The 134985-nt window shown below is 38.7% G+C and overlaps 2 protein-coding genes across 3 annotated transcripts; both read left to right on the top strand.

The window, feature by feature from the left end:
• Positions 1–28193: 28193 nt before the first annotated feature.
• On the top strand, positions 28194–85855 carry LOC133999718 (alpha-1,6-mannosylglycoprotein 6-beta-N-acetylglucosaminyltransferase B). 2 transcript variants are annotated; one of them, XM_062438989.1, is made up of 18 exons: positions 28194–28261; positions 29587–29699; positions 39971–40115; positions 43902–44014; positions 45548–45621; positions 46307–46474; positions 49416–49580; positions 53629–53798; positions 64169–64300; positions 66089–66222; positions 67298–67428; positions 68210–68215; positions 75563–75718; positions 75808–75954; positions 76772–76888; positions 79301–79375; positions 84730–85001; positions 85657–85855. In XM_062438989.1, the coding sequence occupies exons 1-18, from the start codon at positions 28194–28196 to the stop codon at positions 85853–85855; spliced, it is 2385 nt and encodes a 794-aa protein (XP_062294973.1). The 2 variants fall into 2 exon arrangements, with proteins under 2 accessions (XP_062294973.1, XP_062294974.1); XM_062438990.1 differs by lacking the exon at positions 68210–68215.
• Positions 85856–105339: 19484 nt separating this feature from the next.
• Positions 105340–117345, top strand: LOC133999381 (SEC14-like protein 1). Its single transcript, XM_062438600.1, has 16 exons — positions 105340–105491; positions 105843–105931; positions 108514–108663; positions 108894–109025; positions 110947–111075; positions 111247–111466; positions 112196–112305; positions 112590–112779; positions 113212–113300; positions 113401–113471; positions 113581–113752; positions 114342–114476; positions 114721–114855; positions 115784–116035; positions 116178–116356; positions 116637–117345. Exons 2-16 carry the CDS (start codon positions 105869–105871, stop codon positions 116740–116742), a joined length of 2133 nt encoding a protein of 710 aa, XP_062294584.1. The 5' UTR covers positions 105340–105491; positions 105843–105868; the 3' UTR covers positions 116743–117345.
• Positions 117346–134985: the final 17640 nt, after the last annotated feature.

Raw genomic sequence — 134985 nt, 5'->3', positions numbered from 1 at the left:
ACCAGTGAATCCATTAGCTGAACTGAAACGGATATGAGTAGTAACATGCAGCTTCTTAGTGCCGTCATTCATTACTGACTTATAGTGTTCATGTTTGAGAATGGCAACGACCACTAATGGGATGTATTGGCTAATTAGGCAAATTAAACGCACGTTTCATGCCACCATACTTCATTAGCCTAACGACCTGTGTATGTGATTTAGAATGATGGTCACACTTTATTGTACCTATCTCAAAAGTTGTTTCATGCTGGGGTGCATCATTTGAAGGATGAACTACTGAATATGTTGATTTTTCTTGATGCTTCTCGGACTCTTTGCAGTATATGTTGTATCTTATCTTTTCTCTACATACCTGTGTGTCATGTTTGAACTTCTCTTATAGATATGTGTAAACCTTATTCTTTTCTGAGAAGACCTTGTAATGTAGCAGAGACTTTCTCTTTGCTAATGAATGACTGTTGCATCACTTATAACTCTATCTCCAGATGTTACTGTTTTTGTTTATGTGCTTTATTTTATAAACTCTGGACTTTCTGACCTCTGTGGCGATGCAGCCTGAATCCTCTCCTCTCCAAGGAGTTAACTGCTGTGAAACTAAAGCTCAAGGCCCCCGAGCTATTCAGCTCCATCTCTCAGTTTCTCCACTTCATTAAACACAAGCAAGACAGTACCAGCATGTGAACCTGCTGTATATCGTTCATTTTTCTCTCAACCCTTCATTGTTGTTGCTAAAATTTCATGAATAATGTGAAAACAGCTTGTAAAAATGAATATACTTAGTGGAAAAATATTGGAAATTCAAGGCAGGATTTGTCTGGGTTGGTGTAAGCAGAGCAATATATAAACATAACACTGATGTAAGCCAAGCATTGATTTTATTGATGTAGAATTTTTTTCTCCTTTTTAAAAGGGATTTTAGTGAGCCTCTGATCAAGAAAATAAAATTATTTTCATTTTTTGGTTTTTGGAGGATAGGAAATATCACCAGTTCAGTTTTAACCAAGTCCATAGTTTATCAGGCATCGATGATTCAATAATCTTCATTTTATTAAAAAAAACAAACATTTATTGACATGAAACTGTTTGAAACAGCACAATAAGAAGCAAATACATTCGACAAGTTAAGGTTGTTATTGTAATCCATCCAGTAGTGCATAAATAATGCATTATTTATCTGGGGCTTTACACTCATCCATGGATGCTGAGCCTCTCTTCTAGGTTTTGATTTGGATAAGAGAGGTTGTCAGCAGTGCCTGGATGTGCCTTCTGCTCATGACTTCCTTTTCAGGAATCTGCAGGTTTCTACAGTCATGCTTGAATTGCAGCCAAACGTTGGTCACTCCAAACATGATGGTGTGCCAAAAAATGTACAAATACAAGCGTGTGGACTTAATGTGGAACTTAATGTGCGTCACCTAGAGATTTGGAGTCTCGCCTATTTTTTCCGCATGATGCGTGTGTGTCTCAATAAAAATAGAATGATTGTTGATAGTTACATTGAAAAAATACCTGCTATATTACACATTTCAATGTCTCTATTTGTAGAATATGTCACAGACATGAAGAGACACCACTGTGGGTCAGCTTGCACAGTGTAGCCTCCTTGCTTTCTGTGATATTACTCCAAACTGGGTCCTGTCTGTTGTTTTACCTGCTCCCACAAGGACATTTGCTGTTTTTTCCCCTCATTTGTTGTCAGTTTCCCTCCTGAAAGTTGTTTTGGAGCTTTATTGTGTGTTTGGTTAGTTTGAGGAACTTGGTTTCGTCGTGAGGGATTTTCATCTTTTGGAGCATTGACAGTGGGGGTTTAACTGGCGGATATAATCAAATATTTGAAAGAAAAAACTGTCCTGTGTGAGGAGTGTGTGTGGCGTACACAGAAGTAGCCTCAGAAGTAGGCCTGTCTGTCATAGAGAGAGCTACTTTCACCTCATATATTGCTTATTTTTCCTCAACTGGCCACACGCTGCGTAATTTTATTCTGTCTTATCTAAATATAAATTAATTTTATAAAACATTCTATTATTGATGGCCATTATCAAAGTCAAACTCTATGTAGAGAGACAGTGCAGCACAAACACAGCCTGTGTGAACATTGCAAATGTGTGAGATGGAGCAGTGCAGCGACACACATGCACAGCAGAGGTAGAGGTGTTCGTTGTGGATCAGGGGTAGGGCGTGGTGGATTTATCCCACAGGTAAACCTTCTCAGCTGGGTCGGGACCATCAATAGTGGAGAGACTGCATATACATTGTTTATTGCCATAGGTGACACAATTGTTGGATTTCATTATTCACTGATGTGGCCTTTTGTGTGAATAAGCCCAGTGTTGTGTTTTTGCAACAATGGAACAAATCCCTCCAATTCATATGGTTTACACTTTTTTAAATTATTAAATGTTTTCTAAAATACTACAGGTCAAATACTTGGGAAATTGTTGAAATTGGTCCAGTAGAGAGAACTGGGGGGTCAGTGGGAGACCCACATATTGTTTGAACTTGGAATATGGTTTGTGTAAAAGTATTCATACTTTCCTACCAAACATGTTGCTATGATACAGTTCAGAGCCTGGTGTGCTGCGACATGCAATGTTTGCCTATATTCAGTCAATAATAGGTGTTGCAATTTCACACTGTGACCCTTCAGGGAATATATTTTATTTAGATGAACATGTTAGCAAACAGTTGCCTGTTAACACGTGGAGCATGGAGTTGGAGTTGTGTTTCTGGCTACCTGAAGTTGTTCTTGCTAAAAGCAGCTGCTTGCTGAAAACAAGGTTGCTGAGAGCAATGATACCAAAGCAAAACAGTTAAGGTGCAGGCTGTCCCTCATAACACAATATGTTTAATTCTTGTTTCTCCTGACATATGATAACAATATAAGAGAGATTTTCAGTCATATTAAGCTGTTTTGAATTTCTGTTTTAGGTTCTTTGTAATTTAGAGGTGTGAGAACAAACAGCAGACCAGTACAGCAGCGGTCTTTACCGTGTCTGGGCTGTGTAACAGTATTGAGCTCCGATGTGTTAGTCTGGCTCTGGTACTGAAGGAACAAGCTGTTCTTAGAGCACACAGTCCTTTATTTGCTCACAGCGGAGGGAAACACTCTCTCAGGACCTGGTGCTCTGTTGATTAATTTTGACTTTTGTGCACAGCTCACCAGTGTCTTAGGAAGGAAGAGTTATGAAAGAGGAGAGGGATGTTAACTCTCCACCCATGCTGATTTGTTCAGTATGTCTCTTCCCAAGAAATGCATGAGGAAAAAGGAAGGATCCAGGAAAAATGTCTGATAAGCCTGTAGAAGTATTAATAGTATCTGTAGTGGTGCTCATAATAACACGCAGTAGCTGGATAATAAGGTCATATATGTGTGGTTTGTTACTGTGTGTTTACTCAGCAGGGTGTATTGATATTAGCAGCAGCCCGGCCCATCATACTAGTCATAGTTCATAATGTGTGACGGGGTGCGGAGGAGAAAATTTGGCACTGTCACACTTGGTTGGTTGAGTGTCACCAATGTGAACTGGGGTGAAAAGGCCACATGTCTACAAATGGAAACTGAAGTTTGTATTGCAAGCAGGAACTTACTAAACAAACAGCTTCTAATAATTGCCTATTCTAAAGTATACTGTGAGTCCCATGTGAATGTAAACCTCTCTCCTTTTGTTGTTTGGCATATATAAACACAGATGTACTGTAATCTGTTATAGAGGCTGACCTAGAAACTACACAGTAAAACATTGTAACCTCATTTGATCTTTAAGGCTGAGCTATGGGCAATGTAAGGAGTCTGCACTGCATTGGTATGATGAAGTCTGTACAGACACAGGATCTGCACACTTTGTTTGCACATACGATAAAGGCGGGGTAACCTGTCACACAACTCTTAATCCCATGATTACCGTGAGACGATTGTACATATAAGATTATACAGTTTGTTCTGAACTTATCATCTTTATTTACACAAGAAGCAGTAGAACAACACTGCATGTCTTAATAAAGATCAACTCTACATTTTAGAAGCAAGATCTGCTTCTTCCAAAAACTAAAGGAGGGTTTCAGGCTAAATTAGCCAGACTTTGATTGACTATCTCATTATTTCGGGAAATGAACAGTCACAGTTAAAGTTGCCTGACATTGCCTTACATACATATAACACTTAGATCTGTTTCTGCAGACTGCTCCATCATCTCTCTCGCACCAGAAACAGCATGACACATACATAATGGCCTGGGCGATGGAGCGATCTGACAGCACATTTTTGGATTGATTCTTCCCCGTTGAGACTGTGAGTCGTAGGAATGATTTAAAAATGAAAGGCCAGAACTTCCAGCCATTTCTTAAGGCTACCAGGCGATTCCCTTTGGCAGGTTTTTAGAAAAGCTTAGATACAAATTGGGTTTGTATTATTACAGGATTTTAGCCTTAAGCCATAGCCTCAAAGCAAAAGAAAAAGAAGGCAGCTTGATATAGCTTTATCTGCTTTTGTCAGTATCTGTCCATTAAGAGTTGAATGCAAAAAAGGTAAACGTGGGCTTACAGTCATGGAAAATGTTTTTTTGGTGAGAACAAACCCAGAACTTTACTTAACCTGTAATTTGTCTTATTTCTGATCTTGCTTGTTCTTAATCAATCACACCTTAACCTATAAATTGCACTTATCTGTCAACATGAAGGCCAGAGCAGAAAGCTCACAGAAGCCCACTAACACCAGTCCACTGATTTCTTATTCTTTCTCTTAATCCATCCTTTCATCCAGTGGCTTTGTGACTTTAGACTGAATGAGAACGCACATGCAGGTTGTTCTCATGAATGTGTTTTCAAAACCTCCTCCCTCCTAAGTTTGGCCACAGGTCCTCTGACATTGTCCTTTGGCGCTGGAACATCATGTCCTGGATAATGAGAGGTGTGGCTGTGGTGGCGGCAGGAACAACAGCAGCTAGGCACTGGTGACTGGTCTCATTACACTTCACGGCAGTAAAAAGGCGTTCTGTCTGTTTGTGTAAGCATTTGTTAATATGAGCTAAAAGGATCAGCCTGTGTGATTGCATGTGTCGAGTTTATTCTAAATGGAGATTTGAATAGTTAGTAGTCCCTTGCTGCTGCTTTTATGTTTCTTTTCCAGGGTCAACAAATATGTTACAGGAAACACTGGTCCATGGCTTCTTTTCTGTGTCAAGGTTAGCAATTATTGAAGAGGACGCTTTGTATGCTTCAGAAGCCTGCAGAGCTGACTGGGTCATTAGAGAAGCCCAGCGAGGTTGGAGACACAAAGACAAACATAAATGTGGAAGTTGTGTAATATGTGTGTTAGCTTGTACTCAACACATTTAGAACTGAAAACATTTTGGAATGGGAGTATTAGGGCAAGGTTATGCAACCTGTGGCACCGAAGGTGGGGAGGGGGGTGGAGGTGTAAGCAGCTGGGTAAGAGGCATTGAGAAGATGGAGAATTTTTATTTTAGGTTTGGGTGAAATGACAAGTATGTATGATGTACAGTGTACTTTTTCAGAGCTCATCCTAAACCTGGTGTTATATTTAGTAAACACACTACTATACATTTATATGTGGAAGATAGATATACAATAAAAAGCATGAATATGTTGATGTTCAATTGAGTAGAGAAAGAGATTCAGTGAAGTCACTGACAGAAGACAATGACAGAAAACCACACTTATCAGGTTGTGTGAATTTGTTAATTTCAAATCACTGTTACTTGATATTTATGTATTTGTCTATGCTAGTGTTACTGAACGAAGCTTCACCTGGAGCTGAATGTCTTATTTTTAATGTATTAGCTGTTAGCTGTAAGATTGTATATAAAGAGAATGGGAAGGTTGTAGCTAGGTGTGACATCACTCTGGTTTGCATTGGAGACAGTTTTAATGGCTGCTTATGGTTTGTGCCCTCTTTTCTGTTTGGAGCTGGGACTTTCCAAATAAGGAGTGCAGGGTGTTGCCTTTTACACTGTGGAAAAAGTCCACTGTGACCACCAGCACACTTATTAGAGGGCCTGAATTTAGTGATAGAAACCATAATAACTTATTGAAAAAACTAAATGTTGACTTTGTATTTTTAGGATGAAGCCTGCTATTTTTGGATGAGAGAGTCAGTTAGGATATTTTTGGAGCCAGCATCTAGTGTTCGTCGGTAGTATTGTATTTTAAAGTATATCTTCATTGGCCTCATCCTCAAACTGTGGTAGTTGCCACTTGGCTTGAACACTTTCAGTGTTGCATCCCTGCGTGTTGCATCTTCTGGTATCTGTTTCACTAATGGCTTCATAAATGTTTAATACATTATTTATCCATAAATAAGAAGAAATTTGGGCTGTAAGGTTGTGAAAAATATTATGAAACTTGATTTGTTTTTTTTAATTTGCTCTTTAATTCATCAGGAAGATCCCCCCAACTTAGCATCTAAGTCAGCAGACCTGATGGGTTATTCTATAACACTGTATTAATGACGTATTGATCGTTTTAATTGTATGTGACTTGCTAACGTCAGCCTAAGGGATTTCTCACAATCAACCCAAAAGCTTCTTACTAATGGCATATAATTGATCTGTAACACACGAGGAAATGATTCATGAACCATTTTAAAGCGATTAGTTAGAATGTATCCAGCTCTTTTATAACCATCATGGCTTGGTTTTTATGTCCATGTGTCCCTATAAATTGTGTTTGTTGTGTTTGTTGTGTTTGTTTTTTTGTATGACATGACTGGTTCCTCTATCTGAACAATACAAACTGATCCAAATCTCCAATAATGTGAGTAAACCTGCAGTAACACTATATCAAAATGAGATTAGAGCCACATCGTCAAAGACCATTTCAGACATTAAATGCTCCTCTGCGCTCATTACTGCAGGGTTAAGGGTTATCGTGCCTGCTCTCAGATGTTGTCCAAAGCATTAGGGAGCAGTCTGCAGCAATAATTGTTTTAATTTGAGCTGTGGTTTGACTGGTTTCTTTCTTGAGGCTCAATGATTCACTGCTTTGTTTTCACTTTCCTTGATGAAAGCCTTTGGCTGACACACATAACACCTTATACTGACAGGTGTTATGTAACAAGGAGTTGCTGTATTAAATTTATGAAATGAAACAAAGGCTGCCCATTGTTCCCAGCTGCTCGCTCACACCGCAAGTGTGGGAAGCAGACCCAGGGCAGCAAATATAACTGAATTTCTTTATTTTTCTCAGAATATCATATCTGAGTAAATCCAGGGTGAAAAATGTGCAAGATTCATTGGCATAACTTTTTTTTTCTCTGGATGAATTCCTTGGAGCATGAAGTCAGAGTTGTTGCTACTTGTTTTTGTTGCTTTTTTTTACTTGACCCAATTTTACATTTCAAACTTTTTCCACACCAAAGTTTCCACACAACTTAATCACTTGTTTTTCATAGTGCTCTCTAATGTTGCTGATTTATTAGTGTGTCTGTTTGAGTGTGTTTAGGCTATTTTTTGTGATTGTCGTAGTTCTGACTGTGAAGACATTTATTAAAGCCATTTAGATCATTTGTCATATCAACAGGGATTTGCTGTTACTGTCGAACAATGTCTTGTATGGTTTTTGTGTTATTTGTACAGGCATTATACAGATAGTAAACTACTGGCTCATCACTATGAAGATACAGTCCCTTCTCGGGTGTAATGGTTTTTCTTTTCTACATCTTACTGAAAGCAGTACTTCGAATGACAACACTGTACCTGTCCTCATCCATGATCTCCTTCATCTGACAGCTACAAAACAATGAACAAGGAAAAACAGAGAGATGAACAGAGCCAGGCTATTGTTGGCGGTGCAGGTTGTGCTTAGCTGTCATGTCGATGGAAGTCAGTCTTCCAGAAATGTTTGATAGATAAAAGATTTCACGTTTTTTTACTCATATGGTAATTGTATTGTTCCAGTCAAAAGATCCATGGTGATTTAGGCTACTTGAGTGCTGTACACCTGCTCCCTGATTTCTAGCTAGAAATTATTTTAAAGGTGACATCAAAACTCTATTCTCTTAGTCTTATCTATTCATGTTTGACCTTTCACACAGGTGTAAGTAATAAGCATTCTGTGAGCCATGCATCGTATATCAATCTCAGTGCCTACATTGCTTCCTTTCAGGAGGAAAAATATCCCTTTTGGGTTAGTTTAAGGCATGTGTTATTCTAATTCTAAGATCTGAGGGTGTTTTAGGAATATTCACGATGAAACGTGGGACCTTCAGCTCTGTCCAGAAAATCACAATAAGGGACGTTAATGTCCTGGGTTCCTGTGTTGTTATGTACCCTTTATTGAAGAGGGGACTGCACTGATCAGTGCCTCATATCCCTTTGTGTTCCCATTACTTGAAGGTGTTTAATGTTCTTTATGTAATGCATCATGTGGCCAAGATTAGCTACTTCAAAGTCACACACAAGATGCTGAATTTCCTGTACATTTTCCATTTGCACTACTCTGCATCCTTTTAAGGCTTAACACATAATCTTCCTTTTATGATGTCAGGATGTCAGTATTGCATGACCTGAATGTTTTTTCTTCTGCAGATCTGTTTACTGTAGTTTAAACCAGTCAGGAGTGCTTGTGCAGCAGAATCTGTGTATGTCCTATTTTCTTTCATACATCATGCTGCAACAGAGGAAGCAGCAGTTTAATGCAGTCTAATTAATTTTATTCAAACACCACCATTTTTTTGTAAAAATATTTTGTGGCCATGCAGGAAGAAGTCACATTGACATCCAGATAGTCCAAGGAGACAGTTGTGAATATATACTTTTTGTGAACAGTTAGGATTGCATGCAATGAAAAATGGTGACCGCTATCTGCAAAAAAACCTGTTATATCATGGTGTTGATCATTACCATGGAGACTAATGATAGCACTTATGTGATGCAACTTATTTAGTCAGACATTTACTCTCACTCTCCCCTCCTAAATATGCTATAAAATCTGGCTTACGGGTGTTTAACTGCTCACAGGGATTGCAAATTTTAAGTGAGGTCAATGGTTCACGCTCATGCATCTCATACAACAAACTGTGAAATGTTCAGTAATAAATCCCAAAGGACCCTTTCAAGAATCACTACATAGATGTCTGAAAGTCTGTTTTCTATCTGTAAGCATATTTTGCCCTGAGCAAAATAAAAGTATCCTTTCATCTATTGTTTTCAAGGCCCTGGGTTTGCATTAATCTTCTTCAAGGTTAACTGATCCTTCATGCTGTAGTTTACTTGAGGCATTTTATAACCTCTGTGAAATTTGCATCAGGAGACTGAAATGGAAATTACAGATGGTAAACAAATAACTCAAATGTTACATTTAATATTTGAACAATAAGGCTTTTCACTGTCATATAACCGACATTATTAGTAAAACGATGGTACAAGTGCCATTGACTCATACCAGTTTAGTATGAGCTATAATTTCCACAGCTGCTGGAAACACAAACAGCAGTAAATACCTTAAAATGTGCAAAGAATGCAACCACAGATGATGCTATATTCAACCCTTCCACAGATGCTGCCAGACTAGTACTGTGTTTTATATGATTAATTAAGAAGAATGAAGGCTGTACTCAGTTCTGGAAATGCCAAAGATGTTTTAAAGTCAAATGGTCTAATATCTTAATAGCGTACAAAAACGTACATTTATTAAAGAACTACTGGGGGGTAAAAAAATCTAAGCATAAATGCAATATGACCCACTATTACAAGCACAACTCAGTGACGTCACACCAACTTTCTCAAGGCAAAATGATCAAGCAGCAGTCTCCACTGTTTGTACACAGCCCTGATTGTGTCAAATCAGCAATGATGCGTTCCTCTTCACCAGTCAGTGAGTTCATCTGTGCTGAACTCTCACCTGATTCCCAGTGTGGGTCTTAATGTTAGTGAGTTGCTTGCTGTGGACTGCAAACACACAGGAAAGCGCACACAATGCACATCTAACTACACACACATGCACTCTGTCTCTGAGGCAGAAGTGTGAAAATGTTTGAGTGTCATGAGCATCATCGAGGGGGCATAGTGGTGGGTTTTTGTGTTTGGGTTCCGAGGCACATGACCTGAAGGTTTGTTTGACTGTGTAATGCAGCGAGATAATGGATAGTAATGTGACCAGTGATGTCTATTGATTGACTACCAAGCATGTTTGTTGGTTTTTTTATCTGATGGTGTCACTCAGGGTGAAGCAGAAGTCGTCGTTCCTGATGTTTTCATTTAGTGCTTTGTTTTAGGGCCATTCTTTAAAATAGGTAATTTACCGTTCTGTGTTACTTTCACATTACCTCAGTGTTCTTATCACTGCTGAAACTCTGTGACTGACTGTGGCTCAGAGTGAGAGGTAAATCCATTAAATGACCTTCATGGCAGGCCATCGAAATTTGCAAGAGGAGACTTGGTTGTGACCATCTGAAAATGCCTGAGCTGGGGCCCACAAACTATGATCACGGCCATTCAACTGACTCCAAGCAGCAGACAGAAAACTGGACTAATTGTTGAAATAGATGAGCTTCCAAGCAACCTTTCTATTGAGATGCATGTGCACCAGAGGCTTAGAAAAACAATCCGAAAAGACAGTGCTGCTTGAAAGTTTGTGAACCCTTTAGAATTTGCTCTATTTCTGCATAAATATGACCTAAAATGTGATCAGATTTCCATCCAAGTCCTAAAACTAGATAATCAAAGACATCAATTAAACAAATGAGTCAAAAATATTACACTTGTTTGTTTATTTAATGAGGAAAATTATCCAATGGTACATATTTGTGTGAGGCAAAATTATGTGAACCCGTCGAAAGGTCAGAAATTAGAGTCAGGTCAATCAATGGGATGACAATCAAGCGTGAGTTTGGGAGGCCTCGATTTATTTAAAGAAGAGAAATCTGGTTCTTCACTGTCAAAGTCTGAGCTTCATTACACAGATTGGTGGAAGTGTGTCATGGCTCGAACAAAGGAGATTTCTGAAGACCTTAGTAGAAGAGTTGCTGATACAAAACCACTTCAAAAGAGTTTGGACTCCACCAGTCGACTATCAGGCAGATTGTGTAGAAATGGAAGACATCCAACACCAGTGTTACCCTTCTAAGGAGTGGTTGGACAACAAAGATCACACAAAGAGCAATGCATGTAATTGTCTGAAATGTCACCAGGGACCCCCAGGCTAACATCCAGGAAACTAAAGGCCTTTATTGGAGTGGCTACAATCAATGTTCATGAGACCCCCAACAGGAGAACATTGAATGTCAATGGTATGTGTAATAGGGTTGCAAGGAGAAAGTCACAACTTTCCAAAAAGGAACATTACTGCTGTCTACAGTTTGCTCAAGACCAATGTGGATAAGCCAGAAGGTGATTGGAAAAATGTTCTGTGGACAGATGAGACCAAAATCAAACTTTTCGGCTTGAATGAGAAGCATTTTGTTTGGCAATGAGCTGCATTCCAACATAAGAACCTCATCCCATCTGTGAAACATGGTGGTGGTAGTATCATGGTTCGGGCCTCCTTTGCTGCGTCTGGACCAGGAAAGCCTGCAATCAATGATTGAGCTATGAGTTCTCAGTTGTACCAGCAAATTCTACAGGAAAATGTCAAGATATCCGTCCATGACCTGAAGCTCAACAGAGAGTGCGAAAAGATTAGAGAGATTATTGCTGTTAAAGATGACCACACCTGTTACTGAAAGCAAGGGGTTCACATACTTTTGTCTCACACAAATAGGAAAGATAGAAGAAGGTGCAATAATTTTCCTCAATAAATAAATTGATACATTGAATGTTTTTGTCTCATTTGTATAATTGGGTTCCCTTCATCTAGTTTTAGAACTTGTGTACCCCATGAAATCTGTCTTCTTAAAAGCATCAATCCACTGGACATATGACATGCCCATGAAGCTGTTTCATTAAAGGGTGCTTGAATAAAAAGCTCAAATAAAATCACAATGATTTGATCCCTGACATGTTTTTTTAAATTTTTTTTAAATTTGTAGTTTACATACACTAGACGTCCATTGTATTGCTTGGTGGGGTTTTTTTTGGATTCTCATCAGGTGTTACCTCGGCAACACCCAATCCTCCTCGGATCCAAACTAAAAATATACAGTCATTTATAATCACTGAATATTAACAAACACAATTAGAAATACAAGACATTTAATTACATTTAATATAACACACATCATAAAATAATCATCATCATTATATATGTTGTTCGGCAAAGAATGGCAACATCGTTTTATTCATCATAGTCACTGCATGAATGATGAAAAGAAGTATGTTCGGCTTTTTTAAATATAGCTGTTTAACTACTTGATAACATTTACCTATGTGCATATCACCACATCACTGCATACAGGGTAGTTGTATATGCAGTAAGTGGTGTATAAATACATGGATGTATGTGTTAATGGTGCTTGGTATCCACAGATGGAAGAATGCTGGGGGTTCAGAGAGAAAAGGAGGAGCCAGAACAACCACAGTTACATAAAATAATTGGAAGGTTATATAACTGTTCGATGTTTGATGTTGGACTTCTTTTTATGGCTCTCCTGTGGCAGAGCTCAACTTTTTGCTGTCAATTAAGACATTTACTGATTAAAGGTTACATATCGACGTTATCTTCCCACTTACATGTCAAAATTGTCACTGTTACTAGAAAAAAGAAAAGAAAAAAAGAAGGCTTTATTCAAGTAAAATGTCCCAATAAGTCATGACTGTGTGACAGTGAGCCATCATGCACAATATCAGGACCCCGAAACTGAAGCAGCTTGGTGGATTTCAGACATCAGTAATTTTATTATAAACAGCTGTGTAAAATGTCTGGAAAAAGCATTCTGCATACAGGACAGAACAGCTGAAATCATTACATAAAAACTCCTTTTTGTCACTTTTACCTGCTGAAGACAGAGGATCAATCAAATCTTTCTCAAAAGACATAATGAAGATGTTGGTTGGCATTTTATAAATCACACTTTATTTGTCACGGCCAAGGCAGTCAGAACTATTCATTATTAGAAAAATGTCACAATCATATGCTTTTGCTCTGAATATTGAGAGGAGGTTTGAAAAAAGCTGCAGGATAGATGCAGAACTCTAACAATAGCTATCACATGTCTGTGTAAAGATAATGTCTGCCCTGTTCTCTTGGTTTTATATTGTAATTGGTCTCTTAAAGGTTGTCAAGTTGTCAAGAAAGAAAAAAAAAAACAGTGACGTTTGTGTGCTGGTGATAGTTCAATTAAGAAGAAGATCTAAGTTTCCAAGAACTATCTATACCATGCAGTATATATACCCCAAAGCGTCACCAAAGGGTGGAGAGAAGTGTGTTATTCTGAGAATCCACTTTCCACTCACGTGAGAAAAAGGGTAAGGAGGAGATGTGAACTCAAATCTGGGTTCATCCAGCCCTGTGTCCATTATCATGCCATCAAGTCTTGCTATTTAGGGGACATGTGCAGCCCTGAGTTGCATGTACTGTGCATTTAAATATCTGAACTTATAAGAGGATCTGGATAGCAGGTGATGTGGGAAATAATACTAGCTGATTGTGAATCATTTGTGCTCCAGCACCAAAAGGAGCTGAGGGATTCAAGAGGTTTGTCATCATGGGTTCTCTGAACATTTGCATTGCGGAATAACTAGACTCCTGAAATCAACATAATGTGTGAGTAAGATTTTAAAGCTATCTTTTCCTTATTTTTCTCTTCACTTGTTCAGGAGATGGCGTGCCACATGATTTAAAATACAACATCCATGTTTTGTATCATTGTGTTAGCTTCTAATCACACTGTTTTTCACATGCACAGAGTGAAACTGGCCTCCCCTCCTTTAACCAACAGCTCTAATTAGGTGTAGGTGTACAAAGTTTGAATTGCGCCTATATTTTGCTCTGCTGTGAGGGTTAATAGTCTGGTATTTTGTCTACTCTTTAGATGAAATGTGAGGAAATAACAACACATTTTAATAGAGGCACTTTAAAGTGCTTATATAATTGCCTTTCTGAGTAATGCAGTTTCATGAAGTGCTCTGTATGAAACCATAATTCCAAGTAATTCTGACCATTTGAACTACATGCACCTGCAAATAAAAGCAAATGCTACTGATTCTCAGCAATACAGTGTCCAACCTCAGTTTGATGAAAAATCGTATGATTGCCTTTCAAAGCCAAATATAATTGCTGCTTTCTGAGATAGTCTCTTTCAATGGTTTGCATCAAAAGAAAAAGAAAAACCCAACAAATTAGAGAAAATTCAATATACTGTCTTTATGTGAGGCTTCGGCAGCTTCAGTTCACCATGGCAACAGTGTTTTATCAAGTGGGAGCACATGAACTCACTCATGTTGCTTTTGCAGACTCAAAGGTTGAGATACAGCAAAAATCTTGGAGACTGCACATCAAGAGGAACATGGCTGAATACATTAATAGACATGTATAGGTTCAGTGACATTACTAATGTAAATCATGATATTGAAAGTGTTCCCAAATAATAAGCAGGGATTGCTATTCATCCATATGTTTCACCAACAATTATTTTGTTGTTATTAAATGGTATTTGGACTACATGTTATGTAAGCGCTTTTCTAAACTACGGACCACTCAAAGTGCTTTACAACACATGCCAACATTAACCCATTCACATACACATTCATACACTGATGGCAGGGGCTGCCATTCAAGGTGCCAACCAGCTCATGAGGAGTGATAAAGTGCTTTTTATCCAAAGCACTTTACAGTGTTTCTAATTCTCACTCACCCACCTAATGAACACTGTAGCTCTGTTTGTGGATGCATACACTGTGTATACTGTGTATGGGTTAGGGTTATAGTGTATAGTTTATGCCATATGTACAGAGTGTCTCATTGATATATTAAGTAAAAGTTATAACTCCTTAAGTGTGAGGAATACGCTGCATTTAACCACAAACATGCCTTCTATCTAGTAAACAGACAAAGTCACATTAATTGAAACAATTTTCTGCCTTCTTGCCTCTCTCATTGATCTCCAATGTGTCTAAATTTGTCGTGGCTCTTCTGGAGCAAATAAGCTGTACCCCCTGTGCTCTGTCTTAAGTAACTAATCTGTAATGTGTATCTGCTCTCAGCAGGGCCTCCTCAGGTCATTTTATCATGCCTCTTAACTGCCTCTCCTGCTCCAGCAGCTTGGTGTGCCAGCGCCAAGGTCCTGAGGACTGACGTCTTTTGTCTCTCTGACTCTGTGGCACAGCAGCAGGTTGGAAAAGCACAGTTTATCCTCATACAAACATGATCATGGTCAATTTTTATTCCCCTCACTTGGAGTCATGATTTCAGTAAGATGATTCTCTTAATGGATTTTGCTGCTGTTTGTTTAGCCATCTCCGATACGATTGAAAACCACTTCTGAGAACATAACTGTGCAACATAAGACCTGTACATGTTCTTGCTTGCTGGCTCGGCTGTTAACTCCTGTCGGTCTTGCAGCTGAAGATAAACTATCCACTCGACTGCCGCTGAATTGAGGATGTTTTGACACACATGCAAGACACTTCATCAGGTTTACTTGCACCAGGTGCTTTCTGAATATGGATTTTAATATCAGTTTCACAAAACAAGAAATGCATAAAAATGAATTCCTAAAAATAAACTGGCTGAAATATCCAGAAAACACAACAGACGTGTCCTTACCCTTTGCTCCTCCCAGCCACCTGAGAAAGCCCTGGATGTAATTTGAAACTTGCCTCATCAAGCAGAGAAAGGATCAGCAAACACTGAAGGTGAAACCAGGGAACAGAAGCACAACCAACAGGCATTGAAGCTCATGTTTCACCTTAAAACCTTAATAAGGTCAACAAACACCACCAAACCAAAATAGAACCTAATTCTCATTCCTGGAAACTCTGAAAAGAACCAGAATATTTGCACAAAATGCAGCATTCCTGTATTTGTCAAACCTGGCGCCACACGCTCAGGCAACACTTTCCCTTGAAGGAATACATACCTGAACATCTCTAAAGCAACCATGTTTGCAGTGAAGTGCAGTGAGGAGTGTAAAAACAAACAACCTTTCCACAGATGAATGCATCATAGAAGAGTACAATGTACAAATCCTGTACAAAGAGGATGGAAGGTTTGAACGAGGCAGAAAACAGCAGGAAGTTTACATAGATTGCATTTATTAGATTTCACTCTTTGAGTATGAAGCATGTTACAAAAGTGATTTCAAAATCGTCATCAATGTGTAATATCTCTTGCATTTTGTCTAGACAAGATTAACATCATCAATGAATGTTTCAGGTTTAATTTGAATAAAAAGCATATTTGAACATGTGATAAAACGGCATCTGTAGACAACATATAAGCAAAGAAAATCATTAACTGAAAAAAATGTAATAATTTTACAGCATGTTTTGACTCGTGTCTCTGGTGTATTCAATTTAACCACTAAATTATGTCATAGTACTAGTGAGAAAATTGAATCTCCTTCATTGTTCATGTATTTGCATCAAATTTGAATCTATGTGGACATAAATCAAAAATAGTGAGAGTATTTCTTTAGAGCATTTACAAGCTGTTATTTATAAAATAACTTGTTTCCAAATCTAGTAAATTAAATTAGGGAAAATTGGTAAATAGGTAAGTCACTGTGGAAGGAGGGCTTATTATTATTGCATGGGAAGAGTGCCCCCTTCTGGCCATTAGGAGGAAATGAAAGTTAACTTCACAAAGAATTTCCTGGTGACACTGAGCTTAAAACTACCAGTAAAAACGAGACTGATTATGAAATTTGATTCATTTCATCTGTTGCATCTATAAACCCCCTCTCCAGACTAAACAGTTCAGGAGAATTAACTGTCAAATTGACAAGAAATTGTACAGCGTGTTAAAAAACACAACATACCCACTCAATGGCAGCATTGTACAGCAGTTACAAACAGCATGTATTAGGTTAGCTAATTAATACAGAAAAGTCTATTACACAAACATCTTGCATCATTCATTGGTTCATTTTCATTTCTCTCAATTTTTTCCCCACATTTCAGCTTCCTGAGAAACATCTGAAACCTGCCTGTTTATAGCATCTCCTTTACATGATAAATTTCACCATCATTATTTCCATCATCATACAGATCCACTGCAGTTTGATCTGTGTGCTCCCTGATGCCTTCACCTTCACCGCAGATGGCTGTATGACAAGGGTGACAAGGTACTTACTGGCACCAGGTATCCACAATGAGCAGTTATAAGGCAGGTTTTTTTTTACATTTATTGTACTTATGATATTGTACTGTCCATGTTGGTCCTCAACTTCTTGCGTGCTGGCAGATTCTGTTGAGTTTGCATTTCCTTGGAACCAGTGGACTGTGCCACTGGGGTAAACTCCATTAAACCAGCACACTGCATGAGACTCATTTCTGGAGGAATCAGAACCACCAAAGCAGTCTGCAAAGATCAAGAACTTTTAAAAAGATGAAACAACACAGATAAAAACAAAAAAGTAAATGAACAAACTAACTCACCTTGAACTTTAACAAAACTTGACGTGTATTTTACTCCTATTTTGGAGCTCAGTTTGCAGAGGTATTTTCCCTGGTGAACTGGCATCACATTAATGAGAGTCAGAGTGAGCTTGTGGTGGGTCGTCTCTGCTGTGCTTTCACACAAAACTTCAGGGTTATGTTCACCATCATGTTTGCACAAACTTTTATTTCTTCCCACCCAGTTAAATGATCTGATATCTGACAGGAGTAATGAGCTGGCGTCACATGTCAGTGTCACATTGTCTCCACACTGTGCTACCACCCCAGGGATGGTCTGTAGCTCCAAAGCTTCACCAGCTGAATTATCAAAGAGAGGGAATATTAGATTAAACAATTGAATAAAATCTGATTTTTAATTCCTGCGAATGAAATAAACCACTAATTGATTTTTGATCATGTTTTATTTTGATATTTCAATGTCAGAACCCAATTTGGAACTGACTAAAAAGAATACAGAGTTGAAGTTGATAATACTTATATAGTCTGTAGATATTCAGTGTCTAGCTTACAGCTGATTTAGATTCATGTTCATGTGAAACTGGTTTAGATTTATCTTAAAGGTGCAATAAATGACACTCAGCCTGTCTGGATGTCAACAAACAACTATTTGCCATGTAAGGATATCATGGAGTAATGGTGACCTGAGCAGTGAATGAAGTCACACTCCCTCTGTGTGCTTTCTTATCTGAGCTTCTCTGTTCTTTGCTTTGGTAGCCGGTCCAGCTGCACATGCATGTTAGTGCATGTGAGTCCCCCCAAGTCCAGCAAGTTATTAGGGATCCCATCGCTTTTCTTGGCAGAACCCACCTTTCTCTGCCTCTGAATACCAGGGGTGAACAATTAATCAAGATTTTATTGAGATTGCAATAAGACCCACTACAAATTTCAAATAACAGAAGGCCCAATATTTGTTTAAGAAGAATAGTGTGTCAAAATACCTTTGTAATTAAAAATTGTCTTTGTGCTGCCGAGATGTCCTGTCCTACACATCATATTTTTGTTTGGTACAGATTCCCACAAAAATCATTCCCTCTGGAATTGCAAATAATACTGCAATTGCAATATCAGTCAAAACTTTAAAAAAAAGAGTGCTGAATACCCTACTCTGCCTTTTATTAGCTTACCCTGATATGCTTACCCTAACCCTGACCAAAAAGAGGCAGAGTAGGGCATGTTTTGCCAAATAAAGCAGAGGAATCCATACTAATGCATGTCCCCCACAACCGTTTTCAAGATGGCGGCTGTGTCACAGACTTCTCAAATTACAGCTAAACAGTACATTAAAATATGTTTCTGAAAGCATCTGAGGCGATACATAGGCAATGCAATAACAAAATCCTGATCTATGTTTGATCAGCACTGCCTAGTTTGACAGTTGAGTTTTGTGAGCCGTCAGTTCAGGGCATTTTCTTTTCTTTTCCAACTTTATTGAGTAAATGACAGACACGTTTGTTTTGGTCTGAAATGTTCATGCTATAGAGCGACATCTAGTTGCTAAATGTCATGTATTGCAACTTTATGTGAAATATGTCACATGTTGTCATGTGTTTGATAAGAAACTGTTATCACTCTCTCAGCAAAGAGCAGCATCAATCAGCTGTTGGCAAGAAAGCAAATATGCAAACGTATATAAATATCAATCTATTCCTTTAAGTCCAAAAATGGGGTTCATGATGGGAGATTTAACAGACAAAAGTGAAAAAGACAGAAAAATCTTAAACTTTATAAGTACAGTGCCATTGTGTCATCTGCTGTTTGTATTTTCTCTTAAAGAAGATAGAAACCACAGTACTTTTCCTTAAAATCATAAAGAGTTTACCACTATTATGTACTATTGTATTATGTACTGATAAGCATACACTTGATAAAACTCCTTTTATAACCTTTTCAAATATGTTTACAAAAATGTTCTGATATACATGTATTTTCATGCAAAAAAAAAAAAGTCTCACCAGCACTGACTGCTGACTTGAACCAGATGATGGCAACCAAGCCAAACACATGCTGTGTCCTTGCACCAGGGGAGAGACTGCTTGCTTTCATCTGTATTAAAACCAATATTTTAACACATTAGATGGATCAAACTCAGAGCTGCATGAGGTAAGACAGGTTTGTCTATACTCACCATTGTATTCTTCTGATCACACTGCAAATAATGTAAACCGGAGTAGGATTTCCTGTGGGGATAAAATTAAGGTCCACTGTCATTGAATGTGCTGGTGCTCAAAGGTACGTATGAAAGAATATTCAGCGACTCAAGATTTTAAAAGAAACTTCAGGCAGAGTGTCAAGTTTCCAGTTTGGCATGACTAGACAAGCCCTGGAATGAACCGACTGTTATGACACACAAGCAAAAGCGAAAGTTTCCTGGCTCCTTCACCCTGTAACAAGAAAATAACCTGAGGACTATTATTTCAATACTCTCAGTAGCACATAAGGAAACAGTTTTATCCTTTCTTCCCCTATTTATGAACATACACATTTTAACTCAAATTGTGGTTGAGCATATTTTTCTAATTTCATTCAAACCCCTTCAATATTTATTAATTGTGTAAGTATGTATGTATAAAACCCTAAGGCTACATAAATATATTTCTAAAGTTTTCTCAGTTAATGTTGGTGTTTCTTTCTACATTTTCTATTTACCATTGCCACTGACAATCAGCCGCTGAAACTAGAAGTTCTATTTGCTGTTTACAGGCTGGCAGAAATAAGCCCACATTTTTTACTATGTAATATTATTTTGATTCTTTAAAAGTTTACTTACACCCACAGAAAAAGTCAATTAAGATAGATAGATTTTGACTGTAAAGTACACTGTATTATCAGTATCTGGTACATTGTAACAACCTTTTAATTGACTGTTTATGGTTTCGAGAATATTCTCTTGCATAATCTGTCCTCTCACTCTGACTCACTCTAACAACTACTCTCTGCAATGACATGCTAAAAAGGTGTGACCTTACTTCAGGGTAGTGTTGGGATGAACCATTGTGAAATGTGGGTTTTTTAGATGAATACTTTCCATTATCTCAAGACAAGTTATTGCTTGGAGGACTTTTGCTGGGTTTTTCTTCAGGGATAACAAAATTACATTTGTTTTACCTAAAAGATTTTCTTTTAATGTGGCTTAAATTTGTTTAGCTGTCAAAGCTTGATCTAGAATGTAGCTGCAACACCAAAAGAACAAACAGCGTAGGCTGTAATTAAATTTATATCAGACATGAATACTAGGCGGATTTCCAGCATCATGTTGCTACAGGGGGTACACGTTTATATGTGTGCCTGGCACATTAGAGATCCCTCAGGTCCTGCAGAGAGCAAATAGTTTTTTTCTCTCTCTCTTTGTAAATCACAGCACCATTTGCTCACAGGATATATTGGTTATATTGGATTTTACAATACTTTCCACCCACATTCTCCAGTTTCACCATAAACAATAAAAAAATAACCATACCATGTTTTGAAAGGCGAACACTCATAATGAACAGATTAACAAAATGGATCTGCTAGAAACCGGTGACACAGAAAATGTATCTGTCCAGATATACCACCTGTGTTTTGTAGTAGTTGTATTTTTCTTGCTTTGTATAGATACGTGTTTTTTTCTCTTAAATTCTATTTATTGAATTTCATTTGGACAAATTACAACATGACTGACCTGATGATGGTACTACAGTTAAATGAATATCATGATATCACTTGCCAACTAATTGCAATCAATTCAATAGCTGTAATATGTCAGTCTGGACCAAGGTGGTGGACTGACTGACACGTCCATACCTCGAACCAGGCTGCAAGGATGACTGAAAATTACTGTAAAGATGAGTTAAAAACCAATCTGTAATTTAACAATATAAAGTTTACAGATTCACAACTAGAAATGTGTAGTTTTAGGCAAGCACACAGTCTGCTTTTTTACTTCCAAAAGTAGAAACCATACCATGCACAGGCGAGAAGAATTAGCAAGAATAGGCAGGTTAACAGGCAACAGGTTGAAGCAGGCATTACAGACTGACACATACTGTCAAAGATCAGGCAAACAACACTCATTAAGTACTCCTGAGTCTATTCACACAGACAGAGAAGCAGCTGAGCAGCAGGTCCGGAATGATTAGTGAGGAGTCTTAGGTGTGCAAGGCAGGTGAGAACACGAAGGGTGCATGGTGGATGGGTAAGAGGAGGCAAGAAAATCTGAATAGCACAACAAGTGAGGACACAACAGCCAGAGTCATAACAAGAAACGTAGATGGGAGGAGGTATGAAGTTTTTTTTGTCCTCAAGACACAACACAGTTCAAGATTGTCCTTTATGTGATCTAACATACGGGACACTGTTTTAAGGACAGAAATCTGTATCGGAGGAACAAGAGTGAAAAGATAGGTTTTATTTTGATCTGTGAAGATCATATGTGTATCAAAAATAGAATCATTCAAAAAACAATATTTACACTGCACAGCACAGCATAACAACTTAACCAAAAGATGGACGACAGAGGCAATTGGAATGCAGGATAGTCTAAACACCACTTACTGCTACGCCATGCATATCCCATGTGACTCATATACCGAAAATGCTGAAATATAAACTTTTGTTTACTAAAATGCTTAGGCTGCTCAGGAAGGCTAAAGTATACTCATAGGGAAAGGAACATGGATGAATACAGGCTTGCCAGACAAAAGCTCAATAAAGCCATCAGGGCGGCAAAAGCTGATTACAGAAATAAAATTGAAAAACAGTTTGATGCCCACAACTCGTCAGTGATTTGGCTATCTCTTAAGAATTTGACTCACTATAAAAGGAAAGCACAGCAGGTCCTTCCATCTATAAAACTGGATAATGACCGTAACAACTTCTAAGCCCGTTTTGCAAAGCTCCCAGCTTCTTACCTCAATGACTGCCCCCTCCCCTGGCTTCTACTAACACACTGCACATACCCCCATCATCCTGCAGCCCCCTGCTATCAGCACACTGCTTCCTCATCATGCAGTCCCTATCAACACATCCCTTCCTTCCCCCTCATGCTGGAACTGGCTGAGAAAAGTTTGCAGTCCCATCATTACTCAGCCCTCTCAACATTGAGGAGGAGGACATTTGTGATGGTCTTTAGACTGCCGGAAATCCTCTCGCCCACACTTATCATACTATCAATAACATGGCGTTATGGCCACCACCTCAAGGAGGTGGAGGCATTCAAATTCTTAGGAACCATTATCACCAACGACCTCAACTGGAGGGCGAAACCACCACCACAACTATGGAAACTCAATGTCTCCCACCCTGTTCTGTCCAAGTTTCTTGCAGACATTGCAAGTGTTCTCTCTTTGTTCATCACTGTGTGGCTTGGCTCTGTCTCCACCCGGTAGGGCAGCCTGTTGTGCGCACAGCAGAGACACTGATGAGTCAACATCAGCTGTGTCAATCCAAGAGTTGTTTGAAATAAGGGTCAGGAAGCGAGCACGGAAGAGCGCTGATGACCCCTTCCCTCAGAAAATCCCCTGTTCAAAAAACTCCCCTCAGGAAGGCGGTTCGGTTCTGTCAGGTTTTTCTGGGTTTTTTTGTTTTGTTTTTTGCTCAAAGGCAATTTCCCTCCTCAATAAGCCCCCAAAAATCATCATAACATCAGTGGGACTGACACTCCATCCGTACCCCGACCCCACTTGGCACTTATTTTTATTCTATCTCAAATCAGACACTTTTTATTATGGCTTTGTTTTTAATTTTTCATTCTATGACTGTTGCACCTGGTTATATCTATTGCTTGGACTTTCAATACTGTTCTGGACTTTTAGACCTTTAACCTAACAATGCATGGTGCACATGCACTTTGTGCATGTGTGTTTTGTAGCAGAAATGACTTTCTGGCCGATTGCATACACAACCCAGTATTTGGCCTTGTATGTGTGTATGTATGTTTCTGTTTATTTGTTACATCTGTTGTGGTGTTGGATTAAGTATTGCTGATATGTTGAGACAAATTCCTGTGTCTTTTATGATACATTTGGCGAATACATGATTCTGATTCTGATTAATAAACACAGGTGCAATTTTGGGGGGGTTCTTTAGATAGTTTTTACTTCACAAAAACAAAACCTGAGAATAGTAGTTAACATTCATAGGGTTTCCTACAGTTTTACACCTGCACAGCTGATACAGTATATTGTATAGATCTATTTGCAGGACAAAGGTATGTAATAGTTTAACATTTCCTCATCTTATCTTTGAAATAATAAATAACAGCAGGTAAACACAGTTTAAAAGGTTCAGGCCTGTAGTGTGCAATGAGTTTGACTTTTTCTCAGGGCGCCTTTCTCATACACACTTCAGGAAAGCTGCTGCATACCTTGAGGAAAAACCTTCCATTTTAATTGGATATAAGGCTTCAGCTTGTCATCATTTGACACATTGCTTCTGGTGACAGTTACCTACAAACAGTGCAGAGATGCATTGTAGTGCTTGAAAAATCCTCAACTCGGAATTTCTCAACTTATCCTACAAAGTGTTTAAAAGGCTTCTTTCCACATTAAATTAATCTTAAACTTTAATGTTTCACAAATACTCTGCAATGTGCAAGTGGGGATCAGTAACACAGAAATTCCCCATGTAATATAACTGGTGACACCAGGCCAACAGTCAGCTCAACTAACCCTAACCCAACTAATGAAACTTGAACCGAGACTTTCTGCAGTCTTCTGAAAAAGCAAATATTGCTGGCTTTTCTGGTAAGTTAGCCTTTCACAAAAATTTGATCTGTTTATCTTCACGAAGAACACAAAGACTGAGCTTATGCCTGTAGTTACAAGCTGCACATTTTGTCAGACTCACCTCTTCATGCAGTATGACTGTGAGGTGTGAGACTTGAATTCTTTGAAACTAATACAAAATAAGGTGCTACTCTGAAGATGCAGTCACTTGAACAGGATGTACACACACAGTGCACGGTGTACCCTTTCTGTATAACTGTGTTGTAGAATACATTATAAATATTAATCAAGCTCAGCCTGCCAGTACACATTTCATTAAATCATTATGTATTTCAGTGAAATGTAGCTGCCATGAATACATGTGGTTCACCACTGAACCTCTGCAGAGAGAAGTCAGCTTGTCATCTTTATAGCTCCTCTCTGCTGGACCCTGCGGTGTGCAGACTGTCAGTTACAGACATCTTTTAGTTTCATTTAGACTTTAATGGATCATCTGAATCTAGATGGAAATCTATAAATGAACATTAAGGCTATTATTGCATTTTCAGCACCAATATTACAGCAGTACTAAGGCTGTGTCATTACTTGCACTTACATTAAAGTGCATTACGAACATGTGATGATTCAGAGAAATCCTCTCTGAGAAATGTAGCTGGTGAGCATGGCAGGCTGGAGAAAAGCATGTGAATTCAAATAAAATCTTGTTTTTAAAGTGTCTGATTGAAGTCAGTTAGTGTCAAAAATCAGTGTGGTGCTTCCAGTTAATTGCAGTTTATAAAAGATTGGCACAGGTTGGTCTCTCTACCTGAAGCATTTTGAATCACTGTGGTTTGATGGCTGCTGTGAGGAATGAAAGCCACAGTCAAAGCAGAGCTGCATGGGCTCCTATGTGTAGATAAGAGATAGACTTTGTTCAAGTCTTTTCAGTTAGTCTTTGGTTGTGCACTTAAGACTGTGGATGTGTGCTAAACATTTAACACAATTGGGAAAGCCCAATACATAATGTATATGCATAAACCTCATGGGGCACATGTCAGTTATCAAGTTGCTCAAGATCAGACTGTTTGGCCATTTTAAACCACAATTGTACAGAACCACGAGGACAACAGTCTACATGTATATTTTACATGTATAATGTTTAATGTTCTGGTGGTCTCCTATCCACAATATTGATATTTCACTTGTTCTGTCTTTTAGCATTTGGGGTTTGGAAGTAAACATTAACATTTCTTCATTAACTGAGTTGTATCTTTGAATTTGGCTGAGATCAACTACCTTGCTCTAACTGTGTCATCAAAATTAGCCACCTGCTGCTGGTTAAATTAGTTTTTGCTTCCTTTTGTTTGTATCATGCAAATGTATGCAAGCCTCTTCTGTTGTCATAATTACTTGGCATTTTCTCTCTGACAGACATCATGGCAATGGAGTCCACAGAGAGAGGAAGATATTTCTGCTTTGAGTGAAGCTCAGTTATGTTATATAGGCTTAAGTTTTGTGAGTATTTTCTACCACATTCAAGGCAGACAAATAATTATAAAAAAGACTATTTGCATATATAGTACAAGACTCAGTGCATCTGATTTTCTACCCATTTGTCGATGAAGCACCAGTAAAATTAAGTAGTTTCATTACTGCATCTTCTATCCCTGCTTTTCCCAGGTGTATGTTTCCCTATTAAATACAGTGTTTAGTTTAAATGAATTACTTTTACGTTTTTTGTCCTTGGGGATTTGCTTCTGTGAATCTTCAGTAAAGCAGAGGGAGTCCAAACCAAACAGTGGGAGGGAGAGAAAAACTGCAGTGGAAGTAGGTACTCAAGAGACAGACAGAGAGAAAGATAGAGAGATAGTGAGGGCGAGAGAGGCAGTATATGTCAGTGAAATAGCAAATATTGTGGATAATGCAGTGGTGGAGATGGTGACATGTTGCAGAAGAAGGAGAAGATGATAATGAACAACCAAGCAGAAAAAAGAGAGATACAAATAAAGGAGACAAAATGAAATGGGGGGAATTAAAGAGAAGAGGATTTTTGAAAGTGCTGCTGGTGATGTGTCCTTGGTTAAACTAGAGGTGGCATTATCACTCATGTGTCCTCACTGAAAGGATTTGAAACTTTATCTCATATTCAGTGAACATTTAATTATCTTTGAGAGTGATTTGCTTATTTTCTGCAGCCACAGCTAGACATTGCTTCCAAATAAAAGGCCAAATCACCTTCACAGACACCCTTTTCCTGTCACTCTGTCACTGATAACATTCGTCAGACAGATGAACACCAGCCATGTTGTCATTTTGCAGTAATGTAATCTGACCATTGGCGCATTTTAAATCTCAGTCGGGGCTTGGAATGTCAGAAGAGCTAGCCTTCCTGGGCTGTAGGCCAAGAGGCAATAATGGCAACAAGCAGAGCTTAGGCCCAACATAGTAAGAGTGCAAACAGTTGCCAAGGTAACAAGGGATGCTGCCTCTTGCTGTCCATTAAGATGACACTGGATGTCAACTTTTCTTTTTTTCTTTTTTCAAAGTGTTGGTCAATATTCTTTCCCTTTTTTCCTGCAAGGCACACCAGGTAAACAAACGTCAACTCATTATAAGTACTTTGATGTTTATCTGTTTTTCTTTCATATGCATAGCAAAACTAAAAGATAACAATAGTAAAAATAGGACAGCCATCAAAAGGCTTGAGCCAGATTTCATTAAACTGTTGTGGAAGCTATAATATTTCTGAAAATGTATTAACTGTTCATAATGTAATGAAATGTCCCCTTCTAAGTCAAAATTGATCAGTGTATCTTATAAGCCAACATTTTAACATTATCCCCCTCACCCACCCACCCATGGTTGAATTCTGAAATTGATCATGAAGACTGGCACAAACATTTTGTCAGATCTGACTTTTTTTCAACAGTATTTTGTCGCTTGATTTTACTACTTCTTCTTCTGAAAATAACAAACGGAGAAAACGAGCCACTACTACCTTTTAAATACTGCACAGGGTACTTTGTTTCACACTAAATTCAGTGTATTTTATGTTCAGTCCAGTGGGTGTCGCTGCTGAGCTTCTATCTGTCTGTAGGTTCCCAGCCGGCGCTGTCCACGGTACTGAAATATGTCCCAACAGAGACAACAGTTACAATGCTCCGTATACATTTATAAGACTCTTCACGTCAGTGTTCGGATTATATAGTGATGTATTTTGATAATTTGACACATTAATTTTCAATTGGATGAGATTTACGCCCATGTCTCCAGAACCCCAGAGAGTTCATATCATGATGAATTATTCACTGCCATCAATCCAGCACCTAATTGTGAAGTGACTTATTCCATATTAGCAAGCTTATTATTTTACCTCACTAACACGTATGTTATTTGACTTGTTTCTAATAACATTATTTTTTCTAAACTTATTTACTTATATTAGATTGAGACATTTATTATTTGTGCCGTATCCAGGGTTTGTTTCTGCTTATGTATAAACAGAATCAACTTCAGTTTTCCAGTATGAATCATTAGATGGCGCTATCAGTAGGCTAAGCGAGTCCCAGCTAAAGAACTACCTAACGAGAAAAGAGAGTCTGTGCTCCATCCACTCAAAGGAATTCAAGGAACTCAGCAGCCCTGTGTTATAACACCTCCGCTCCGCTATGTTTCCAGGACATTTATCAGTGTTACGGAGTAAATCACAACTGCTAAAAGGGCAGCCACATAATATTTGCTCCTAATTGTTCCTCTGCAGATCAGTCCGCAGGTGGGAGAAGGACAATCTACCCGCTGCTGCAGGACGCGCCGGAGGGATTCCGGCTGAAGTTGCTCTCGGCGCCACACGGACAGTAGTCAGTCTGGGAAGTTGCCAGTTTCGCCTCGCTCTTCGTCCATCTTCGGGGCTCCGGCTGAAAGTTATGGTTTTGACGCTGGTTTTCTCACGGACTTGCACCATGTTAAGGAGATCCGACGCTTTCTATGTGTGTGGAAAATGATTGCAACCAGCAGCGACCTTTCCATTATGGTGAGGAGATGTCTTCTCACTTTCAAACCGTTCAGGTAAGCAGATGTTCTCCTCGATTTTGTTTTATTTATTTTTTTACACAGCTTTTCACATCATTTGCTGGCATTTAAAAAATAACAACAGATTACATTCCCTTTGATATTTTCATACAATGCGGGGGGTTTATTTATTGTTGCTGCAAGTGCAACATCACGATATATTAAAGATGTGCACATGGGATGAAATTTAAAAAAGAATACAGTAAAAAATATTTTAGACGCCTGATATGACGTCACTGTATATAAATACACTAGTGGTTGTTGCAGACCCCTTGGCATTAATTGTGGCACAACGGGACGCCACAATTAACGTTTGCTTGCGCAGCGAAATGTTTTATCATCAGCAAATAGAGAAGAGAGAAAGCACATCAAACAGACACAAACTCATTAAAACTTCCAAGTTTGACAAGATAGGTTGTACACAACCTCAATTACCCATTATGAAATGAGTATAATCATCATAGCAGTGATGATGCCAGTTTATCTTTCACTGGCATTACACATATTATATACACATAATTACAGAGAGAAGCTGTTACAGAGAGAAAGGGGTCTCACTGTAGAATAGGTGCAGGAGTCACACAGCACTGCATGCTTCCCTGAACATCAAATCCATGTTTTTCACCATTACCTCAAATATTGGGTAGTATATGGTACTTAGACTCCAGTTGAGCCTCTCTGTTTCAGTATTCTGCCTTTTAAAAACCAAGAAAGCAATCTGCAGTGTACAGAATGGAAGTCCTGTCCTGCAGTTTACAAACATTTACACACCTTTTCACAGCAAGACTCCTACAACGTGCAGTCGAGACATTTTTTTTCAGCTAATCGGTCCAGAGCATCTGTTTCAAAGCTAGAGACGCTGAACATGTGTTTGCTGTGTGTTCACTGCTGCCTCCAAGATGTAGCCATTCGCCTGTAATTTGATGCTTTCATTTTTGGATGTTTGCTCACTGAGCACAGTGTGATCCATTGTAATGGTTGGTTTGAAATGACACAGTCAAGCGAGTACACAATGCTTTTCTGTGGGTTGAGTGGTACAATATGAACTTTGAGAAAAATATGTTCCATATATGCTCCATAAAGCCTCACAATTGACCTAACTCAACTCAGAGTAACTTTATTGACTTGAAGTGAACTCTCTTGCACCTCTTCTACTGTGAAATTGAAAAACATGCCTTGCCTTATAATTTTCCTTCTTCAACTTCCTTGTCTTCATCTATCATTTATGCTCTTTTTTTCTTTTCTGTCTCATGTGCTCTAACCTAGTGTCTTGCTCTTTTGTCACTTAACTGCCCCCTTTGTCTCTGCCTCTCCTCCTGCAGGATCTTTGTGGTGGGGATTGGCTTCTTCAGCCTGTGCTTTCTAATGACCTCCCTCGGGGGCCAGTTCTCGGCCAAGCGACCCGGAGATTCCCCCTTCACTGTGCGAGCTGAAGGTAAGCCTGCAGTTAGACGTATCAGGGCTGCTTGATCGCCTCTGACTTCAGTGGCTGTGCCCTGTGCTTGTAATGAACAGACAGGACGCATGCTGAGAGCTTCGTGGGGCTTCCTTGATTGCTGCCAGCAGGCAGACAGACCTAGGGCCACATATAAAAAATCCAGTGTAGACTCAGGACCACAACTGTGTGTACACACAAAGCCACAAATATGTATATGTACTCTTTTCGTCAGATTGATAAAACTATGCACACGCATGGTTATGTTTTATAAATCTGAGACACTTATGGAACTGGATGCATGTGCGGCCGCCTTATTTCCACTCGCACAATCAGCCACAATGTGTGTCAAATGGATGATGACACACACTTAAGCGGCCATTTTCATATCAAATCAGTTCACCTGTCAATGAAACAAAATGGGAAGAAGAAGTGCAGTTTCAGAGATAGTGTTGCACCGGCGAGGTATGCATCGGTGTGCAGCTAGTTATATTTTCCGTATGGTTATTAAATTAGATGGACTGTAAACCATTGGCATCAGCATCAGCAGCACAAATGTAATCAATATTATTTTGTAGCTCTAAACTGACTTTACAAGGTGTGACACAACTAAGGATAAATGAAAAAGAATATTAACAGCAAATCAAAATGTTGACTCATGTGTAAATTAAAAGAGTAATTAATTAAAATGAATCATGCAAAAGTAATTAATTAATGCTGTGTTCATAAATGTGTCTTTGATTGACATTTTACAAATGTCTGTGTAAAAGCAAATAATAATAACATTTATCACACAATCAGAGCAGGTGGTTATCAACCAAGAGAAACCAATGTTTTACTAAAAGATTCTGATTCTCTCCTCATATTTCATCTCCATCTCATCACATCACCATGAGATCGCTTTAGAAAAACATGTGTCTGAGGAATACATGAGGTGAACACATTCTCACCGCATACACCAGTTCATGTGCTGGTAGTTATGTATGCATGGTTTTTGTGTGTACGCATCATTTATGCATCTAGTTCCTGTTCACTTTGCTCATCAGGAATGTCGCATAGTGAGAGGAGCTTTTCTCATCTACACCTCCATCTTATTTACATCTACTTTCATCGCTGCGCAGTGCCCGCACGACCTTGTTCTGACCCACATGAAGTCATTTTTAGTAGCAGCAGTAACAGCTGTAAATTTGTGAGGGCTGAGGTGTGAACATAGTGTTGCTGTTTTGGAAATGTTGAGATGCTGGTTACAGTGTGGTTACCGTTACTGTCTGTATTCATGAAATACAAAAATAAGTTATTTCAAACATGAACTAATCTGGCAGTGTGGACACAAAGCACAAAGGGTCAAACTTTGGTAATGAAGTCTCCTTAATAACCTTAAAGTGCCTCCATCAGACGAAAGGCCTCTCAAACATAGTTAGCAGACACCTTGACCTTGCAGCAATCAACAAAAACAAAGCCATGCCAGAAAAATCTAAATATTTCAGAGATGCCATCCCTGAGAGAATCATGTTATCTTTCTCAGCACGTCCTCTGTGTTTGTACTATGTGCCTCTGCATATAAACCACTATAGAACAAGTCATTTGGGAGAGTCTGTGTTATCTTTTGGACTATTGTCTCTCACTGTTTCATTGCTGCCTGGCACAATGTTGACATTGCGTATCATCCTTTGCAACGGATATCAGATGGCACAAGGGAAAGCAATGCTTCTATCTATCACAACTCACCCAAGGACACCAGTTGTTTGTAGTTTGTATTTGTTAAATATTACACCAATCTGAATGTATTTACATTCAAAGTAGGCAATAGTAATCAGTTCAACCTTCTTGAATAATGCAGTTTGTTTCTATCAGTAAACTGCATGTTGTCTTGTGGTTGTGTGTTGTGTGAAGATACTGGTGAAATATTTTTGAATGACTTGAGTTGAATGATTGTGTTTCCATGATAAAGGCTATAATATTGGCTTACTGTTGGCTCTAAGGGCCCTTCAGTGTAATTCTGACACTGTAGTAACACAGGGAGTGCTGTAGCCAAGTGAGTCAGGTGTCATCACGGGATACAATTTCAAGGATATCACCCATTTATGAAACAGTACATGCAGAGCTGGTTCACAGTGAGGGAAGGAGAGAGAGAGAAGGGTGTGTGGTGGGTTGTGGAAGACAGGAGAGCTGTCTGATTAATTAACCACTCTCAGGCTGCAGTCAAGGGAAGGCATCCGGGCTCTAGCTCATTAAAGACTTGCCTTGTCGCAAACCAGGGAGAGCCAGGCTATGTAAATTATCATCCTCCGCGTATGTGTGTACGTGTGTTTACATACGTGAACATGGGCATGTTTTGGCATGTGGATTAGCAGCATGGGGGGTTTGCGCAGTGAACGAGCTGGGATGAATTGTTCAGCAGAGCAGCACCTTGGTAGTAGGGATGACACACACAAACACACACACACAGCTTCTGCTGCTGGACATGCACAACATTTTGAATCTGAAAGGGTAAACACAATGGCCAGGCTGTGCTGAGAGGAACCACCACCCTGTTTATTACTCGACTTGTGACTGGCAACAACTGCCTGAGAGCAAAAGGTGTGAAGAGAAATATGTAATTATCTTGCCAGCTTCTCTTTCTCTCTCCTCTCTCTGCCTTCTTGTCTCCCTTAATCAATTTCTTTTTAGACGTTTTTTTCTCCAGTTCAGTCTCTTCTGCTCGTGCTTGTTTTTATGTTTATCAAAAATGTTACCTATGATGCACCAAGTCTCCAAAACCTGCCGCAGCCTGAAACAGTGCCTTATTTTTTCTGCTGTTATAGATTCCTACTGTATATATTTGGCACTATTCAACGCCACCGTAATAGCACTGAGTCGCATTTGGATACTGAGCTATATCCAGATTTAAAATGCATGCATTTCTTTCATTACTTTCCTTTGAAGGTAAGGAAACTAATGATGTGGAAAAGAAGTAGGAGTGGGGACAGAGGGAGACTATTTCTAGTGGGTAGCGTGAAAGGTGGAGTCATTTGATCCCAGATATCTTAAAGGCTCCAGAGGTGTACTGTAGCTTTCTAATAAGCTCTTTGAAGACCACCTTCACAGTGTGTCCTTTTACCACAGGGGTCCTTATGCAGCTTTACCACAAAGAGCGAAATAGGCCTAAGAGGTTTTATCCCTGGGAAAAGCATGACTAAATTGTCCAGATGTTAATGTTGTTGTCTGTTCCGACCGGCAAGCTCCATTACCTGAGTTTTTTAAACCACCATCCTTTAAGTGATGTAAAAATCTGTTTGCTGCAGGGAAACAGACCGTTGCATCTCTCAAATAATTCTCTGGAATATTTACCCATTTTATTTGAACTTCAGTACACTTATTCTGCTTAATGCATGTTGCCACAATGATGTGTTGGACATAATAATAAAGCTACAGCCTACACTTTGGTGGCTGGACTACTGAAAGACTTCAGGATTGAACATGGATGAAAACCTGTCTTTTCCACATTGGTTTAATCAATCATCACTGGGTGGAGTAACAGAGCATCAGGTGTGCAGGGAGCATCATGTTCACTGCGATTCTTTTCACCGACAGCGACAGAACTTTTTTATTTCATGGCTCAGCGATCTCCAATATGTGATGCATGAAAATGGGTATTTTCTGACATGGCTCATAGCCGGGTGTGGCATTTGCAGGTCTATGAAAGCAGTGAACACTCTATTTTATTGAAAAATCGGATAAGTTATCTCCTTGAAATAGAAGCGCTCTCTTCCAGTGTGTGTAGATTTTATGAATAAAATAAAGTGACCTTTGCTACCAATGAAACTTCAGCGGTGGTTAAGAATAACTCTAGCTGACTGCCTGGCTCTGTGGAGGTGTGAATAAAAGATGACTGATCATTGTTCACTCCGTCACAAGCTCCTATGTCACCAGTGATTTTGTCTTAAATGGTGAGGTGGGTCCGACAGCAGGGGCTGATAGTTGTTTCAGTGGAGATAGGCAGTGACACTTGAGTATATAAATTCAACTGCAAACTTGTTTTCTGTGTCTCAGATTGCTTTATTGGGGCTTCTTTTTTAAAGCATTATTCAATATTGAGACTTGTCTACAACATGCAACATTGCTTGGTATTACAATGGACACATTTTAGGTGGTGATTATACCAACAATTTTTTCTTTAGCCTAGACTGTAGTCATCACTGCACTTGACTGTTGATAAAACCAGTTCGTGTTGGTTTAATTTCGTGTGTAGGAGTGTCGGTGTAGCTCTATCAGTTGATTAAATTGTCTCCTGAGCATATTAGTGGGAAATTAAGTACTACAGTTTTAACTGCGACTGTTTTTGTAAATTATCTGGAGTAACGTTGTTTCCTCTATCTGAGTGTGACCTATCAGTGCGCAGGTCACTCACTCATCACTGCACACACATGCAGTACACCCAAACTCAATCAATTTCAAAGTCATTAATGCACAATTTACAGTGCTGCTAATTAAAAACGTGACAGTGACTAAAGATCCAGTGCTTTGTCATTGTATAATTTTATTTGAAAATGAATACAATAGGGACACAGTCTGGAGTTTTGCATTCACTACAGATTGTTGATCAGACATTGTTATCTATGTATGATGAGTTGCAAAGTGGGTCAGGAAGTTCACTTTCAGTCTTGGTTTAGGTAGCATTTTCTATTCTCATTGTATCTTTTGCATGCATGCGAGACATTTTCTGTGCGAAAACAGGAAACAATGTTTATGCCAATGCTCATCATATTTTTATGGTTCGGCACAATCTGAGCAGTGACAGCATAAAAGAGAATAAAAGTGCTAAACTCCTGTCCTGGAAAATGATTGTTTGCTGTGACACTCTGCAGTACCAGTGAGCTGTGTGTTTTTGATAAGGATATATCAGCCGACCCTGAGCTCTCAGCCTTTCTTCACCTTAAGTGCCAAGTATGCTTTGTTTATTCACCACAACAAGGTTTAATTCTGTGGTGAAACAGTAAAAGTAAGGCTGTAGTATTTCAGGGTGTGCAGGAAAGCAAAACATCACCATGCTTCTAACTAAAAGTGTATATCTGCATATTGTGGAAAGTGAGGGAATATAACTAAAGAAAGAGACAGATTCTGTTTTTTATTGAAGGTATAGAGTAGAGCATTAAAGACAAACAGTGCATGTAGTTTCCCCCTTTGTCCAGGCTGTCAGGCACAATAAGAGGCTCGAGCTGCACAGAGGATAAGTGACAGAGGTTTTCTGCTCTAATAGCTTCTGGATCTGGCAGCTCCCCCATAGGTGCCAAAGAGAAGAGAGAAACTCAATCTCAATCAGCCTTTGCTGTAATGAATATTTAAATTAAGAGTGAAAGCAGAGAAGGAGGTTTAGGTGTGCATGTTAGAGTGCAGAGCAGGAGGGAATGTATGAATTTATCCTGGTGCCAGGTGAGATGGAGAGGTTTGACCCCGAGCTCCGTTAGTAAGAAAACTAGCCAGCACGCATATCAGGGATGACAGGATTTATGATTATATGGCTCTCGATAGTGCCAGTGGGGAGGTGAAGGAATTGCTGAATGTAAATCAAATGAGACACACAATCAGTGTTTTTGTTGATGCATTAATAGCCAGAAACATAGAACAATAACATAATTGATGTTATAGAGTGATATATTTTACTGGATTCAGTTAATTTTGACATTGTTGACAGAAATTGTCTACAATGCAGTAAAGATATTGTCATTTTCTACGTCTGTATATTCAAACTTTTGTGGCTAAAAAGAAAAGCCAACAAAAAAAATCATTTGTGTTTAATTAAAATCATTTTAATTGTGTTTACACTTCATTCTACTAACCTATGTGCAGTTCTAATTACCATGTAATGAAGATGACATGATTTTGTCAACACCTGCATCACACCTGAGCCAAGACATGAAATTTGCTTCTTTAATCAGCAGTCAAGTGCAGTGAATACTACAGTCTAGGCTAGAGAAAAAATTGTTACAGGTTACAAATACACAAAATGTGTAATAACTATGGAGGGAAATTCAATTAGTTTTTTCAGATATTTTTTATTTTGAAATAGTTGGACAGTAAATTTGAAGAGAGACATCAAACAGTGTTTGTAATACTTGAGGTTTATTGAACTTTTGAATTGAGGAAAGATATTTTTGGTCAACCACTATATTTAAAAATAGTGACTCAGGTTATTTCACAAATAGAGAGAGCTGCTTTCTTATTTGCAAAAGGCTGCCCTTGTAAATAAGGGTTTTCTGTGAATCAATTATTACTGTATAGCAGAGCTGCAATGATAAGTCAATGAATTGATTAGTTGCCAACTATTAAATTGAATCAACTTTTTTGATAATCAATTAATCATTTTGAGTCTTTTTTTCAAATTCTTCTTCCAGCTTCTCAAATGTTAATATTTTATGGTTTCTTTAGTCTTCTATGCCAGCAAACTGAATAACTTAGTTTGTGGACTGCATGGGACAAAACATGACATTTTAGCGAATGAAGCAAAAAGGGCTGTTTATTACACAGATGGTACTGATGATTAGGTACCCCCTGGAGTCCAGACACTGGAGGTAGTGGCTGATAAATGAAGACTGGGTGGTGATGTTGAGGTGGCGGGTCACACAAAACAGCACTAAGAAAGTACTAAAGAGAAGGCTCTGGGAAACAGCAATCGCCATTTTTCACCATTTCCTGACATTTTCTGGACCAAACAACTAATCGATGAATTGATAATAAAAAATAATTAGTTGAACCACTTTTTAATTGACTGGACTTTGTAATTCTGATTCTGTAAAGTGACTGACTCTGTGATGACTGACAAAGATATTCAGTCTAATGTTTTGTTTGTTTGTCATTTGTGAATTCAGTTTTGAGCAGCGATATTCAAATAAACCATAGACAGACTGGTCAATAAAAGCTGAAGCACCTCTTATTGTTTGACTTGGTCCTCTGGCACTAGTAGCCATTCACTTCCTGAACATAAAATACATAATTGGATCACATAAAGTGTTTTTTTAAATACTTGAAGGATGAACGTAATATAAAAATTTAAAAAGAGTGAGTTTCTTAACAAAATACTAATCACTCAGGCATGAATAGCCTTTGATGGCTCCGGAAAAGGCTGAGGACTTGTAAAGCATGACTCACAGACAGAACATGTAAGGTAAAAGCCGCCCAGATTATTGATCAGAACATGCATGAGAGAATCAGGAGCAGGTGAGATGGTGGGGATCAGGTGATATGCCAAAGTGAGAACACACTGAAGGAAACAGTCAGTAGTCAATGACAAAAACTGTTTAGAGGTGTTGCTCACCTTGTTGCAGTCAAAATATTATGTGAGCGACATTACATACTGTAGATGTAGTCAGTGTTAATTAACATAGTTTGTCCTTTTCAGCAATCTCCATAGTATTGAAATCTCAGCAGACTTTTCTGCATGACAATGCATGTAACCAGTGATTCTCTAAGGGAAGTTGCTTATAGCTTCTCTGTGCACACAGCAGGCTACAGTACAAATGGTTATCTAATTGGAATTTGTTCATAATATCGATTGTTCTGTGGCACTTCCGAAATGGAGTCATTAAAGGAGATTAGCTGGTGCTAAATAGGCCCCTTTTATTAACCAGCAGATGAGGAATGACACAGAGGAGGCTCTACATTAGCACATAGATATTATCAACTCTTGCGACACCGCTGTCAGCACGCTGGACTCTGTGTGGGGGAAAAAAGAAAAAACACAGTAGCCAGTTTTCCCCAGAGGCAGTAGGAAGCAAGGGTAAAAGGTGGCCTGATGAACAGTTGATTGCAAACATATATAAGGCTCAGTTCTAAAAATGCACTGTGTAGGAAGGGTGTTCGTTCTCAGTAATGGTGATTTATGAGCACAATGTGTGCAAGGAGCATTACTGTGGAGAAGTGTGAGTTCTTCTTCCCACACTTTAGCCCAGAGGCTTTGTTTAGATTTACTGCAGCCAGTAGACTGCAGCTGATAGAGGAGCCTCACAACTCGGCAAATATTCTGAATCCTCTTCTTGAAGCCTCAGTCTATTTTTTATGGAAAGCCCACAAAAATCCTTACAATAAATATACATTTAGGTGGTACACAGGCAATGGGTTTTGGGTACAATGAGTGTTTACTTGGTATAATATAGCATAGCAAAGTAATATGTTACCCTGCATTGCTTTACTCCTTTCTAAGTATCACCCCTTTTCTGTTTCATTCTTCCTTTTGAATTTCTTGTTAAACCGCTGCTATAAAGCTGCAAATCTGACTAGGAATTCATTTAGTCTCCTTCTGTGTGCCTGTGGAAGGTAAATTGTTGTCTAACTGCTGAATTATTCAAAGGGAGACATCTTTAGGCCAGTTTGACGGAAGATATTCTTGAAATGACTGGAACAGTGCAAAGCCAAATGAGGAAATACATAAGGCAATAAAGGGGAGATATTCTGGGGAATATCTGGGCTCTCCATAATACAGTTCACTTTTTATCTAAAGTACCTCTACAACTGTATTTTGTGAGCAGAGCACCTTCTGTTTTAGTGTATGCATATAGCTAGCAATATAGCTAAGTAGATGTTTGTGTGCTGTAGTGTACCCTCCTGGTCATTCAATAGCAGCAGTCATAGAGCAGGGAATTTCCCTCAGAGTTAACGAGGCTGGGTAGAGAGCAACATATGACTGCTTCTCCTGCTGCAATTTGTCCTCAGCATTGTTACCTTGGACACAGTGAGTCTTGGACATTATTTGTCTGTGTTTTATCATTTTTTTCATACTACATGCATAATATGTTTGCTTTATATTTGTCTTGCTGCAAATTAGGTCTAAAAGTGACTAAACTGATAGCTTGCATAACTGTAAGCTTGTATAATAATAACTGCTTTGCCCTGTGACTCAGCTATTTTTATTTTTATTTTTTTAAATTTCATACGCATTCATATCAGTAATGTTCAGATTCTGATTTGTGTTTGCATTTTGAGCTTTGTTGCAGTTTTACAGCACAACTGTGGGTCTTCGTTAAATATCCAATAAAAGATACACCTTGTGTTTATTGGAGCACTTCACACTGTTAGCTAACTGTCTAGCTTTGAAAAAGGACTATATGAGCCTTGTTGCAGTAGCTGAGTGTATCTCTTCCTTCTTTTAAATCTCAACACACACACACACATGAACGCAGAAGGTTTTTTCTCATGGTCCTTATTTTATATACTGGGTCATATAATACAATTTTTCCAGAGAGAGGTGACTTCCTCCTGAGGAGTGATAAATGAACTCTAACATGGGAAATGAGTCTGCACACACTGCAGTTTCTAAAGCCTAATGCAATAGATGAGGGAACACTGAGAAGTGACTCCCTGAAAACAGTATGAGGCTATTGTTGGTTTCGACAAATTTTTTTTCCTCAGTGGTTTGAATCAAATATTCACTCCTGAGTCCCGAGAGTGGCATTATTTCATCTTGATTGTTTGAATTTTCTTCATTAAAACAGTTTGAGACCGAAAGCCTGAGGCAACAAGCTAATTGTGTTTTCATAGAAGCAAAGGTGCATTCAAACCCTTTGGTGATTTGGAACTCTGTTGCTGTTATGTGTTATTAGTCATGCTTAGTACTGATTGTAGAGCTTAGTGTGATCAAAGAAACCAGAGACTGGGTCGGGACCTTGGCATGTAGCGGTATAGTCTGAGACCTCTTTTGACCTTATTGTCTATAGCTGCAGGCTCGTTAATTGACTAGGTGTTCGCTAACAGCATCATTCCAGGTTTACCGCCTGTCAGGTCATTCATTATTAGCTGAGCAAGAAGGCAAAGCCAATACTGTCAGGCTAATTTGCCGATTCCTGTGTTTTGCCAGGGCTCAGCCTCCCAGTGAGCCGTTGCTTTAAAATTGAAGGACAAGAAAATAGAAATTCGACTGAGGTGATGTTTTTAAAATACACCTACAGTGAAATGGGCCGTAAAATAGATGGATTTAAAATGTGACCTTAGTGAGTCTGTGCTACATTGGTGGAAACTGCTAATACAGTAAATCATTTCAGTGAAAATAAATCTGGGAACTTGTTTTCTGTAATATATGAAGCCAAATATGGTCATATAAAATGTGAGTTTGCACAGAGAGACACACCCCACATTCTTTAAAAATGTACCTTGTTATTACTTTTTAAATTCATAACTTCATAACGTTGTCATTTCACTTTTTTCCAAGAAAGATTTTCTCCCTCTTTTATTATTTATTCTTAGTCTTTTTCTTACCTATTTTTTACACCTGTAATATTCTTCTCATTTACGTCTTTTAGTACTTGGTGGCCAAGAATCTCGCGGGGTACTGAGGAAAATCAGCGACATGCTGGAGGTCATCATGAAGAGGATGGACGCTCTGTCAAAACTGGGTAACACCACTGACACCCACAGACTGGATGAGCTCAACTCAGCTCTGGACAGGTAAAGCAAGCACATCTCTCACACTGTAAATCCTAATTTAAAAAGTAAAGTGTTCCCTTTTGGTTAAGCATTAAATACAGCCTATGCAAAAGGCAACTGCACAAAAATTAGGACATTTCGAGCCAACTGGTTAATAAATTACTTTGTGCTTGTCACTCTTGAAGAGTACTGGCACTCCGTATTCCATCTCATCACTGCCTGATGTACAGTTTTTTAATAAAATATGTGTATTTGGATCAAATTTATATGCCTTTAACGGTCAGGGTGGTCTTCAAGGAGTGAAAATTCCCTTCCCCTTCACCAAAATTACTGCTATATTGTAAAATTAAGTCATGAAATAGAAATATTGAGCTTCAAAGTTCATTCTTGACCTTGAAAACAAGATTCAGCAAAATAATGGTACCTCAAAGTCCATTTGGTAGGGGTTCTGGATCATATCACATGATATTCATCAGCATGGATTTGCTGGTTGTATTATGCTTAAAGGGCTCACAAAGAATTTGAACAATATGACATTAGGCAAATTCCATCTCATTTGATATGATCAAAAGCTCAAGACCAGCTACTAAATGAACCCCATAATGAGATTATTTTATCAATTGTAATCAAATTGTAGTTTTACACTACTGAGGGAGCAAATAGCAGTCTTTAGGCTAGTTTATGATCATTTTCTCATGAAGTAAATTTAAAATGAGTGCATATTTTGAGTGGTTACCTTCTCCATGTGTGTATGCTTATCTGTTAGTTGTGTCACTTAAATAGTAATGTGTGGTTTGTACACAATGTGATCCATTTGTTATGACAGCCTTCTTACGGTGACTGATGGCCTGCAATAATAGCGCTGTTTATTAGTTGACCTCGGTTACAGAATGAGTGGAGGACTTCACAATTCTGCTGATGGAAAAAACATTTTTTCTAGTGTTGAAGGGGTCACTGAAGTGCTGTCAGCGATGATAGAAAGCTGATGAGAGAACAGGAGCTCCAAACTGTCAAAGTTGGAATTGCGGTGGTCTGGAGAATATTCTATCTAATTCTCCAGCTCGACCTGTGTGCCAAAGGTGAATTTTATTGGATAGCATTGATTAGATAAAAATACATGAAGGCTGAAGAGGACCCGAGTGATATACAGTGAAGAAAGAAAGAGGGCCAAGTGCAGAGCCCTGGGGCATCCCAGTAGAATATGTGCATGTAGTGAAAATAGCCCTGTGCATAACCTGCTGTTGAAGAAAATGATATGCGTTAGAATAACCCCATCCCTCTCCTTGGGAAGAAATAAAAGAGACTGTCATATATTAAAAAAAAAAAGAGCATGGGGTCTTGCTGGACATGTTGAAGTTGCCAGCCCAGAATTGTGTGTGTGCTCTGTGGTTGCCACAGCAACAGACCTTTCTCATGCCTGCACCTGCTCAGGATTTGAGAAGAGGAAGCTCCTTCTTGTTTTTGCATTTGCTGTCCGTTTCCCTCCTGGACATCGCCCCCCGTGATCCACATAGCTGGGAAATATATCCTCTGAAATCCACTTCAATAAAGCCTGCTCTCTCACACACAATCATGTAATCACCTCTTATAATGCAGCAAAATGTATTGTAATATTTGTCATTTACAACATTGCTGGCCACTGGAAATAATGAACAATGACAAAAGAGATGAACCACCTCACCTTACTCCTGCTTTTCAAAAGCCCAGGGGAACAACTTTTATTGTATTCTGCATTTTATCATTTTTATTTGCAGTTTGGGTTTACACTTACAGAATTGAATTTTCTCTACCAAATGCCCTGTGGATATACTATAAGTTATATAGTTCAAACAATCATTTAATTGGCCTCTCAGGGAATACACTGGAAATGTTACAGTGACAAAGGCCAATAAGTTTTAAATTCAACTTGGTGGTGGTCTTGGCTCAATTCTTGCTCACTAAGGTGATTAAAAAACTCTGTCAGGACTAACCCTAGAGATGAATGTGAAATCTTCAGACTGGAAAAACTTGCCCACCTGGTTTGCTGTTCAAAAAGTAATTAGGTTGTCCTATTGCTCTTCAACAGTTGATAGCCTCTCTGGGTCACAGCCCTTGCAATATAAATATGGTATGGTTATATGTGAGACCTCGAATGTCTGTCTGCACAAGTAAAGGCTTTTGTGTCACTATATAATATCGTTGCTCTCTCTCTCCCACTCTGTGTGTGTGTGTGTGGGTGTGTGTAATAGGCAATTAATTTGTGCTGACCTGCTGCTCTAAAGGATACTATAGAAGAGAAGGTTTGGCTTTCACTTGCCTCTTGGGCACTGCATGGAAAAATGAAATTGGGGTTTAGGATTATGTTAAGTTATGCATATAAGCACAGTTAGATTGCTTTCCCCTGGCACACACACACACACACACACACACACACACGCACACACACACACACACACCAAGAGTGAGAAATACATGATGCCTCAGTGTGAGTTACATCCAATGAAAAACCATCATTCTTTTTTTAAATTCTTTTTTTTTTGTGAATTTCTCGAGTTTCCATATTCCAAGTTTTTTAATGATCAATATAAACTCCATAAATACAACTACATAGAGCTCATTAAAATAACTCATTTTAGTATTTGTCTTCATATAAAGCAGGGCAATGATATAGCAGTTACACTGGTTGACATTGGTTGAATATAATGGGCAGCACACATCATTAAAGTCATGTATTGATGTGAAAAAGTTTGGGGTTAAGTTTTATTTTTCTCTGAAGTTGAGCTGTGTAGCAACAAGGATCTCACTTTAAAGGACTTCCACAAAATTAATGGGATCCACTGGCAACTGCGAACATAAAGTATTCACAGGCTTTCCTGACGCAAAGTACAACTAACAAGTGCAATACATATAGTCTGAAAATATGATTATGACTAAACTTTACTTTTAGTCTTATATAGAAGGTTTATATTGAAATACTACAGGATTTTACAAAAACAATAGTCTTAAACTGCTAAACTGGTTAATCGATTAATACATTTGTCTGTATTAATCAACCGAACTGTAATCACCAGAAAAGTTATTATTATCATCTATCATTTATCAAGAAAAAAACATTTATGACCACAAAATATCAAATATTTGCTGTTTTCTGCTTTTGAAATGTGAACATTTGCTGATTTCCTCTGTGTATACAATTATAAATGGAATCTTTTGGACCATAGATAGACAAAAAAAGCTATTTCAAGACCTCATCTTGGGAAAAATTTTAATTGCATATAATTATTTTCCAGCATAAAATAATTTATAATCTAAATAATTAGTAGTTGCATATCTTTCAGAATCTCTAAAATCTGCTGAAACTATAAAACTGTACTGTAACTGCTCCACTTTCTTTATTCTCTCTGTGTTTCATCTCCCATATTTCCTTCCCCATTGTAAATATTGGTTCTTGATTGTTTTGCCAACAGCTTTTAGACCACAGAGGTCATGTGCAGCGAAACACATAACAACCTAATTGTCTTCTTTTTCTTTTCTTTTTTAATTTCCCCCAAGGACCCACTTTAATATGCTCAGTCACGTTTTTATCTCAACAAATAATTTATCTGTCAGTGTTTAAAAGCTTTTTCGATTTCACGCCTGAAGTTCTAGACAATTAACATTTCTTCCGCTACTTCGCACTCACTGTTAAGACTGGGAAAACCACAAATGCTATAAAATAAATGTTGTGTCCTCTTGCAGTCTGATTGCAGTTTGAAAAGAATTCAGGTCATTAAAAGATGGTTGCTGCTGGAATATTTTTTAGACATTCTTTTCCTCCTTGTGTGTCAGGATTCAGCCTATAGGGCTGGTGGAGCGGATCCAGGCCATAGCTCAGAACATGTCTGACATGGCGGTGAGGGTGGAGCAGATCCTACAGCGCAGCATGACCACCACTAACCGAGGTTAGGTTTAAAACACGCATGCACTCTCACACTCACACTCACACACACACAGCCTGCCCACTGCCCCCTCATGTACCTGGAGAATACCAAATATAGCTGTAGCCTTTCAGATGAATCCCCCTCTGTCCATTTTAAATCCATCCAATCTGAAAACGCTTTCCTCTCTGCCCGCATAAGCCTGACTGTCAAGCCTGGATCCAGTCGAACACTTGAATGCACAATTTATGTCTAACTTGGACTTGGTGATTGATCATATAGAACATGACAGACATTATTCACGGCGCATTGCCCACTCAAATAGCAAGCCACAATTTGTGTCAAGTTGGAGGAGCTCCAGCGCACCACTGCACATACAGTGCTCCACTGTTGCTGCCATATCATAACCAAATGAAAGCCTGAATGCTTAAATCATGATGATGAATTACCTTCTAGTTAATGGGATCCAGGTCTGTCAGCTTCTTTTATTAGCCTTCATGCTCAATTTCTTTATTGGGTGCAGAATAGAAATTGGACAGCATGTTTAATCCAGGATTCAGCTCCTCCCCTGTATCCACTGCTTTGCTCTTTGTGACAGAAAACAATTCAACACACCATCTCGTTAACGTGTCACATACTTTTTCTGGTGTCATGTCTGCTATCATTTAAGTAAGGCCAATCTGAATCTGGCTACGTGTTGACAGCGGCAGGCAGCCGCACTTTTCATCGTGAGAGGTCTGTCGTTATCATGCTAATCAGACAGAATGGCTGGCAATTATTTGTCTGTGATTGTGCTCTTCGACGCTTGGCAGGATGCTGGCAGAGGAGCTGCAACTGCTCCTTTAATTAGGCTCTGTATAGCACTGGGCTTCGAGGAGAAGAAAGGAAGGGAGAGGAAGGAGGGGAGAGGTAGAAAGAAAAGAGAGTCAACTAAGTGATAGAAAGAGGCAGGAAAGATTGAAGGGGGAGCAAGAAATAAGAGGGGGAAAGATGATGATGATTTTTATGAATCACACTAATGCAATCTATCTATAGTAAATCCAGTGAGTGGGTTGGAACAGAGACGTGGCTATTCAGCAGGGGAGGCCAAGCTTTCTCCAGGAGCTTGTTAGCCAGACATACTCTCTAATTTATCTCTGTTCATCCCAAAGGCAAGAGGATGTACTGTTTACTGTAAGGCTAAAGATAAGTGGACTTAATGCCCAGAGGAAATGTGACCTGATCCGTCAGTATTAATCGTTTAGTCTTATGAGGAATAGGGCCACCAAAACAAGCGTTAATAATGTTTTGTGTTGTAAAATTAAGCCTTATAAAAACAGGATATATTGATGGAGTTTTTAGACTAATAAGGTTGATAGAAGCACACAGAGCAGATGCTTTGTTTGATTTTGTAAGCATTCAGTATGTAGATATTTTGGATCCCTGCCAGCATGTTATTTTCACCTTCCTCTTTGTGTTTCTCCTTAAGCTTTTACTACTGCTGATTTGTGCTGGTGTGTGGTCTTTTGTTGGAGTGCAAAGGCTTTGATAAACACCCTGCTTTTTTTCCCCCTGCAGTAAGGGATGGAGCATTAGGACAATGCGAGATTCCTAAAGATCCCCGTTATCCAGACTGCACCAGTAAGATGGATGTAAGTTTTCATATCTCACTTTAAGTCCAAACAATTTCACACAGAGCAAACATCCCTTTGTCCTCTCTTTCTCTCGGTGACTCACCTTGGTGCAACATAAATGTTGTATAATAAGATAAGAGGATGTTTAAGGGCTCCTTGTGGAGCACTGGGTCCTCGTTGCAACAAATTATACCAAGTGACAGCAAAGAAAAACAGAATATAGAGAATAATAAGAATTTAACAAAATAAGGTTATATAAAAACATTGTATATGCATGCATTGTATTAATTACAGCTTGAACAGATTGTTCAAAATGGCAGCAAAAATACAATTATCCACACTACAGCTTTTCATCAGGACAGTGCATGGCACAAGATTAGTTCACCTGAACCTCCCAAACAAAACCATTCTGACCCCTTGAATGAGAACAAATTATAAGCTGCCAGTTATCTGGGATACTTGATTTCAGAGCATCAGTTAATTAAGCAATTAATAAAGACAATAGGGGATTCTTTCTGTGCTTGTATCCTGTAATAAAAGAGTCACCAAGGGCATCAAAATGAAGTTGAAGTTAAATTGTCAAAAAATCCTCTTTTGGCTTCACATTTTGTCAGCTAAAATGATGAGTGGACATTTTTTGCTGATACTTTTATAGTTTTGTTAAAATATACTTGAGACAACAGATTGAGTCTTTTTCTTCCAGTGGATGCGTGCTCGTTGGACCTCGGACCCTTGCTATGCGTTTTATGGTGTGGACGGCTCTGACTGCTCCTTTCTCATCTATCTGAGCGAGGTGGAGTGGTTTTGCCCCCCACTGGTCTGGAGAAACCAGACTGTTACACCCACCTTGAAGCCTCCATCCAAGAGACAGGTATGATGACTTTCAGTTTAATTTCAAAACACGACAGCACACAACACGAATCTCTCTCAATATATTTTTTGGGCAGGTAAAAAAAGGGCACGTGGTAGTCTCCTCATGCAAACAATATTTGATCAAATTAGGATGAAAATGAGTCAAAATGAAAATAAGAAGAGCAGAATGCTAAACTTCAAGGTCATTACCACTTCAAACTTCAAGGTCTAGCTGTCATTACCAGTTTTCATTGCTCCTATATTTGCTTTCCTGTCTTCTTTAGATTTTTAGTTTCAGAGTCAACACATGACGTACTGACAATCACTCCCCACTCTTCGTCTCCTCTCCTTTTTGTCCCCGGAGTAACGTAACAGCACAATGAGCCCTGATGTGAATTCATTCTGCATCTCTACCTTCTGCTCTAATTGCCAACCTGTATTCACTGAGACTCATCCCCAGGCTTCCCCTGGGTACTCTGCATTTTGCTGTGCCATACACAAGTTGCTCTTGAAAGCAATACTTCACCTGCATTGTGAGAGTACAGTACAGCTCTGTATATTTTTACTCCGAGAGACTTCTTCTATGGTGTATGTGTGTTTGAGAGAGACAGACAGTTTTGTGATTTTGTGTATCAGATTACTCTTCTATATATTTATAAGTACTCGGTGCCCCCGCAAGCAGTTACTTCATTGATTAATACTCCTATGCTGACCTTGTGCTGTGATGCAGTGATTACTGTATACTGTAGCAGGCAGAGCAGGAGATGTAAAATGAGAGTGGACTATTTATGAGGATGATCCAAGAAACCCTCAGGCAACTTGTCTGAGAGGCTTGGCTGCAGGGCACTAGTAGATAACAAGTTATGACAAGCTTTCTTTTTTGTTTTGCTTTTTTATTTTATTTTGAACATGAATAAGAAAACAAAGCAAAAATAATGAGCAGCTATGTCTCACCACACATAAATAGATATTATATGTGCAAAAAACAGTAGGAAGGTGTATACACTTTTATGGGTCCTATCCCCTTTTTTAAAATTAAATAATGAACTTAATGTTTATTATATACACATACATAATTACCTCAATATGTATTGTCTAATTACCTTCATGTTTATCATATTTACACATACATAGCCACCGTGCAGGCACCCATTAAGCATGTCCCAACACTCACACAGAAAAAAAAAAAACACAAATTGAAATACACATTCTCTTAGGAGTGGTACAAACACAATGTTTTTTTTAAATTAATTTTTCCTCTGAAGTTGTAACCCCACTCTCTGTCTAAGAACATTTTTTGTCTGTTGCAAGAAAGGACATTATTTCTTGCTTTGCACATAATTTGTGCAGTCTTAAATTCTACCAGAACCATTAACTTCAAAGCTTGTGCCTTTAAAAACAGCTTGTTAGTGTGTTCACAAAACTCTACATTATTAACTGTCCTCATGGCTATTTTTCTGTGGTGTCTATAATGAGTATGTGGCGCTTTTGTACAAGTTACCCCACATCTTCACACAATAATTCAGATACAAGTGAAAAAACAAGTGTATAAGGCTTTATGATTCAATATGTGCTTTGCTTTTCCCAACATTGCAATGCTCTTTGGCAGTTTTGCTCACACATATGATATGAGTTTTCCAGCACATTCTTTAGTTTAATATCACACCAGAAATTAATGATCATATTCGCTTTCTATATTAAGATTGTCTGTCATCACTTGTATGTGGCTGTTTATTTTACAATGTCCAAACAGCATAAGCTTGGTTTTAAATTTAATGATCCTTTATTTACGTCAAACCACCGTTTGAATTTACTTATTTCAGTCGTGACCAGCTCCAAAAGCTGCTGCAAATTCTCCCCAGAACAAAATATATTAGTGTCCACAAATAAAACAAATTTCAATACCTTTGATACCCGATATATGTCATTTATGTACAAAATCAACTATTTCAGGGGGCCTAACACTGACCCCTGTGGGACTCTACAAATAATATCCATATATGTTAATTTGTACTATAATACCCTATGTTTAGTAATTGCCTGCTTTTCAACCAATTCAACACAACCCCTCTAATACCATATTTTTCCATTTTATTGAGTAATATATTGTGAGCAATCATACCAAATGCTTTTTTTAGATCAATAAATACAATCAAGAGCTGGAAAGTAAAGACACAGGCCTGCTATTACTAAAATGATGTCTATCCCCAGCTTTATATAATGGGATAACTTCAGCAATGTTCAATTTACTTGCAAATGTACCAGTTGGGAATGAAAGTTAGTGGTTTTACAATAAAATTAATGACATTTTTGACTATTGTAATATGACTTTCATTCCAGTGAGTAGAAGTTTTTTTGTTTACAATAATCCACTGCTATAGAAAATATAAATTTGAGCTTGGATTTCTAAATCAACCCCTCCCCCCCCCCCCCCCCCCCCCATTCACTGTAGGTCATTAAAAGCGAATAACAATTTTTGTTGCGGTTTTGTTGTCTCAAAAATGTTATTAAACCCATTAACCACCTCATTCATTTTATTTATGGTCTTTTTGTTATCAATAAAATACTAAGGGTAAATTGAGTTTTGTGATTTATTTTTAATAATGCTGTTTAATACACTCCATATGCCCTTAATTAACTGTTTTTGTTATTCATTCTTACATATCCTCATTATGTTAGTTAGCCTACTTAATATTTTCCTGTCTGTATTTTATACAGTCCTAAACACCTCCACTCAGTCCAATGAAAATAGTTCCACTGGTATACACTGTCTATTTTGTAGTAGTCTTCAGGCATCCCTACCCTTCAGCCTCAGGCCAAGTTATAAATCTTAATGCTAGCCTTTAGTATTTTATGGTGTAGAACTTCTGCACAAGGTTAACATGAATAAATGAAACATTTACTTGGAAAAGGATCAAATCAACAGTTCTCTACACTTTTTTTATGCTCCTGTCATCCAGGCTGTCTTCCAGTCTGACATCGGGACTCTGCTGGAGCAGGTGGGCACTGGAAAGGAATCCCTGAGCTTCATGAAGAGACGCATACGCAGGCTGGCAGCACAGTGGGCCTCTGCTGCTCGACGGCTGAATGATAAGCTCCGCAACCACTGGAGAGAGCAGAAAAGGGTAATATGAGGCACACAAATATGCATCTGCACAAACTACAGGATAAGAGTGTAGGACAGGAAAGCAAGTCTGTGTTGTAGTTTCATCTTTTCAATGTGTTGTGGTTGCAAAGACTAGAGATGAGGAGCCGGTTAAAGTCCTTTTCTCAGTTAAAACAGATTTATGTTTTTTCTGAAACTCTAGAAACATATTCCTCAGCTCCTAATTTGATGTAAATCCATCTGTTTATGCATAAAAAGAAGAAGAAAAAAAACAGCACAGGCACAAGATGTTTTGGATCAAACAGTTCTGAGAAAGCCAGACATTCTTTTAATGCTCAAATGCTAGGCTCCCCAGCCACCAGAACAGCTGTGACATTTTGTTGGGCTAACATTTTCTCCCCTTAATTCCGGCTACTCAGTGTGAGTCGCAGTATGTTGAGTTACAGACATGAGGAGATAATGAAGGAGGGTAACTCCTCGCAGGCATTGATTGGCTTTAGTGCGCTTTCACCACTGACATTTACAGAGACATTTCCACAAAGTCTGATGAAAAGGCAATGACATCAGATCCCTCCAGGTGTATATGTTAAAACCTTTACAAGATAACATTTAAGATAATGACCCGGTAGAGTGCTTTTGTTGTTGTTGTTGGTTTTTTTTTTTTTTTTTTTTTTTATTCTTGTGGTGAGCAAATTGCTTCAATAACAAATACACAATAACTGTTCAATTTCTGTCTTTATATCTGTCATTTTAGATGATAACCTACCACACAACACCCCACAATGTCAACTCAGTTTTCTAAACCACTTTCATCTTTTGATTGCTGTGTTATTTTTGCTTATGTTTCATATGTTTGATGACACTATGATTTGTACGGTGTTGAAATGTTCTTTTATTGCTGCCTGCATGGTGCCAGCAGTATTCTTTTACCGTGTGCTGCTCAGTTATTTATTTATTTTGCTCCAGAACACAGTGGTAAAAATAGAAATTTTAAAAATCCAGCTCATCATTTCACTTTGTTTCAGACCCACAGAGGTTAAAAGATGCCACGCTGCCAGTATCACTATCTAATCTTCACTATTACAGTCTGAAAATGGACAAATAAGCTCCAGCAGCATTGCCGAAACTCAAATGTTTGCAGTTTGTGGTAGGATTAACTCAATCATCAGTTATTCTGTTCTCTGTCTCATCCATCTTACACAGTTAAGTTTATTTACAAGTATTACCCACATATTGATAACACAGTTTACAGCATATTTATTCCCAATTTTAAAGATTCATTTTTGTTGTACTAACAATACAACAGCACTGTAAGTACCAGTACATACATACATGTGAAGTAAATTGGGAATAAGGAGGTCAAAATCTCCAAATTAAAAAATAATGTATTCGGTGTGTACTTTTTAAAGCACTTATCTTAATCTAACAGAGTACAGAGCACATTATGGCCATTACTGAGCAATAAAGCTGGAAGTTTGGGGGAAGGTGGGTTAATGATTCGTGTAGCACTCGGTAAAGCTGAATACAGCAGGCAGAGAAACATTTCTACCATTAATACAGCTGAATTGAAAACCAGGAGTGTCCATCTATTACTAAGGCAGTGGTGGAATATGATCAATATTATGTTGTTACTCTACAGTATGCAACTTATTAAAAATAAAAAACAAAACAAAACAAAACTGCAGTGTAAATCCGATGTAAGTTCCAAGCTTGTTATCTCCTTCTTGCCTAACTTCACATTTAGTTCCCTTGTACCTACATGTATGAGTCAGTATGTGCTATACTGGGACACTATAAATAAGGAATAATTATGCTGTACATTGCATTGCTGTAAAATCATTACATCTAGTTTACTGCTACATTAATTTTGATGTTTCTCTCATTTAAACTGCCACTTGATTTTCCCCATATCATTATGGAAGTATATTACTGAAATCACCGGAATACTCCATTACATTAATCATAAAATGATGACCAAGATATTTTACATCCTTATGTGCTTTGTGCTTTGCTCTTTACATCTTACTTCATATCATGTTTACATTGCTCTTTTTAGCTTCAAATGTGATGTCGCCACAGTATTAGGAACATACTGTTGTGTACATACTCAACACTGTTAAAGATCAGCACTGCAAGCAAAACATCATCATTAATGTTCATAAAGTGATTCATTACAAGAAAAAAACAAGACCGTATCTGGGGCATTTCAAGTTTGCTTCTGCCTGAAGTCCTACTCATCTCTGACCTTTTTTCAACACAGTTCCCTATCCAGCATCCTATGAATATATAGTAGCTGATTGTCATTATGTGTAAGCTTGCTTCATAGTAAAGTGGACTAAAGTGAAGAAATATGTAGTTCTTACTTTCACCAGATCATTTTAAGAACATGTGGACAGTTCTACACAAATCCCTCTTAAGTTGAAAAGCGGCATGAAACTTAGAAAGCTCCAATGAAACATGGGGAACGATAGAAACTCATTTATAGTGTTTTGCTCTTTGAAAACGAGCTGACAGTACCCTAGCGTTCTGCTTTTTTTTTTTAAGTCTGTTTCTTTTATCGGCCAGGGAGCTTTTCAGTTGGATAAATCAAAGCCTGTTCTGTTAATAACATCACACTCGTCCCAAATGCCTGCTTCTTCCCCACCAGGGAGCAAGCTTTGTTTATTGTAATGGTGTGTTTGACAGTAATGGTTACTGTCCATTAACCAGGCCCTGCAGGCTTTGCTTTCATCGCTGGAACATTGAGTGCTGTTGAGAAAACAGAAATAGCAACTGATTGTTGAAAAGAGAGATGTTTTATGTAAGGTCTCAGTCCCACCTGTCTTGTGTTTTTCTTACTTCCTCTTCTCTGTTTCTGTTCTTGATGTGCACTGTGCTTCCAGCGTTTGAGTGAAGAAACCAGTTTCTAAAGTCTTTACTCAGTATCCATGTCCACTGAGTTAGTTATGAATCATTAGTTATGTCACGGTCACATTACATCAGGTTGTACTTTAACTGGAGGTACAATGACATGAACACAATGCCTTGTTTGTGTCCAAGATGAATTACTGAGGTTGTATTGAGTGGTTCTGGAATTAGCACTGGCATATTTTATCAAATTAAAGCCTGAAAGTGTGGCTCAGTGAGCTATGAACCGGACCAGTCAGTGAAACACAGGAGAGTTTATTGATGCTAATATGATTTTTTTAATATGGCTCTCAAAAATCTCATTAACATCTTTTTAATCTTGGCCTTGTTGATGTAAAATGAAACTTGAATCTTCAGCTACATGGTCTTTTAGTCTCATCAAAGTTATTCAGAAAATCTTTGGAGGATGGTTTAGGAGACATTTAAAAACATTACTGCTTTTAAGACGTTTTTTTTTCCAGAGAGACAGTTTGATGGAAAAGAACTAAGCCTGATGATGGGTGTGTTTGTTCAAACAGGTGTAAAAAAGGCTCATATTGATGTCTAAACTAAAGATCAGTTATCAGTCACTTTCTCATCCTTAAACAAATCATGTTGGTGAGTATGTGTGGTCTAGTAGATTGTCATTAAAAGTTTTTCAAGACAAAAGTAATTTTGGAAATAAAAAAAAAATCCATGCTTCCATCTTTTGAAAAATCTAATTTCATTACATATTTAACAGCCTGGAAATTCCATCCTTCCCCATCAGCAATTAAACCGCTCGTGTGCCATTCTGCATATCAATTAGCTCTCAGCAGGTCAATTTTCAATCAACTTTATGCACAGTTGATTGTATTTCTTGGGAGTTGCATTGGTGGCTTCTTGCTTTTATTAGATACTCAATTATATTTAAAATCTGACATCACCGATCCATGCCAAATATCTAAATTTATTCATAGAAGTGTATGTGAATTTTCTGAAGCGTTTGTGAAAAACTACTCTCACATAATCTCAATCAGTCATCGCGGAGGAGACTTTCTGAATAGAAAAATCAAACATTGATGGAAATAATGGCTCACTCTCTACCATAACTCTCTACCATAACATAACAGTGCAGAAATTGTTTAACAAAAAATGCATTAATTACAATAAGAACTTTTCTCCTCTTCCTCTGCGCTCAGATTCTAGTCCATGTTGGCTTTCTGACAGAGGAGTCCGGGGATGTCTTCAGTCCCAAAGTCCTGAAAGGGGGTCCTCTGGGTGAGATGGTGCAATGGGCCGACATCCTTACAGCTCTTCATGTCCTGGGACACAACCTCAAGATCTCTGTTTCTCTCAAGGAGTTGCATGGGTAAGTAAAGATTCTTGCTGACTCCTCTCTGATTTAAAAAAAAGAAGCATTTTCAGGCTGTAATCAGAACTGCTGCAGTCACTTCATGATTCACAGTCCTGAAGTTTCCAAACTTTATGTGAAATTCTTTGGTCCATCAGTGCTGGAATTCTGTCATGTTTTCAGACATTCTTATTTAGCTTATTTGTTGAATGAAAATCAATCATTGTCCCTTCTGGAGGCTCTGCAAGTGACCAGCAGCCCAATCGCAGCGCCGTTGCCCACACACTGCTTTCGATCACCTTTGGCCACACACAGATAAGCTATCTCTCCTTCCTGCAGAGTGCAGTTTCAGCCTGAGGGCTTGACAGCATCTCTACAGTTTATGCACCTCCTTCCTGCTGCAGCTCACTGACTCCAGAGTGATAACGGGCTTGTCGCATGTCATCACAAACATAAGTGCTTGTGCCAGTGGACAGATAGACACACACACACACACACACACACACACACACACGCTTGCACACATTTACAGCATTTCCTCCAGTCACACAGATAGGATGGTTTCATCTATAAATATAAGGTCATTGATTGTCACACTGGCGAGGTGCAATCGGAAGAGTTCAGAAAACAGACGGGTCTAGTCCTGCCTCAAACGTTTTTGCCGAGCTGTGATCTTTCAGAACGGCTCCAGCTTCACGCTGGCTGGTCAGGAAAATGAGTGTGTACAAGACTTGATTTGCTGTCGATTTTTTCTGCCAGAGGGTGGAGTGAAGCTGGAGCAGACAGGCTGATGATAATGCGTGCTTGTTATTGAACACTGTATCCACCGCTGTAGGGAAGAGGTCAGGGCATTGATGAGTTAGAGTTGCCCTTTGATCTTAAATATCAGGCCGTGAAGAAAAGCTGCTTTGATAAGAACAGGCTAGAGAGATCAGTGAGGTGGGGAAAGATGCCGCAGTGGGAATGCTTCTGCCGGCCGAGCTATTATTTACCCCACTAATTGGTGTCACGGTATATTGAATCGCTGCAGTCTGCCTCCGTCGGGAGCACCATCAGAAATGTTTAGAAAACTGCAAAAGTTCTGTCAGAGACTCACAAACGCTGCAAGTAAACATCAGCCAAGGTTAGGGGCTATGTATGTGTGTGTTGAAGTGTTTATGCTACAGCAAAGAGAGACAGCTGATATTTTATTGGACTAGTTAATGTACATCTAACTAAGCGTGCAGTGATATTCCGTTAGAGATTATATTGGACTCTATTCATCAGGAAATGAAATGTTCAGCCTTAGAGAAAATATAATTGAGAAATTATAATTGCTGAAATTAAAGCCAAGTGGATTTATCAGGCCCAGACTATATTCCCTCTTCGCTTGCAGCCTCACAAAACATAACCCAGTGTACATATCCCACTCCTTTTTACTTTTTTTTTTATTTATTTTTTTTACAAGCTTCTTAAATTGGCCAGTAAATGGTAGATGCCGGACATCTATAAATCCCTTATCTGTGACTGTTAATGAATACAAAAAGAGAGCCTATCCCTCCACCCCTTACTCTTACTCTCCACCATGCTATTTTAAATTGACAGATCGTTATGTGGGTTGTGCTCCCACGTATTCCCTTAGGCTTGTATCTATTTACATTTCCTACTCTTCACTTTCCCACCCAGGCTTTTCAGAAAGGAGCTTAGTATCGCTGGGTGGCCTGCTGTGGATCTTATGTGGACAGGATTGTTGATGTGTTTAGAGTTTTCTCTGATAGACAGATTAGCCACACCGGGAGCTTAGTTACAGTGGGAGTCGGTTGGTTTGCACATAACTGCCTCTAATTGGCAACATTCATGCTCTCTGGTGGCTTCGCTGAGTCGTCACTTTGACTGGCATCTTCCCTTTGGTGTCCTGCTTAGACAAATCAGTTATGCTCACATATACTTTGTTCAGCCACAGCCTTTTCTCCACAGACTTGCTCCATGCTGGTTTACTCTCACTGCAGATCCTCCACTAAGATGTCGATCTGGACGAGGAATAAACTCACTGCACGATCTTGTCTTTTCTCACCCTACACAATACAAAATGTTGTCTCTGATTACACCCTCTTAGTAGTATGTAATTGTAATTTTTCAACAATCATAATGATTATGCGATTGTATTATTCAGTTTTTAATATTAATGTATTTCTATCTCATGCACCAATCAGCGATGTAGTTGAAATGTTAGCTATGATAATAATTATACATTTCTCATAATTACATAGCTGGTTTCCCAAGTGTGTCTGTGTTAGGGGAGCAGGGCAAAGCTGTCCATGTTAATCACCCAGATTTTTATGTAAGAACTGTTACACGTGTGATATCATACACCTCCTCTTAGCTGTTCATGTGCACTGTTTTTAGCTATGTTTGTGGCTAGTCAGTGGAATGACATTGTCAATCTGTCGGTCGTTTCACCTCTTTGGTTCAGATTGAAGTGATTGAATTTTTCCTCTTGCGCCACCTCGAGATTGACATTTGCCTTTTAGTATCAAATGTCCGGAGAACCGTTGGAGGGACTGAAATTTTGGTACAGATATTCATGTCCATCTCAGGGTGGATTTTAATCATTTTGGTTTTCCCCTAATTTATCATGTAGCAACATCGACAGGTCCAGCTTTTACTTTGTCTTATACTTTAGTTTATAACCAAATACCCACCAAACTTATAACATCCTGACAGAGCTGCTCGTGTTGCTCGAGACTCTTTTTAATCTATGATCTTAGGCTGTGATATTCAAAACACCACTCTGTCAGATGGTTGTCATGGTGGAGCGACCACTGCTCTGACAACAGCAGAAAATTGGCTCACATCTTTTACGGCATGGCAGATTCTGACTTAAATCAGTAAAAACTAAACAGTATTTCTTCCATAACACAATGGCAAGGATGGTAATATGATCAAATAACTGTCTGTGGTATAACCTTAAAGGATATGGCTTGTGTTACTTTACATTTGTGTTACTGTCAGCAAATCCCATAAAAATACCAAAACTAATAATAGATTAACCCGTCGCTCAACTTCTTTCGACTTTTCTGTCCTCTTTCTGTGACCCTCAGCCCACTCGGAAAATGAAAGTTTGTGTAAATTTCCTGAAAAAGCTGGGCACTGTAGCTTTCAGCAAACATTATGCAGACATGAGAAAATAGAGTATTCACTAGGGACTATTTTCATCTGTGCATTGATTCACACTTTGGTGCTTTAATGAGTATTTATGGCATCAGGACGGTGTGTGTGGAATTAACTCAAAGTAAACTACAATACCCACATTTGTCATAATAAAGGAATGTGTGCACCAGTGTGTCTCATTTATGTTTTTAATAGTTGTTGGAAAACAATGGAGCTCTATGGCACAGAGACACAGAGGAATACGCTATATATTGCTGACAGTAACAAAAATATAGCATACCACCAGTCTTATCCTTTAATAGTGCTGGACTATTATTCACTGTGTACTGTCTTAAACTAAAAGCATCCCTCATGAACCATTTCTCTATACATGTGTGTGAAATGAGAGAAGGTAGTATTGAAAACATTCAGATATGAATTTGAGATCGTTGTTGACAAGAAGCTGAGTCATGAAGAAAAGAGTAAAAGACAGGAGCAGTAGAGAGAGAAGAAAAAGAGAGCAAGAAGTATCCCTTCATTCCTGGGTTTATTGTAATTCAGGCGGAGACTTGAGTCTCTGTGACATCATTTCTGCCAGTGGCACCGGCACTTGTCGCACACTGCAGGGAGGGCCCTACGGCAGTCTGCAGGGCGGCACAGACAGCTGTCACTTCCGCTTGGGGATCTCCCCTCATCTCCTCCCTGAGTGACGCGGGTAATTAGCTGGAGACAGAGCACGGGGTCTCAACACCTGAGGTGTGGTGGATGGGAGAGGGAAACAGAGGAGAGAGAAAAAGAGGAGGGGAGAGGTAGCTGCAGCCTGACGGGTTTAGTAAGTTCTGTCAGCAGACTGAGGAGATAACATACACACACTGCCACCTACTAGTTTTGTTACCCAGAGAGAATCTGCAGATACCAATATATTAGTACTTTTTCAACAACACTCCTTGACCTCCATGCACAGTCTTCCCCTTTCCCTTTCTTCCTTGCACTGATTTAATTTCACTGTTGGTACAAATTGTATCTCAAGCTCTCCCACTATTCTATTCTCTGGTTTGACATGCAGGATTTGACCGCTGCTTTGCATTTTGTCAATGTCGTTTCTATATCAATTATGTCTAGTGGGCTTCTGTGGAGCACTTGACAGAGCACATTAACGCAGTCCCTAGGTAATTCCACCTTGTTTCTCTCTGCAAACAGGGAGACGTGCCTGAATTTTGTGAACAGTAACTGAAGAAAATGTCATATTTGGGGGGGTCAAATGCGTCTAATCCACCAGCCTATCCTGCATGGTGAACGCAATGACAGGCATGTGCAGGAGTGTAAAATTAGAAATGTGAAATCAAAGCTGCTTTTTCCTCGAAGCTCAAACAACGAGGCTTATTATACTGCCAGTTTCAGGTCTTGCCTTTCCATAAGTGCTGATGCACTCTCACCCTGAAGGCTTCTGATTGATGTGCCTTTGTTTCTATGCTTTGTGGTGAAAAGCAAAAAGAGCAGCATTGTTAAAAAAAAGTCGGTGATGGTAAGGATTTGTATTCAGTACAACAGTGTAATAAACTGGCTAATTGATGTTAACAGTATTGTGGTTCCTGTGTTGCAATCAACTTTTGGGTGATATGTGACATATGTTACACTTAGGGTTCACTGTTTTTCATTTTTCCAGACTGTCACAGAAAAATAGTTGATTTATTAAAGAGCTTAGTGGTTTAAGCCTGTTCTGTGTACATCCCCACACACCCAGAGTTGGTATATTTTCTGTTGCGTAAGGATGCTGTTTACTGCAGTTTAAGAAAATGAGGTCCTCTTATGATGTTGACAGCTCAGAAAAGTGCTTCCAGAATAGAAAATGAAGTGAAAAATGGGAGGAAATATAAATGAGCTGCTTATTTAGCACGATAGTCCCTCTTAGTAATTTAAAAAACAAAGTTTCAAATCCGATTTCTTCTCCCCAGATGTTTGTATTATTGATATATTTCTAGTTTCTTATTGAATAAAGACTGAACATTAGGAGTCATCGCTACTCTTTCTATGGTTACATAGTTATTCAGCACAAAGCAATAGTTTTTCTCATGTGCTGTGACAGCGATCAGTTTAATGAGCTGCTTTAACGTGAAATCTAAAAGTGACACATGAGCTATATTGGATCATAAGAGAGACAACATCTGAGTTTTTGTCTTTCTGGCTATCCTGCTGTCTCAAGTGGTTGATTAGCATGCCAGACCCCACTCTCTCTGCCAGGCCAGCTTTCCACACAGTGGCAGGTCAACTCTCCATGTCCATTCCTTTCACACTGTGAGCCCCTCTCTCTAGCCCTATGTAAACTCCTTGCCCCCAGCCACAGACCCTCATATGTGCCTGGAAATCTGCCTCAGCCAATTCCCCTCTCTGTTGGACATATGCGCCCCTCCTTTAAGATGTAATGCAGTGCAACTGTGTAGCACCGTACACTCGTTTGTTTCTCTACCTCTCTTCCTTTCCCCAAACTGGTGAGTTGCTGTGGTGCTAGTAGCCAGCTGTGAAACAGAGAAATTGTGCCCGATGGTGGTTGTCAAGCGGTGTCAGGAAATTTATGCAAGTCTTGCACCTTTGTTCTTCTCTTTGCAGTCATCATTCTCTCACATTTATTTCCTACTTTCTGAAGTCTGAGTTCTTTTTTCTGTATAGCTCACAGAAATACTGCGTTTGCACATGTGTCTTAAAGAGTAATGCTGACATCATTTTATCTTTTTTATTAAAATCCCATAAAGACACCAAATCCAGCGATGGATTTCTCCGACTTATTTTGTCTGTGCAGCCAAAACCATATACAGCAAAGCCTCCTCTGTTGCCAACCAGTGTTGTCCAAAACCCATTAACAACATATCTAGAACAATAAAGTTGTTATGCATACATCAGATGCTCATGGTTACCCGAAGAATAAACTGCACTTACTGTGTTCGTCATTATAAACCAAATGTCACCATTATACAGTATGATTCTATTATGTGTTTTTAATAGTTTTTGAAAGAAAATTGAGCTCTACAGTCTATTATGGAGGCATATGTGACTGCACAAACAAATTCATTGTTGATTTGTGTGTTTTCATGGAGTAGTTGATAATGTTTAAAAAAAAAAAAAAAAAGATAAAATAATGCCACCCTTATCCTTTAATCCTGTGTGTGTGTATGTGTGAGGGAGATAAAGAGAGATAGAGTTGTTTGTGTCTTGTGTTACTGTATGTGTGTGTACTCCCATTTCCACACTTCTGGCTCCTTAATGCACTTTAATCCTTTTACACTTCCCTTAAAGTTTCCACGGATTTGCATATATCCAATTAAATCTCTGAACACCAGCAGCTTCAGTGGATCTGTGACGAGCAGAGTCACGTACAGTTCTGCTCTCAGTCACTGTAATACATCTTCTCTCACACTAATGCACGCCAGCATTAAACTATGAGAGCCATTGTAGGGCCACCATTTATAATTGTATATTATATATTTATACTCATACAGTGAAACCTCACATATACACATACTATTGACACATATGACCACATATACTACTGGACAGTGAAACCAAATGCACAAAAAAAAAAATCATATAGCGTCATACAGATATATTTTAATTTATCACAAAAATGCATGAGTGAAAGCTGTTTCGTTATAATGTGGAAGATTTTGATTAAGTGTTTTTCTTTTAAGTTTGCTTTGAACTTTTTCCCCATTTTGACACACACACTTCCATACCTTCCACAACAGGAATTAGTGTGGTCGTTACTTTTTAAGAAGATATCTGCAAAACAATCTCCCAGAATTTTTTATGAGCAAAAATGACAACCAACCAACCAACCTGTTGAACAGGCCACCAAGCAAACATTCACCAGGAAAACATGTACCATTTATGTCAATTAGCAGATTGTATAGCCAATCAAATGTTCAGCTGCAGCATATTAAACAACATGTAAACAGACCTGCAAATATCATTTAGGTCTGGTTAGATTCTGCCCTAGTCTTTGGTCTTCAAAATCCATGTTACTGGTGTTAGCACGCCCGCTAATGCAGCTAAGACTGAACAGGGCATCTCTGATATTTTCCCCAGACTTTCTTTATTCATTCTAATAATATTAAACTATTAACAATACTTCTAAAAAGCATATTGGTATTCTTTTTGACTGCAAAAAAGGGATGAGTAAATGTGATTAAAGTTGGACCCTAATAATAAGATGTAAAATGAAAGATTTCATCTTCACCTTTTTTCTTTTTTGATCTTTTTACACACAAAAAAACATTTTTCTCATCTCCCCTTTGTGAAACACTTGATCATCTATATAAGTGAAGTTAATTTGTTATAAACTTACTTGCTTCCATCATCAGGGCCTTACAGTATGATTCTGTTGTCTGGACACTGCTGTATCTTCTTGTCTGCAGATGGCACACAATGTAGGAAGCAGACATACTGCTTAAGTGAAGAGCTTTTGATTGTGTAAGCATTAAATTGCCTGGGTGTGAACCTTTGACCGAAGAAACCACAGCTTAAAGCACACTCTTGCTCATTATCCCATCTACTGTAGGAGAACCAGCTGCCATGCTCATTTACACATGGCTGCAGCGCTCACTAATTACGATCAGTGTCCAGAGAAAGAGCAATAGGCTCATGTTTTGCAGGTATTTGTGTGTGTGTGTGTGTGTGTGTGTGTGTGTGTGTGTGTGTGTGTGTGTGTGTGTGTGTGTGTGTGCGTGTGTGTGCGTGTGTGTGTGTGTGTGTGTGTGTGTGTGTGTGTGTGTGTGTGTGTGTGTGTGTGTGGATTCTTGGTTGAGCAGGTTGTGTCTTTGAACAAGGTAGTGAGAGAGAAAGAGGGAGAGCATGTTTAGGGGTACTGCTGCAAAACGTTTCATGAAGCGTTCGCAGTTGAACACAAAAATGTTTTCAGCCAACAGTCACCGAACACACTTTTTTTCTCCACAGCTGTGATCATGTTTATATTTTAAAGCGAGGCTTTCACTGCTATTGGTTACTTTTCTTTGCTGAGAGAGGAGGCTCTCGGTCATATTTAAACAAATGACAGTGGTCTCTTTTTTATATGATCAAAATCAACATTTTGCACATATTAAATATTTCAGACCCAGCCTATTTTCATTGCAAGTAATTTGGTTTCTCACTTAATCATTACAGATTTACATCTGGTAAAATCACAGATAACTTTTTGATGTTATACACATTCAAAAATGATATCAGTGGTGCACTGGAGTGTTCCCAGACGTGTGTTGTTGCATTCTTTTGCACATATGTTTTGGCTATACTGTTAGTACAATTGTAAACTATGCAACGTCAAAATTAGAGGGAAGAAAAGACAGAAAAATCCCTTAATCAGATCTTTTTTACAATATGTATTCATCACTTCATCTTGTTGCGGGGATAAGAATCCCATCTGAGGACAAAATTTGGTCCACACAGTGTTATCCATTTATTTTTAGGACATGATTTTAGGGTTAAGTTTAAAAGTTTAAAAATAAAGTCAGATATGTAGCATGGATAAACCTTCAGGGAATGCAAATGTATTCTACAGATCTATATTCTTGTATTAATGAAGATATTTTATCGTATACTACAGTTGGCCTTTTTCACAAACTGCCTCAGAATATTTAATGTCATTATCTTGACATAAGCTGTATTTAGTATAGAGAGTGTCTTACAGATCTGCACATCTGCTTCTTCTCCTCGGCTGTTTTTGTACTGTGCCGTCGCTCTAAAGAAAGGCGGAAGTTTTACAAAGCAGTACTGTAATGAAAATAGACATGCTTGATTGCCTTTTCCTCAAACAAAGTGCTACCTTGATCCCAACTGAACACAGCGTTCTGAAGCCACGCTGTACTTTGTCATAGCAGCTGACAAATTTAAATCTCCTGTCATTCGTGTTTTTGATAACAGGAGGCTCTTTTGTTACTGCTCTCGTCTGGATGTAGTTATTTTTTCAGACAGCAGGTGCTTGATATCGAGACTGATTAAGCCAAGCTGGTGCATTGCACAGAATAATGTCACAGTATCTCTACAGCACTGTGCCCTGTGTTTGTTAAAATCTTGAAGCCTCTTCGTAAAAACATGTCCTTCACTTTCAGTAACTGTAATATACTCATTATTATGCTTGAAAAATGCCCAGTAAGACAGTTAACAATGCAAGTGAGAAGAACACCAAACGCAAAAGGCGCCATTGTAGCACTCTTGAAGGCAGCATTTATGTGGTAATTGCTTGGATGGCACCATGACGGAGACAGATTCAGCACAAATAATGCTTGAAAGCAGCCATCCCTATGTATCTGTCAAAGATGTTTGGTTAAATAAAGGTCCCGCGTCTCTCACATAATATGTGGGTTTTCGTGTGAGAGTCGGAACCGTGCAGACAAATTGGGCGGCTCCCTGTCGTGAAACATCGCTGCCTGGTAGCGTTGAATTCTGTGTTGTACGGTTCAATGGCCCTGCCGGTGTCTCGCTGAGAGCACTGACATGCTTCACGACGCAAGTGGGCCCTTTCATTCTTCATGCCTTCAACTATCATTCTCGCCGTGTCTCCTCCTCAGCCATACTCATTTCATCCTTGCACACACACATCTTCAGAGAATTGGGAGAAATTGCACAGAGCAGCTTGAAAAGTAAGGCAGTCCCATGGAAATCAATTACTAACCTGATCATGCTTTTTGGTGGTCCTTTTATGGGCAACGATCACTCATTACTGTAAAACGATCAAATCTCTGACATCACAACAATTTTCACAAAAGTGTTTTGTGTCTTCAGTCCTCTGCAAGACTCTATTTACCTGCACAGTGGCAATAACACTGGAAGAAGAATAATGACAGTTTTAAAAACTATAACACAGTGGAAGATATGCTGGTCGAATGCAGCCCTGGATGAATTGTGTACTGTATATTTGCATGGTCAGCTTACAGAAACAAGATTATCTAACAGTTACAGTCACACTGTAATACTTTACACACTGCAGTCTGTGTTTCATTGGACTGAAGGCTAGCTAACCAAGCTTTTAGATGTGATCCTATTTGAGATGCTGTTCAAGCACTCAACAAATTAGCTCTTCCTACCATGTTTCCCTTTTGAAGAAATATTTTCTCTTTGCAGTTGTGAGATGGTTACTCAACCTCTCGTAGGCAGTGACATTTTTCATTGTCATTTATCTCTTCTGTGGTAAGTGATTGTTTGTATCGTGCAACTACGCATATTTCTGGGCTGTTTATGATGCTAAAACCACATCTGACCTGTGTGCACAGGTTTCTGGGGGTCCCTCCAGGAAGAGGAAGCTGCCCTCTGACAGGACCTCTGCCCTTTGACCTTATCTACACTGACTACCACGGCCTGCAGCAGATGAAGCAGCACATGGGTCTGTCGCTGAGGAAGCACAAGTCAGTACTTTGCTATCTCTTTCTCTCTGTCCCTGTCATTTTTGTTTGTTTACCAAACTCTAAGCTCTGCAGTGCTTGTTTGTTGCATGCATTTCTGTTATAACTAATTGCCTGTCTGCTGAAAAACTTGATCATTGGCTTATTGACTGGCTGGCGTTGCCGGCTGGTGGACACTGGGCAATTTCACTGTGCTTCAGCAAGGGAGAGAGGCGTGGGAGCTTTCATGCTTTTGGGTTGATGTCATTTAGTTTTTCTCAGAATCTCAAACTCTGTTTTTTTATATGCATCACATTTTAAGCAAACAGGCTAGTTAGTAAAGTTTCTGCTGTTCTGTTCCAGCTGGGCAGCACTGCAGTCACAGTGTACAAACAAATCCTTCTTTTTTCTTATCCAAACAGAATAAACAAAGCAAAACACTTTTAATACAAACTACAACTGGAAAGGATATTTATTAAAAAGAAAAATAGTGGAAGAAAACAAAAAGTTTTAGTTGTAGCAGTGTAAAAATAATGATTAGGACAGCTATATAATGATAAAGGACTTTCTGGAGTGCAACTCAGTTAGCTGATACAGTCTGTTTCATTCCATATTTATTGTGAATGTTGAAGGGTCAGAGGGTGTTATACCCATTACAAAACTGAGCAGTGGCCCACACATTTCACAATAATTCATCTTGATTGTCCTGCAATTTGGATTCATTTCAAATGAGGCCCTGTGTACAGTAGACACGGCAGCAATGAAAGCCTCCTCTGATGCCAATCAGCATCAGTACAACATCAGCTGATCGACCAACACTACCTAACTGTCATTGAGTGACAGACCGACATTTAATTTGCTCCTCAGCCCAGACACTGATTAGTGATGCAGGGCACTGATAAATCCTCTCAGATTGGATTACATCAATTGATTTTTGACTTCCCACTGTGAACACTCACTGCTGATAAAGTGCTGATGTTGTTTTCTTTGTCCTCTCTAGCCGTTCACTGTGAACTATACACAATTTCTCTCTCTCTTTTTTTTAGATTATTTTTTGGCAATTTTTGCCTTTATTTGACAGTGACTAGTGAAGAAGCAGACAGGAAAGAAGGTCAGAGACAGGGCTATGACATGCAGCAAATGAAAGAACCAGGAACCATTTGTTTTGTTTCATCACAGTTTTTCTGTAACATATTTAACTTTAATTTCCCCTGTTGAAGTATTGGCTCAACATTATCATAGATAATTTTAAGCATTTTTCAGGCAATCCAAAGAGACTTGCATGTGGCAAGATAATTACATTGTCTCCTTAAAATGCGTTTGGCATCCCTACATGTGGTTGACTCAAATTCAGTTTAGATCCATCCAGGTTGAACTACGATCTGTTCCAGCTGAGGGCCCTGTGGTGACTGTGAAACAAGGATGTGATTTAAGCCTCAGTTGTCTCATCTTGAGGCCCGTGTAAGCTCTGCCCAGTGCGGGGTGGACTGGCGGGGGACATGAATATCCATCACCACCGACAGCTTTACAGACTAAACCTCAGACACAATTGTACATAGACAAGCTCTTGTAGCTCAAAATGAGAATACATTCATGGTTTTTATGTGGCTACTTATAGATCGTCCCTAAATGTTTGATATGGACGTACCTGTGTCATTTATATTGTTAATGTGCTGTGCAAGATAACAGGATTTTTTTTTTTTTTAACTTTCTTACTGTTTTCTTTATCACTGTTTCTTACAGTGTATTATTTAAAAGTGAGCAGTAACTTTGTTCCACATTTAGCTCCATCTATTTCCTTTTTTGTCCCAGGTGCCACATCCGAGTGATTGACACTTTTGGCACTGAGCCTGCATACAACCACGAAGAGTATGCCACTCTGCACGGCTACAGAACCAACTGGGGCTACTGGAACCTTCACAGCCAGCAGTACATGACCATGTTCCGTATGTGGAGTTTCTCATTTCTCCAGTGGAGATTTCCACTTTGCTCTTACTGAGGCTGAGGATGTACATCTGCTCACAGGAAAAGATTGAATTAAATTTCTGCATGAATTCTGACATATGATTATACATCTAGAACAGTTGAAAGTGTTTTGATGCATGTGCGTGGGCAAGTGTACACGTGTTTATGTGACTGAGAGTGCAAGCAGATTGTGTGAGGTTATATACCACCCTCAGGCTGTCGCAGACGAGGCTTTGGGCAACAAGCAGACCAGGGAAGTCATTCAGAACAGCTGTGTCTGCACAGATGCCGAAAACCGCCTACTGTGGCCAACCACTAGCAGCCATACACACATTGGCTCATGCACACACACAGAAATATACAAAAACACAAAAATTCGCAGCACCTTTTGTGAAAATTGTAGCAGAAGAAACTTCAGCTGTTTGCATAGTCCCCAATTAATTCCTCGACAATGGACTGCCCCGCTGTTTCTGAAATACTGTTATCACAATCCCAGCACTCTGAAAGATGTCAGCTTTCATCTCAGGTTTGAAAATTGACAGAAAATAGTGGGTCTTGCTGCTTCCCACTTGACATATCCCCGCTGCTGGGGATTTTCATGGTGTGTGCTACCGTTCGTAGTATTGTTTTGTGTCCTGAAAAGCTGTGAGCTGAGATATATTAGAGCTAACATCCAAACTCTCTGCGCATTACAACTACACCAGGGATGACGGAGCAGAAAGCATTGCATTTGTTGAGTTGTTTGAAATGAAAGTCAACTGACTAGGTGAAGATAATGCAAACACATTGTATTGTTTATTGAACTGACTGGCTCAACCCCAGGAAATGCACCATTTCTAGTGTTTTGTACACATTAATAGAATAATACATTATTTGAAAACTGAATTTCAGCTTAACAGAATTACCCCCGTGCTCCATTTGTTCTGTATTCCCTACATGTACAGCATTCTGGATCTGTACAACAACTCTTTTGGTTTAATCACATTTTTATCTTTTTAAGATGTGAAATTGGACGTGTAACTTTGTATTGCCAATTGTGTTGTTTGTCCTTGGCAGCCCACACCCCAGACAACTCTTTTATGGGTTTTGTGGCGGAGGAGCTGAATGAGACAGAGAGACTGAGCATTCAGAGGAACAAGGTCAACAATATGGCTGTTGTGTATGGCAAAGAAGCCAGCATGTGGAAGGTCAGTATTACACAATAACATGATTAGCATATTTTAGTTTTTTAATCTGTGAGAGGAGAAATTATTTTACCCTGTGTGAATTCATAACATGCTGGCATTATGTTTTTTGGTGGAAGTTCTATACTTCTACTACTTCTATAGCTGTAGCTTTATACATATTGATGCCTCAGAAGGTGTAGGATACATATAAAGCTGGGAGAACTTATGAATACTCCTTTTTCTCCACCCACTGCATGTTACATTTCCTGGAAACAAGTAAGTCCTAGAGGAATCTGGCCTGAAGTCTGATGGTAAAGGAACAATTGTTTTTGTTTAGAGTAAATTTTCCCTGTGAGCTACTGGTAAGGTTTCTCACTCATACTTTAACTTTGAAGTGTGCTGCAGCCTCCCCCAAGCTTCGGTCTGCTTGAATCCAACTCCTGCTTTGTTCCTACATTGCCGTAGCATTGCTTATTTCTCAGAACAACCTGAGCTGCAGTGTTACATTTGTGAGTCTAAAAGATTTTCCGTGTAAACGTCAATAGTGTTGGGGTCTCTCCAGACAGTGAAAACCCCCATGTTGAGAGCAGGCTTTTCCTCCACCCACAGTTTGGAGGTGCACGTGTGAGAGTTTGGGTTGCTCAACACTTGCAAAGGTGCTGTAAGAGGAAATTACTAATATTTCATGTTGTATTCTCTCCTCAATTTTTCTACTCACTTCCCTCCTTTTTATACTTCTGTTCTCACCCTGTAATATTCTGTCTTCATCCTCCCATGATGCATCATTGATGGATCCACACAGCTTCAAGTAAGTACACTTGCTTCTCACTTACATTATCGACTGTCGAAAAGCCAAAACTCACACCAAGATTGTTCCTGACTTTCTGTTGCTAAAAAAAATATACACTAAATTTATATCTAACAGTCTAACTTTTGTATATCAGTTCTGGAAATAAATTATCGAAAACATTGCAGGGTTTACAGACTTGATCTAGATGTGTTAATTAAAAAACTAACTACTTCTTCTGTAACGTAACATTTATGAATGAATTGAGTTTATTTTTCACTGGTAATGTAGCCCCTTTTCTCCACAAACAATGAAACTACAAAACTTTTACAGCCGTCTTTCATGTCTGCAGCGCCTGTGTGTCTATCTTTTGATTCTTAAAAGATTTTGAAGATCGCTTTAAGTAGAAGAAAGTGTGATTTCATCTCAATGTCACTCAGCAACAGTATAATGGCACAAGATGAAAAATGAGGAGTAACGCTCAGATGACATTTATAAATGATTTATGCCCTGCAGACATAACTTTAGTAAATAATTCATAACATTCTCCCAGAGGCACTTTTTGAGAGAAACTAATTTGGTTTTAGCTCAGAAGCTATACATTTATTTCCAGTCTTTCACGTTCCAGTAAAACTCCACGCATACTGTATGGGAAACCAGAAGTCTGGGTTTGTTCCTGAATCCAGGAAACCTTATTCAAAATCCCATTGACATTTGCAAATTACCGAAAATTTTGCCTTGGAGCACAGCCTTTCTCTTTTGTGTTGTTCACTCCAAAGGACAGTAATTAAAAAATACATGATTTAATTTCACATTTGTGGGTTAAACATCACAGCAGAGAAACAAGCCCACTGGCATGACGAGGGGCCTGTGTTAGTTCAGACAAAGACAGATATGGAGGAAACCAAACTAAGATTGTGAAGGATTTAACTTCTTAAAGCAGGTGCTACCATGGATGTCAGTGGGTCGTAGAATGTGGAACATGAACTGCAGGAACATATTTTATCTTATTTCTGATTGAAGGGTTGCATTGAGTGACAGAAGGCTGGACATGATGTCATGACTTTAGCTTTTATGGAAAAATAATTATCTTGCATGGTTAACCAACAACTGTTTCATTTGATTAACCACTCTATGCTGAGCACACTTCCTGTCACAGTCCCTGAGGTCTATAAAGTACAGTTCCTTATCCCAGTGGAAAGGCATGAGTGATGCACACTGTAAGTCACTAGTGGCTTTTTTTTTAAATTACACAACAGCCTCCCTGCTTATTTTTTCTCCCCAGACATTTACATTTATGGAAATTTGTAAATTTACAAAGAAAATCACCACAAAGATTATGGCAAAAGTTTTTTTTAGTTACTTTTTATTGGAACTATAATTCACAAATTTGAATCAATGTTCAAGTCTTAAAGCTTTAATATGTAACTACTCACATTAAATGTCTAAAAATGATGAGACCTTTGTTTTATATTTTGTTGAGTTGTGTACTTACATTATCCCAAATGATCCAACAAGTTTCAAACCCAGCAAATTCAGTAATTTCAGTCCATAACCGTCCATTTCATTTGGTTATCTGTCAATGGCCTTCTCTACCACAGAGTATATATGCACAATATGATAATTATCTTATATGCACAATATGATAATTATCATGCGTCTGTGTTGTGGCTGTTTGTCATCTACTAAGAGTATACATTTACAAGATAATGCGTTGCCAGAAACCTTGTCATGAATTGACTTTTATTCAGTATTAAGCCACATTTACAACAAACTTTTTTAATTTTGGTAGTTGTTAAGTATATCTTTTAACAAGATGAATTATTTTAGTCATCGGACACCTGGACTCAAGTTATCAAAGAAACAAGCTGAGCAAACATTAGCAGCAGCTTTGCTAGCAGTCCTTCCCAGATGTCCTTTGTCTGCCAAACAGCCTCGGCGAAACAATGATTTTTTTTACCCGTTTTAATCACTGGGACCATTTGTTTTGGAGAGGATACGCTCCCAGTAAAAACCTGCTGAATGTCTGGGTCTTAAGTTGTCAGAGAAACAAGCTGAGCACTGTGATCCCACGGTACTTCATGTCATCAAACTCTGTCTTTTACTATTGTTTTACATATTGTGTATTTTGTCTAAAATGCCAAATTATTTATCCAAACATCATGAATAGTGAGGGAATCATATCTAAATCAGTGCAGTCTGGCTTTTAAAACCCCCATACAACCTAATTGACCTACAATGAGTGATTGACAGGGGAAAACAGCAGACCTTTTTGTTCGAAATACAGTATAAATGAATGTCAATGTGCATTTATAGCATTTTATTTTAAAATGCATACATATTGGAATTAAATGCTTGTAAAGGCTCATTGTCGAAACTGATAATTCTGTTTCTTGGAGCGTCTTTGATGTTCGCATTTCTTGGCGCAGCTGCAATTGCCGTGTTCATATCTGCAGGCCCGAACAGAAAGCAAGCAGGAGGACGCAGGGGCTGATGTGTTGACAGAAGTGCTTGCATTTCCTGTTTTGACTGGTCTGTTAGTGGCCAGTGTTGTCATCTCTTCCATCGTTAATGCATTTTTCTTCTGCACCATCATTTCTGCTTCTTTGTTGAGTGCCTCCCTCCTCTTCTGGAGTTTTGCCTGTTCTTCGTTGTAGGCTCTCCTCACCTTTACCATGTCTTCTTTTTCTATCTCAAACGCCTTCCTCTCCTCACGCATGGTGTGTTTTTCGGCTTCAAAGGCCTTCGTTCTCTTATGTCTTGCCTTGAATTCTTTATTTAAGGCTTCTCTTTCTCTAGTTGGAAAGCATCTCTCATTTTCTGGATGCCTAACTTTTTCTTAATGTAGGCCTTTCTCATCATTGCCATCTCCTGTTTCTCCACCTTGAGCACCTCTTTGTCATCATTCATGGTGTCATTTTCAGCATCGAAGGCCTGAAGCTTCATATATTGCTCCCTAACTTCCCTGTTGAAGGTTTCTCTTTGTTTTTTCATGTTCTCCTTCTCCAACAGGAAAGCTTCTCTCCTCCTTTGGATGTTGGCCTTTTCTTTCATGTAGGCATTCCTCTTCTTTTTCATATCCTCCTTTTCTAATTTGTTGGCCATACTTTCCTTAGACATGGCATCTTTCTCAGCAATAAATTTTGCCTTAACTTTATTGAAGGCTTTTCTTTCTTTTGCCATATCCTCCTTCTCTACCTGGATTTCTCTCTGGATGCCTGCCTTTTCTTTATTGTAGGCCTTCCTCATCATAGCCATCTCTAACTTTTAAATATGGAAGGCCTTCCTTGCTTCACACATTGAAAGATTTTCAGCATTAACATTCTTCTTCTAATTTAGTTGTGCTGTGAGCTCTTTCTGGAAGGATTTTCTTTCTTCATTCATGTTTTTTCTCTCCAACTGAAACATTTTCCTCATTCCAGCATACTCTCTTTCAAAGGCCTCTCTCTCTCCTCTCATTCTTTCCTTTTCCATCTACAGCTCAACTATCATCTTGTTGATAGGTGCCAGAATTTCTTCCATGCCAGAGGGATTTTTGGCTTCTGCCACCATTTGTTGCTAGAGCAGAGACCATGCATGGAGATTCATCTGGAAGCACAAAGATACAGCATGCACACAATATGTAGTTATAAACATGTCACTAACTGAAAGAGGATATTGATACCTCTGGACCTAATGGACCTAACCCTAACCCTAACCCAAAGAGTTAATTTGGGATGGAATGCAGCAATGGAAAACCAAGAATTTTCTAAATTCCTGATATCAGAAATGATATCAGAAACATGTTTTTAAAAGGAGCATTCACTCTTCAGCATTCAGCAGAAGTTATTGTGTAATTTCTTTTCAGACAAAAAAGATGGCCATGTGTCTTGGAGTAACCTTTAAATGCAGTTTCATCCCTTCTCCACATGCTTTACCGGTTTAAAAAAAGATATATATTCAAGTGACTGTTTTTAGGATTTCAGTCCATCTCAGAATGTAATCTTTAACTCTACTTTCACGTGTCTCAGTTCTTCTTTAAAAGGCTTAGCTCAATATCCATTCCATCCAGCTGAATTTCATCAGCCTCAGCTGTAGTTTGTGTGTTTCATCTGAGGTTTTTCATCAAATCTAAATGGTGTCTCTCAACTCTCAATCAGCTCTGAGCCACGTGTGAGCTCTTTTGTGCATGAACTAAAATTGGAATGACACAGCTGCCCAAGAAACATCTAGTATAAGTGTTCAATTACTTTTGAACCATTGCAATTTGGGCAGTAGTTGTTTACAAGGCTATAGCTCCCACATAGCTCTGTCCATTTGTACATTGTTTTCCTTAGGATGGTACTTTTTTAGAGGTATTTGGTTGGTATTTAGTATAAAGCAGAATGATTAAGTTTTGTATTAGTATTGCATTCGAAATATTCATATTTGTATGTTTTTATTAATATATTTTTAATTATTTTCTTATACATAGCTGTATTATTTAATTGTTGGACTTTAATTCTCATTTTCTCCCCTCTTAGCAAAAAGTCTCTCACTTCCTCTTTATGACTTTGAGTTCTTGAACGTAAAGGACTTTTTTGTTCACCTCCTTATTTTACAACAACTCTCTTTCCATAAACAAATGAACTGTACTTGACTTGTAGAAGTTAAGAGCAAAAACATTAAAAAAAAAAAATAATTTAACACAATAAACCAAAAATCCTTAACCTGTTAACCTGAAATGAAAAGAAAGCCTGCAGTACTGGAAGGTTACTGATGATATTGGTGCTAACAACAGCTGAGTCAGCTCATTAGATCAACTCTTGTTTACCTCATTACCACCAACCGATACTTTTGCTCAGTGGGGGAGAAACTCTCACCCTGGGGATTTTATTATTTTAACCAGAAAAATTAGGCTAAATATGCTCCTGTCTGGCCAGCTATCAGTTTCTGGCTGATAATATAAATTGAGCTGCTGATTGTAAGGCCCTGATATACTTGCAGACATATACAGCCTATGCGGTACTATAGTACATTTTGGCATTTGTGGGTATGTTTGATACACAAGTACTTGAAAAATTGCTCTCTGACAGAGCAAGCGGCTCTTCATAAAAATGAACAACAGCTGCAGTTACATTTAATATCTTTATTTGGAGAGGGCATGAAAAGAAAGGAAATGTGAGGTGGTTGATTAGAAGGTGAATCTGTAATTTAACTTTCTAGGGAATGTTGTTTTTATTACTAATGTTGACTGGTGAGTGAGATTGCCTCAAGTACATCACATATTTCCAAAGACGGAAAAAGCAATTTGACAAACTAAATTTAAGTTTTGTAAAACGGTGGTTGTAAAACGGTATGATTTGTCTATTTACTTATGTAGGCCCTCAGACTTTTTTGCCTGTATGTTATACTGGACTGAATGGGAGAAGGCCCTTGTACAAGACATTGAAGTGGTGAAATGGGACTAGCAGTCTAGCATTTGTTTTTGTAGATTTGAGTAATTTGCATATTTAGATTATATTCATGTTTATTCTTAGACAGGGTTTGGTATGTTGGTTAATTATGAGGAGGACTGCCTTTTCCTGTTTTTTGTTCTGCCTATCCCTTCACACTGTCCCTCCACACCTCCTCAGTACATATATTCAGTGTGAAGTCTCATTAGCCTTGCCTTGTTCGTTGCCTGCCACACCCTTATTGTCTTCATTGCTAACCAATCCTTATGTTTCCCTCCTTTTCCAGTGCCTACCCCACTCCAGCTGTGTCTTGTTCTGTGATTCCTTGTGTATTCATACCTGTCTGTTCTTTGAGTTCTTTGTTGTCTGTAAGCCATACTAGGGATCTATGCTGTGGCCATACAAGAAAGAAGAAGAAGAGTTCTTTGTCAGTTTGTGGTCAATGTATTCTGGTGTTTGCAGCTGTTGTTTTTGCTCCTCACCTTTGCTCCTTGTGTTTCAAGCATGCCAAGTTCCGTTTGCCTTCATCTGCCATCTACCAGAGTCTGGTTATAAATAGTTATTTTCTTCAGTTCCTGTTGCCTTCCTAATGCTTTCTGCATTTGGGTTCACCTGCCTGCATAACCGTGTCAGTCCACCTTAAACTGCAGCAAGTATCTGCATGATGTGTGAAAAGCAGTCTCCCTCGCTGCTAGTCTACTTTAACATCACATGTTCAATAGGATAACTCAACTCTGCTTTCATATCAGATCAGATGAGGTAGAGGTGCCTATAGAAGACAGGGAGGGCAAGGCAGCCAGAAGCAGCATTGCAGGTAGATTATATGTTTTGTATAAATGGTTAGATGATATATTCAAAACTCATGCTTGGCAGCTCCATAGGCTATTATTAGTGGTTTGTTAAATAACTCAATTTTAAAGTGATCACTATCATCATCATTGTATTTAATAGATATGTTCCGACCAGTCAAAAAAGTGTTTTGATCTTTTTATGACCAAAAAACAGCAGTACATTGTTATTAAACCAAATTAGCAGTTTGAAATGCAATGACAAGTCAATTTAGAGAGTACCCATTAGCATATTTGTAGCCAAAATACTGCCATGACAGTCTGTGTAGGACTAATACAGGTGTATGTCTCATGATGGCAACAGGCTAGTACATTTTTCAAAAGGAAGTCAGCAAAGGAGAGATTTGCAGGATTTGCGAGTGAGTACAGGAGGTATTGGTCCTTTGGAGTGAGGAGAAGAAAAAAGGACAGTACAGAAGGATGGATCAAGGGGGTTTGGATAAATCCAGAGATAGGGTTGGATGGAGAAATGATGACCCTTGATGCCCCATTTTATTCCCCTCCCACACTTCTCAAACCAAAGTTAGGCCTTTGCTCTCGCCTTACACAACGCCTTTGAGTATTCCTGCTCTGCCCTCTATAGCGTGGTCTTACAGAAGGCCTATGAAATACTGATGAGTCTGTTCAATTTATTAACTGGCCACTCCAGTGCGAAGTGCTTCATCATGTGTAAAGTAAACCTAGTGCAATTTAAAACAAGAAAATGCAATTAAAAGCATGCCTCAGATAGCTTCAGATATACTGTCTAACATTAATGCAGTCACTTTATTAAAAACTATATCACCGTGGAAATGGTGGTATTTGGTTGAATTACAATTAGCATTTAGCAAAGTACATAAGACAGTGAACTAAGATGGCAAAATGTGCCCAAACCAGGTCAAGAAGAACAGCCTCAAAAACCAACATACACTTAACATAAAGTGGTGCAACCAGAGGCTAAAACCAATATGTGTATAGTCCTCATACTGAACGAAGAATATAACAAGAAGAATCGAAAAACAAGGATGGCCCACTTTTTGTAGCAGTGATTCCAATGATTGTTACATTAAAATCCCCTTTTACAGAATGCTTAATTAATCTTGCCTTCCTCCCATATGTCTCAAAAGGGTAAGGAAAAGTTCCTGGCCATCCTGCATCGGTACATGGAGATCCACGGGACAGTGTACTATGAGACACAGCGCCCCCCAGAGGTGCCTGCCTTTGTCAAGAACCATGGTCTACTGCCTCAGCAGGAACTGCAACAGCTCCTCAGAAAGGCTAAGGTGGCAATTTTACTGAGGCTAATTATTTAAGATGTGCACAGGTGTGGTATTGACTTATCTTCTCCTCCTCCCTTTCATTTCCTGTCAAGCTGTTCATTGGATTTGGCTTCCCATATGAAGGTCCCGCCCCTCTGGAGGCCATAGCCAATGGCTGCATCTTCTTGCAACCCAAGTTTAATCCCCCTCACAGTTCTCTTAATCATGAATTCTTCAGAGGGAAGCCCACCTCCAGGAAGGTACATGCATTTGTCACTCTCTTAGCAGTGAACATGATAATCACTCTCAATAGTATTATGTGAGGCTGGCAATTATCTATATTTTCCTTACCCTCAACAAATCTCATGTGCAGAACCAAACCAACAATGAACTCATCCTTCTTAAAAGTATTGTGTGTGTATCCACAACACTGCACTTGGTGACATGTTTCTTCACCTTGAAAAGTTTGGTCATTCTAGGTTGTTAAAAACATCTTCAAAGACTAATAACTACTGTCAGTCTCCCGAAAGTAGTTGTTTGTTCAACAGACAAAGCAATTCTGCTTACAGGCCTTCACTCGTTTATTGTGCTACTTATCACAACCTCTTGACTTCAGTGACTGTGCAGTGGCATCTTACAAGGAACAATAACCAACACTGTAGCCTCTGGTGTGAAAGATTGTGTCGAACAGTGCAACAATGTGATCATTGACGTGTTTTTAATCGTTTTTGCACAACATCGGAGGTCTACGGCACAGAAAAATAAGATATATCAGGCTTCGGATACAAACACAATACCTGTAAATCCATCAGTTCATTGTTGAGTTGAGGCTTGTTGACAATGAGCAAAATATTGAAAATGAACAGCCACATCCTTTAAGACATTGTTACAGATGTTCATTCAACATCTGCCCATCTGTTCACATATGCACACTCTTACAACTGTTTATCTATTTATATATACTATACACAATACAAATAAAAATGCATTGAGTACACCACAACTGTCTGTTCTCCAACTTTTTGATTGAATGGTTATTATTTTGATTTTAAAAATATCCTATTCATTCCTTGTCAGGTGTCCTCTCAGCATCCCTATGCAGAGCAGTACATCGGCAGGCCGCATGTCATCACTGTTGACTTCAATAACTCTGAAGAGTTTGATACAGCCATCCGTGAGATCATGACAACCAAAGTATGTTGATTTTTTTTGTGGGGGGGGGGGGGGGGGGGGGTGTTTTCCATCTTAACCCACTACCACTCATTAAACAAAATAATGGTCCTCCAATATTGTTCTATCACAGTACATCTTATAGTACTGTACAATAGTGTAGGTGAGAGCATAATTTGCGCTTGCACACTTCATATTCAGGTTTGACCCACTTTTGAAGCCCTCAGCCTTTAATAGAACTCTTGATCACGGCATCTGACACTACAGCAAAATGCTTAGCTGGCTCCCTCTCTGCTCTCTGCACTGCTAATTGCTAGAGATATTGAGCAGCTCAGTACGTAAACTGTGCTCACTCCTGGGTTCATTTGGCAGCTTTCCAGGGACCTGCCCCACAGGCAGTAAGCATTGTCTACAGCAGATCATTTTAATCAATCATGCTGCGCTCAATCTGTCACCAGAACAACACCGAGCCGCAGCCAAGCCAAGCCTCTCGCAGTGCCAAGATGCATGTGCGCTTCTACCTGCCAGGTGTGTTAAATAGACCTTGTGTTTCCTGCTGATAGAGGCACAATGAAGTACCAGCTGAGGCACTGTAAATACTTAAAAAGTGGATCCTCAGGGAAGGAAGACAACACTAGACACAAAGGCTGACTCACATGTAAAAGTTTGATTGGAACTAAGAACAGCTTTATTTTTCCATCATATTGACCAGCATATGTGCTTAAACAGAAAAAATGGAAAATAGTGCGTTTCATTTGTCATTTGTAGTTGTGCAGAGAACATAATAAATGGCTACTTGTTTGAACTATGTGCTTACCGAGACACATTTTTGAGTTGCTAAGTATTATTATCTAAGTGTTGTTATAGCTGGTACCTAATGGGAATTCAAAGACACACCATGGTCTGAAATGTTAAATATGTGTTTTAAGAATATCCTGTGTTTTTTTAAGTTTATGTAGTGCAATGTTGTAGCTAGCACACAACCTTGTATGAAATCACAATCATTTCACATTCTTTTTAAAAGACAGACTTGCTAATTTTTTTTTTACAGTGTAGAGCACAATTGGTTGGCTGGCTACTTGCATACAGTGACTTTGTTTATATGTATTCACTGCCAGCTCAGCACATAATTTTCTTTACTCAGCATGTTTTTTGATAAGGTTTATTTGCACTGCTGCTGTTCATATTGTTGATTTTGAGCTCAATTGCTGCCTGCCTCTTTGAAACACTCATGCCTGCGATTTTATTGGCACCATGGCAACAGTGCATGATAGAAATAAGGAAACAGACGGCTGATAAAGAAACACACCCGCCCAATCTTACTCACCATCTGAGTTTGTGAGCCTTTTTTTGTGGACGTGGCTGCTCCCAACTCGCCTCAGGAGTGTGGATGAGATTGGATTTCATTTTATGTCATCAATGATGGCAAGAAATAACAAATGTTGCTCACATCTTTTTGTGGCCAAGCAAAACAATCAGTTTATGTATATAAATTCCATTGTCATTTAAAAAAAAAGGTTTTCCATTTCCGAATTCAAATCACGCTCTATGAGACATTTTCTTTTTTTCTCTCTCTCTCTTGGATTCGATTATACAAAGATGCCCAAAAGGCAAATTGCATTGTGGAATAGCTGATGAAGTGCCAGATACATTTCATTAAACTCGGATGAAATAAAGTAATAACAGAGTGCTAAAAGGAACAGAACACTAAAAGGAACCATTTATCAATTTAAAAGCCTGACTGCTTTAGTAGCCTGATAGTAAACAATGAGATCTCACTTTAGCTACCATGGGAGACACTCAGGAGAGGTTCTCCAGTGGGAATCCACCATACAGGCCAAGTGAAGACCCCCTAGTCTAATACATTTTGTAATAATTGATGTCGTCAAACTACAATAGGCCTTAAAATGCAGTAATTAATATCAATCTCTAAAGACATCAACCTCCACAAGTGTGTCTTCCTGTCACTGTCTACATAAAATGTTAGAAAGAAGGGGGAAAAGTATTGATCAGTTTTCTCTCAGTTAATTTGAATCCATTATCAACCATCAAAAGTCAGACATTGAGTGACAGTGGCACCGATAACTGGACCCAATGGACCCAGAACGCACCAAAAACACCAGCTTCCTTAGCGCGGGATGACCTGTGGTCCACTGTCAGTTTAATCCATTGTTTGACATATTGATGTAGTCATCACTAAAAATAATGAAATCAATTTTCAAAGCTGTCACCTTTGATGTATTAGGTCATTGATTTTAATGTGGAGCTTGTGGCATGATATAAGCTTCTCACAATTACGCTAATGAATGTGTCAGCTTTGATTAACTATCAGATGCTCCGTTGCTGTAATTACAATGGCTTGGGTCTATAAACACACACACACACACACATGTTCCCCCACTGCTTTTTCATCTGTTTGCACATCTGTGTGTGCAGGTGGAGCCATTCTTGCCCTACGAATACACCTGCGAGGGAATGCTTGAAAGAGTTCATGCTTACATCCAGAACCAGGTGAGTCTCAAAACTCAACCAAATCAGCAGGCAAAGATGCTTCTGAGGTTTTAATAATATATTAGACAGTCCAGTAATGATTAGACACAGCATCTGTTAAAGCGTATGTTGCCTGCCAACTTGTGTTTGTAATCATTTTAAGATTTAACGTTGAAGGTCCATTTTAATTCTTGTCATAATGCGATGCAGGATTCCACAATGAAATGCACACATTGCACACTAGATAGATCGATGTATATTAAAATAATTTAAATTAGAATAATATATTACATTTGGCAATAAAGTTTTAAAAAAGTAACACTAAAGAAGAAATTAAAATGGAAAAATGAAAGAATATTATTATTAGTTTAGTATTAGTTAAATATACAGTCTACATAAATACACATGGTATATACCCACAGGTTTTTACAATATGTAAACAAATAAATGCAATATGCAAGCTATAGTGCAAAAAGCTACAGTTTAGTTTAAAATAGAATGATTAATGACCATTACAATCATTGTTTCAAAGTCAGGTCTTAGTGTTTTAGGTCAAATGCCAGTCAGCAGTATGTGTCCTATATTTCTACTACAGTATGTCTCAGTGAGCTTGTTTCAACTAATGTTAAATCACTTTTTTATGCTATTTCCATATCATATTAAATGATTACTTCACTGATTATTTCTTACTTCCTTTCTGAGGTATTCTTTTGCATGAACATTTTGCAACCAATACAAGCTAATGTAGTTAAACAGCTTAAATATAAGCAGTAAATGGGAGCTGTGCTTCGCCATGTTCTGGCCTTTTTTGAGGAAAACACTGGAATATATACTATATATATATAGTGTTGGGGAAGCTACTTTGCAAGTGTAGCTTGAAAAACTACATGTAGTTCAGCCTGGCAGTAATTTGAACAAACTACATTTCTACCCCTGGAGAAATGTAGTTTGTAAACTACAGCTAAAGAAAGTAGCTTTAGCAACTACTTATATTCATACTCATTTAACTCAGCGTTAAATAAATAAACATGTGGTCTATATGGAACGAAATATAATAGCCTACAAAAAATTCACATGCCAGAAGAAATATGCCTCTCAACTCAGTTTTATTTCTTTAAAGAAAAAAAGCTGACATTTTTGGTCAACATACTGTAGGTACTGTACATGTTGGGTAATCTATAGACATGTTGGGTCATATAAAGAGAAAATGAAAATCCTACTCCAATACCCACTTGTAAATCTGAAATGTACATCAGTCAACAAAAAATGTAATAAAAAATACAAAGAGGTAGACATATTCTAGATCAGTGTGTCTTGAACAGCAATCTTGGCATGTCATGACATGATTCATGCCTTTTTTCAAAGAGAGTTCTGGAACACAATAATGGTAAAAAAACATTTATATTATATAGGTCTTTTTTTTATAAAAAATATTTCATGTTATTGGCCAAAATTGTAGTTTGTAAATTGAGTAGTTAAACTACAAAAAATGACCCAAAAAGTAGTTGAACTACATGACGCAGCACAAAATATGAATGTAGTTTAAATACCAGCAAGTGACAGCAAATTGTAGTTAAGCTATCTAGTTTAACTACTAGTTTAAGTCTCCCCAACACTGTGTATATATACTGTCTGGAATATACTGAGTATACAGAAGGACAGTAGAAGGGATTACACAGCAGCAATAGTTTGAAACTTTCTTTGGTTTTAGTACTTTTTTGGCTCGCTGTAGCAAGAAGCTGTGCATTTCTCAGAACCATGTTTGAGGTCTTCAGGTGTTGAGCATTGAGTATTCACTTAGATAATTTGTGACTGATGAAAACGGTGAGTTCTGATAAATGCAGCTAATTTGCATTCCATACAGTATGAATGTGTTTTTTGTGGTGCAACTGGTTGGACACCAAGGTGACTCCTGGTTCAAGAGTAGATAATAGAAAATATAATACAAGGACAGAATATGAATGGGGAAAGGAAGCATAAGGACTAGGATATTCACCTCTGCTCACCAGGTTAGTCCATGTTGAATTGTCTCAGCTTGATGACAGCAGAGGGGAATTAATTGGCTCTTCTCTGAAGCCTGAACTGATTTGGAGGAGCTCGCTGTTGCTTGTTGGATCCTTGTTTGTGAGAGTAATTTAACAGCCAAACCATTTCCTACCAAGTGTGTCTTTAGCCTTTTCAGTTATTTTTCAGCTGTCCATCTCTTAGAACAGATACACATCTTCTACATAAAGTCCATATACGGACTATGAATTGAATGCGTCGACTGATATGATGGTGGTGACTGTGTTCATTTAAACGTGTGCTTGGAGCAATTTAAACAAAGGTTTTCACAAGTTCAATTCAATTGATATGCTGAACTTCTCTTTAAGGACTTCCCTTTCTGGGGTTTCTTAGTTGCTAAGAGCCCAATATTTATTCCTCAGCAACACTGCCTGGGTCACTTATTAAATCCCTTGCAGACGCCAGCTGCAAGCTTAATAGTATAACACAGTGCTTAATTCTTTTCAATGATGCTCCTTGAGGACATGAAAGATAATCATTTTCATACATAAAAATGGACTTGTTATCCAACACTTCAGACACATTAAAATGGGAATTAACTAATAATCCAAAAATGTTGTCACTGTGTCCAGGGTGAGCAGATTTCCTTCCTCCAAACAGAACAAAACTCAAACAATAAATGAAAGACACACACCCTCCTCTCACACACACCCATTTATATACTGAACTGTATGTTTACAGATGCCGTCTTCCTCTAGTTCATCTATCATGTTGTGACAGTTGGTGTAGTGACTGTCAGTGGCAGGTTAAGGAAATGTGGTAGCCTCTGCTCTGCTCTGACACCATCTCTCCCTTGCTGTCAGAAATACACACACACACACACACACACACACACACAAACACACACACACACACACACACACACTCAGTGTGCCGTGACTGACTGAAACTGCCGGCCTGCCGTGTACAAGGCCAGACTCCCAATCAGATTTTTCCCCTTTTCTTTTATTTCTTTACACTTTTCTTAACTTCCTCTTCCTCCATTTCAAACTTTTCAAATTTTATTTCTAACTTCTCAAGTCTTGTTTTTTATCTACTCATTCTGACTAAATCTCTCATCCTTGTTATCTCCCTCTATAGCCTCCTCTCAACCCCGTCCACGGTGACACCATCACATATACTGTACATTACAATATACTCTTATGGTAGCTCAGTCTCTTCCCTTGAAAGCTTTAACTGTATGTTCGTGCATGCAGCATTTCACACATTGAAAATCTCCTATTATTTGTTTAATTGTATCCCTCTAATTAAGGAGAAAGCATTCATCTGAACAATGACTAAAGAAGCAGGTGGAGTTTATGTCTGTATATCAAAAGTAAATTGGTTGTTAACTCTAAGAGGGAGTGTAACTAATGTTTACTAATAAAAGACATTAGTGAGTGAGGACAATTTCTTTTAAAGATTTGTAGGATTTTTAGATGTAAATGAAGACTGGACCAACCTTCGTTTGCAGCATGAGATTGTGGCAAGACAACTATGTGTGTTTCTATGATTGATTTAAAATGTCTTAGTCTGTTGGAACAAGCAGTGATATTCAATAGTCCAAGTGGGGCAATGCCAGGACTCAGTAAATAGGGCCAGAAATATGATTCACTGGCTGTGGAAACCAGGTTAAATTTGCATAAAAGGAAAATTGCAGATTTTCGTTTACATGGTTTTAGTTGTTGTTCTTATTCATTTTGACAACACTTGATTCAGTTTAATTGCTGAGATCTGGGGATGCAACAACATTACTTCCGTAGAGTTCAAACAGGCGGGCATTCCCCAGATCTGAGCAAATCAAGTTGTTGAGTTAAATATTATCAAATCGATGAAAACAAAAATAAGGCCCTAGTTTGTTTCAAATTCTCTTTTATGTCCTCTATGAGTAGAGTTGCAACATTTCTGACTTGAGTCTGGGGCTGAAACTGTCTCATTTTTTTTATAAACACATTTATGAAAATTGCTACAATCACATACAGATTGAGATTTGACACATACACTGTAAAATATTTTATGTCTCAATTTAGAAATGTAAGTTCCCCTGCTGCCTTAATAATGAATTTAATCTGATTCATTGGTTCCAAGTTGTCTTGTGAGGAGTGAAAATGTAAAGCTTATAAGTTAACCAACAAGAGCTGACATGGGAGTGCCCTGCTAGCCGAGAGTTTACTAAGCATGCCACATAACCACAACGTCCTCGGTTCAGTTCCAACCAGGAACCTTTATTGCATGTCATACTCATTTCTCTTCCTTGTTTCCTATCTGTAACTTCACTGACTGTCTAATAAAAGTAAAAATGCCACAAAGCTAACATGCTCAAAAAGTGTTAATTAAAATGTTATTAAATTATAAGCATTCTTGGGCAGTACTACCCCACATCATGGTTCACAATATTTTTATGAAAAGAAACAACCATGACGCATATTAGGACACGAGATCATAAGAGTTTTACCTCTTAAGAAGCACATGCTGGAATGTCTTCTAATATGCTAGTTAGGGTTAGGGTTAGCGTTCAGAGCAGTACATCCATTCAACTCATTTCAAATCAAAAGACCAGACAAGTCAGGTGAACTCAATGAAGAATTGAAGCTGAATTACAATAACAAAATGTGCATATTTACTTTACGTTAATGCCAAAAGATTTGTTGATTCCACTAAATTCCTGTGCAGTGTTTTACAGTGTACAAGCTTCATGTCACTGTAAAGCCAAACCATCTCTACAGTAACAGCAAGGGAGAATAAAACCTGGGAATTAGGGGAATTGTGTGTGTGTGTGTGTGTGTGTGTGTGTGTGTGTGTGTGTGTGTGTGTGTGTGTGTGTGTGTGTGTGTGTGTGTGTTTAGGAGAAGAAGGGTGGGGGAGATGGAGAGATGGAGAGATGTGAAGCCTGGTTATTGCTTGTGGGCACTATGAGCCTGTTTAATAAACGGGTCTGGAGGCCAGAGGGACATGTCAGAGAAATGTTATTACCTGGGTCTTATGAATAGCCCCAGCTTGAGGTGGAATCTAATCAGGCCTCTCACCAGAGCATAATTCTGTATCCAAACCTCATTTGTTACTGGGTGGCATAACTACATTCATATCATTTCCTGGAAGATTGATGAGGACTTGTCAACTCTGATAAGCACCTTTATATTGTAATAGTTCCCTTATTATTTCCTGTGTCAGCTGTCCAGAAGTTGTGTGTGTTGCTCAGCTGAATGTGTCATTTGTCACTGCTCTGTTTTGGAGCATACAGATACTGTTTATTTTAGCTGACAGGTCAAAGTATTTGCAGAATAACACCGAAAATATTGCTCTTCAGGGTCATTTTATCTTTGCACCTGCAGGACTTTTGTTCTCCCGAAGCTCCATTTCCTCCCATGAACTCATCTAGGGTTTGGCTGAGCGGCCCTCCCAGCCCTTTCACCCTCCTGTCCAACTCCAGCATCCTTACTTGGGCCTCCAATGACACCTCCTACAAGTCCTGGCCGCCCCTCAGCGCACTGCGGCTTTTGGCTTCGCTGGAGGGCCAATCGTGTGTGAAAGCATGCCAGAGTGCAGGATTAATCTGTGAACCCGCCTTGTATCGTTTCATCAACATTAAAGAGGCCTTCAGCGCGTAAGATGTGTCTATTTGGATCATTTATAAAAATGACTGTGCACCTAATTTGGCCCTGCACATTTTTACATTTTCATATGGCAGAATAGAACTGCAAACATGATCACCTTTACATAATGTAACAGAACTGTAAGGTTTGAATTTTTCATGTGAAGAGCCTTCTCTAACAAGCAGGTGAGTGATTACAGTAAGACTAGAGGCTGATGCATAATAAAGAAATGAGCACTCTATTTTCCTGCCACACTACTCCTATTTTTACATTTTTGTGAAATTTAACATCTTGTCAGGACCATCTTGAAAATGAGACGATGCATCTCAAGAATAGTAATCCTGCAAGCAATAAACAACTTGACTTTCTCTCCACACAGTGTCATGCCTCATTCGCACTTGTAGGTTTCAAAATTATGCAGAATACAAAGTGTGAAGACGACACTAGCTTACCTTCTCCTTTCCTGTTACTTGAGGTCCTAAAGGCAACACTGTATTATGAATATTAAATATAGTAGTGGAATAATTACTGATACACTCTGGCGTTCCTGTTAACATTAATATTAAATATAATTAATACCCTTGAAAAATCAAGACTGTATTGCTATAGCTATTCCAAGATATTTATTGATATATAACTGAGTCCTCCTCTGTTCTTGCTTCCAAGGCTGGACTTCCAGTGTGAGGGAGTGGAGTCAGAGATGAACCACCTCTTTCCGGCCTTCTCAGCTGAACATTCTGAATGTTCCCTGCAGCAGAACCTGCTGCTGTTCAGCTGCGCCGGCTCCAGCGCCAAATACCAGCGCCTTTGCCCCTGTAGAGACTATCGTAACGGCCAGGTGGCACTGTGCAGAGACTGCCTATGACCACAGGACGGGCCCTGGATGAACGACGGAGCAAGATCCAGGTCACCCAGGAGACTCTCTTTGTTGAGCAGAGTCTATATTAAAACCCTATCCAACCTGGGAGTCAGTGCCATCGTGCAAAATCCTTCACATCACGCCAAAGTAGGCTGCCAAAGTAGGTAAGGTGGTAATACCTCTCAGGGAACTGCATGATTGTACTTTTAATCTGGTGGGTTGACACCTCAGTTTAAAGGTTTAAATGGCTGCATTAGGATCACAGACTTGACACAGGCGATAATGAAATGTATCATTTAATGGATCGGTTAGATTAGTAAAGACGTCATGAGCAATCACAAGGAAAGCTCATGCTTGAATTTCACAAGTGTGTTTACTCAGTGTTGTGTGAATACCTACAGTATCATAGTGGAGTTTGGACATTTGTACTAGATGCACCCAAAGCCATTTACACCATATTGAGATGTACTATTTTACATGTCCTGTAATGAATATATTTGTACATAAGTGTTGTTTAATAAAATACGGAATAAAAGAAGGATGTTGCTATCGTTTATAAAATGATATGGGTGGAAATTATTATAATACATTGCCTTTTGTAAAGTAGGACTCAATTAAATTAGGAGATATCATCAATCTTTCATGGTCAATTTCACACAGGCTAATGTGAGGAAATATTCTAATTACTTCTTTCAGTCTCTGATTTATAAGCAGACTCTTCTGGCTCAGACTGATTAGTTCATAAAGCTGTCTTATTATAGAAGATAACAGTAGTGTTTGGTTAGCCAGAGGTATTTTTGACTGGCCCTTAGCCTGAACTGAAGCATATATGTTGTCTACAATATAATATTGTCCAGCCACATTTAAAACCCACATTGTTTGGTCTTTACTAGATAAAAAAATATCCATACGTTTAACAGCAGAACCATTTGCGAAAATTACAAAGGCAGACATGAAGTTCCTGTAAAGAGATAGGAAGGGATGAGCTGTGTTATTTCAGAAACTGATGCATATATGGCAGCGGCAGATAAAATCACAGCTTTCTCAACTTGCTAAATAACATTATTATTTTGTGTATCCCTCATGAATAAGGTACTATAATATTCTTGTACTTAAGAACTTAAGTAAAAGTACCAAACATTATCAGCAAAATAAACTGAAGAATTTAAAGTATGGAGAAAAATAATACTGACCTAGGTAGGTCCAACCCCCAACCCCCCTTCCTCCCTGTCAGAGTCATAAGATAAATCTGAAGAGCTGAAAGATGATTACTGGGGTACACAAGAAGAAAAAGAAAGTTCAGCTTTAAATGTGTCTTTTGGAATTTAATTGTTTCTGTTTTTTTAATAAATTATTGATTTTATTTCTGTTACTTGGAAGAAACCATCTGGGAAGTTTTGAGGGGAAATCTTTCTTTAGTACTTTAGTTAATCAGCTAGCAACTTATAGACATCTAATATTTGTCAAGAAGCCCCCAGTGCTTTTGTTTGCTTTTTAAAGGGCAACAACTAAAAAGGTTGGAAACAACTATATTCAATTTTTAACAATACAATTTATGAACTTAATGTAAAATCTTAACCTTAAAACTAAAAGTAATGTTTAGCTGTCTAATATCTATCTAGTGGAGTTTTAAAAAAAAAAAAAACCTTTCACATTGAAATGTAATAAAGAATAAGTAAAAAGTAGCATAAAAATACAAATGGCTGCGTTTATGTAACGCTTTTATCCAAAGTACAATGTTTTTACTACTCACTCACCCATTCATACACTCTCACACCGGTGGCATCGAACAATTGCATTTTGTTAGTGGCTGAACCACTCTACCCCCTGAGCCACAGCTGCCCCTGTACCTCAAAATTTGACTTAAGTACAGTGCTTGAGTAAATGTACTACAGTATAGTGTGGTGCGCCGCATACATAAAGGCACACTGAATAAGGCAAATTTGATTTTTTCTACCATATTCTCTCTAAATATTGTGATAACTTGCCTAACCAGGTAAAGGTTCAAAGCTGCTACCGTTTCCCATCTGCTAGTACAGTCTTAACTTTATGAATTTCAATGTTGCCACATGTATTTCTTATGTTTCTTCAGGCAGAAGGGCATATGGTAAACAGTAGCAGACAGTACAGTGATATAAGATATCTTGTCCAATAATGAAAAAAAACAAAAATAAAACAAAAGACATGCACCATGTTGTAAATGAGCGATGTATCTCCTAATTGGTTACCTTCTTGTTTTCCTATTTGCAATAAGATATTAGTGACACTTTTACAGCATCTTGAAAAAATGCAGATCCTTCAACAAAGAGCACTGTACCCGCTCTGAACACATCTCACAGATTCATATATTGTCACGATATATTTTTTATTATCAAAGATGAAGTATGCTATCGCACAGAACTCTTCACAAAGTCTGTATCCAGATGTTTTTTATGACTAAAAGTTTTCAGGTATATGGTTAATTCATTTTGTTTGTGTGAGCTTTATGAATAAAAGTGTGGTTGAATATTCAGAGCAATTTAAACCACTTTTACAAATACACGTTATAGCATGCGAAGAATGGCTGCAATGTCACTAAAGCCATTATCATCTGAGCTGCTCCAATGGAGCCGAAACCCTTCACTAAGATAAGAGGATTTTAATGAGACTTCCTCAAAAGGCAGAGTTAGAATTTGCCGGTTTTCATTTAATGACGGTGCTGTAGTGTCTCTCTGACTGATAGTAGGGACCGTTTCACAATGTGCCCATTTCTCCTCTTCAATTTATAATCTCTGAACTAATATTGAACTTTCTCTTGATCCGCAGAAACCAAAAGAGAAAGAATATACTGTATGTGTAGTCAGGAAGGCTTTGAATCTCATTGCTGCTGCTTTGCCTCCTTTTCTAATGAGAATTCAGGTGTTGAGCAAAAACCTCAGAGACTGAGACTTGAAGTTATAAAAGAAAAAAAAATGGAATGTAAACATACCATTACTTAAACTGTGTTTTTCTTCTGAGCTGAACCTGTAGGGCTGTGCCTGCAGTTAAGTACTTTTTTATTCAGCTCCTCAAAGCAAAAAGCCCACTTCTCTTTCGGCTTTTCACGACTGAAAAAGTTTCATTTATTTCCTGGCAAGAATGAATAGCCACATCAATGCTGCCAGTTTCTAAATAGATACTGCAGAAACCACATAATGGTGCTTTTTACATCCTGCAGATAAAGTGTTGTCTGATACAACCTGTTGACTTCAGCCACAGACAGATACTCCACACCCTGCTGTGGATCAGTCTGAGACTCTGTGAGCCAGTAATACTTAGCTCAGAGCTCAAGGCTCAGAGCAGTGACTATTTCAGGTAACAAAGTGAACTGAAGCAGAAGAAGTTTATTGCAGACCTCTTTTATCCTGCTAGCTGGACAAGAGATAACAGTATCACGCAAATGAATGCTCACAGGACAGGCTCTGTGTGCGCACACGTGGCATATGCTTGCCAAGCAGTGATCATGTTGGTTTATTGAGACATGTGCTGGTTGTTGCTCAGCCTGAAGGTATAAAGCTGATGAAAGTCTTTTGTTTTACAAAATCACAGCAGCAGCCTACAGTACCTTGGCACTGATAGTTGGTAGTTGATGTCTCTCACGAACTGTATAAGTCACAGATGCCTGCGGTGTAGCATCTACACCAGTTTGCAACCTTGATACAAAATGTTTATTACAACCTGATTCTTATTTTTCACAGTTTTTGACCATCGTTCCAATCTTCTGTTAGAGTAACACTGAACTCAACAGGGTATACATGATGCCGAACTCAAGCAGGGGAAAAAATACCTCCAGTTTAGCCAAAATTAAGGTATTTGGAGAAGAAGGCAAATGGTAAAATAATTGCCCAAACAGATTATTGTAAACATGGTTTAGATTGTCTTTTTTGTTTAAACTAGCTATAGGCTTGTTAATACCTGTCTGATTGTCTGCCCACTCATATATTTTGTATCAAGTCAGACTTCATTGTAGAAGTGTTGTCACGTTCACGGATGTCAGTGATTGCTTTGGTGAAGATGATGTTATCATAGTTAATAGAAATGATGGCCCAAAACTATGAAAATGAGCCTCAGAATAATGCTTTAATGCTGATTTTAGCAAATTGATAACTGAAAGCACATCACATTTACACAAATGGATTGCATATATATTTATGTTTGCAATGGAGAAAACTTACTTTGTATGCATTCAGTTGCTTGTCTGAGCTGTAACTGCTGCAACAACACTGCAGATTTGTTTTTTAGTAAATTACACAGTGGCAATGACACAGTACTGTATGATTCATAGTGTGTCCACCTTTTCTAAAGAGAGAGGTCACACAGACGAGGTTGAATCACTCTTCTCCACACACACGGCATGTTCATTTCTCCTGCCCCACCTCCGCACCGATGCCCTCTCTGCTCCCTTTATCCTCCTCTTCTTTCTTTGTCTCTGCTTTGTTTAATGTTTGTCAAATTACCCATGGGTGCTACTTTCTTTTTCTTTCTTTTTTCTAAAAATAATCCCTTCATGAGAGGTTAACCATCTCATTATTTATTTGTGATTTTGCTATTACTATTTGTATATATTTAAAACTTTACACATTACCCCACATTAACAGATGCATATTTGATGCTCCCTTCTAATCAGTTATTTCTTTTGCTTGTTTGACAACCCTGTCTGCCTGTAAGTTGGTTTGTGAAGCTGCTGTCTATGCTGGTGCTTGAGGTGGGCGTTGCAAAGTCTCATCAACATCACTGGCTTCCCTGGGGGCCCTATGTGCCAGCACTCCTTCAAAAACCCTCACGGGGATCAGTAGCTGTGGGCTCTCCTCCTTGAGACATCCTTTAGTTTTTGGTTGGCATTTGTCTCGTGTTTCTGCATCATACAAAATTGCACCTACACACTTCTTCCATCATGCACTCACCTACACTGCCGATCTTATTGATTACACACGCCACTATTAGTTTAGGTTCTCCTCTTATGTTATTCTTTTTTTAATAGTTTGTCAATTGGCTTGGTCTTTTGTCATGGCCGTGCCACCCAGTTCGTGACTCATGACTCTTTGGCTCTTTAGTATGAGTGAAAGATTGAAGACTCAATGCCTTCTGCTCATGCTGTCCCACCATTGCCTCCCATAAAGATAAATGCATCACACATAATGACACTGTGCCCCGCTCTGTGTGTCTGCGCATACTGTATGCAATGCCTTTCTCCATAATAATAGCTGTCTGAAAAGCTGACACTCTCATAAACTTAACTTAATGGAGTGTGCCTGTTATGACTAAAGAACTGCAGAGTGGAAGACATATTCCTCAGTTTTATATAAACTGTGGTGCACCAGGTTAGTGATGTGTGTCCTAATGTTGCAGCTTTATTACTTATAATAGAGGTGTAGCGGTCCCACAATACTGTTATGTAGTCACCTATACTGTACATAGCTCAGAAATTATATGGAGCAAAGTGATCATTTGTCTCTGTCTGCTACCTAATTTCTATGTTTTCTCACCTCCTCCTCTTCCATCTCTCCCTGACTGTTTTCAGCCTCCTCATTATATATAAATAGAAAGAAAAGATATATTTCAACAACTGTTAAAGATAACTGATAACTTCTGTTTTCATATTGTTCTGCGAAAACACTTTATTATAGTTATATTTTTGCTCATTATACAAATTAATTGGCTTGTTTAAACATTTTGTTTGTTTCATTCTTCAGTTTGTGCTTTTTCATTCCCCATGTTGGACTATGATCAAACTGCTGTCAATTAAAAGCCACTTGAAGAGACTGCTGAAACCACTTCATCTACAACAGCCACTGCAGCTGGTATTTTGATTGCACTTAACAAAGTGAATAAGTGCAATAGAAACTTGAGGTGTGCTTGCCTGTTTTTGCGGAATTGAATGTGTATGTAGCAACTGCAGTAACGGATTGCTCACCACTTACAGAGAGCCCTGCTGGTGTACGATAAGGCTCTGCTGTCTACCGCAGTGAAGTCGTCAGTTTCATTTAGACTGAACCGGGTGCATCACAGATAGGTCTGACGGGGCAGAGCAACAGAGCAAATATCAGATCACAAAGGTTCATTCTGATTTTTCAGCTGCACACCCGAAGAGAAGAACCAATACACACACATACTATACTTTATACACATTACACTCAGTGGAATTTCACTTTCACTGTCAGGTCTGTCAGCCCAGATGGTGTTAAAAGCTGTTTCATGGTAAACTTGCTAGAAAACACATCATTAATGGAAACTCTGTTATGATAAGCAAAACTATTTCAACACTATTTTATCCACTTCTTTGATACAAACTGAAGACAATCAAATAAACAAACAGCAAGTTATGGTTTCATGGGTTCTGTGATTATTTCATGTTGTAGTGACTTGCCAGTAGGCCTCTATGGTTACTTTGAACAGAGTCAAGCTAGCTGTTTTCCCATTTCCAGTTTTTTTTGCTCACCAAGGTAAGGTAACTGGCAGCTGTCACCAACAGATATGTATGAGCGTGGTATCAATCTTCTGTTCTGCATTTCAGACAGAACCTAAATAAACCTATTTTCCAAAATGTCAAATTGCACCAGTAGAAAGGTTTAGCTGAAGAGCAAGTGGGGGTGCCTTTTTTCTGTGAATATGTTCTGTAAAGGTTCCACTTAAATTCATATTTTTCATAAAAGTCAGACGAGAGTCAAGGAAATCATTTTTCACGAGTTCAGTTCATATTTTCTACATTTCCGGCCACCTGCTGACAATATTATGGCCTCCAGGCAGTGCCTCATTTTGCAGGATGTTTCCCCCCTCTTACAGTAAATGGTCAAATTTCACATAAGACCTATCTGTGTGTATTTCTCCATTAATGCATGTCCTGATAGGCCCATGTCAAGAGGCTACTCTTCTGTCGTTCTCAGTTACTGAGTCATACTCATCCATGGTTCCCACTGCCAACTGGCAGTTCCAGGCTGCATCTGTCACAGCAGCCTCACTGTCAGCTTCTATAGGCTGTCCAATGTGAAGCACACTGGACATATAGGAACCAATCCTCCACGGTCTTCTGTGGAAAAGAACTGACATTTTGCCTGAACAAAATGGGCTGTCTGTCTTTGGCTTGCCTTTTGGGTAGATCTGAGATGCTTGATGACTGCATACCTTCAGTCCAGTTCTGACAAATAAGGTAGGCTAAGAGAGTGATGAGAAGGGAATGTCAGATAGACCCTTGTCCCTCATAGACAGTCCACTCGCCCTGGTGACTATGTTGTCTGAGTGGACTGTCGATAGGGGTGATTGAGAGGGTGTGAGAGGTATTGGGCATGTGGGAGAGAAGTGTAAAAAGACTGACCATCTTGCAAAGAAAAATTAGGAGGCTGGGGCTTGGTTTAGACAAGTGAAGTACATACAAAGTGAAGTATGAGAGAGATGACAGGTAAGGAAAAGCAGCATGTGTATTTGATAGTTTTTATTAGGGTTTCGCATGGCAACTTCAAAGTGATCATCTACAAACACCATAGCAAGGATATACAGTAAAAGGTCAGAGCTCTCAAACGGGAAACACAGAAAGACATGTTTTCTTGGATCAGTGTTGTTAGGACCTTGATGTAAAAGTTTTTTTTAGAGATCAAAGGTATCGAGCAGTATTACAGCCAGCATGCTGCTATGTTCTCATGAGTTATTTAGTGAACTATGGATTGATGCAGGAGGTGAGAGTGCTGAGAAAGAGAGTAAGATAGAGACTGAATGTGGTAGTGTAGGTTCTGTACAGTAAAGGTTCACAGTAATCAGCTGCAGAGAGACCTAAGAAACTGAAACTGCTGACCAGCATTAAAAGCTGTGTTTCCCTGAAGCTGGTTTAGTGAAGAAACTGCTTATACTTAAAGGGTCACATTGTACAAAACTGTCCAGATTTTTTAATCCCTACTGTAAGATCAACTGAACAAACTGTGCTGTGACATTTTTGGTAGCTCCTGAAAATATTTATGAGTATGATGTGGTTTAATGTTCAGAACAGTAATTTTCCATATTTACTTTTAAGTGCAGTTGAGTTTATTGGTTGTTAAGAAGACGGAGAGGAACTTAATGATATTACAGTATCATTAAAAATGCGTGACATGTCACAGACAGTTGTATTGCATACCAAAAAATAGCAAAGGAAGTTCCACAATCTATCGCCTGGAACAGCCTTAAACACACTCTCTAAATTCCCTGAGTCCTCATTTCATCCCAGGATATAGATCTATGGTTAATAACCAGTTAATTAATCAACTCTGCCTGTATTCTTGCTGCAAAACTCAAAGTCGATTATTTACACTGACAGCATAATGGCACAGCTGATATCATAACAAAAAGTCTAAAGCCATGCTAGCGGCTCTGTGAGTACACTGTCAATCACAGTTCTCAATCAATACCCACATCGCAGACATTGACACATAGATATGTCTTCAAAGCTTATTAACGGAGAAATGATTTCCAAAACAGACCACCAGCATGCTTATAAGAGTGCCTGGATAGACCTGCTTTATCATCACATTTAAATTAAATGGGACCATAATTTACAACATAAACACCATTGCTGTATTGAAGAAGACTTGAAACTAGCGATTGAGACCATTAAGTCAGTAGGAAACTGTTTACTGAGGTAATAAATCAAGTAAGTAATTTTTTCATGGACTTCTAGGCCAAAAGACTGTTTGGAGTCAGTGGAGTCACCCCGTGATGGCTATTAGAGAGAAAGCAGGATAAAGGCACTTCCGTTGGCATTGGCTTCACTTTTCAGACTGGGAACTACATGCTTGCATTGCACTTCAAGGTACTTTTGCATTGGCTTCAGCCTTAAGCTGAGGAAGTTGCAGCTGGGTTTAATCATACACATCTGAGGGTGTTCAGCCATAAACTATAGTATCAGTCAAATGAAAATGTTGACCTGAGCATGATGCTAGATGAAAAGCCAGGGGATCGCCAAAGACATTATGGTACATCAGACCAACTTTCTTATTTTTTTGAGCGATGCCGCTTATATGGATAAAGATTTAAGTTCACTAATAAACTTCTAAGGTATATAACGTATTTTAAAGTTTAAAACTTGGATAGGTGCATGTATCTACATCAAAAAGAAATGTTTAGCTCTCATTTGTATGACAATAACAAATGTTATTCTATACATGAGCCTCTACCTCAGGCTTTTCCTGCATAGCCCTGTGTATCAATATGTTCATCTACAGTATTAGTGATGCTGTAATAGGGAACTTCTCCCCGTCAGCTTTTACTGGCTTCATTCGGCTCTGCCACAGATGATGTCCCTTAAGCAGCAAATGGCTTTGTGCCAAAACACACATTCTGTGTGGTAAATCATTAAGATGTTTACTCATGATTAAAGATGTTCTTTGTTTCTGAAATGCTTCAGTTGAGTACCTCCGCTCACTATTAGTAGGCAAAAGACGATGTCTGATTAATGATTAAACACTTGGCTAATCAATTCCCCTGACTTCCTGGTTGTTGCTGTGGATGACTCACTTAAGTGTTGTGTAATGGAAAGTATTTGTTGGTGTGATGTAATTGTGGGATACTTGAACTGCCTTCCTTGTTCCTTGATTTTTCCAAATGAGATAATAACAGCAACAGACAATAGCAGGGACATGTGGGTCTCCCTCATGGTTTCTCCAGACACTCACTATATTTTAGCTAGAACCAATTACTTCTTTAAGAGAGAATAATTGTATTGCCAGTTACCTTAGGGTTCAGCTATTTTGAGAAATGCAATAAAATTAGTTTCAGGAGTTACTTAGTCACTTTAGACACATGCACAATCAAGTCATTTCATACAGGTAGACATTGTAATTACAGAACAGATAATTGTTTCTGGAGCAGCTGGACCTTCATAATTGTTGGAACACAGTGATACTAAAATGAAACAGGGTGTGTGTATGAGTTAGTCAATGGCTACGTTTACATGAGCACAGAAGTGCAATTAAGACCGATACTGTGATTAAAACATTAGACATTAGTGTGATTATGCCATTTGCATGATTGTGAAGGTGAAAACTCCCTGTAATAATCCTGTTTACACGTGTCATGTAGTTAGTTCAATTATCTAAAGAGAGTTGTGACACTGAGTAGCTTTGATTACTTCCTGTTGATATGTTCTATTACTTTTAAAGTCACATAAAAGCTCTAGTTAACCTCACTGACATTATGTCCAAGATATGCAACGTGAACTCCACAAAGTTCCATAAATGTTTCTTCTCTGTTTTGCTTTCCATTATGTTTGTCAGAATTAAACCACATGCAGCGCTACAACAGCAGTGCAAATGCTCACCTTTAGTTTCAGTAATGCAACTCAGGTGTACACATGCTCTGACTGGACCCAAATAATGTAAGTAATTATAAGCAGTATACTACATTGAACTTTCTCTCTTCTCTACACCGTTTGCTGTCTGCCTATACAGAAGAATATATGTTGATACAGTATATAAGTGGATGCCTTATGCAATATTCTTTATGGTGACACATTATCTTTACTGAGAACAGCAGTTTGAAAGTAGAGGGAGGTTTGCATCTAGCAGCTGTGGAGGAGGTAATGCCTTCACACAGTGAAGGAAACACACACAGGAATCAAGAAAACTGCACTGAAACCTACATTTCAAAGTATAACTTCAAGTTAAGTTAAACCAATTCACCTCAATTTAATATAAAGCTATTCAAGACCATGCTTTAGAAATGTATTATTTATGTTTGGTTATATAAGAAACCTGCTTTTGAAATAAGGTTGATAAAAGCATGACAACCCAAAAGTTGCGCATTTCAGATACAATCATCACTGTTACTAATCTCTTTCTCTACAGTTCCAGGAGCAGTCTTTTCAAAAAAGTGGCTAATTTCCTCAGTTTTGCTATATGTGCAGCTGGATGTCGGCACAGGTAAACCACTATCTCAGTCTGTAACCTTTACTTACTGTATGTAGGCTACTTAGCTCTGTGATACTGACCAGTATGACAATAACTACTAACACTATGGCACTGTCCTAGTTCAGGGGCTGCAGCAATTTTTTTCACCTTTGGATAAGCTATTTCCCCTTTCCTCCAGTTTTTATGCTAAGCTGAGCAAACCATCTCCTGGCTATATAGCTTTATATTTACCATACGGATGTGGTATTTACTTTTCTAACTCTTAGCAAGAAAACTAATAAGCATATTAACTAGAATTAATCTGTGATGCCATGTGATTAATAAAACATCTAGGCTGTTAACAAGAACAAACCATGGAGCCGTGGTTGAATGTAACTAAGTACATTTATTCAACTATACTTAAGTACTGTTTTGAGGCACTTGTACTTCCATTTTAATGCTACTTTTTCATCATCATCACACTACATTAAAGATAAATATTGTACTTTTTACTCATGTGTCTCAAGTAATAGTTACTTGCTTTTTTACTTACTTACCAATATGATATCCACCAGTAACCAATAACCACCTGAACCAAAACAGGGTCACATGGTATTTACGAACGTACCATAACAAGTTGAAAATATCTCTTAAACTGAAGGACACTGAAGAATGCAACCCCTAAAGTAGGATGTGGCAATAGGGCCAAGACAACATGATGATCTACACAGAGTGAGTCCTTCTTCCCACTGCTGCCCTGACTCTGTAGTCAACATTTTCCTCATTTGAATATGAAAGGGCAATGGAGGCATACATCATGATGACTGATTCTGAGCATATTGTGAGGAAAGTCATTTGTCATGTTGTGCCTCAGAGTCCAGAGCTTTACAATCCATCTTGACAACAGAAACAAGTAAGGACCACAATGCTGCATATGGCTGCCTCAATGGGTGGGTGCACATTGTTTTGTCTTGTTTTTATCTTGTAAATTGAGCATTTTGCTACAGTACCTGGAGCTATTTCACCACAGAAGAGCTCATGAACATTAGGTAAAGAACTTCTTTGTATTTATTTACTAACTTTCTCAACCCATCTCTGGCATTACTGGACACTTTGGTCAAAGGTGCGCTCCCATGCCCGCCTGCTTCAAGATTTTCATCCCCATCCACAAAATATCAAGGACCAAAGGACTACATTACTACGGCCTTCAATTGCAATGACCTTTGTGGAAATGATGTCGTTTGAGCACCTTGTACTGTGCCACCTTAATACCATCACAGACTTACTGCTGGACCCGCTGTGCTTCACCTAGCAGATCTGTGGGCAATGTGATAAACATGGCCCTCTACTTCAGCTTCCAGCACCTTAACTAGACAGTAACCTTTGCCAGGATCCTGGTGAGTTAAATAAAACAATCTCTGATTTGCTGTAATATAACTGAAGGAAATAGTTGGCGACCAACGTTTAATCTCATTGAGGGAGGATATAAGAGTACCACTGGTGTCAGCTGGTGTTATTGGGACATATAGCTGTGTGTCATCTGTATGGAAGTTTATGAATAATGTCCCCAAGTGGAAGCATGCATATTGAAAGTAATAATGGACCCAAGACTGGGCCTTGTGGCACACCACAGGTAAGACGTGCAGTGGAAGATAAAGCATTAATAATAGTGACGGAAAATGTTCTGTGGTTGAGATATGATTTGTACCATAATGCTGTGTTTGAAACAAGAAGGAATATAACTAGTAGCCAGTGACCTGTTTATGATACTGTATGTAAAATCTGTAATAGAAATTTAAGTGTGGAATTATCTCTTTTAAGGATGAAAGAGATTGGTTCAAAGTGAGTTAGATGACTGGCACCTAAAACGCTAGATTTTATTAATGAAATACTTAGACACCATGGGGTGAAGAGCTCTCAGCCAATCTGCCTCCCACCTTTGGAAGTCTTTGGAACTCTCTCCCACCAGACATTTGACTGTCTCCACTTTTAAATCCCACCTGAAAATGCACTTAGTCCAAATGGCATACTCTTATCTCACACTGACTATGTAGTCACATTCATATTTATTTATCTTTGTAAAATTATACTAACTTCTACATCAATGTTTGCTGATTTATTATGTGTGATGTACTGTTGTTGTTGTTGTTGTTGTTGTTGTTGTTGTTGTTGTTGTTGTTGTTGTTGTTGTTGTTGTTGTTTTCTGTATTATTACCTTGGAAATTCATCATATTTTTCAGTGAAGGATTCCATCTCATGGCTGGCAGGGGAGCTGGTGACATGTTGAATTACTCTGAATAAATCTCTGTCGTTATAGAAGTTCTGAGAGATGAGATATGAGAAATAGGATGACCTTGCTTCCCTAACTGTCTGATAGATACACATGTATTCTCTCAAAATTTCAGAGGCAGACAGTCTAGCCTGAAATCTAATGGTATTATGATCTGACATACCAGTGTCCTCTACAACCAGGTTTATGGGAACAAACCCATTGAATGGGTAGCATCACTGCCTGACTGAATAAAGCCAAATGATTCAAATAGGTTTAGGAATGATCTTATTAAGATGTTGGAGGGGCATCATATATGGATATTAAAATCACATAAAAGCAGAATCCTATCATACAATGGCCTGATAATACATAGAAGCTCTGAGTACTCCCAAAGAGCTGTATTTAGTTTAGGTGGTCTGTAGACTAAAACACAGAGCATAGGGGTTTTACCTGTGACTAAAAAGCTGAGATATTCAAAGGAGGTATAAGGGAGTTGGAGAGCATTTATGTTTCTCCTTGAAGATGACTGCTAGGCCACATCTGCACCCCAATGCCCTCGGATGATTAAGATGTTAGTAGCCAAGAGGAGTTGCTTCAATTAGTGATGAAAGATTTCCTTGACATATCCAGGTTTCAGTGATCAGAAAACATCTAAGCAGTCGGATAGAATAAATTCATGACAGATGAATAACTTGTTTGAGAGGGATCTTATGTTTAACAAACCAATTTTGATTGGAACTGCTTAAGTTGGTGAGTAGGTTAACACTGGAAATTAAATAAGTATTATGGTTACACCTCCTCACAGCTATTTTCATTAATGATGGGGGAGGTCTATGATTTACATGGACTTTAATAACAAATAATCCTCCTGGCTAGAGACTTACATAGGTAAGGGGGGGGGGGGGGGGGGGGGTGTTAATTTTGGCACATTTTAAATAGAGTTTGCAGAATTACAATTAAGCAAATCTTTAATCCAGTGTTGGAATGTATTCCTTTCAGATGTGATTATTTTAAACCACTCCCAGGCCATAACATGATGTTCTGTCTTACAGTGATTTTTAGAGGGCTAATTTTAAGTTTCCCTGCTCTGACTGATGTTTCTTTGAACAAGTATGCACTACAAGAATGATTTCTTTTTCTTCTTTGATGAGAGGCATGGGATTTCATAAATCACATCTCATTTCTTGTCTCTGTTTTGATTTTTATCCTTAGGGCTGGCGCTGTTTGATGTGGGGGGGTTTTCATGGGGTGGGGTGCATGTGATGTATTTCATTACCCTTTGCATGTGAGCTCTTGTGCCACAGTTACAGGAAAGTGTGACTGTGTTTATGTTTGAAGGGCTGGACGTGTTATTTTTTATGAAAAAAAGAAGCTTCAGAGGTGGCACTCATGCTGCTTTCTGCAATACAGAGATATAACCTTGTGTACCTTTGATATTTGGGGAAAATGTAAAAAAACAAACAAACAAAAAAAAAACCTACACACTCAGAAGTATATACTATTTTCATGAAGTCAAGATGAGGGGCAGTTGTCTCAGGCTTCTTCTTATTAATTTCAGACTGACACGACTGGTCCTAATTAGGACATGATAATAATCTATTTTTACCAGCCAAGCCCAAAGATTCACCTCATGTTGGCTTGTTTTTCTTTCCTCACCAACCAGAATGTTTTAAGCTTACATCCATGAGTGTTCTTCACAAAAAGCACAGTGCTAATACACAGGGTTAGTATGTGGGGGTGGAAGAGCCCAGAGAAGGGAATAATTTTACTCTTAAAAATCAAGCAGAATATCTCAGCCATTGCATTTATATTGCACCAGTTTAAATTAAATAGTTACACGATTTCTTCCCACTTCAATAAAATACCCAATAATAAAAAGTCCCTGAGGTTCAGAAGTCTCATACAGGAAATAAGCCACTCTTCTGAATTCCTGTAAAACCAATAGAGCAGATTCTGTGCATGCGCAGGTCCATTTGTTATCTGCTGTTGTGTTCACCATCAAACCATCAGTTAATGTAAATGTACTGGCCAGATTTTCCTGTGTTTTTTCTTTGTTTGTATTGCTTTATTTTGATCCTCATTCACTAACAGGCCCTATGTCAATTGGGACCCAGGATGAAGGCTTCATCCATGTCATGAAAAACACAGTCTTACACTACATGGCACTTCAGAGACATTCTGCAGCTCTGAATTAAATGTTAATCTGACATTGGCCAGTGTGTTGGAGCTACAGGCTGTGCTTATGGGTGAAGCCTCAGAGAAGATGTGTAAGTCTGGTGTCCTTTATGTGCCAGGAAAACTGACAGACATGAAGTTCAAGGAATATCCTGGTATAATGTTCATCTGTTCTCAACAATAGCTTATTAAAAACCTCCCACTTGTATATTTATAAAATGTTTGGTATATGTAATTATATGAGTTATTTTATCATATACATTGCATATAATTTCCTGTTTTGTTTTTTTGTTTTTTTTCTCCCATCCTCCAATGATTGGTTATGGACTGAGGACCTCAAGTGGACTGTAAATGAACAACATCCCCCATCTGACAGAAGTGTGAAAAAAAGAACAGTTGAATTGACAGATTTCTCATTATGTACCATGTTAATGGTGTTTACCCAGCATGGAATGTTGGCCTCTGCCATCCTATCTAACCTACAACCTTCCCACTCAAATAAAAGCAACTCCCTAGTATGACCCGCCAGAGCGCTGACTCACTAATGAACTGCCCACATTTGCTACTTGTAGTTTGACCTTTATGCCATTACACTAGGTGTATGGTGTTTCATCTGACCAGCTGGCAAATCTTCAAATCAACTCTTCATTGCAGCGGATAAAAGCGTTTTCTTCTGGGAATGTGTGTTTCCGACTTTGAAGATATTTGAATGGAAGATGAATGAATTCATTTTTTGTTCATCTTTTTATTTGAATAAGTATTCCAATCTGATAATAGCACAATAAATAAAAGCCAAACTAGAAAACAAAAACAGAAAAGTAAGCTAATGGAGGGTTGCACCCATTAAACCCTTTTGTGAAAGCTATTCAAGCAGTCAGAACTGAATCGCCACTTTGAAGTCTAATTGCCTGCAGCTTCCACTTGTTATCCAAAACATTTAATCTCAGACATCAAACTTTTACATGGTGCATCCAGGTGACAGATTAATACCTTTTTATCATGACAAACAAAATGTGTGCAATCTGCCGTGCAATAAAAAATGTGTTCACTTGTCAACAAGACGTGATGACTAATTATGTATACCTTTGAAACACTGATGCTCACTTGCCTCACACCTTCGAGGAATATTGGAATAAGCGAGTAGCAATGTGATGTTGATATTTGTCTTTGTCTCTCTTGGTTAACTTTGCACTAATGAGCAGATGATGCAGATCAACACATGAGCCCCAGGAATATACTTTCTCCTATTCTTTTCGAAATAAACACACACACAAACATACACTTCAATTTTCAGGGTGTTGAAAGTTGCGTGAATGGATCAGGGGGATACCTCACCTGAATTTAAAATGATCTAATACACACTGCTAAACCCTGAGGCTCCTGGATAAATTCAGTGTTGGTCTGAAATTCATGAATCTTTTCAGATTCCTCAAAGCTCAGTCAATTATTCCTTTTTTCCTGAAATAGCCTCCATTTTAATTTAAATGGACTTCTTCCCTGAGGTGACTTCCCCTGGAGAAACAGAGAACGAAAACAGCAACATTTTAGGAGCTGAATAGCCACAAGCAAGATAATCTGCATTTTACTCATTCGTTTATTTTTTGAGCAGAGTTTGTGTTACACTGGAAGAGGAAACAGCAACGATTTTGGTTTATTGATTTTTTGTAAATATTTGTGCCTGTTTGCTTTATAATGATCCCTAACTTGAGGTCATAGTCTTTATATTCATGAGACACTGCTTGTAATGTTGATAATGTAAGAATTCAATTTAACAGCGCCTACTTTCTGTTCTCATTATTCTTTTATTACTGTAGCTGAACAGCTGATGAAAAGAGGTTTATTTATGCTCTGGATTAGCAATGCATGAATAAAAGCTATATGGCTGCATAATCTCCATGAGATTTATTGGTACTGAGGTTTCAGCTCTCAACAGTGTCTGTGGTCTGTGTCTGGGCAGCATTCAGGAGAGAATTATCCAATATTCTTCCGTTGTTATTAGAGTTAATTAGACATGAGAGCAAAGAGGATTCTGAAAAGGGGCTCAGAGAGGTGATGAGCTGAGCTGAAAGGAAACTTTAGTCTTCACCTTTTCCTTTTTCAGTTTGAATCACTGTACTGCTGGACTACTATTAGGACAAACAACCAATAATGTAAGTGATTATTTAAATCAGGAGGAATAGACGAGTCCTTGTATTTTTTATAGCCTTCGACTAGGTGGTGCAGAATATGTCAGGATATGAATTTCAAAGTAATCACTTTTGTCATAATGGAGCCAAGAATGCTTTGTATAGCCCTTGATCATAATTAAAGTATGATTGGAGATGACACCCAAACTGAAATGCCCTCAGAGAAAACAACCTAAAACACCCACTCGCAGAAGAAAAAAGAAGAAATTGTAAATATGGCTTGCAGAAAAATATATAGTGCATGTCATTGCACTTGACAGTGTGTTTGTCATGTGTTTTTTGTAACTGTGCATTCTTTAAAAAGGTCAACACAAAAAAAGCAACAGGGTTTTATTGCCAGAACTGACAAAGTAAAGCCTGACTGTGAGAATGAACCTACATCTTGTATCTTTTGTAGTATTTTGTGAGAAAGAGCAGAGCGACTGCGCATTTGCAGAAAGGTGGCATATATTTAACCGAAACAGTGTGGGGGATATTTGCAGAGAACAGCTTGATTCACGGTAACATGAGGCTGAGGCTGATTAAGAAAAAGAGCTTATCTGAACTCCACTTCCCCCTCCCAGGATGCCCCCGTACCCCACTGGAATCCGGTACCTTTCTGTAGACTGCCAGATCAGTAGCTTTGAATCCCCCCCCCCCAGATGCTGCTTCAGGAGTCTCAATGTGGGACCAGCTGCATCTTACTGGAACAGCTAATGTCAGGCAGTACAAAGACAGCAAATACATCTACTCTATAAATGTTGCATGTTAATTTCAGTCACTGTAAGAGACAACCATGTAAAGGACAGCATTAACATAATGATATGTGACAGGACTGCAGGATGAATTCTTAACATGTAGGTATGACATAATTGACTGGTTTGTTTTTGTGGCAAACATATTTCAGCTATTCCTACTGTACATACTGTGTGTTTAAATTCATAAATGAATATTAGGAATATCTTGTGTGTAATTCAATTGATTTTTAGAGCAGAATTATGAAAATAACACTTTTTTAATATTAACAAACTGTTCTAATACAGGCTGTAGGTTTCAAAGATCCATGCATTTGAGGATTAAGTTAGCTGTAACAAAGATGATGATACTATTCGCCCATAGTAGATAATACCTCAGTGAACTGGCCCAGAATTTAATGTTGACAAGATAATGTTGTATTAAGTGAAAACTGAATAACAAAAAGCAACATGAGGTCATTTTAATCTGGCCTTCCCATCAGCAAGGTGCAGAGTATGAGTCAGGTGCGGTGCCAACCAGCAGGGACGAAGGTGAAAAAATATTAAATAAAATTGAACCATGAATTTCATTTCAAAGTCATCAGATAATGGAGTGAATAAAAATAATAAAGTCAAATTAATTTTCCATCATTCTCTCTAAGAGTGATCGTAAATTATAATTTTAGATTTGGATCATAGTTTATTTAAATTTAGAAATCACAAGAATACACATCAAGATGGTTTTCCTGCACGATTCAGTGTGAAAATTATAATGTGTAATTATAATTGATATAATTATGATCATATTAATAATAATCATAAGACTTAAAAATAAATAATGTATTAATTTCTCATGTGGTCAGTGGCTGTAAATATAACTTTTGTAAATTCATATTAGAGGCTAAATAAGTTTAACATATTGGTTAGGGTTAAGGTTATGAAAAAGCTACCACACCTTGTTTTATTCATAATATCTTCATGTCCATTAGTTTAAGGTATTGTAGTTAATTAAAGACCAATAAGATCAATAAAATATTATATCTGAAGACAAAAAATTATGATTGATAACATATGGGTTCAAAAATGGATTTATAATACCCTCACAAAAAACTGAACAAAGATATTTTACAGGCCATAGTTTTCGGAGCCAAACTTTATAGACAAGCTTTGAACAAAATGTGCTGCAGGCAATCTCCTGGATCCTGTCTGATTTGACACGGAATGACCCGGCTGTCAGACAGGCTTCCTGTTTGTCTGAAAGAGGCGGAGCTAACAGTCACCGCTCAGAGCTCTGTTTTTCATTTCACAGTTTCAGTGCGGGGAACTATACTTTTCTCTCTCAGCTGATAGTGTGTGTGGATGATATTCAGATAGTTGGACAGCTTCACATACGCAACAAAAATCTACCATTCAGGATTCAACACTACTGTAAGTCTACTGTATGTATTTCCCCCCCGTTGTTCAGGCCCCGCGTACAGTGCCACAGTACCGTATGCGCCTGTAGAAGTTTTGATACTAACTCTGAATACTTGATATTATTTAAGCATTCCTGTTGAGTCACTTCTTTTTCTTCTTGTACAAACTACAGTTCAAACTATTTAACTCAACATAATCATATGATTCGCTCTTTTTGTCCTTACATCCCCCCCGTTGCTCAGCTAGTACACAATGAACTTTTTTATGGCAGGCACTAATGACCCGTGCAAAGTGCTGTCATGCCTTCTTAATTTACTACTTTGCTGTGTCTGTGTCGTGATGTTGTCTCTGTTTATTGAACAGAGGTTGCTGGTTAATGAGCTGCAACCATGGTGCAGGAATACCAGTCACCGGTCCGAGTCTACAAGCATCCATTTGAACTAATCATGGCGGTGAGTAGTGTGCTTGTATTGACTGAACCATATACTGTAGTGTCAGTCACCCCATGACATCATATGACATAAAACAGCAGTGGATATGAGTGTGATGACTTTGCAGGCTCTTGCATAACTAAACTGGGGATTAATGTGTCTGATCTATTTCAGCCAGTGGAACTTTCACCCCCTGCATTCATTAAACATACTATACTTTCTTATTTAATTGAAAAACTGAATGTTTTAATGTAGAAATTCAAAATAAAAAGCAGAGTTTTCACTTGAGGGTGACAGCAGACCAGCAACTTTTATAAACTACTAAATATCTCAAACCTTGTCTGTCTGCCTTCCAGGGTTGTCTGTATCATTCTTGATAGACACTCACAATAAATGCTGTGTAATGGCTGGGCAGAGTATATACTGTATACCCTCTTTTGCTATCTCTCATGCCGCTGTGGTAATTGTGCAGCCTTCAGTAATCTACAAAAAGCTGCTGCTTATTCAAAGTCGCACTTTGTAAATGAAAGTTTTTTTCTTTTCATTTTTTTTCAATGGCAGACCGACCATTTTATCTGTTTTGCCTCCACAACAGTCTAGATGTTTTGTTAAAAACATATTGAAGCTGACTGGTCTTATTCCTGTGAACAGCTGACAAAATGTAGATGGTGTAACACTGATATAAGCTGCAGTCACAATGAAGTTGGACAGCAACATTTTTCTCAGCTATATTACTGTAATCGTTGATAGATTTTGATGTTAGTCCCACCAAATCCAAGGGCTGCTTTCTACACCAGCCAAACTGCAGCAGTGTTCAACTGTCCATAACAGGAAATCCACTGTAATAGCAACAAAGATCCCAAATTCCACACATTTTTTTTACCATATGAGGTGCAAACCTTTCTGTCCTTGTGTGGAAAATGTCTTTGTAATTGCTTTCTTCACCTTCAACGTGCAACTGAATGCTATACATTTGTTGGAACAGGAACTCAATGTAAAGCAGTAGGATAAAAGAAAAAATGCTGTAGATGTGCAGTCTGTTTGTTATCCACTTTCACCAGGTCTTGTTTTTGCTTCTTGTTCTGTGCAGTTACATATTAAGCCAGGAGCTTATGCAATATCCTCAGAGTGGGGTAAAGACCGTGATGCTACAGTGACACTTTGCACTGCAGGCTATAACAGCAGCTGTGACTGTCACCACACAGTTCAAGTTAACACCTACACCTACACAGGCTTTATGATACTTTTCCATGGAACATCTCTCAAAGTAAATCTGAGGTCTAAAGTTCCTCTTGCGTCAGTGCAGGTCATTGAAAAAGGTCTAAATAAAGTAATCCTTTTTGAAAAGATTTAAGTGTCGATATTATTAAGGTGAGACTCACCTTAATAATAGTGGATAGTCTACCACCTCCACTGCTCAGATTTATCTCCCAGCTTTCTCATTAGTCCTCTGACTGATCCTGCCACTGACAGTTATTCTTATAGCTCCGAGGGGAATAATTAGGTCAGAGATTTCTGGTTGTCTGCAATCAGTGAAACATGTTGTTTGTTTTTGTTACACAACACAAGTCAATGCTGCTTATTTACCAAGGAAACCTTTCCCATTAATAATGTCACCTTATTGATTAGACTGCTTATATGCTGTGCTGCATTAGTACAAATTGTGTGTGTGTGTGTGTGTGTGTGTGTGTGTGTGTGTGTGTGTGTGTGTGTGTGTGTGTGTGTGTGTGTGTGTGTGTGTGTGTGTGTGTGTGTGTGTGTGTGTGTGTGTGTGTGTGTAGCTCAGCCCCCCCTCAATCAGCAGACACACGGGCCTATAGCTCTTTATATGACACAGACAGAGAGCAGAGGAGTGTGTGTGTAAAACCTGTTGCTGTCTTTGACTTCTTTTCAGTTCATGTCAATGCTTGTGGTCTGTTTTTATTGCCAGTACAGTCTGTGTAGTTCTACCAACATTGAAAATCCTCTGAGTCATACGCTATCAGACATCCCAGTATCCCAGAGTGTTAGTAATAGTTTTCTACTCCACTGTGAACTAATCAATTGTTATTCTAAATCTTTAAACAGGCAGCCCTCTATAGTACCTTCTGCTACCTGTCAGTAGTTTGTCAGCAAAAACTGCCCTGCTGGTAGTTATCCAGATTAAGGACTTAAAGGTCGAAGCTGTGACACACACAGCATAAGGTCCAATGTTTAGCATATCCTGGAGCAGCCTAAAAGCAATTCAATCAATATTGGCAGGTGAGGCCCGGAGAAATTGGCTTGAGCAAATGGTCATACAATATGCTGTTCGCAGTAAAACACAAAGCCAACACCGACTGCTTGTGAAAAAGCTGCTGCAGCTGCAGGCTGTTGCAATGCAAAACCCATAACATTTTAATACAATTTTAATATTTTTAATATCATTTGTTAAAGCCATTAAAAATGAAATGCATCCTAGCCTGACAAGGAAATCAGGTTACTTTTAGGGCGAATACAAGTACAACAGTCGTTCAAATCAGCAGAAGAACTTTATGTCTGAATGAACACAACATATATAACAGCAGTCTATAATTATCTGTGACTAATTTTCTTTTTAAATGTGATTTATTTATCCCTCTCAGGCCTATGTGAGGAGGTTCCCAAAGTGCCCCTTGATACCAATTTTTGTAGACAGCGAGGTCATCAGTGAAAGCCAAAGTGAGGACGGATCTACACTTGTAACTGAGAGGCGCTGTAAGATTGAAGCTGATGCCCCACGACTTTTCAAACGGGTACCCCTCCTCTGACATTTTACTGGTTAAATGCCATGAAACAGTTATCTGCTATAATAAGATATAATGTTTCCTTTAGAAGAACCAAAAAATTATTTTTTTGTCAAGGTTGTGTCATTTTTTCGTTGGTATTTTGTGCATTGTTGCATTAGATTGCATGTAAACAAATAGAGAAAACAGCAGAATGTGTGTGTGTAAACCAATTGAATTTTGTGTTTTTCTGGATGTAGATGGCCGGTGTAGACTACCTGTACTTCATCCAGAAGAATACTCTGAACCGCAAAGACAGGACACTTCACATTGAGGTCCATAACGAGACCTTTTCCAGCAGAGTCTTTGTCTGCGAGTGCTGCAAATACACGGTGAGCTCCAGGGTCAGACAAGATAATCATGTGCCCAGGAGGAGAGTTTTATTTCTTTGTCGTTATGATGGTTTTATTTTTACGTAATGATTTTATTAGTGCTTATAAGCTGGAACAGAGCAAGCAATACAGTGTGTGCTGACACAGCAAGCAGCAACGTAGAAGTCTGAGTCATATATATGTCCTGACTGCTGCATGTGTAAAAATCTGGCTTTTCCATTTACTGCAGGAATTTAATTTCATTAATTTACATCATCCTCTTACAGTGTGCCAAATACACTAATCCAGGGCTATGAAATTACAAATTCCATTGGGCCAGATTTTAAAACCAGGAAATGTAGATGAGACATTTTCAGTAGCCTATTTAAGATCCTTTCTCTAAGCTTTTGGTAATGATAAATCTGAAACAAATGCAAATGAATTTAGTTATAAAACAGCAATGATTGATTATTGTTTCACTTTTGAAATAGGAGAAATATTTTTTGTGGCATATCTGCCCTTGATTCATCACATAGTGCCGAAACAGAATTAAAAAAAGAGCTATCAATGCACAGAATCATAACAGTCATAATAAGTGGCAATAATAGTAACCAATAACACACTCTTTCTACCAGTATCTCCATATATTTCCACTTAAGTGCTTGTTTTCACCAGTGACAGATTCAGTTTGTTATTATAATTTTCTAACAACGTTACACAAAGGACCATACAGAGAAATACATTTTTCTTATTTTCCTTTTGCTTGATACGGTCTGTTTGTTACTGTGTCTAATCAAGTTTTGCTTGGAAATCTCATTCAAGTTGAGTTGTTGCAGGAAGACAGCTAAATATGGTAAACAGCTAATATTCAGCCATTTCAGCTTTGAGATAGGCTCTAGATAACTCTAAGCTAGACTTTCTGCACTCCAACATAACAAACTTTTCCCAGCACTCCTCTCTAAAACTCTCATGCTTCCACAATTGTCTTCCTGCAAGAACCTAACTCTTGTTAGATTTCAGAGCGATATTTGGTTAGACACAATAATAACTAGACTGGATCAAGTGAAAGGTTAAGTTTTATTTCTCATATTTGTTGTCATATTATAACAATCTGAGCCTGTCAGTGACAAAAACAAGCACTGTTAGTGGACTACATTGATGGGGCCCAATTGCATTGGGTGCGTGTATGAGGTTTGTTCAATTGGTGTTGGCTTACCGTGCTGTCCAAGATGGCAGACCCACTTGCACAGGCACGACTCACATGATTCTGATCCTGTAGTGATAGGCAGAATATGTTTCTCATGCTGTTTTTGCTGTTTACAGATTTTAGACTGCAGCTGCAGTGCTGTAATTATTTAGGCTTCAAAATAACATTGATATTAACAAATATTTCCCTTTGAAATGATATTGCAATTCAAATTGCCATTAAATAGCCTATTTAATTCAAACTCGCTGGGCCAGTCGTACGTTGCTTCTGGGCTGAATGTGGCCCACAGGCTGCCAGTTGAATAGGCCAGTGCTAATCACTTGTGTTAATTGGTGGAGTAATTGTAATTTCTCCCTATTAAATTCTCCTGGTTTTCCACAACATAATTCCCTCCAGCAATATCATTTCATTTCATTTCGTTTAAAGACACTCATAATCTGCTTTAACTAAGAGTTTGTGACTGATATGCTTTTTTATTTTTATTTTTTAAAATACCCACTTTCTCAGTGATAAATCCAGAATCTATGAATATACAAATATTGTTCATTTTAAAAGTTTGCTAGACACCAGATGTCTGCTACTATACTCGACTGATAAGTACACTTCAAGTGTTTTTGCTATGGAGGCTTCACGTTTTGTATTGTTTGCCTGATTTTGTGCACATTCTGAAATAAAAAATGAATATGTTGAGTTGAAGTTTCAACATCTGTCACACATTTTTGTCCTCCTCCGTAGGTTCATCCAGAGAATGAGGACTGGACATGCTTTGAACAGACAGCTAGTCTGGATATTAAGTCCTTTTTTGGCTTTGAGAGCTCAGCGGAGAAGATAGCAATGAAACAGTATGCTAGTAGCATTAAAAAGGTTTGTATGTTTGAATTGACTCTTGATAATGTGAAGCTTTGTTAATGCACATGCCAACAATATATGTGTTTTATAATCTGTTGTGTTGGTTTGTTGATAAATTAAATTAATCATTGTTGTGACCTAAACAGTCCCATTAACACAGAGTCTCATATCCATCCCATTTTTTAGGGTAAAGAGATTGTTGAGTACTACCTCAGACAGCTGGAGGAGGAAGGAATAACTTATATACCTCGTTGGACACCTCCTGTTGTCTCTGACACTACTGCTGCCAGGCTCCAGCTGCCACCGCCTTCTACTGCCAGAGTCATCCCTATCAACAGTGCCAAGGATGGGCTGTCCAATAAAGACACTCTCGGCCACACAGAGCTAGTAGCTGGCTCCCCTGATGGTCAGTGTGTACTCACTAGTCACAATGGAGTACAGAATAGCAGCCAAAACACAACACAAAAGTGCAGTGTATAAATGCAAAGATGCGTGTAATGTGAACTGTCCTTTTGTATTAACTGGTTCACAGTAAATATATTTAGTGAGAGGACTGAGATAGTTCAATGGCATTTAAAAAGCAGAATGTACTGTATGCTTTTACCAGTAAATTAAGAAAGTCTCACACCACTGGTTATTAGTGATGCAACAGCAATTTCTACAACAAGATTAATACCACCTCTGTTCTTGGGTTACTAATGCATGCTCTGTGTCAAAAAGAATAGCTGCAAACAGGCCCAAGCTTGCTGAAACATTTTAAGCCAAATTAGCTCACAGAACAGTGCCAAATAGCTGCCTTATGTACATGTCTGGTATAGTCGTAGTCATTTGTTTACTATAACCATGTACAGTGTTAAACATAGATGTTACCATCTGATGTACTGTACCACAGTTAGCTTATAGCTCATTTTCATCTGCCGTCCCTTTCATAGGTCAATAATAAAACATATAACAGCAAGCAAAGCAAAAAACGCACAGGACGCATACAAAATACAAAGCGGCCCACAATAGCACATCACTTACAATGTAGAGCTTATTTCATTATTTCCACTCAAGTGCACACAGTGTCTGATGTCTCCATGTGATGCATGCAATATGTGCTGACTGTACACTGTATATGTGTTTTGGCCTGTAGATAAGTTGGATGCTGATTACATCAGACGTTACCTAGGTGATTTAACGCCTCTGCAGGAGAGCTGTCTTATTCGACTGCGCCAGTGGCTCCAGGAAACCCACAAGGGCAAGGTCACTTATACATTGATTTATATATATGTATAAATATATTGTTTGAATACAGAGCTGTTTGTATTGTGACGTAAAATACACATCAATTTATTATCTACACGCTCACACAGCCTATACTTCTGTTTAGCTCATGCTTTTACATTTAAATTATAGTAACTAAAAGCATCCATTGTCTAATAGGCCGCCTTAATGCCTTAATGTGGCTGGTTTGCACCAATTAAGAAATTCCATTATCAGTAAATTTAAAACATTTTTGTGGTGAACTCCTGCCTGTTGTGGTACAGATTCCAAAGGACCAGCACGTGCTGCGCTTCCTGAGGGCCAGGGACTTCAACCTTGACAAAGCAAGGGAGCTCTTGTGCCAGTCTCTTACTTGGAGAAAGCAACATCAGGTGGATTTCCTGTTAGACACTTGGGAGCGCCCCCAGCTACTACATGACTACTATACTGGAGGCTGGCACCACCATGACAGAGGTATTGTTTGAGTAATACAGCCTACTGTATGTTATCTTGACTCCATCTCACTGTCACTGTGTTTCTCTGGTTACTGTTGTTTTTCTGAGGTTTGTTTACATTGGAAGTGAATACTTATCAGTGTATATTGAAGATAGAGGCAGAAATGTTTAGTCTGCTGTATTTATAAAGTCCACGCAGGTTAAAGTGGCCTGTTAATTATTGACTCTGAAGTCCGGGCACCATCTGTCGTAGCTCCCATATTTGAAAATGAGTCACTGGTTTTAACAGCTCAGCTGATGCACCGGGTTAAGTGCAGGAAGTGCCCTTCTGATGTTCACATGCCAAATTAATGGTAAACAACAGCTTTAATGAGACATAGAAATGATCCATATTTCGCTGCTGTTATATAATCTGTGAATTGGTCTGTGTCTGTGTATGAAATGTGTTTAGATGGTCGTCCTCTGTATATCTTGCGCTTGGGTCAAATGGACATTAAGGGTTTGGTGCGAGCCTTGGGAGAGGAGGCGTTACTGAGACAGGTGACATCATTATATATCCATGAGATTTATGCATTTATATACAAATAAAAAATATTTAAAATATCTTAAATTGACTTCATGCTTGATAACTGTGATCCAGGTTCTGTCCATCAATGAAGAGGGACTGAGGCGTTGTGAGGAAAACACTAGAGTCTTTGGTCGACCCATTAGGTACCTTAATATTCTTTGTATCATCAGTGTGTCATTGATTAATGACTGATCAGCTGCACACATGCTTACTTGTACACTCATGCAATGTCTGTGTTATGGTGTTGGTCAGCTGTTGGACTTGCCTGGCGGATCTGGAGGGTCTTACTATGCGTCACCTGTGGAGACCAGGAATTAAGGCTCTGTTGAGAATCATTGAGGTGGTGGAGGCCAACTACCCAGAGACTCTGGGTCGCCTGCTCATCCTGAGGGCACCCAGAGTTTTTCCAGTGCTCTGGACCTTGGTGAGAATAAAAAAATAACTTTCAGTAATCATCTGATTGTGGTAGAATGCATTATGTTGTCAAGTGCATCATGCTGATTGCTTTTCTGTGATGGATCAATTGCGAAAATGAGAGAATGGTAAACAAAGATGAAACAGAGGAGCATAACAAACTAATATCAACAAATGAAGATAATTATAACTCTGCAATACAAAAAAAAACCAACTAGTGATTCCCCATGGGGGATATTTTGTCATTGCTATAGAAATATGCGGAAGTGTATAGAGTTGTAGTAGTATTCATGAAAGCTATAAAGATAAATTAAACACATGAATATATAACAATAAAGCAAAACAATAAGAGTAATGAAAACAGTAAGCATCACATATGTGGATTTGAATTGGAGCTGTTTTAGTTGCTATATGAAGACGTGAAGATAAATATGTGTTAAATTCAATGTAAGAAATATGTTTGTTGGGAACTATTTATAGCAAATAGAATACAAAAATATTATCATATACAGTAATGAATTCATTTATGGATTGATTTTTACGGTGAACCTGCTGCTGTGTTCATGTTTTCTGATGACTGCTTGGACTCTTGTTTCCAGATCAGCCCCCTGATCGATGAAAACACCCGTAAGAAGTTCCTTGTTTATGCTGGAAATGACTACCAGGGTCCAGGAGGCTTAGTGGACTACATTGACAGAGAGATCATCCCCGACTTCTTGGGAGGAGACTCCATGGTGAAGTTTATTCTTTAGCATAATGACCTGCACATGTGAATTTTATGACCACACCTTTTGCTCCATTTAATGTAGAGGTTAAAGTGAATGTAATAATGTTATTGGGTGTTTTCTACTCATTTTGGGACAGTATAGGAAGAGGTCACACACATATACAGACAAGTTATGTAAATGTGAGTTGTTTCTTTTTGTCATTGTTTGAGCTCGATGGGTTTTTTCCCCTCTGCCCTTCCTCCTCACACAGTGTGAAATCCCTGAGGGAGGTATGGTCCCCAAGTCTCTGTACAGGACAGCAGAAGAGCTGGAGAGTGAGGAAAACCGCCTGTTGACTGACTCCATCTATAAAAGTGCCAGTATATTTAAGGGAGCTCCATATGAGGTAACGTCTAAGCTTTTATAGCCGCACCCAGATCTAAATTAATGACCTAGGCAACATAGAATAAGACTACCAGAGCATGTGGGAATTTGAATGCCTCTGCACTGGTGTCAGCCATGGCCAGATATGTTTTCGAGTTTCATCCCATACTTGTGAACGCAATATCTCAGGAACGCCTTGAAGGGATTTCTTCAAATGTGTCACAAGCATTTACTTGGACTCAAAGATTAACTGATTTAGATTTGGTGGTTAAAGGTCAGTTAAAGGTACTGTGACCTCACAAAATACTCTTTTGGCCATAACTCAAGAACTCATACACTAATTATGACAAAGAACAGAATTGTCTAATAGGATAAAATGATGAAGTGATGACATTTTATATCCAAAAGGTCAAAAGTCAGTTTCACTGTTGACACTTTTCTGGCCGTTATTCAACACCATAACTCGAAGAAGGGGAGAGTGTGACTGTATTTTACATTTGATCGGATGCTGAATTGGTGTCACTAATCTTGGGAGCCAACCTTGAAACTGTAGTGATTGTTTATATCTTCTGTGCTGCGGGATGAAGATGTGTTTGAAGCATCCACATTTTAGAAACTGTAGCTTATTTGCAGCAACATCCATATTTAAGGCATTGTCTACTGTCATGGTTAAACTTTGTGCTCTATCAGAATCAGTTTTATTGGCCAAGCATGTGAACACATACAAGGAAAATAAACACACCTTGTTATTAAATTAGAAAATTCCTACTGCAAGTCTTGTTGGCGAAGGCATACAAGCAAGAGGTGGTATTACTTGTTTATAATATATTCTGTGGATAAGGGTGCCACCAGCTGTAACAAATCTACACTGCAGGCTTGGATAAACCATGTGATTAATGGCCTGCTGTCTGCTTTTTCTGTGTTTCCAATCTCTTTACATCCTGCTACAGATGCTGATTGAGATCACTGAGGCCTCCTCCGTCATCACCTGGGACTTTGATGTGTCTAAAGGCGATGTGATCTTCAATATCTATCACTCCAAGAGGCTCCCTCAGCCTCCGAAGAAAGACACTCTTGCAACCCATGGCATTACGTCCCTAGGGGCCGTCAACGCCCAGCTGATAGACAAGAGCTGGGTGCTGGGTCAGGACTACAGCTTGGTGGAGAAGGCCCTCACCTGTAGGGAGGGGGAGAGCGTACAGGTGAGAAGCTGGTTGTGATGTAAAGAATATATTGGAGTGAGTGGAGCCATCTGCACTGGGTTTTTTTAAGCAGTTTCAGCTAGTGTGTCCTCAAAGCAGTCAGTCCTCAAATTGATCTGGAAGATTTCCTCTGTTCAAACAGGGTTCCCACATAACACGCTGGCCGGGCTTCTACATCCTCCAGTGGCGCTTCCACAGCTCCCCAGCCTGCTCCGCCTCCAGCTTGCCTCGTGTAGATGATGTGCTGGCGTCTCTGCAGGTCTCTTCCCACAAGTGTAAAATCATGTATTACACTGAGGTGCTGGCCTCCCATGACTTCAGGTCAGTTATTCCACTGAGTCTTTTCTCTGGCCATGTCATGTTTTTCCTTTATGTCGGACTGAAGCTGTCTTTAATACAGGCTGCACTGCTAGTGTGGGTTTTATTTATTTTTTTAAATCAATGTTTGGATATTTCTGGAAATGACGTTTTCTTGTGTTTTACAGAGAAGTTTTATGCATATGTTTTTTTATGTAGCTTGAAAGGCTTGTACAGTCATTTATGGGGCAGGATCATGACTGGGAATTAACAGTTATTTTCTTTCTTTTTTCGTTATTTCTAGAGGATCCATGACCAGCCTGGAGTCCAGTCATAGTGGTTTCTCCCAGCTCAGTGCTGTCACTACTTCCTCTAGACAATCACAAGCCAGCTCCACCATCTCAAGGTAGCATCTGCTCAGCAGGTGTCTAAAGACGAGACTGACCTTAAATCTACTGACATCTGCCTCTGACTGTGCCTTATGCCTTCAAAAAGACAGTTTTTAATTAGAATAAAATCTGACATTTGAAGGTGAGAGGAGTATTATGGAAATATTTGTATTCATTTATCAGTAGAGTTTCTTGGAAATTATGTACCTAAAGTAGCCTTTTTTGTGACTGTGATGACTGACTTGTTATTTTTTATTAGTATAATAGAACTGGACAAATGAAAATGTACATTGCAAATTTTAAATAAATATATGATTTGCAGTTAGATGACATTCAGAAGAACATCTACTGTTATTCTTGTGAATAAATAAATGAAGAAGAAGCAGCATTGCAAATAGCAGTTTTTACATTCAATTAAATAGAGCAGTATAAAGCATGTCCAAAGCACACAGATACTATACCTGAAGTTGCTTCAATTGTCCACAAGATGTCAGTATACTCTGTAACACAAACAGCTCACAGCTCATCTGCAATGGATTTACTGTAGTACATCATGTTTCACTCAAACTGGTCTTTCTCAGAAATTGAAAGGAGAATTGCTTGAATAAAGACTTTATCACACAAATTATTATGTATGTGAGTGTGTCTTTGTACTGAATTAAAAACAAATTTTAAAAAAAGTGACTATAGTAGCAGTGCTGGAGTGAAATGGTAATTGTGTATGATTTTGGAGATCAGTAATTCATAATTTTTACTACAGTAGGTGAGATGTAAAGAGTGAAATCTCTTTTAAAATATGCAATAGACCCTCAAGATTGCATGTAATGTTGTTTTTGGGCTTGTTAGGCATAGCTGCTGAGTTTTCTGAGGAAGCTAATTTGAATGCAATATAGCGCAGCCCCTTGTGATCTGGCACAGGGCCAGGCAGACAACTGATTTACATAAAACTTTAATTTCCATAAACTTATCAGATGCTTCCAGCGAAAGCTTAATTGAATTTCCTTGTGTTTTTGTTTTTTCCTTGGTTTGAAAACTTGTGACATGTTGCTGCTTCTCTGAACACAATACGAAGTCAGGTGGATCGAGTTTTTCTGAGGGTCTGATTGAGCAGGAACCTGACTTCCTGCCGATGTGTCTCTTAGAAAGAGGAAGTGCACTGACTTTGCCAGCAGCTTATTCACTAAATTACTCAGCTTGTTCTAATGACCTCCCAAGACACACATTGTCCACATAAATAGCAGCACCTCTTTCTCCTGATATGCATAATTTACCATTAAAAACTCTCCTTCAGCAGTTATGTGATTTGAGGCTGAATTCTTTTTACTGGCCTTCACAGGCTCAAAGAGCAAGGATTATTATACTGCTAAAAACAGTTTGCTAAGTTGATTTAATAGTCATAAATAATGCATCACACATTAGTGTATCAACTTGTTTACTGTTGTTGATGTGAAGGATGGCTGGTAGCAACACCAAACATGGACAAACTGCATCAAAGAAGACTACTACAGGTTGCACAATTGCAATAGTTAAAGCTGTGGTCCAAAACTGATCACAGAATTGGCCAAGTCACTCAGAAACAGCTTTAATAAGATCTCAATTTGTGTTGCATTTCACAGAACTTGATAGGAGAAAGAGAGTTCAGACATGCCTTGGAACCAATGAGGAAATGCACATCCTGATATTAAACCAGAACACACACAGTAGAAAAACATACCATAGACCTGAGCCTGTAATCCCATTTCCTTCAACTAGATAGAGAAATCCGAAAGGGAGTCAAATTGTACTTGCAATGGCTTTAAATTGCTGTACATTATCATAAAATAGGCGATTGTCTTTGAATTTTGTGTGGTGATGTTCACACTCTAGATATCTTTGGATCTCTTTTCTCTTAAGATGTTTTTTGTCTCACAAAACTATGTGCAAAGAATTGTTTTTGGTGTCAGCCTGTGACAATAACAAACAACTGACAGCTTCTAGACTCACTGATTCATGTAGAAATCTCAGCAGAAGACACTTTCACCATCTGCATTTGCAACACCTCACCCTCTCATCACAGTTATTCCTTTTGTGGTGTGAACATCACAAATATATAACAAGAAGATTATCTGGAGTCTGTCTGTCTTTAAAAAAAACAGGCCTGTGAACTGAAGATTCAATCCCTTCTTTATCCCTCTAAGAAAACTGCACTCTTCTTTCGACCTGCCTCATAAGCTGTTGGCTGACCGAGCTTTCCCACCACACTGGTGATAATCTGGAGGAGAAATTAAAATTTTGAATAATGCTACAACCAGGAACACTAGATCTCTTAATTCAGATTGCCAGCACAGCCGGCAGAGAAGAGGACTGCATTGATAATGTGCTACTGAAATAGTCTTAGACTTCCTTGTTACAGATATAAACACCACAGCCTTCACTGGGAATATGTGCACAATAATGAATCATGTTCTCTCAGTAATACCAAAGTCAGTGCTCGAACAAATGATGCCACGGTTGAGTAAGGGAGTATTCAACACGTGGCTAATTTGGGGAGGATCTTCTTTTAATCAACATCTCTTCAATAGCGAAAGTCAGACAGGTTATATTATTCTAACTACTGATTAATGCACCACATCCCCACTTCAATATACTCCTTTGAATCTACTTTAAAGAACAAATGAAGGGGAGCTGATGCATTCTCAGAAGCCAAGGTTAAATGATGACAGCACCTAAAATACAATGGGTAAAAAAGCAGCTTGTGCTAAAACTGGCTAGAAAACTAGTTATCTAGCCACAAATTCTCTCTATCTACCAAATGTTGCAGGCTAAATATTTGTTGTTTTAACCACCTGATCACAGTAAAGAAAATGTTATCAGACATTGTAGAGTCTCACTGTAGTTGGGATCCTCATTATAAACCTGCACTCATCTTTCATTTGCTTCTTTCTGACAATCCTGACCTTCCCACTAATTGAAAAGGGGAGCTCTGGATTAGTGTGCACTAAATTATTTTTAGGGGTCCTGACACATTTGAATAGAAACTTTTCAAGCCATTTGTGTTCATCTGGATTGTTTGTGTGTACAAAAGTGCCGCTTGAATTCAGGACTCTTTTTACTAGGTGTGTGCAACCTGAAAACCAGTAAATGTTTAATGCCTCCTCCATTTGAGTTGTGGACCTGTCTATTTAACTAATCTCATATTGGCTGGGTTGGAATTCATTTTCTGACTTGATGTACTACTGGGTCTGATTAATATGTCCACAAACAAATAGATACAGTCACGTCTATTTATCTCTGATGCTTCATACCATCTCTCATATCTTCCAACATTGATTTTTCTCTGCAACTAGAGAGACCATCAATCTAGCTTCAATTTAAGCCAATTTCAGAGCACTGCCCTCATTTGCAACCAACTGTCAAGGCTCTGCTTAAATCCAATGTTGTTTTCATCGTTTACCAAACATCAGACCTGGTTTTATTTCTCTAGTGTTTTCTTGGCTCACTGATTTCTGTAGTTGACATTTCCATTCCTCGCACTCTAAATGGGCACTGACCTGTGCGGGTCAGTATGGATCCGCCCTTCTTAAATGTTACAGTGGGAACAGACATTTATCCATTTTCCCGCTTGGACAGAATACCACATTTTACCAAATGCTAGTGTATTTTTGGAGGGTTTACAGGACTCTAAATCAAAATATATAAATGAAACCTTTAGACACATCTCATGTTTTTGCAACCCAGTATTCTATAATGACCCTGGACGTTCTTCATTGTCTTATTTTATTACTTTTATCTTTGTTATTGTAAATGTCACAATTATTTGATTTTATAGGTGGCACAAATTATACCATACCTAGGCTTGTATAAAATAAAATATGATTAAAAAATGTCAGGAAAGCAGTATTGGAAATTGGCCTAATTAGTTAAACATGTTTAACATAATGGATATGATAAATTAGTCTGGGCCTTGCTGATGACTGATTGGTAAACAAGTGATTGGTAAACAGGCTAATTGTTCAGAAATCCAAACAAGAAGTATAGAAGATGAACAAAACGTGTACTTTAAATCTTCTTAGTGAGCAGCCCACACCATGGAGTATTTTTTTCTTTAATTTTTTTAACTGAATATAAGTAGGCTACCTGAAGAGTCTGAATAAATCTTCAAAGCAACATTAAGCCATGTCAAAATACCCACGGGGGATTATCCTGTTTAAAACAGTGACTCAAATGTAATATTCAATTGAAAACTCAAGTGTAAAAACAATGTTTATGTGACAGTGAGAGGTCCATACTAAGGCAAGGTTTTTTCTTCAGCCACTGAGATTTGAATTTTAAACAACTTTAGGAAGGAAAGACTGCTGTGAATTATAACAGGGCTTGAAGTTAACTGTCAACAATTAACGGATTTGTAAAATAAGCCTTTAACCAAGGTAGGATGTGTCATTTTGAGAGACTAGCCACACCAATTTGACTGCATTACATTTTATGTTCAGTGTAGCTATTAAATGAAAATAAAAATAACTAAAGCAAGTAGGCTATGAGAATATAAGGGGTTGAATTCTTTTCAACTGTAGGTAGCAGGTAAACTATAGCAGCCATTGCCTGGTTTTCCATTTTATTCCATTCTTTTGTTTTTGTTGGCTTTTGTATGAGAACTTCTCAGAGTCCAGTTTAGCAGGTAACTCCTGGTCTGAAAAGTGAAGCCAATGCAGAAGTGCTTTAAACCTGCATTCTCTCTAATGACATTAGGGGGCGACTCGACTGGTTGGAAAAAGAAATCCGTATGGCAGTCTATGAGAACATGACCCTACTTCTCACTTTATGGTCTCAAACGCCAGTTTCAAGTCTTCTTCAATATATCATGATATTCGTTGAGTAAGTGATGGCCCCATTTAGATAAAAATAAACATGAAGCACAGTATGCTTTAGGGCGCGCTTAACTTGTGATTGACAAATCACTAACATTACCACGGCGACAGCGTTGATTACGGAACGCCATGGCGTAATCGCAGATGGCGTAGCTGCCGCTATTTGACAGTGTGTGTTAATCATAATTGTAACATTTTGGTCGCCTAAAAAGTCTTGTTAAGCAGTTGGTAATGCCAATACACCTAAGGAGTTGGCTGTTCAGTATTCTGGTAAGTATGTTTTGTGTTACTGGTTTTTGAGCTGATTTTCGCTAGAGAAAACTAGCATTGGCATTATCAAAGTTAACCATACATGACCACAGTGCTACTCAAGCTAGCAGCGAGCTAGGGTCAGCTCCAACCACTCGTGTAAATATGGTCACTGTTTTGGCTCCAGAAATCCAAGATGCCGACGGTCACCTTGCTAAACTCAGGCTTCAAAACCACCATCACATCACGGTGTCTACATCCATATTTCTTACAGTCTATGAATCCAGTGGACCATTTACACAGCAGACACTTGGACATGCCACAGTTGGACAGAAGGATTAGCTAATAACATTACTAAGCCATGTAGCTTTACCAGTTGTCAGACCCTGCCATTGAGCATGCTGGCTCGCTGACATGGCTTACTGACACACTTAAATGGAACTTAAAAGGTCATTGCTAATGACATTTTTTACACATGTGCTTTTCATGCTGTGACAGCTCAACATGTCTGCTGTGAAAAAGGCTGATTACAGTATATTTGACTAGGAGCAGAAATCGCTGACAGTGTCTCAAAAAGAGTGACATACTGGGTGGCACCACTGTATTCCCAAAGTGACAGGTGACACTTCCTGCCTGTTGGTCCATGAACTGCCACATTAGTTCAGGTTAGATGTAATCATGGGTAGTAGTTGGACGTCTGTAGTAGTTACTGTGACTTCTGTGTTTCTGCTAGCAGAGAGTAAAGAGTGGCAGTGTTTAAGGCATCCATCTTCACTCTTCTTACCTGCCAAGCCTCACCACCCCTCAGCGAACATAGGTTTGCCTTATTGGCAGGCAGAGGGGCTGGCAGGAATCCCCCATACACCTGAATGATGTGGGTGTAGACTGAATAAAGAACAGAGCAAGTGTGAGACAGGAAAGACAGAGACAGACAGATGGAAGGAGTGAAATAAAGGCATGAAGGTAGGATTAGGGATAAGGGGAATAGAGTGATCAAGGCAAATGTAGATTTTGAAGAGCTCCAGGGCTTCTCATGGGACTGGCCGCCATCTTTCCTTCTAGGCCCTTTTCATCCATTCAAACTCTGTACAGGAAAGACTATGAGTGTGATGGGCTGTTTGGTTAGAGTTTGACTTGCAGTGGTAGCTAGTACCCTAACCTACTTCCACCACCTTTCAATGTATACTGACATGACATTAAATTGACTATCTGTAGCGTACAGTTTCAGTTGTTATGACACAAAGCAGGTAGATTAAAGATTTCACATTTGGGAAATTTGTAGCACGTTTCACAATTTTGTGACATTTTATAGACTAAAACAGAGCATTAGGATTAGGCGAAGTAAATGCGTATCTGACCTTTAAAGTTCAAAAGTATCCTCCATTTAAAAGTGACAGACAGAATAATACACACTACTCAGAACTCAGAAGTCTGGTTTGTGGCTCTTATTGTTGTTTTAGACGATCCTTTACAGATGCAGTGAAGCAGAGAACAAGGGGAGATGAAACACAGCCAAACTGTTGTCTGTGGAAAATGTTTTCTGGCACCAGCATCAGCTGCTCTCTCTCCTTCTGTCTCTGTGACATTATGAGGTAGTTACTGTAAGCAAAGCCATAAGCGATCCCTAGATATGTGCTGGCACTGCACCACTCGGTCTGTTTGTAGCTTCTGAGTATTCCAGCCTCGTTTGAGCTATGTGTTTCATCGTGCTGTGTAAATTAAGATAAACTACTCTCACCATAAAGGGACAACTCTACTCTCTGGTGACAATAAGTTCATTATCATTTTGAGTCTGAGTTGTTTGCAGAGCATTAAAGCTGCTGGAGGTGGACAGAAAGGCTGATTGGTCCAAACTGACACACACTGTGGCTGAAACTCCCTTTAGCACAAGTTATGAAAAAATCTGAAAGCCGACCCCTGGTCTGACAGCCCATTGTTCAAAAACCCCAATAGTTCCCACTGTACCCAAAGCCTATGGTCCGATGGCCCGTTATCCTGAAAACGAAAGCCCACTGCTCTGAAGACCCATTGATCCAAAAACACACTCTCTTCCTCGATGTGAAAGTGATCATTTAATCCAAACTGTGATCTATCCCTAACCAAGTGGTTTTTGTGCCTAAACCTAACCACAGCATTATCACACCATATTCATTCATTCTATTCATTATTGTTTACCAAACACATCAAAATACACTAAGATATTAAGGGAAAAGACAACAAAGGTAGTCTTTTGCAACACCTAACCTTGAATAACGGCAGTGTGTCATTATGGGTTATCAGACACTAATAATGTTTATTAACTGACAAAACAGATTTTAATATAATACTGAGGTCTTCTGCTAAATTTAAATTGTCATGTTTCACTCAGTAGAGGAAACACAAAGAGGAAATTTGATGCTGCAAAGACTCTAAATGTGGCAGATATCCACTTGATATGTAGTGAATGGTTGGTCCCCGTCACTTCCATTGAAGGTGCATTTGAAAGGGATCTTTTCATAGCCAGTATGAACAGGAAGAATGATTTACACTGAGGAAAACCTGTTTCTGTGTTCCTATGGGCACCTGACTGTTGTTTTAAGACAGACTTGAAAAATGATAAACCGTATCCTGTAAAATAACAAATCAAACCTTTATTGTTCCAACTTTTCATTGTCTCCTGGTATACTGTGCAGCTGCAAGTTTAAATACTGCAAGTCAGTCTTTAATCTATAGGGACAGGTTTGTGCTAGGTGCAGATGTAGAAAATATTTTTGACTGTCCTGCCTGTAGCTGGGGAAAATAGCTGCGACAGGCAGCAGAGATGAGATATGAACCTTGACAGGTCTGCCTATTGTATGTGCCTGAGGGAAACCCATCACCTGTCAGGGCCAAAATGACTTTAGGCTGGTGTGTTAGCCATGTTGTTGCCTTTCAATTCCTTGTTAGGCTATTGAAATGAACAATCTCCCTCCCCAGTCGCAGAAAATCGCAGGAAATGTGTGACAGCGATGAAGGGTCCCCCTGGCTCTTCCTTCCTCTGTCCAGCCTCCTTCCGTGTGGTGTGAAGGAATTGTGGTTGTAATTGCCTTCAAGACTGGCTTAGGCTCTGGACCAAGGATCTTTCAGCTGTGATCTGTTAAGCCTATTACATACTTGTTGCGTGAAGACACACAATCCTGTGTGAATGAAAGCCTGAGTGTGTGAGCCAATTTGTGCCACTTGCTTCGGCATCACCACGTCCCGTCTGTGCTGAAATATAGTGCAAGTCTTTTGTTCTGTGGATCATAAGCACTTCAAAAAAATAGAGTAGACAATGCAATGAGTTCCGAAGTCTTTGATTGTCAAAATCAGCTGGCTGTGTAAGTGGTCTTCCTGGGCAGGATAAGGCTACCAGTTGGATGGAAATGTGTTGCTTTCAGAGGAAGTATGTTCTCTTTTAGTGCCAGCTTTTGTTATGATCTCATATATACATAAAACTTTGGATTTCTTGGACTTTTTCACAAGTATCACCATCATCCAAACTCAATCCAATGGATATGATGAGCATATGATTCAGAGAGCAGAACTGGTAGAAAACACAGGCATGATGACTGATCCATGTGAAATAATATGATGATAAATATATGTTTGGACAGTTTCAGACAGTAGCCTGCTGACAGAAACTTGGCAGAAACCCCACTTTAGACTGCCTCTCTGATGACTGATATGCTTGTCGGTTTAGATGATATCCAGTGACTAATGAATGCGTCTCTCAAGGTAAAGAGATCCTGACAATATTAAAAATATCCCGAAAAATCCTAAACCTGATGTTCATTAAAGATGCCCATTATTACCTCATATATTCTCAAGATTTATGGCCTGTTCATGTTGGGCAATTCGCATTGAAAGGTACCGGCCACATCCATAGTGTAGTAAAGAAACTGACGGTGTATCAATTTAACTTCCTCTCCCAATAAAGGCACGGTAGAGAGCGCCCGTGGGGTTAGAAGTGCATTAAAACCTAATGAACTTGCTTGTAAATTTAACATGTTCAAAAGGCTGTGAGCAGTAACCTTGTCAAAAATACAAGTTTCTGACATGGAAGGCTACATTTTGCGATATTTGGTAATAGTTGAACAAGAAACATGATCAGTTTGCTGTTCTCAACGTGCAGTTTTTCTTAATCTGCTTGTTTTGTTTCTCTTCACCATAAAACTGAAGGGCTCTGGATATTGTGAGACTGCCATGTCATCTCTCCAGCGTCACAATGGTGCCCTTGGATTGGAAAAGGAGAGATACTCCCCATTGCTTCTGTACAACCAGGTAAGATGAGGTTAGTCTAGAGAGATAGAAAGGATACCTCATGGCCACATCTCCTTTGGAAGCTCAGAGCCTTAGAAAGTTGCTGTGAAGAACATGCTTTAGTCTGCTCTTGTCCTGTTTCCATGACAACACCAACATGAACAAATAAAAAATTAAATAAATTGGTTGATTGATATATCAACTGAAAACATGTGCTCAGCAGTAATCAATCTGTGGTAAATGTTTACCAGAGTCAAGGTACGTTTATCTATATCTATCTTGTGTGTGTGTGTGTGTGTGTGTGTGTGTGTGTGTGTGTGTGTGTGTGTGTGTGTGTGTGTGTGTGTGTGTGTGTGTGTGTGTGTGTGTGTGTGTGTGTATATGTGTGCGCATATGTGTGCGCGTGTGTGCGCATGCATGCGTGTGTGTGTGTGTGTGGCAGTCACCATATGCGGAGGAGGTGCTGTTGTTTGTATAGTTGGACCCATGTCATGTGATTAACAAGGAATCCTGCAGAGTTTTGCATCTGTTGTTGTTTGTCTTTTATTCATGAGTATGTGCAATCTCAACGGTAAAAGTATCACATTAGGAAGTTAATATGAAGTGGAAATAACTTTGTGGCTTTGGGCTTGCAAATGTGTTTATGTTTAAATATTACTAATGATCATAAGGCTGTGAGGAGAGGTGAGGCACTGTAAACCAGCCTCCTAAGATTTTAAATATCTTTATCGCTGTATTGACATGCAAGCAGCATGTGAAAACACTGTGCAATCGATTTTTCTTGTCATTTTTCATTTTTTGGTGTTGGGATAATGGATTTTATACTATTTTGTGTATTCCTCTTAATGTGATGTAAATCTGGATTACAACTTTACACAAATTGTCACTTCTAAAGCATCAGGTGTGCTTGTTAGTTGCCTCACCTTGTCATGGTTGGGATCCATATACAGTAAAGTATGCCAGTGTCTAATCAGGAAACTGTTAGGGTAACTTTACATGATTGTCAACCATAATGGGGGGGGTGTCTGACTGGTCAAACCTTTTTTGCAAGCTTAAATATATCTTACAATAAGAGCAACAAAGGTGGAAAACCTTAATTTGAACTGCCAAATAATGTTGTAATGTATTATTTAAAGCACATGCCAAAAAAAAAAAGAAGACAGGAATTGAGAGCATGAGAGGATGACTTCAATCCTGTCCATTCACTCTGTAGAACTGCTTGAGCAGGGCACGACCCCTGTAAACTCTGATGACATGCCATTAAAATGATAATTGTATTTTAAATCCGGCTCTCGGGTCTTTGTAACACTCACGGGTAGCCCATAACTTGTACGATATCTGGTGAAGTGACTGTTATCATACAGTGTCATGAGATGATGGTCCTTTGTTCCACCTTGTGCCTCCATGTGATCAGATAGGTCGGCCGTGTCAGCTGCAATCAAGAAGCCACCATGTCCCGATCAAACGCTTTCTTACACCTGAATTTAGATTACCTGTCTGCTTATGAATCAAAGGTTTGAGGCTGAGATGGGATTATTCAGCAGGGGAAGCTGTAACTAAGGAATTGGAGGCCTTGATCCTAAGCCAGGGTAGGGATTTTCTGTTCCAGACTGATTAGAGTCACAGAGCTGGACTTTATAATGTTAAACTTCAATTTCTTATTAAATTAATAACTGCAGAAGGTCATGCCACATAATAGACATGACTGGTAATTTAATTGTTTGCAAAGTTGCATCACTTGATTGGGCAGCACTGTTACATCTGCAGTTTGATGGTTGCGTTCCTCTCATGATCCTACAATCCTGTGATCATCTAAACTGGACTACCCCTCTTTCACCTTTCCCGCTTCTGTGGCACATTTAGAAATATCAATTAGATTTTTAGCTGCTCGTATCTTCTCTCAATTCAGCGCTCATTGCCTGTGCAGCAATAAAAAATAATTACAGTGTTTCACCTTAGGTGAGCACTGGATACAGTATGTGCAGAATTTCATTCTCACACTCCTGGGGGTTGCAGCACTAAAACGTAATTTCAGTTTGAGTAGTTTTCAGAGGCCTGTGAGGTCTTGCCTCATGCATGGAGATTGAACTATAGCGCAACATGTGAGTCAGGCTGTGTTCCTTCATCGTCTCTTGGTATTGTTCTGTGGGGTTGCACCACAGTGTTTTGTTTACCTGCCATGTTTGATAACCACAAGCTGCATATTGCTGTGACACTGAGCCTGTTCAGATTGCTGCAGTCACATATAAAAATATCACTTTCATAACTGTTGTTTGTTGTTAACTGGAACACAGAACGTCTGTGGTACACGTGTCTGCTCCTCACTGAATCAATTAAAGTAAATGCTGCCACTGTCATGTTTTGTTGTGAGGCGGACCTTAGCAAAAGATTCTCAGGCTGTGTGATTCAAACATGTGAGCACATTACAGGAAAAGGGCAATGCAAGCATTTTTTACAAGACATACTACTAGTGATTACACCAGCAGATTGCCATTTGCTACAACAAAGTTGACTCGACAAAATGTTGCTCTTGATTTTTCATGGATAATTTGGTGTCCAGCTTGGCTCATTCCTAATTTGAACTGAAAGGTAATTTTGTGCTCTATAATGTGAGACTGCCTGTGCTTTGGTGCCTTAAAGGATGTTTTTTCCATCATAATTATCACATAAAACAGAAGAGGTGCTAGTAAGTAAGGCAAATATCTAGTGTTGTGATTGCCCAACAGGTCTAACAGTCTTTAAGATCACAATGTTTTTTTTCTCCCCCTCTAAACCATCTAGTACTACAGTTTAACAACTGCTTAACAAGCTGATGAAGTTTTTTTGGCTGGATTGCAACAGTGGGGCAAACCCCCACAAACCTTACTCACTGACTGATTGACTGAGTGATAAAGTCACACAATGTTCGGCTGAAAGTCGGCAGCAGAAGTTTGGGACAGCCAAGTATCACAGAAAGCTTTTTCCACCAAATGGCAGCTATGGGGGAGATAGTGAGCTAGGCCAAAAGCTGTTGTAAACGTTGCTGTAATGTACTGTTAATACTGTATGTCCCTTTAGTAATTTTAACATTTCTTTATGATTGATGATGATGAATTGAGAAGGTAACCATTTAGATTCCCAACATGTTGTCAGTTTATCCAAATAACGTCTATGTGGACATTTGCTCTGATGTTTTCGGAGATGTGAGGAGCCGCTGGTTGTGTGCCAGTCTGTGATCTCAGCTGCTAGCAGCCTGACTCCAGAGATGACCGGTTGGTCAGCGTCCATCAACAAACAGATCTAAGCACGTATCTTCAAACATTTTATACACAGTCAAGCCATATATGAGGCTTTTACTGAGTCTTGTTTTACAAATTCACTGCTTTTTCCCCCCCCATCTCAAACGTCCTCTGTGGTACAAAGACTGACTTTTGCCTCTGAGCCAGTAAGTTGAACTTTGAAAGACAAAGAACAGGGCAAAGGTGATTTATGGGTTTTCACTCCTGCGGCACAAATTAGCAGGACCGGGGTTCAATTATGCACAGTGGTGGTCGTGGGCACTATTATAATGAGGGTCAGTAGGGCAACGCTGGGAGAAGAGGCAGAGTTTATTGAATGGTTGGCACTGCAGTGTAGCTGAACATGAGAGATGCAATAGAGGGGGGAAAGCGCTGATGAAAACATTGATTTTTCATCCAGATTTTAACCTTCTCTTAAATGTGCAGAGAATTATATTGCTATAATACTGTCAGTCAGGCCTGTCATATATTCATTTTCATGTCATTATCTGGTTCCCATGTGTTCAAGCTCTGTCTGATTTGGTTTATTATTAGTTTGGTTTGTAAATTGCTTAGCTTACTTTTAGTGCCCCATTTTCATTACTCCACCGATTTCCTATAAACTTGTTCATTAAAATTCAAGCTGGTATTAGCTCAAATAACTTAGCCCTAAGCCTGTCAAACAGTCCACCAATGGCCTCATCTAGAGAATGCCAGTGCTTATCTAACGTGGTGTTATTTCACCAATCAATAGCATCACTAACTGTGTGGGGAAAAAATAGCTGCAGCAATCCTCTTGATAGGAAAACCCATTCTCATCCAACTAACTCAGATAATTGCTGCACGGTGCACTGGTATATATCTATACATTGCAGGTATCATTAGAGGTGAGTCATATGTGCAGTATGGAGGCAGCAGGGAGAAACATGAGACAAAGATAAAGAGGATGGTTATTAAAAGAAGCTGTGGTGCAGGAATGCAGTAGAGGATGACAGGTTTTGAGGAATGGATAAAGATTTAAAGCCAAGCAAAGGAGAAAAAAGAGTTATTGTTCAATCCCAGATTCTGGCTGCTACTGATCCTGCTCTCCTGTGGCATCTACTTTGTCTCCTTGATCTCACATGTGCTAATGATATTAAGGCGGGATAGTCTGATTGCTGTTGTAATTAGTGATATTGATGTTTGTGTAGATACAACAGGGACAGCTGATGGCATGAAGAGGATCAATCGAAAGAAAACATCTCATTTATAGGACACAGTCTTATAACTTGTAGTCCGGTGTTAAGCTTTTCTGTTGAAGGTCTGTTGAATGAAATGTCATGAAATAATAAACAAAGTAGTTTAAAGGGTAATTGAAAAAAAGGATAGTTTTAAAAAGGTGTTATGTTGTTCAATGCTAGTTTAAAATGTGTTATCTAAAAAGTCAAATAGCATGAATAAGAGGCAAAATTCTCAGCTTTATGTTTGATTTCCATGCTTGTAGTGTTCCTGTGGCTGCCGTGGTGTTTCCTATGTGGAAATGATGAACACAGGTTGTGGGATTCATTACTATGTCAGTTTAGTTTCTGTATTTATGCTACCTGTACAGCTATTACGTTTAGTCTATTAATTGAATAATCAATCAACAGAAAAAATTAATCAGCAACAGCAACTAATATGATAATCAAATAATCCCTTTAGTCATTTTTTATGCAAATATGTCAAAAATGTGTTGGTTTCTGATTTGCTGATCTGCTGGCTTTTCTTTTTCATTCATGATACTTATATATCTTTGGGTTTTGGACTGTTGGTTAGACAAATAAAACATTTGAAGTTCACTTTTGAGATATTACAGTAAAAGGTAGTTTTTGTGATGATTGGCAAAGTCCAAGTTTTTTTAATTTACAAAATGACCAGAGAAGATTAATTAAAACTTAAGTATACCAGAAGGGAAATCCAGATGTATTTTCATACACCTGATGTGAGTTTGAGAAAAATATAGTTACATTATGCTCTTAACTTGATAAACAGTGAGTGTTTTTTCTCTAGCAGTGGTGGATTTATACTGTGCATACTTAATTTCCTGATGGATTGGTACGTGTTTGTGCCTGTGTGTGATTTTTCACATATTGTGCTATAGCGTTTGCAAGAGACTGAAGCGAAGCTGCTGTTTGCTCCTGATCAAAGCCTAAATGAGATGGGGTGTTGTCAGTAATATTTTTTTTCTTTTCCCCATTTGTGTATATTTGATGTTTCCCTCCAAAAACGAGAGCATGAAGCACTGATGTCTTCAGCTCTTGTACGTGAGAAGAACTGAGCCTCCAAGTGATTTTACAGATGAAAGCTGTCAGCGCCACCCTCTCCATTCAGGGAGCCTTGAGAATAATGTTGCATCAGAGCCTTTTGTGACAAAAGAACAATGGTTGAGCCTGAATAGACTTTAGATGAAGTGACAACTGGAAACAAGGAAAGGGGGTGAATCTGAACTGTACCTTGACAACATTCATTACAATTCAAGTTTATGTAAGATAATGACTCATCTTAGTGTTCATTTACCATCATAGTGGGTGATTTGTAGGTGAAGCATGGCTATACTACATCAGTTGATAAAAGTAGTGACTATCTAATGTACAAACCTAATTGGTCACTCATTGTAGGTGGCCTAAGGAAAGTTCTTTAAGCATATACACTTAAAGTCAAAAAACATTCTTTGGGTAATGTTCCTATGTATTGCACCAGTTGAATATTTACAAAAACAGTAATTCAGCACAATGATTTCCTGTTGGATGATAGGTTTGAGACAAAGATGGATTACAGTAAAACCGTTCATACTGATTTCATGTTCATTTAAAACAGCTGTTGCTCTGTTGCCTATCACCATGTGAACAGAACCTATACTACAATTCAGACACTTTCAAATGGATCCTACACACTGTCCTGATAAGTGTGTCCCATAATTCCCTGAAAGCAGTGTTTACTTCTTTAGAGCTGCTTTCCAATCTCAGATTAGAAACCATGCCATATCCATGGTCACTATTATGAAAAATTATGTATATGCATGATTTAATTGTCTGAATTGTCTGCCTGACTCTTGGGCTTTAGCAGTGACAGTTTATGCTAATTTGTCAGCCACTGTGACCATTCCTGTGAAAAAGTTTGTGGTATCTTGTCATCCTAACCAACCTTTCCTTTGCACATTTTTTGTAGCATTAGCATGGGAGGCCATGAATCATGACGAGAATCCAAGACGGTTATAGATGGAGTTAACCATGGACGAGATATCATGGTGTGCACATGGACGATTTCCAAGTGTAATATTACCTGATTCTGGACACCAGTGCAAACCACAGGTAAATTGTCTTTATCCAAATTCAGTCTTTAGATACTTAAGAACAATCTTCTTCAGGGATGCTTGCCAGAACTGCAGGTCTTTTGCTCATTCACTTTGAGAGCCAAAAGCCCCCTTTTGCACATGCTGCAGGACACAGACTTTTAACCTCCACGTAGACAGTCTGCTGGATTAGATAAGAGAAATTTAGAGAACGTTTTTTAATCTCCTAGAGGGGAAACTCATTTGCCACCAAACACCTCATACATAAAACAATACAGACAGTACAGTCAAATAAATAAATAGAATACATTAGAAACATGATGGATGGTCCCCCCTTGTCACTATAATGAGTCTCGTCATCATGAACAACTCACTTTAAAGCATAACTGGTACAACTTGGTGTTGAAGATCAATCATCATGTAGTCCACCAGAGGTTGTATCACATCTCCATTAGTCCACCACAGAAAGAAAATCAACTTGTTTCTGTGATACTTTGACGTAATGGAACATGACTTGTATGTCAGCCACCAAGGCAACTGATTGCTGTTTAAACCTTATATCTTTCCTTTACATTACAGTTTCCTCACATAACCACACAGTCTTGGTTGTTCTGTGCAATCAACAACTGTTCCACTTTGTCAATGGGAATCCTATTGACAGTGACAGTAAGGAACTGGTCTCAGTATGACTTCTACATCCTCTGAGTGGACCACAACTGACCCTCAACCCTCAACAGGGTTCTAACAGCATTGGGTCCATTACCATGGCTGTTGATAATTGGTTCTAAATGATTTTGGGTATTTGTGCAAAACAACAAATCCACCTCTGAATCAAGCTGGGAAACTTTATTCCTTTGTTGGTAGGGTAATTTCTGAGATCCTTTTGGGTGATATTGTTGTAACTGGCCTGTCCAGAGATCTGTGGTCGTCATAACCAGACTGTTTAAAGTATTTGCGTGTCCTATAGTTTACAGGAAAATGTATCCATAGTGGTGTCTAAGTTTAGCTCTCTCATCAGGTGTTCTCAACAAAAGGTGGCTGAACTTTCTGGTTGTCAAAATTTTATTCTCAGCCTTTATTTGCACTGGCCTGATTGAGATCATGCATTTTTATATACCAGCCCCAGTACAAGCACAGGTTGTCTAAGGGACAATAGCATTTGTACACAAGTCTCTATTGAGAGATGACCTTTGCATATGCAGCATGATACAGTCTTGCCTTTTGATAAAGTAGAAGCATGATAGATCTGCCATGATCTGTAGCTTTTATATCCACTGGGGAATTGAAAGCTGTCACAGTTGAACATTTTTAACTGTGTTAAATGTAAATAAAAACGGAATGCAATGATTTGCAAATCTCATAAACCTATATTATATTCACAATAGAACATAGAAAACATATCTAATGTTGAGAAGTGAGAAATTGTACCATTTTAAGAAAAAATTAAGGCAATTTTGAATTTCATGGCAGCAACACGTCTCAAAAAAGTTGGGACATGTTTACCACTGTGTAGCATCCCCTCTTCTTTTAACAACAGTCTGTAAACATCTGGGTGGGAACTGAGCAGAGCAGCTGGAGTTTTTGGAGTGGAATGTTGTCCCATTCTTATCTGATATAGGATTCAAGCTGCTCAACAGTCCCTGGTCTCCTTTGTCGTATTGTTTGTTTCATGATGCACCAAATGTTTTCAATTGGTGAAAAGTCTGGACTGCAGGCAGGTCCGCACCTGGCCTCTTCTTCCACAAAGCCATGCTGATGTAATAGATGCAGTATTCAGTTTAGCATTGTCTTGCTGAAATACACAAGGCCTTCCCTGAAAAAGATGTCACCCGGATGGGAGCATATGTTGCTCTAAAATCTGTGTATACCTTTCAGCATTGATGGTGCCTTTCCAGATGTGCAAGCTGCCCATGCCATAGGCACCAATGCACCCCCAGGCCATCAGAGATGTAGGCTTTTTGACTTAGCACTGATAACAAGTCAGATTGTCCCTTTCCTCTTTAATCTGGAGGACGCAGCATCCATGATTTCCAAAAACAATTTCAAATTTCAATTCATCTGACCAAAGAACAGTGTTCCACTTTGCCTCAGTCCATTTTAAATGAGCTTTGGCCCAGAGAAGACTGTGGCGTTTCTGAAACATGTTCACATCGCTTCTGCTTTGCATCATAGAGCTTTAACCTGTATTAGTGGATGGCACAGTGAACTGTGTTCACAGACGATGATTTCTGGAAGTGTTCCTGAGCCCATGCAGTGATTTCCATTACAGAATCATGCCTGTTTTTAATCCAGTGCTGCCTGAGAGCCCGAAGATCACAGGCTTACAATATAGATTTTTGGCCAT

The sequence above is a fragment of the Scomber scombrus genome, chromosome 18 (genome assembly GCF_963691925.1).
Source record: "Scomber scombrus chromosome 18, fScoSco1.1, whole genome shotgun sequence".
Classification (NCBI taxonomy): domain Eukaryota; kingdom Metazoa; phylum Chordata; class Actinopteri; order Scombriformes; family Scombridae; genus Scomber; species Scomber scombrus.
The sequence above is the reverse complement of the archived record's forward strand: the minus strand, read 5'-3'. Positions and strand labels throughout refer to the sequence as shown.

What these genes read in the sequence shown, in the direction of transcription:
- LOC133999381 (XM_062438600.1), top strand. Translation starts at nt 105,869, where the DNA reads ATGGTGCAGGAATACCAGTCACCGGTCCGAGTCTACAAGCATCCATTT. An exon ending in ATGCTAGTAGCATTAAAAAG is followed by an intron (nt 111,076 to 111,246) that starts GTTTGTATGTTT and finishes CCCATTTTTTAG; the next exon opens with GGTAAAGAGATTGTTGAGTA. An exon ending in GTCTTTGGTCGACCCATTAG is followed by an intron (nt 113,472 to 113,580) that starts GTACCTTAATAT and finishes GGTGTTGGTCAG; the next exon opens with CTGTTGGACTTGCCTGGCGG.
- LOC133999718 (XM_062438989.1), top strand. Translation starts at nt 28,194, where the DNA reads ATGATTGCAACCAGCAGCGACCTTTCCATTATGGTGAGGAGATGTCTT. An exon ending in CTCACTTTCAAACCGTTCAG is followed by an intron (nt 28,262 to 29,586) that starts GTAAGCAGATGT and finishes CTCCTCCTGCAG; the next exon opens with GATCTTTGTGGTGGGGATTG. An exon ending in AGCCTCCATCCAAGAGACAG is followed by an intron (nt 46,475 to 49,415) that starts GTATGATGACTT and finishes CCTGTCATCCAG; the next exon opens with GCTGTCTTCCAGTCTGACAT.